Source organism: Schistocerca nitens, chromosome 2 (genome assembly GCF_023898315.1).
Source record: "Schistocerca nitens isolate TAMUIC-IGC-003100 chromosome 2, iqSchNite1.1, whole genome shotgun sequence".
NCBI classification, from domain to species: Eukaryota; Metazoa; Arthropoda; class Insecta; order Orthoptera; family Acrididae; genus Schistocerca; species Schistocerca nitens.
This window is the reverse complement of record NC_064615.1, coordinates 290,830,755-290,974,933: the sequence shown is the minus strand read 5'-3', so window position 1 is coordinate 290,974,933 and position 144,179 is coordinate 290,830,755. Positions and strand designations below refer to the sequence as shown.

The following is a 144,179-nucleotide window of genomic DNA, read 5'->3' as shown; positions in this document are numbered from 1 at the left end:
GGAGGATGACGCACTGTTTCTTCTTCTTTAAAAAAAAAAAAAAAAAAAAAAACTTAGTTCTCAATTGAACTTTGTCTAATTTTGAATTCTGGACACCACGAAATGCGCTTCATCATTTCATACCTTTTATCAGTTTTGTAGTTGTTGGAAAACCATCTCTGTTATTTAAATTATTCAAAAATAAAAATAGTTCTTAATGACCGTACTGTGTACTAAATTTATCTTCAGATGTTACTCCTTCAGTGCTCTATAAATAACTTCAAATGACCATGGAATTATTTTGGTTAATGTGCGCTGTGGTATATTGCTGTATTGTTAGCTCGAGTAGCTCTCTGCTGTAGCAAGAAATCGCTGCGTTATGGTGAGCCCCTCTTCTGCAGACACAGATTTTCTCGAGTGCGTATGCTAATATGAAGACCCACATCACTGAGCAAACACTGAAATGCACTCTCATCCATTCATAAGGAATTTATACACAATTCTGGAATTTATATACAGACTTTATGTCCTCCACTTGAATATCTCTTAACAAATTTTGCTGAATGCTTTTATCATGTTGACATAAAATCCAAGTAGGTTCCTCTTTTTTCTGCTGCTTCCTTTCCAAATGCTCTCACGATGTAATTGTGGCACATGAAACTGCGTCACATAATAACAAGTTGTTGTTGTCCGCCATCTGGAACTTTGATAAAAATATGATGAATGTGTAATACCCCCTTTGTAGCACCACATCAAAGTTCTTTGTAAAAGAAACTTGATGAACATTTGATCGCCCTGCAAAACAGCATCTCCGTAGCACAATGCGTAGCCCTTGAAAGACTCGAACTCTTCTCCTCTGCAGCTGTTACTGCTGGAAGGGAAAACACCATCTACTCTTAATTACGAAACGACATTGCTACCTCACCAATGACTGCCTCGTATTTCTATCAATGTGTGTACAGATTGCAATTATGTCTTAACTTTAAGCAGATGCAAAGTGACAATTATTGAACTACATGGGGGGGAGGGGGGGTGCTGCGAGAGAGAGAGAGAGAGAGAGAGGGAGAGAGAGATATATATCATAAATTTGTTACAAACTACAGTGTGTACACACTTTATTCAATGTGTACTTGTAACTACAGATATTCAGATTTTGGTTTTGAGACATTCGATATGTCTACCATCATTGACAATGATGTGGCACAGGTGAACACCAAAATTCTCCATGACCAACTGGCAGTTTTGTGGTTACTGCTGTATATCTTGTCTTTACTACAGCCCCACAAAAAGGAGTCACATGCGTTCAGAACCGGAGAATATGGCGGCCAATCGAAGCCCATGCCAGAAACCTCTGGGTACCCCAGAACCAGAATGCACTTCCCGAAGTGCTCCTCCAGGACATCAAACACGAGCACCAAACACACTCCTGCTTCCATTGGGTCAAGCTCAGTCTTGCATGAACATCATCTTGTTGAAATAACGTTCACTTTGGATAATGGGGATGAAATAATCTTCCAAGACTTTCACGTACCGTTTCGTAGTAACCGTGCCATCAAGAAATATTGCATCAATTATTCCATGACAGGACACCACACAGTCACCTACTGAGGGTAAAGAGCCTTCTCCAATTGTGAAATGCCGATTCTCAGTCCCCCCCAAATGCACCAATTTTGCTTATTGACAAACTCATTCAAATGAAAGTGGGCTTCCTCGCCAAACCAAACATTCATGCACATACTAATTTCCATCATGCCCCGTGGCCAACCATGCAGTTTGAACATCCTAATGCACACCGTTCAGACGTTATGACGATTTTCTTTCAATTGCTCAATAATTGTCACCCTGCACAATTTAACTCAAACAGCAGCCATGAAAAGAAACCCACTACTTCATTCTTAATACATCTTACTAACTTCATACCAACTCTCAACTACTACTTTGAAGAAATGGTATTCAAACAAATCTGTGGCACAGTCATGGGCACTTGAATGGCACCCGCCTGTGCCAACCTGTTAATAGGCCATCTAGAGAAAACCTTCTTAGCCTTTCAAATCCCTGGTCTGGTCAAGTATCATATACTATTTCTTCATCACCTGGACTCTGGGGTAGGACATCCGATCCTCATTCCTTTACAACACTTCCTCAACACTTAACCTTCCTTCCACTTCACTTGATCCTCAAACCAACATGCCCCCTTCTTGGATGTTAGTCTCAATCTCTCGGATGGCTCCATCCCTGTCTTTTTAAACCCGCTAACCACCAATAATATCCACATTTTGATAGCTGGAATCCCTACCACAGCAAAGAATCCCTCTCTGGCTACCTGGGGACGGTATATCTGCAGTGAGAAAACTCCACAGTCCAGTATGTTAAAGGTCTCATGAAGGCCTTCACAGACAGGCACTTCTCCACAAACCTAGTCTGGAAATATATTTCCTGTGCGTTTCTTTTTCTTTTTGTTATTGTTTGTGATTTTTTTCTTTAAATATATGAATCTTATTTTTTCTTAATTTGATTATTTTTAAAATTTCTTATTTTTTGTTCTTAAAAGTTTTATTCTTGCTTGTTTATTCACTTTTTCACCCCCCCCCCCCCCCCCCCAGAATCAGATACAAAGTAATTCCCTCTCGTCACCCTGAAACACAACCTTTGTCAAAACAGTCAATCATTACGCCCTGAAATGAGATACATCTTATCCAATATCCTTGTCACTCTCTCCCTAAACTTGTGTTCCATTGGCCACCCAACCTGCACAACATTTCATCCATTCCTATGTTACTCCCACTTGCTTCATGGATCATATCCCTGTGGAAGACCTGCCCAATCCATCCATCCAGCAATTCCTACTCTGCACCTGTCACAGACTTATCCCATCCCACAGACTGGGCCACCCATTAAGAGCACCTTTGTCACATACCAACTCAGCTGCAAACACTACACAGCTTTCTATGTCAGTAAGACTACCAACCAGCTGTCCACCAAACTGAATGGCCACCACCAAATCGTTGCTTTGAACTAAGTTCACCAGCCAGTGGCCCGACATGCACCTGTGCATAAAATGCCCAGTTTCAATGTCTGCTTCACAAGCCAGGTCATCTGGATACTGCTCTCCAGCATCAGCTTCTCTGAACTACACAGCTGAGAGTTATCCTTACGGCACATACTTGCTGTAACCATCCCGACATCAGTCTCTGTTAACTCACTGTTCCCATCCCTCCACCCGGCAGTTCCTCTTCCTCGGTACTATCACTGCCTCACAATTAACGCCACTGCATATCGATGTGATTACCAGAGCCACTACTTCTCAGTCAAGTAGCTCTTCAAATGGCCTCACAAGGGCCAAATGCAACCCATTTGCCAACATCACTCGGCAGATCTGGATGGTTACCCATCTTACAGCTAGCCAATCCCAACAGCACTTAACTTCGCTATCTAGCAGAGCCAGTGTTACTTCTGCAGCAGTTGGTGTTTCTACACCCACAGATGCATTATTCATTTCACTCGTGGTAATAGGCTGGACCTGCATTGTACTAGGTACACTGTGAAGCTGAAATAATTTCTCAAGCCAGGTAAGGTAACTGAACAATTCAGTGGAACATAATTTTCATAGTCCTTCCCACCACAGCTAACAACTTGTCACCTGCATAGTTAAATACCTTGCTATTGTGCACTAGTGATATGTTAGTATGTGGTATGAACAAAAAGGGAATGCAGATAAGCTACTACGAACAGTATACTGAATGCATTATTGTGGGGACCGATGACTGTTGCAGTCTGGTCCCTTTAATCCCACAAACCAACCATTATTGTGGCCAAGAACAGACACGAAACCCACAGCCACCACATTACTAGAAGTCTGTATGCCAACTAGCTCTGCAGCTGATGAAGAGATTGAAGAAACATATGATGAGAAAAGAAATTACTCGACAAAAAGACTCTCATAATTAAATCTTTCAGCCATTAAGGCCATAGTCAACAATGGACACTGCGTGGATCATCATCTAAGTTCTCCCGACCAAATTTAAATTCATTTGTCCACTCGACAACAGTTGTAAATGAAGGAGCACTGTCACCCATGTATTCTGCAAATTGGCATGAATGTCCTTTGCTTTCATACCTTTCTTTATGAAGTACTTAATCACAGTTTAAATCTTTATTTTTTCCATCTTCGCAAATCACCACGCGGGAACAACAGCTCTCTTCCAAGAGCACTGATGTGGCATGTGCTTACACGCAACACTCCAATGAATATTACGTGAACAACTCTTTGTGTTAGTGATGACCTCTCATGGTGATCCCGAGAACATTTCCAACCATCCTCATAGGTCTATTGCAAGAGTATGAGCCATGAGGTATGGGATTGGCAGCAGGGGTTGTGTAAGGATGGATGAGTGTACAGTGTAGATTTGGTGAAAGGCAGAATACCACTGTGGGATGGGTGGGAAGGATAGCGGGCAGGACATTTCTCATTGCAGGAGATGAGAGATAATCTAAACCCTGGTGGAGAACTTATTCAGTTAATCCAATCCTGGCTGGTGAGTTATGAGGGGAATGCAGCTCTGTGGGACTTTGGGAGGTGGTGGGAGACTGGAAAGATAAGGCATGGGAGATTTGTGCAAGGTTGTGAGAGTAATTACGATCAGTGAGACTCTCAGTATATTTCGAGAGGGGCTGCTGGTCAATGCAGATGCGACGACCACGGAAGGCTGAGCTTTATGGAAGGGACTTCTTGATATCGAACGAGCAGCTATTGAAGTGAAGGTGTTGCTGGTGGTTAGTAGGTTTCATATGGATGGAGGTACTGATGTAGCCATCTTTGAGGTGAAGGTTAACATCTAGGAAGGTGGCTTGTTGGGTTGAGTGGGACCAGGTGAAGCAAATGGGGGAGAAGCTGTTTAGGTTCTGGAGGGATGTGGATAGGGTGTCCTCACCTTTGATCTGGATAGCAAAGATGTCATCAATGAATCTGAACCAGGTGAGGGGTTTAGGATTCTGGGCTGACTCCTCTAGATGGCCTGTGAATGGATTGGCATAGGATGGTGCCACATGGGTGCTCATAGCCGTACCCCGGATTTGTTTGAAGGTAATGCCTTCAAAGGAGAAGTAATTGTGGGTGAAAATGTAGTTGGTCATGATGACTAGGATGGAGGTGGTTGGTTTGGAATCTGTCAGGCACAGCGAAAGGTAGTGTTCAATAGCAGTAAGACCTTGGGCATTAGGAACGTTAGTGTACAGGGAGGTGGTATCAATAGTGATGAGCAGGGCACTATCTGGTAAAGAGACAGGAGGAAATGTGGAGAGTTGATGGAGGAAATGGTTGGTTATCTTTGAAGGTGTTGGTCTACGAGAGTAGAGATTCTCTCACTGGGGGCACAGTAACCAGTCACAAAGGGGCATCCTGGGTGGTTAGGTTTATGGACTGTGTGCATATGTGTGTATTGTTGATGGCCTTAATGGCAGAAAGCTTTAATTGTGAGTGTCTTTCTGTTGCGCCGATCTGTGACTCAGCACCTCCTTTATATGGTGGGTAGCGACTTTCCTTCTCATAATACTGTTACATTCCATCCTGGATTTTCCACTGTTTGAAAAGAAATTATTCAGATTGTTGAGGGAGATGACAATTGAATAGTCATGGGGGACAGGAATTCAATAGCAGGAAAAGGAAGAGAAGGAAAAGTCATATGAGAGTATGGACTGGGGAAAGGGATGAAAGAGGGAGTCACCTGGTTGAATTTTGCACAGAGCGTAATTTAATCACCACTAACACTTAGTTTAAGAATCATGAAAGAAGGTTGTATACGTTGAAGAGGCCTGGAGACACTGGAAGGTTTTAGAGAGAATTATATAATGGTAAGATCGAGATTAAGGAACCAGATTTTAAATTGTAAGACATTTCCAGGGGTAAATGTGGACTCTGACCACAATTTATTGGTTATGAACTGTAGACTAAAACAGAAGAAACTGCAATTAGGCAGGAATTTAAGGAGATGGGACCTGGATGAACTGAAAGAACTGGAGGTTGCAGTGAGTTTTAGAGAGAGCATTAGGAAACAGTTGACAAGAACAGGGATCAAAATACAGTCTAAGAAGAATGGATAGCTGAGAGAGATGAAGGCAGCAGAGGATCAAGTAGATAAAAAGATTAGGGCTAGTAGAAATCCTCTGGTAATAGAAGAGATACTGAATTTCATTGACGAAAGTAGAAAATATAAAAATGCAATAAATGAAGCAGGCGAAAGGGAATACAAATGTCTCAAAAATGAGTGTGACAGGAAGTGCAAAATGGCTAAGCAGGAATGGCTCGAGGACAAATGTAAGGCTGCAGAAGCAAATATTACTAGGGATAAGATAGATGCTGCCTACTGGAGACCTTTGCAGAAGAGAGAACCACCTGTATGAATATCAAGAGCTCCGGTGGAAAACCAGTCCCAAGCAAAGACGGGAAAGCAGGAAGGTGGAAAGAGTATATAAAGGGTAGGGAGATGTACTTGAGGGCAGTATTACGGAAACGGAAGAGGACGCAGATGAAGATGAGATGGGAGATATGATACTGCGTGAAGTATTTGACAGAGCACTGAAAGACCAAAATCGAAACAAGGACCTGGGGGTGAATAACATTGCGTTATAACTACTAACAGTCTTGGGAGAGCCAGCCACGACAACTCTTCCATCTCGTGAGCAAGATGTATGAGACAGATGAAGTATCCTCAACGTCAAGAAGAATATACCATTCCAAAGAAAGCAGGCTGCAAAATACTACCACGAATTCTTTTCCGACAAATTGAAAAACGGGTAGAGCTAATCTCCGGGAAGATCAGTTTGTATTCCGTAGAAATGTTGGAACACGCGATGCAATACTGACACTACAGATTTTCATAAAAGATAGGTTAAGGAAAGGCAAACCTACATTCACAGACTTATAGAAAGCTTTTGACTACGTTAATTGGAATATTCTCTTCCGAATTCTAAAGGAGGCAGGGATAAAATACAAGGTACAAAAGGCTTTTACAATTTGAACAGAAACCAGACAGCAGTTATAAGATTGAGGGGCACGTGGTTCAGAAGTGAGTGAGACAGGGTTGTAGCCTATCCCCAATGTTGCTCAATCTGTATACTGAGCAAGCAGTAAAGGAAACTAAAGAAAAGTTCAGAGTAGGTATTAAAATCCATGGAGAAGAAATAAAAACAATGAGGTTTGCTGATGACACTGTAATTTTGTCAGAGACAGGAAAGGACCTGGAAGAGCAGCTGAATGGAATGGACAGCATCTCGAAAGGAGGATATAAGATGAACATCAACACTGGCGAAACAAGGTGATGCTAAGTGAATCAGATTGGGAACTAGTAGAAGCAGTAGATGCTACTTGGGCAGCAAAATACTGATGATCAAAGTAGAGAGGATATAAAATGTAGACTGGCAATGGCAAGAAAAGCGTTTCTGAAGAAGAGAAATTTTTTAACATCGAGTATAGATTGAAGTGTCAGGAAATCTTTTCAGAAAGTAATTGTATGGAGTGTAGCCTGTCTGGATGCGAACTGTGGACATTAAACAGTTTAGACAAGAGAATAGAACCTTTTAAAATTTGGTGCTAGAGAAGACTGAAGAAGATTAGATGGGTAGATGATGTAACTAATGAGGTGGTACTGAACAGAACTGGGGAGAAGGTGGATATGTGGCACAACTTGATTAGTAGAAGGGATCGTTTCTTAGGACACATTCCAAGGCATTGAGGGAACACCAATTTAGTACTTCAGGGAAGTGTATAAAGTAAAAATCATAGAAGGAGAACAAAGAGATGAATACAGTAAGCAGATTCAGAAGGATGTAGGTTGCAACAGTCACTCTGAGATGAAGAGGCTTGCACAGGATAGAGTAGCACGGAGAGCAGCATCAAACCAGTTTTTGGACTGAAGACTACAACACAATCATTACTATTGTTATGTACCAGACCATAGGGTAGTTGAAACTGAGTAAACTTTTCAAAAACTATGTTTTTCTTGCAATAAATTTTTGATAATGTTTTCTAACCTCACTGCAATATTTCTTATCAAACACTTAAGATCTGAATTAAATTGATCAGTAGTACTACTCTAGTGTAATACTGTGACTATTGTGAATTTTTAATTCTTATAAAAACAGTTTTTAAAACATTGAAGAAATGTTGGATCACTGTGTGTATCAGTACCATCTTGATGTAAGAGAGACAAGTAATGATCCAGGAACAGTTTACTATTCCATCAACATTGTAACATACTAAGTAAAGTTGTGGAAACATGCAGGAGTATGGGTATCTTGTCCGACTGATCAGACAATAAAACAAAATCAATTTGGAGTATTGTCGAGAGATAATGACCACAGGAGATATGATTTCTGTTAAAGAGAATGGGGACATTTAAAAATAAAGTTAATGTTTAGCAGATATTTTTAATAATTATTTCTTGTGTGAGCAAATAGTTCAGAACAAAAAAGAATAGTATAGCAATGAATTGAGATACAGAACATTTAGTAAAATAATTAATCTCTCTCTCACCTCATTCTGAAGTAAGGAGGATCATGACCAAAAATTAAGTTCACACAGGGTAGCTACCTCCAATAAGAAACTAAAAGGTTGTAGCTCTATAATGTTCTTTGTCACGTATACCACACCTCATTAATTCGGGGGTTTTCCTCTATACCAATATGCCATTGTCAGGCCCCTTTGTAACAAATGTGACTCCAGACACCAGTAACTACCAACCAGTGTACCTTCTTTGGCTCTTCTGTGGCTTATCAATGTATTGGTAGTTGATAATACAGGTTGTTCCACAAAAAATTGGTATGCCTCACACAACAGTTTATCATCTCTATAGCCCGTTCATCATAAGAATAAACCTGATGTAAGCAAACACAAATCCAATGATTTGTCAGAAGCCAGAGCGCGCGCGCGCACACACACACACACACACACACACACACACACACACACACACACACACACACACACACTGGTGGTGTTACGCTCTTGGAAGTAGGTCATACTTGTGTATCAATGTATTATTACAAAGTTATGTTAAATGAAACTTTATAAGATATTCAAATGTATTAACAGCCATTAATGTTTTTCTTAATCGTGCTTTAGCTATGTAGTCTTTATTTAAAAAATTGTTTACATTCACAGCCTCTGCACTGCTGTGCTCAGATTATCACACTGTTAATATGTAGTACGAAAATGGCTGAGGCTGCTGCTTCCTGTCCTGTCGTGAAACATGCATGTGGAGCACAGTTAAAAAGTGCCGAGAAATAGGTTGTTCTTGACATTTTTTGAATTTACAGAGTTAATCGGCTTTGAAGTTTTCCGAAGGACTTTATTAGATACAGTTGAGACAGACAAGCATGCTGAATACATAGTGGAGATTGTAGGGTAATATATTCATAACCTACTGCTATTCCCTCTTCGCTGGTTCAAGTCTTGCCTCAGTCAAATGTTTTCCTCATTCAATCTGGAATACCTACATATCTTAATTGTGCAATTCATTATTATTTTTTATGATTAATGCACGTCTCCTTGTTTTTAATTACATACTACAAGCAAAATACCTGTTTTCATTTCAAATATAAATTCTTAGTTATCAATATTTTATGAAAGACTCTTAATAAAGGTTTCTTAAATTAAGAAAACCTAAAAATTTAATGTTTGAGGAAAAAATGAAAAATCAAACACACTGTTTGGACAATGTCCATTGTTTTATACTACAGATGCAGGTAAGTGTCGTAGAAACATGGAAAACAATCATTTTCACAGCATCGAGCACACCATACAAACGTTTCACTTCTCCATTCACCACTGTACCATTACAATATGAACCCAACAGAACTGATTTGGAACCAAGTTAATGGATTTGGCCTGAGAAATAACAGGACTGTTAAGCTGCGAGACATATAGGAACTAATGCATGCAGTTTTTCCCATGTCACTGCTGAACCTGGCAGAATATAGAACGTCATGTCAAAAGAAGAGGAGAAAAATGCGGTGCCTGGTTGGCATCATGGATTCAGTTGTTGATCGACTCGTTATCAACATAGCAGATGACAGTTCAAGAGCTGAAATGTATTTCTCGAATTCGAATAAGGAAGGAGCTAAGATATTACCAGATGACTGACTGTAATTAATACCTTCAGTGGCTTCAGCATTCAACAGTACACTGAAATCCCTGCAGTATGCTTTCGCGTAACACATAGCTTGCTCAGAAAAATTAACCTGTGTATAAGTTCGAAATTTTCATCACTCTTGTTTGTAATTAGAATATCAAGTCAGGTGAGAATGAGAGCATTTAATGCTTTTCATCTGGACAACTAAGAAGCACGCAGAAGTGCTGGAGCTTTGATGAATGTTATCCCATTCTCTTTAAAAATTAAATGACATTTGAAGCTATACTGTTTCTTAGCTCATCTTTTTTTATGTCTAACTGCAACTGCTCACATCATTGCAGGTTAGTTAGACTGCTGGCTGGTCAGTTCTTTCCAAGATTACAGCTGTTGTCCCACATTATTGCTCAGTTTATGTGTGTGTAACACAGCATAAAACGTATCCTTATGATTGTACCTGACTGACTGGTTACAGCTTTGCTTCCGCTCCACGTGAAACGAAATCCAATGAGATTCAAGCAAACGCTGAAGAATACATGGTGTAATGTTTACATCAGGTTTAATCTTGTAATAAACAAAGTATAGTCAAACTGCTTGTTAAGTGGCAATAGCAACTCTCAGTACGCAAGGCCATCACTTCTATCATCTGTTATAAAAAAGTACATGCATGTTTCTTAACATTACACTAGGATTGAAGAAAATAAATTTAAAAATGTTTAACAACAAAGCTGCTAATTACTTATTTGGCTGACTGATTTCAGGCTTTGCCCATTTTCACAAATGACCTATTACAGAGAACAAAATTTGTTATGAGTGGATGCACTGAATGTGGATAATAAAGGTATCAGTAAAAGTGTGGTTCTTATGGTACTTACTTACCTGTTTTATATTTTGGATGCATTTGGTGTGGACAGACTATTTAAGTCTTCACACTTAAATGTGGCTCAGGACTGTGTTTACACAATGGTAGTTACACATTACTCTATTATGTTACGTATGAGCATAATATATTTTTCTTGGTTGTGGTACCCCCCATTATTCATCATGGTCTGATCCAAGTGACAATCATATTTTATATACAATGGAAAATATGTTCTCATTGTAATGCACTGTGTGCCATCTGACATATTTCATAGGTGTTATTGTAAAGTTTACAGATGTTGATGGAAAGTATTTTATTATCATGTCTTTGTAACTATAATCTCTGATACACCCATGGTGAGACTGTTCCATCACATCACAGTTGTACAATAACTTGTTTCATTTCATTTTCAGCACAACTTAACAGGAAACACATTTCATTTGTATTTCAGTGGAACCTATGTACGATAGTACTGTTATACGTGTCAGAGAATAGTTTTCATTTATTTGGTGAGTGGTTAAGGTGGGATGGATAGGTTTATCATATCAGGAGCTCCAACGTTTGGTGAGTTAGAGCCCCTTAGGAAGATTCAGGACTGGAAAGAAAGTCAATGTGTACTTGACATCTGCCATCGGGCCGTATCTGAGACATGGAGACAACTTTGCCTGGCTATCTAGCGTGCAGGGTGCAGTTGTGGCACAGTGGGGTGTAAGATGGGGACCTGTAATGACCATTGATTCTGCACAACTATTCTATTAGCAACCAAAAGGAAGTGACTTTCAAATGGGAACCACAAACGTTTGATGACAAGTCAACCAAATCCTTCACTGAGAAACATTCTGGTGTGTCACACACAACATTAGTGACAGTATGTGTGTCATATGATAGGATTCTCTTTTATTGACACATCTCATTTGTCAACTGTTTCATGAGTTAGACATGCCTACTTACCTGATATAGGTGTTCGTATGAATGTGATCACTCCCAAAGAAATGATGAAAACATAATAGTTTGTCACATAAGCTGCAGCAAATGAATGCACCAGTTTCACAATCTCACAGTTTCTCTGTGCTCTACCAAAACAGGTTTTCAAAATTTTTTAAGTTGCGCTCAGTTTTGGAAGTCTTGACTCGAATTCCTTTGTTGTAACATAGTTCGCACTCATTTATTTGTTGTTTTCCTCTCTATGAGATGTCCATGGTCCCTTTGCTTTTTTTACAGTTCAGCACCCCCTCTTCGTTTTTATGCTTGATGCTTGAGCTGTACCCAGTTTCTGATGGTCTATCCACTGGGTCATCTTACCACTAAATCTGGGGGAGGGGGGGGAGGTGCGCAATGGGGAGTTTCCCTTGCTAAAGATACAGCTGAGAACCTGAGAAAGTTCTGGTCCTATGTAATATTGCTAAGTGGATCTAAGGCTTCCATCCACTCACTCATTTACCAATCTGATGTGGCAGTGGAAGACTGCAAAAGGATAACCAAAATTTTAAATATCACGTTTAAGAAATTGTTCATTCAGGAGACTGCGCAAACATACCAGTGTCTGACATCCCACAGAGTCCCTTATGAAAAACGTAGTAATAAGGATCCCTGGCGTGGATAACCAACTGAACGAAGCAAAAACAAATAAGTTGTCAGATCCAGATGGAATCCCAATTCAATTTTAGAATGAATACTCTACAACACTGGCTCCTTACTTAACTGCATTTACTGTTAATCTCTCGTCCAGCCCAAGCGACTGCAAAAACGTGGAAGTGACTCAAGTATATAAGTGTGAAAGAACAGACCCTCAAAACTGCAGACCAATATGTTTAACACTGGTCTGCTGCAGAATATTAGAACACGAATGTGAATATAATAAATTTCCTTTGGACCAAAAAGCTTATGTCCATGACTCAGCACGGTTTTAGAAGTGGTCGTTCATGCAAAACTCAGCTTGCCCTTTTCTCACGATATACTGCAAACTATGGATGAAGGAATGTGCAGAGCAACATGAAATGGCATGAGCACGTGAGGATGGCAGTAAGTAAGGCGGATGCTCTACTTCAGTTTATTACATCAATTCAGAGATGGGCTGCTAGATTTGTTACTGAAGATTCAAACAGATGCTATGGGAATTCAACTGGGAATCCCTGGAGGGAAGATGAAGTCCTTGTCTAGGAACACTATTGGGAAAATTTAGAGAACTGGCATTTGAAGCTGGTTGCAGAACAATTCTACAGCAGTCAACATACATTTTGTTTAAGGACGAAGAAGATACAAGAAACTGGGCTCATGTGGAGGGTTATAGATAGTCTTTTCCCTTGGTGTATTTGTGAGTGAAACAGGAAAGGAAATGACTGGTACTGGTGCATGTTACCCACTGCCAAGCACAATATGCTGGCTTGCAGAGTACATATGTGGATATGTTTCTGGGTCCAAACCCAAACATATTTTTGAAATTACTTAAAAAAGTCTTAAAGTTTAGAGCTAATAAGGATGTTTTAGGAGAAGATGACATGGGTAGGTCAAATGCAGACTTCTGCTGCAAGCAAACCATCAATGCATCTGCATTACATGAGAAAGTGAAACATCTACAGGGAACTAATAGGGAAGCAATGGAGCTTTGTTACTGCAGCTCATGGATTTGTGAAACCCAAAAGGTCCATTACCAGCAATGCCACTCATGCAACATAGGATACCAACAGGGAATAATGCTCCAGTGTATATAAAATTCCAGAGTGTATGCACTCAATAATGGAAGAATTGACCGACCAGCAGCTAGATTGAGTATACTGACAGTCCCTGGGGGAACACTCATAATCTTGGTCCTAAAAAAGTCACCAGATAGCATTAAAACGAAATTCTGATTTTACTGTGATTACTGATACCTCAACACACAAACAATCACTGATGTACATCCGATACCAAACATTATAGAGGCTCTTGATGACTTAGGTCAGCATAACTATTTCTCCAATATGGATTTAAAAGCATATAGCAACTGGAATTAGCACCAGAGGCTCGACAAAAAAAAGGTTTCTCCGTTTCTGGGGGGAGGGGTCACTTCCAACATTGTCAAATGCCATTCAGACTCAAGAATGCACACACCAACTTACTGAGACTGCTGATGGCATACTTTAGGGACTGATACCAAATATATAAATTATCCCGTCATCATCACTGAGTTTAAAAAGGATATGGAGGAGCATGTGTGACAGTTGGAGGAGATATTCAGAAGACTGAATATCACGACTAATACTAACAAGGGAACCTCCCCATCGCACCCCCCTCAGATTTAGTTATAAGTTGGCACAGCGGATAGGCCTTGAAAAACTGAACACAGATCAATCGAGAAAACAGGAAGTAGTTGTGTGGAACTATGAAAAAATAAGCAAAATATACGAACTGAGTAGTCCATGTGCAAGATATGCAACATATAGGATAGTACGAGGTCAGGAGCACCGTGGTCCCGTGGTTATCGTGTGCAGCTGTGGAATGAGAGGTCCTTGGTTCAAGCCTTCCCTCGCATGAAAATTTTAACTTTTTATTTTCAGTTTATGCGACAAACACTTATGTTTTCATCACTTTTTTGGGAGTGATTGTCACATCCACAAGAAAACCTAAATTGGGCAAGGTAGAAGACTCTTTTTACCCATTCGCCAAGTGTACAAGTTAGGTGGGTCGACAACATATTGCTGTCATGTGTCGCACATGCCGTCACCAGTGTCGTATAGAATATATCAGACATGTTTTCCTGTGGAGGAATCGGTTGACCTATGACCTTGCGATCAAATGTTTTCGGTTCCCATTGGAGAGGCACGTCCTTTCGTCGACTAATCGCACGGTTTTGCGGTGCGATCGCAAAACACAGACACTAAACTTATTACAGTGAACAGAGACGTCAATGATCGAACGGACAGATCATAAATTTGCGAAAATAAAGAAAGTAAACTTATCACCCGAGGGAAGACTTTAACCAAGGACCTCTCATTCCACAGCTGCTCACGCTAACCACGGGACCACGGTGCTCCTGAGCTCACACTATCCTTGATGTTGCCTATCTTGCACATGGACTACTCAGTTCGTATATTTTGCTTATTTTTTCGTAGTTCCACAGAGCTTCTTCCTGTTTTCTCGATTGATCTGTGCTTAGTTTTTCAAGGCCTATCCACTGTGCCAACTTATAACTAAATCTGAGGGGGCTGCAATGGGGAGGTTCCCTTGTAAGTATTGATACACATTTTGCAGTGATGGAATTAAATTAGCTGGGCATGTAATTAGCAAGAAAGATCCACGCTTGATCTCAGCCATCCAGAATTTTTCACCATTGAAGGCAGTTACACGGTTCCAAAGTTTTGCCGATCTCTGTAATTAGTGTTTGATAAGTTAAAGTGAGTATTGACACTGGATCCAGTTTTGTGGTGCAAGTAATATGGCTCTTGGATGTGCCCAGAACAGAATGTAAGTGGTAAAGAGCATCTTTCATGATATGCATTCTGACAGCTGAATAAAGCGGAGGAAATTGATTCCACATCTGAGGAGGAAATGTTAGCAGTAGTCTACAGTATCACTTCCCTTGTTATTTATATGTTCGAAAGTTTAAAACAAAAGAAATGGATCACGTTGTTCTCAAATGGTTATTAGGATAGAAGAATGCTTGCAGCAGATTAACAAGATGGGCCTTTTGAATGAATTTGCTTACAAGATAATATACAAGCCAGGTTAAACACATAATAACACCAACAGTTTGTGGAGGAAAATTGCAGTTCTGCAAGCACCACTGCAGGAGTGTTGCTGAATGGTGAAAGGCTGAAGCTGCTGACTGTCAAGAATTCAAGTTGCAACCCTTGCTTCTGACGCGCAACGGTTTGCTGTGCAGAACAACAAAGTGCGGACTACGAATGTTAGTACCGGCAGCTTTCCAGAACAAAGTTTTGAAACAAGCACTTTATCATATGTTGTCAGGACATGGTGTGTGAAGAGCAACCGATAGATGACTTACCGAAAAATTTTGCTGGAGGACAATAAAACGAGATGTCAAGCAATATTTCAGAAACTGAATACCTTGTGCGCAAGCTGATCTTAACCACCAACTGATTCCATTACAACATCTACTGGGAGCTTCTAAACCATTTGAAATTCCTGGGATGGGCAGTTTAGGCCTATTTAATAAACCAATAGCAGGAAAGAAATACATATTGACTATAACTGACCATTTATCATGTTATATAGTAATAGCTGCAATTCCTAACCATAAAGCGATTATAGTTGCTCAAACATCAATTAATGATTGGTTGCTCACATTTGGCATTACAGATACATTAATTACATAATTCATATAGAATCTTATTTAGCAATTTATGTCAGCTGTTCCAAATTTGCAAGCTTCGAACAAGCCCACCCACCCTCAAGTCAATGGGAGAGCCATCGCACGAGTTTGAAAATGTTGAACTATTACTTTAGCATCAGTCATGCAAATTGGGATGTATATTTAAATTTCGTGAATGCTACATACAGTTCTAAACAAAGTTCATACAGCTGCTGGTCTTTCACAATGCAATGTAATATATGGAAGAAAAACGCCTTTTTTGAAATTATTAAGTCGAAGTTTAGATTCAATGTCAAATAAGTAAAGAAGTTTACTAAGAAATTACAAGATGTATGGTAACAAGTAAAACTACAAAAGCCTTAGAACAACAACAGCACATAGGACAATGCATAGTGAAGTTACCACAATGCAGGGTTGGCCAACGGTTATTAGTAATGGATCCATATACAATGAAAGGCAAAACAAAGAAATTCTTGACCCGACACCATCCATCATAAATAGTGTAAATGACTTCACCTGTCAATGTTAAAATAGAAATGCCCACAAAAACTTCAATTAATCACGAGGGACTTATTACAGCTTTTAAGGCAGCTGTCAATCCATTACCACAGACGCTAGTGGCATAGTGCAAAACCATGTGGAATACAGAAGACACAGATTGCTTGTGACCAGTATATGTCTCAAATTCCTTAAGCCACGTATGAAGTCTTCACGGGTTGTCAGTCGAGTAGCATCGTCGTCTCATAGCAACATTTTGATTGAATGCGTCTCCATCATCTTCAGGCGAAGTGTCGGGATATCGTTGGTCGCGGGCTTATTCTCTGCTGGACTGCTCTCCGCTTCCTGCGGCCGGCCAAACACGCACCTGCAGAATCGCCTGATGCACCTGGATCAGCCGGTAGTGTGTGTGTATGTGTGGGGGCGCGCGCGGGATTCAAGTCCCCCGCAACACCGGCCGATCCAGGCACATCGGGCGATTCCGCGGGCGCGTGATTGGCCGGCCGCGGGAAGCGGTCCAGCAGAGATATAAGCCCGCGACCGACAATATCCCGACACTTCGCCTGAAGATGATGGAGACGCATTCCATCGAAACGTTGCTAAGAGAGGACGATGCTACTCTGCTGACAACCCGTGAAGACTTCATATATGAAATTCGCTGAGAAAGCCTGCACTTGCATATCCTTAAGTCACGTCAATAGATAAGATCCGAGATTGTTGTTCGCCCATATTACATAGTTTGTCCTTGTATATATTATTAGAAAGTCATCCAGTTTTATTTTGTACTATTTGTAATATGTTTTAAAGTATTTGTTTATTTTTCATTATTGAGGGATTGATACAGTGCTGTTTCATATACACTCCTGGAAATGGAAAAAAGAACACATTGACACCGGTGTGTCAGACCCACCATACTTGCTCCGGACACTGCGAGAGGGCTGTACAAGCAATGATCACACGCACGGCACAGCAGACACACCAGGAACCGCGGTGTTGGCCGTCGAATGGCGCTAGCTGCATTTGTGCAGCACCGCCGCCGTCAGTGTCAGCCAGTTTGCCGTGGCATACGGAGCTCCATCGCAGTCTTTAACACTGGTAGCATGCCGCGACAGCGTGGACGTGAACCGTATGTGCAGTTGACAGACTGAGTGAGGGCGTATAGTGGGCATGCGGGAGGCCGGGTGGACGTACCGCCGAATTGCTCAACACGTGGGGCGTGAGGTCTCCACAGTACATCGATGTTGTCGCCAGTGGTCGGCGGAAGGTGCATGTGCCCGTCGACCTGGGACCGGACCGCAGCGACGCACGGATGCACGCCAAGACCGTAGGATCCTACGCAGTGCCGTAGGGGACCGCACCGCCACTTCCCAGCAAATCAGGGACACTGTTGCTCCTGGGGTATCGGCGAGGACCATTCGCAACCGTCTCCATGAAGCTGGGCTACGGTCCCGCACACCGTTAGGCCGTCTTCCGCTCACGCCCCGACATCGTGCAGCCCGCCTCCAGTGGTGTCGCGACAGGCGTGAATGGAGGGACGAATGGAGACGTGTCGTCTTCAGCGATGAGAGTCGCTTCTGCCTTGGTGCCAATGATGGTCGTATGCGTGTTTGGCGCCGTGCAGGTGAGCGCCACAATCAGGACTGCATACGACCGAGGCACACAGGGCCAACACCCAGCATCATGGTGTGGGGAGCGATCTCCTACACTGGCCGTACACCACTGGTGATCGTCGAGGGGACACTGAATAGTGCACGGTACATCCAAACCATCATCGAACCCATCGTTCTACCATTCCTAGACCGGCAAGGGAACTTGCTGTTCCAACAGGACAATGCACGTCCGCATGTATCCCGTGCCACCCAACGTGCTCTAGAAGGTGTAAGTCAACTACCCTGGCCAGCAAGATCTCCGGATCTGTCCCCCATTGAGCATGTTTGGGACTGGATGAAGCGTCGTCTCACGTGGTCTGCACGTCCAGCACGAACGCTGGTCCAACTGAGGCGCCAGGTGGAAATGGCATGGCAAGCCGTTCCACAGGACTACATCCAGCATCTCTACGATCGTCTCCATGGGAGAATAGCAGCCTGCATTGCTGCGAAAGATGGATATACACTGTACTAGTGCCGACATTGTGCATGCTCTGTTGCCTGTGTCTATGTGCCTGTGGTTCTGTCAGTGTGATCATGTGATGTATCTGACCCCAGGAATGTGTCAATAAAGTTTCCCCTTCCTGGGACAATGAATTCACGGTGTTCTTATTTCAATTTCTTCCCCTTCCTGGGACAATGAATTCACGGTGTTCTTATTTCAATTTCCAGGAGTGTATATTGGGGTTGTATAGTCCTGCCTAGGTAATCTGGCCTTCTGGAGGGAGATAATGATAAATGTTCCTTTCTCACAGTTCGCATATTGGAATCAGGGTCCTGGAAGAGTGTCATGGTCATGTTGATGCTGCACCTTGCCAGAAGGGGAGTACCAACTGTTACAGGCACAACCTCTTCAAGTCTAGAGTACTGTTTTCTTCCGGCAGCCCGACGTCCTGCTGACAAACCACTGATGCATGCTTTAACTTCCTTCCAATGCAAGGGAGATTACGAATGAAGTGCGTACACTGCCAGATGCATTTTGGGAGTTGCATCAAGATGCACAGAAAGAAACATATTCAACTGAAAAACAATCAGAATACCATCATCTGAAAAACCAAGAGAACAAATTAGACAGGTAATGGACCTGGTACCGTGAACCTTGGTACATAAGAAGAGGGGTTGGTTAAATGCTGGTGGGAAACTACTAGAAACAGGTTCTGGCTCAGCCAACAGTGAAGACATCCAGAATCTGAACAACACGATGGGATGAATACAAGTACGGAGGCCCCTAGATCAAGAATGGAATGATGTCACCACTCAGTTGTCAAACTTAGAACAGCATAGGCTAGACCACGGGTTCCCAAGCAATGGAGGTATCTGCTGACATAGCAACTTTGACAACGGCAGACTGTTATGGCCCACGACCTGGGAACAAGCGTCTCTAACAGCATTCACATGATACTGTTGTGAGTATCTAGAGAAAGATGTTGAACATGCAACACACCGTGACATGTCTGTGGGGGACATTTACTTGGCCTTCCATGGGACCTGTGGTAGTGATCGAAGGCACCAAGACAGCTGTGAACTACACAAACAGTACTGCGGACCATCTGCTTCCCTTCATGCAGCTTGTCATGGTCTAGAAGGCCAGAAACGTGCTCCAGTGGTTTGAGGAGTGTGATAGCTAACGTGCATTGTCTTGTCCACCAAAATCACAAAATCTAAATAGGATGGAACACATCTGAGACGCTATTGGGCACCAGCTATGCACACACAATTCCCCGGCCTGCAATTTACTGGAATTAGATGACAAGTGTGGACATCTACTGGCATCATAGATCTAGGAAGACTTGGTGAAACCTTGCCATGCTCGTAACATTTAGCTTACCAAGATGAGCAGAGAAAGTCAGTAAATGTGAATTAAAATAAATTGCTTGGTCAACTTTTCTAAGTGATTCAAAGAATTCATGAACTACCAAATTAAATAAGTGTTGTATTCAAAAACAAAGTGCCATGTGGAAGCTGACACAGAAACAGTGCAGAGTCACATGAAAAATGTTGGGAATAGATTTTACTTGGGGAAATCTTCACATGTGCCTTGAGGAAAAATTTATGCACGCTGCTTTGGAAATGTTATCTTTTGAGATGTCAACCGAACCAGCATTCACCCCGTGGTGGTTGGTGCATTTATATCAGTGCTAAATGTATGCTGTACTGTGAAAAGAACCGACTTCAGCGTGACGACATTAGCTGAGCAATGGCTATAAATAGTGGCAATTAATGCAGTATGTCACGAGCATTCTAAGAAAGTTCTGGAAAACTACCTGTGATTTTGATTTTACTGTATCTTCTGTATTACAAAAGGGGCAAGTAGAATTGCTCCACAATGGGTGCCAAAATGTAGCAGTCCAAAGGGTAGCTGTGGAAAAACCAGTGTGGAACCTGAGCAGTTCTTGTTTCTCAGAGAGGGTTCGAGTCTTCCTGTGGGCGTGGTAAGGTCCGTAGATGGTTTGGGTGACAAATGTGGCATGTGGGAAGCGTGGACAGACACATGTGGCATGTGGGAAGCGTGGACAGACACGTGTGGCGTGTGGGAAGCGTGGACAGACACGTGTGGCGTGTGGGAAGCGTGGACAGACACGTGTGGCATGTGGGAAGCGTGGACAGACACGTGTGGCATGTGGGAAGCAGCAGACAGGCCAGTGGTGGACATATACACAGTCCTATATCTATCATCCAATGAGATACCTCCAAAGACATGAATATATCTTTAAGTATTCCATCTGGCATATACACTTATCAAATGCACTTTCGTTCTTCACGTAGTATTTTGCACTGAGCAGCTGGTATAGTCACAACCAGTGGTACAGGCAGGTAAGCTGCTTACACAGGGAGTGCTGTCACGGTGTGCTGACTGACAGTGTCGATGCTGCATGTGGTGACGGCTGGTGTGGCAGTAGATCACGGTGATGCCCAGAATGTAACTGGTGTGGCTGGGTTGGTGGTGGCAAGTGATCCTGAAGTGATGTTGCTGGAGCAGTGTTGGCCACCCAGGCCAGAGGTACCTCCTCTGTGGGGCAGGGGCAGCAAATTACAGCAATGGCACTGACTTGACACAGACTAGGCATCACTGCCCAGGTGGCTGAATGATGATGGCCTGTACAGCTGTGGTTAAACACTGCTTACATGTGACAAGTTGCAGAAGGTGTAATGATGTGACTGTGTGCCATGCCGAATTACCTGGGGTGAAGGCAATGACTACCTGTTGAAATTGGCAGTGGATAGAACTGCAGTTCTTCCTGGTTACTGGCCTGGTTTCACGACATGAATGGCACTGCCGTGGAAGCTATAGAAACCCACTCAGCTCAAGGGTCGCTGACTGGTGCCTGGACGACTGCTGTACACGGCCTTGTAGCACTTCAAGGTTCTGACTTATGCTTCAAGTTCTTCTAAGAGTTTTATCCCATTACAATACCAAATTCAATAGCTGGTGAGGCCAGATATTTCAAACTCATGTTACATAATTTTAGGGAAAATGAATGCAAGACTCCCTAATTTTAGACCAATTATTCTACCTGAATCATTATCTGTAACTAAAATTTATTGGTAATACTACAAATATGAGATCACTCCACGAGAAAAACTTAACTATTTAAAAGACGTCAATAAAATTTTTTGCTGACTATGTTTTGTTAGTGAATACTGGATACAAAAATATATCTGTACTTTCGCTCCTACCATGAAGTAATGATGAAAATAATGAATTATTAATGAGAAAGTTCTAGGATAAAAGAAAAACATGAATTGGAACAGGTTGCAAGTTTTTCCATCAGTTTATTTCTTTTACAAAATAAATACAGGGTTTAATCAGTAAGAAGCAGAACTGAATTAATTTAAATTTTTTTACTGAATTACCTGGTACTAATCCTTAGAATTCCTCGAAGTAGCACTCGAGTATTTCGACAAAGCGTATGACGCGATTCCCAGTGCATGTATGCCTTCTGGAACTTGCTTTCCATGATCCTCTTTAGGGACACTGTCACAGCATTCTGGACACCTTCTATGGAGCCGAATTGGTATCCACTGAGGTTCTGTTGGAGAGGAAGAAGTCAGACCTGGACTAAGGAGGGTGAGGCAATGTGGCAACCCTGTGCTTGGCCATGTGTTCCAACATCCGCAGCATGCTGTGACGTGGCATGTTATGGTGCAGCTTCCAACAAGCAGCAGTCTGGCCACACTCTAGAGGACAAATTTGCACAACCTTTTAAGCACTTCCACATAAAATTTAGCATTCACACAGCTCCCAGTGAACCACACCCCATCAGTTAAAAAAAAAAAAAAAAAAAAAAATATATATATATATATATATATATATAAAATATTTGGCAATGTGCCACTCAGCACTCTGGTGTTTGGTCTCTGGGTTGTACTCAAAACACCACAATTCATCACTGATAATCAAATTGTGAAGAAAATTTGGGGTTTATTGGACACAGTTCAGAATTTCCTGTGAAATTTGCACACAATTCAGTTTTTGTTTGTCACTCAGGATTTTAGGCACAAACTTGGCGCACAGCTTTCGCATGGCCAAATCCTCGGTAACAATTTTTTGTATGGCACCTTACAACATCCCCAACGCATCACCCCAGATCACGTAAGAAACAGATTGACCGTACTTACGGCAGAACAGGCAACCGTAAAAATAGTTTACCCGTCGGTCAACAGATGTCGCAGGCGACGCTACAATGCTAACTGACCTGTCCATGTCGCGGAATTGGCAACGCTGTATCTTCGGTGACGTGAATGACGCTGATTTGTGTTCGGCTAGAGCATTGCGCGCGAAATGCATTCGTCACACAGCTGACTGTAGACCATGATCAGCTATGGTTTTTCCCGAGTTTTCAATCGAAGAGTAAAAATCTTAACTTTGCGGTCAGCACATCTACTATTGTCACAAGCAGTACTGTTTTGCTCAGATTTAACACATTACTTCTTTCTAGATAAACGTGGTAGACCGATAAAGGAAAGGCAATGAAACTAATTTGTGCAGCCTAACGGAGAATCTTTATTTGGTACTTAAATTCAATATGAATAAACTACATATTTTTTATAATTTTCAGTTTTGAGACAATTCTACTACACTTGTCTTTGAACATTGTTCTGCAACTGAAATACAATTTACATTTCACACGATGATTCAAAATGAAAAGTCTGTGTTCTCCACATTCCTCATCGTCCAACCAGTTAAAGTTTTCAAGTTTTGATTTGATGTAATTAACAATCCTAAACTTTATATTTCTCTTATAAATCAACTGTAAAAAACAGGACTCATATGCCTGTAAAGACATTTCAATAATGTTGCTAAACTCAACAGTTGGAGCGCTGAGTCCCACTGAAGAATGACACAAATTCCCAGATGCGCCATTTTTTATGGAGAGTAAATAATTCCCTCTTCTCTTGAAGCTCACTGCTACAAGTGTCTCCTTACATTTCAAACAACCATACCTTTCGATGCATATATGTGCTAAGTAGCCAGCAAAATATGCTACTGAACACTGTTCAGAGGAAAGGTCTTGCCGTGAGGAAGACAAATACTCGTCGGTCTTGATGGTACTCGCTTCTTCATCCGTAGAGGAACCAGGGGTGTTCGGAATTCCGACCTTTCCAGAGCTCTCGAACAGCTGAGATTCATCACCTTCGTTTCGCAACACACAGTTGTTCAGTAACAGCATCTTGTCAGTGTCATTCTCTCAATTTGAAGAGTCAGAAGGCTTCATTAGTGAGTTAATAGTGCTTGTTCGGAACAAGCACCTTAGTGTTCTAACTGTTGGATTACGGTTGTAGCCTCCTTTCTGACGGTACACAGAAAATAAATTCTCAAGAGCATCTTGATTCAATCTGCTGGTCAGTAAAAATTTAATGCTGACAGTTTGTTCCTCAAGGAAAAACTGAGCAATAGCATTCACAGTCTGGATTAAACCCGTAATGCATGGTGGTGTCGTTATTTTACCTGTCTTTTCTTCAATTTTATTTATGGTACTTAAGACATCCTTTGCATTCTGTAGCGTTTCCATTACTACTGGACATTGTTCTGATAATGCACACCTATATGGATTAGAGGAAAATGCTGTCCTGCTGTTCAAAACGTCAAACAAGTTGTTCATAAATTCTATAAAAGTAGCTGTGCTCTCTGCTGTATCACTCTGCAATTCTTTAGTCGCTACACAAGTTCTGATAGCTGCAGCAACAGAGTGGCTGAGGACCTGGACTGCCAATTTTACATTCATTTTCTGGAATGAATCAGGTTGCAAATGACTATCAGTGAGTTTTACCAACATTCTGCTTTTTTTGTTCTTCTTATCAATGTCATATGTTTTCCTGACATCTTCGAATGAAACAACAGCATTGTTGAAACTGAAGTCGCCACTAAGCAGATTGTTTCGTATGCTTTTGAATAAATGTGGGACATCATAAATGTAAAACAATTTCTGTCCATTTACAATAAAATAAGGTTTTTCAGGCGTAACATGTAAATGCTTCACAACACTTCGATTACTAGCTCCCTGATCACAAATGACTAATTTTGGCTCTAGGTTTGCATTTTGCAATAAAATAATTAGTTCCTGTAAGAGTCCCAATAAATCCACATGTTTTACTCCTGAATTAGACAAAAAAATATGAAACGGGCAATTTCCAGTTACTGTAGATGCCTCTAATCATAAAAACAAGTGCATAATTTGCAGGAAGTGGTTTCCTTCCCCCATCACCCAAATCTTCTAGACCTTCTACTAAATCAAGATCTTTTGCATATTCCAGATGACGCATTACCGACATCTCATCAAAAGATACTACACATGCCTTTTCTAAGTAAGTTTGTGCCTCAAATTTCTTGCTAAGCTGACTAAAAAGGTTTTTATTAAATCCTGGTAGAAATTTTGTGACGCCAATCCATCGTCTAATTGTGGACAGTCCAGGTAATACGATACCCAATTTTTGCAAAAATTTATATGCTGCAGGAGATTTGTAAAACAACATCAGAGAGAGATTTTTCTCGATAGAAGACCACGGGCGTTTTTTGCTCTTGCACTGCATTGCAGCCAGTGCCCTGGAGTAATCAGATGGGAAGCAGAAACTGCTTAACACATGGGCAATATTATTTGAGCTCCTATAATGCAATAATCTACTCTTAACTTTTGACAAGTAGGAACTTTTGTTTTTCAGTGATCTGTTCATGTTATGTATTTTCTGTTTCAGTTTTTGCTTTCTAGGGGTATCCTCATCATCACGACATAGCATACAGTGTTTTCTTTTAACTTGTCTCGCAGGCATTTCTATTTCTTTCAGGTCTGGAAATGGTTCACACTTTTGTGGTGTTGCGTTTGTTTCTACCAGAAGGTGACTAGCTGCACTGTATGTTCTCCTTGGAATGTTCACTTTCAGTTCAGGTGATGACAAACTATTTTTATCACTAGTTCCCTCACATACTGCTGAAGAACCAGTGTCAGATGTAAATTTTGCAGGAACTGCTGTGTGCATAAGCCGTTGTCTCTCTTACTGTTCATGAATGACTTTTCATCAAAATGGACATCACACAGGAGTCTATTGTGCAGTTTTCCTGGGTCCATATCCAGCAGTTTGACATTGCCTGTAACAATAACTATCTATCAGAAAAATACGATATATGTATATACCGTTAACACATTTAGTAGCTCCGTCTACATTAGCACAATAGAAAGGAATCTTTCATTAAATATTTGCTAAGAGGGATCTTTGTAAGCAACCTTTTTTGGACTTTAAATATTATGATTAATTCTGGAAATGTGGTCCTATGGCGTTTTAAGCCTGGTCAACACTGAGCGAACTAAAACAGGAAAAACAGCATTCTCATATGTGTAGACGAATTTGAGCAAACGTCATTCAGTCGTGTTTGGTTCGTAAACTTTACTCGGTGCCCACAGTGCCTCTGAAGTTCCTGCAAAAGTTAAGAAACACTTGATTTCTAACCTCGTCTGCGTGACATTACTTGCTTCGTAATTAAAAAAAAACATTGCCTATAATGTTGTTTCCCCATTTAGTGCTTAGCTTTTCACAGTGAGAAACAATTAAGTAGCGAAAGCATAAAATCAATGTTTGCAAGAGTTTGCATGATGAAATGCTGATTCTGTAGTGTTCAATTCCATTCAACACTGCGAGACAATAACATTCAGTCTTTTTCGGTACGCATTCGGTAGTGTTCAGCTGGCTGTCAGTTTTTGAGCAAAGCATCAAAAGAAGTTTGCCTCGTGTCCCCTTTGGCGTTACCAGCACGGAGAGTACTCGTCTTCTTGCGAACTGCTTTATGTTGCTGCTAGTAAATTTCCTCGTCAGGTGTAATGAGGAGCCAGCGAAAGGCGTCAACCGACATATGTGCAAAATTCTGGAATAAATCTAAAGAAGGCTGGAGCTGCAATTCAGTGTTAAGTGCACTGGCACTACTTCCAAGCGTTTCACATCTACGTAACAGATTAAGCCACCAACATATTTATTTTCCTACGCCACTTTGTTTGCTTTGTCAAAACCTTCAGGCAAAATAATCTTACCTCAATATCAAAGATTTACATTGTAGCTGTAACTAGAAGTTTGCGCGGACAGGAAAAATGCCGCCGTCCGTATGTGCACCGCATCCACAAGATCATTATCCACATCTGCCAAGTTGCGTATCCGCATTCTCAGACATTAACGTTTTGTAAAGCTGTTTAACCCACCACTGCTCTGAAAAGAGACTTGTGCCTGGCCTGAAGTTTTGTCTGCTAATGCCCGCACTCTGTTACGATGCGAATTAAGGCTGGACGTATTTCAGTGACAGTCATTTCAAATTTAAATTCGTTTACTTTGCCTGTAACTTATCGTAAATGATATAAGAGTGGCACAAAACGATTAATTTTGGATTGTTGTCGAAAGGGGGCTGCAAACGCGGTAATATATAAGTGAAAGTGTGTTTTTCGAGCATATTTTGGCGGTGTCAACTTTGAAGAGCCACAGACTGCAAACCATAATTAAGTTGAAAATTTACTTTGTATAGTTTAAAGATAACCCGCAAATATTCGCAACAGACGTACGCTTTTATCTGCAACACAGTAATTACTAGGGATATCCGCACTTTCGCAGACCTGTAACTATAAGTAGTGTTGTTTTCAAGTGAAAGCTGTGTGAGGATTATTAGCGCACAGATAAAAAAAAATTGCTATGCTTGTTCTCTTCTATTCTCCTCCCTTCATTCCAGTATAAACGCTTGTTCACACGTATAAATGAATGGCAGTGAACATTGGCAAATTATCAATGAATACTCATTGGCAGCAGTGTAAACGAGGTTTTACACTCCTTCATTTCGTTCGCTCTAGTATATACCAGGATTTAGAGGGACCGATGACCTAGCAGTTAGATGACGGCTATTGTTCATTTATTTCACTGTTGCAATTTCAGCTCTAGAGCCATTTTCAAGTACCAAGGGAAAGGTCTTGTAAGGTAATGCTTCTTAAATTGTTTACCAAATGTTACCACACTATGCTTTGCATTTTGTTATCCATATCTTATATTGGTTTCAGTTTTCATATTGCACACAAAAATGCCTCTACACCCAAAATTACGATAGTGAAGTGAATAAACAGTTTAAAAAAGTCCAAATCGCAGCAAAGATTTCATTTAAAAATTATATGATATGATTCTTGTGCAGGAAGGGCTGCCACGTTATATCAGAGTATAAGATCGACAAAATTTAGATAGGATCGAATGCTTAGGGCTCTTTATTAGTTCTTACTCATAACTAATTTATTGATTTACCTGAATTTAAAATCCACTCGCGTAACCTTTCTTTATCTTTGACGGGAAATCTGAACAATTTCAATTCAGGATTTGTTCGTCTACTCCTTCCACAGTTGATATAATCGCAGGCCCTCGGCATGACGACTCGATCCACTGCCACTGGTATGTCAGAAATAGCTGTACTTTACAGACGCCAAATAGTGGAAAGCTGCACGCGTTCGGCCGATGTTGCCACATTTTTCACAGAACGGAGTGCCATCTAGTGGTTGATTCCACAAGTAAGGGTGTGACGCTGTTGCTGCATGGTGGCCGTTCCCTGAAAAGGATTGCCTCCTAGACCAAGCGATGGGGCAATCTGTTTCTTACGTGATCTGGGGCATCACCATCAGATGAATGTTTAAGCGCCCGCCAGAGTCCAGGAGCACCTTCACTTTGCCACATTTTCATCAATCCTTGTAGGATGATGGGGGGACCAGATTGCTTGTCATCTTCAACGAGCTCCCACCCCTCTAGAAACAGCTTGTGCCACTAACAGTGTTGAGCAGTTCAGGACAATATCCCTGTAGGCGTTCTTAATCATTCCAATAGTCTCCATTGTGGTTTTCCCGAGTTTCACGCAGATTTTTCTCCATCTCTAAACGCGACCACACTATGGATCGGAGGACCACAAAAACCGATGTGCTCCTTACCGTTTACCTGCACGCAACTGGAAAAAATATCACTCTCTTCGGAAGGTTCCTAACTCTGACGTCCAGACGGTCCAATCCCCTCCACTGCTCTGTTCGCGCTACAGCACAGCATTTTCCAACTCACTGCTAAGAATGTCAGCTCAGCTGAGTGTACTAACTGTAATCAGGAGAGCACAACAAACTAATTCTGTAAATTAACCAGACTGAGTTTAATATGATGTGACTCAATAACAATTGCAGGGAAAGAAAGCTGCTTCCTGTTAGAAATAAATTAAGGATAAGAATACAAGTGTAAAGTGTGAATTATCATGATTATAATATATTATATATAACAATAAAGTTTTACTTTAAACAATGAACAGTCCAGGTTGGAATATCACTAATATTATTAAAAGGATACATTGCTACTCACTGTAAAGAACATACTGAGCTACAGACAGGTATAATGAAAAGACTATTGCTCATTAAGCTTTCAGCCAAAGCCTTTTTCAGAAAAGAAACTCTCTTACATTCACACATACAGGAACATGTCATGTACACATGACTGCTACATCCGGCATCTGCAGCTATAGTGCAATTCTTGTGTTGAACAAAAGCACCAATCCGGAGTTGGGGGAGGGGGTGTGTAAAGAGAAGAGAGAGCAGGGTAAGGGTAGGGGTGGGAGTGGGGTGGGGAGGAGGAGCACTTTCTGGGAAAACATACACGGATTAGATGGTAGCAGGAAAAAGCTGCCAGGTAGTGTCAGGAGGCGGCGGCAGTTGTGGTGGTGGTGGTGGTGGTGGTGGTGGTGGTGTGGGAGGGGGAATAGGGTGGGAGGGGAATGGGGACTGGACAAGGGAAGGTGAAGAGAAGGGGAGAAGATCAATGGGGCATTAGCTGAGATAAGCACACAATGAGGGTGAGAGGATGTGAATTGGGTGGAGGTTATAAAGACAGAGGGAACAGAAACTGTTGATGGAAGGGTGTGGGGACAAAGGGCACCTGAAGTTGAGGCCAGTAGAATTATGGGAGTGGAGAATGTATTTGAAGTATAACTCCCATCTGTGCAGTTCACGAAAGCTGGTGATGGAGGGGGAGGGGATCCAGATGGACTGGGTTGTGAAAGCAGCCGTTGAAATCAATCAGGTTATGTTCAGCCGCATATTGTGCCACATGATGGTTCACTTTGCTCTTGGCTAAAATTTGGTGGTGGCCATTCATCATGTTGGACAACTGGTTGGTAGTCATATCAATAGCAAAAACTATGCCAAAATGATCCCATCCAAAAAGCCCAACAAACCTCCAATCCCTGCTTGAAGCCTTACGCCCCCTTCCCAGACTGTCTTCCTTGAATCCTTTTCCCTTTTCATCCTGCACACTCACAGACCACATGCTCCTCAAAATCACAAACCCAACAATCTTGGACACCCTGTTGTAGCTTCTTCTTGTGCCTCAACTGAAAGAATTTCTGCTCTAGGCCAGCACCTCCAAAAACTGACCAATATCTAGCCTTCCATGTAAATCAGACACCAACCACTCCCTTCAATGACTCTCCACAATCCCCATCCCTTTACCTTCTGGATCCACTCTTGTCACTGTTCTACACCTAACATTGATACTCCACAAGCAGCTGTTCCACCTGCAAATAGAGCGTGGGGAATAAGCAAGTGTCTACATGCCTCTTTATGAGCCCTAATTTCTCAAGTCTTTATCTTCTTGGTCCTTACGTGCCATGTATGTTGACGGCAATAGAACTGTTCTGCACTAAACCTCAAATGCTGGTTCTCTACATTTTTTCAATAAATGTTTCTTGAAAAGAATGTCGCCTTCCCTCCAGGGATTCCCATTTGAATTCCCGAAGCATCTCCGTAACACTTACATGTTATTTGAACCTACCAGTAACAAATCTAGCAGCCTGCCTCTGAACTGCTTCGAAATCTTCCTTCAATCCGATCTGGTACGCATCCCAAACACACTAGCAGTAATCAAGAATAGGTCGCACCAGCATCCTACATGTGGTCTCCTTTACAGGTTAATCACCCCTTCCTAAAATTCTCCCAATACACCATAGTTGACTATTCGGCTTCCCTATTGCAGTTATCACTTGCGCCGGGGAGGGGGTTTGATGAGTGCCCTCCCCAACCCTCCCAGCCACATGATCAGTAAGCTCATTAGCCAGGAAACTCATGTGGCTGGGAACCTAAAGGAAAGCAGGATGGTCAAGATCAGTGAGAAGGTCATGGTTGGCAGAGACCAAAGGGTGGCGAGAAACACACTGGGCAATAGCCTGAAGGCTACTCATTGAATACATACATCACAAAACTTGGGTGAGCGTTGGCCATCAGTTCCACATGAAAAACCACTGAGAGTGTAAAAACGCAAGTGCGAAAGATGGCAACCTCGAGCTGTTGCTTCGCTGAGGCCACAGAGTGGGAACTAACCTAAATACAGAATCATACACACACAGAGCAGGGGTGACTAACAGTCCAGCAGCGGCCATAAGTCCATTAATAGCAATGAGAAATAAAGAGGACACTTAATATGGCCCCTCAGAATGCAATTATACTACACCATAGTTTCTTTACGGTCACTAGTGGTGGGAGTTTTATTTAAAATCATGGAATGGTACAGTGCATTGTCCATCACAAAATCTGTCAGAACACTAAACTAAAGCAACAAATTTTTAAACCACTATAGAAACTGTGGATGGTCTATATCCTCATGATACTCATTTTTTTTTTCCATCGAAAAGCTAGAAGTCCTTCAGGTACAAAGCCGTTTGAAGATCCTGCATGGACCACAATTAATCGGGATCCTCTTCCTGTTGGCTGATGACCGCTGTTTTTCGGAGTATCATCTGTCCAGCATTTCTCAACTTATTCTCCAGCGTTGACCCGGGTTTCGTCTAACCATATGACTGAGTGTATGTCCTTTCCTACAATTTTGTGTAAGAAAATGGTATGAACCGCAATGACATGAGCTTTTTCTAGTCAGTTTTCGTCCATCTAACTTTTTAAAATGGAAGCCCATACTTCTTAATATCATCTTAAGTGACCTTTCACCCCTCAGAAAAATTCACTTTCTTTTAAAGAAAGTAGCAACTTAGCTATTGTGGGGTATTCTTTCCTTTTATAGTATCCGTATATGTGCCGACGAATTGCATCGAATTGGAAAGAATCAATATCTGTAACAGAACAAAGCTGCTTTTTATTTTCTTGCCCGGAGTACTGTTTCTTCCACAGAGGTTTTGTTCCACACTGTATAGTGTCTTTTAAGTCTTGAAGTAGCACCCCTTTCCTTATAACTGTTCTTTCACTGAGTCCAAAAATTTTCGAGGTATGCTCTAAAACTTTATCAGCGGCAATCGACGCATGCCCATGAACAGAAACAAATTCTTTTTTTGCTTGAAAAACTCACGGGTCCTCCATAGCAATTCCAAAGCATGACTATTTAATGGCACTCCACGGCGCAATGGATTGTCGCTTGCTGAACGATATTGTTTAACAAACAAAAACTGTAGTCAAGATGGTAACACAACACAACAGTAGGCATTCACACACTAACATACAACGTTTACATGGAAACCGGCAATGTGGTAGTGTTGACACCGGAACCGGCTGTTGTTCGGGGCTGTTACAGGTTCAGAAGACGTGGAGCCTCCAGTTCCTCACTTGTTTGTTAGTTATACTACCAACTCAACTGCACTTGGGGAGTGACCTTGAAGTGACATGTTTCAGAGCCCCGGATGTAATTCAGTGAGAGGATCTGACATTTATGGAAGTAAAACTTTTGAAACCAAATGAATATGTGTGTGTGTGTAGGGGAGGGGGGGTGCACCACTGTGGACTGTGGAACTAGAAGGTATTTGATGACCAGGTATGTCGGGAGGGGGGGATTGCAAATCGTGACCGCAGAGTCCAAGTGGACTGACAGCAACTACTTACAATTCACTAGAAACAGGGAGTGATGTACTAACCATGTCCATACAGATGAACACGCAGAAGTCACCGGAAGCCCGTAACGGGAGACGGAAGGCAAGTGGGCTTCAAAAATTCTATTTTTAGATTTTAGCATATTTGAAATGCCTGGTCTTTCCTGCGTGAAACAGTTTTTGTTTATGTACGGCAATTTTTTCGTGAGAGATGATTGTTTTCCTGACACACTGTGCAATCTGGGGACGGTGACAGCAAGGCTTATGACCCGTTATGTGCAGAACAACCTTGTGGTCCGAATGTCCCAATTTCTAAATTAGAGTGCATTGAGCATGTCCAGAATATAATGGGGTCCAGGTTGAGAAAATTATTGAAAGGAAGGTAAAAAATAGTACCGGAAGATTGTAAGAAGATAGGTGGTAAAGGTCACCTGACAAATGTTGAAATAAATAGATTACAGAATTATTATGGTTTGGACATAAGAAGAAATGTCGGGAATTCAGGAAACATGAAAAAAGCTGTATGGGCTATCTTTTCCCATAAGCTTTCCATAAATGAAAACCCAGTGCACGGTCTTTGCCCGAATGATGCTGACACTTGGTGCAAGTACAGGAGAAATGCCAGATATGACCACAAACATTCTTTACCTGCATCAGCAATGAATGAAACTAAACCCATATTTAGAGACCTTTGTACAGATACCTTGTTGAAGAAATGTCTTCATGAGAAAACCCAAAATTTAAATGAATGTGTGAATTCTGTCATTTGGAACCAGTTACCGAAAACTGTATTTGTTCAGCTTACAACCCTCAAATTTGGTGTTTATGATGCTATTTTATGTTTCAATGATGCTGTAATTAGAAAACTGGATGTTTTGGAATTAATGGGAAAAAAATCTAGTGGAAATACTGCAAAATCCTTGGTGCAAATAGATAAAGAGAGAATCCGCAAAACAGATATTGCTAATTTAAAATGCACAAAAGAACCAGACAGAAAAGAAGAAGGACCAAAAGAAGAAAAGATCAGTTGGTGCAGAAAAATATTAGTGGTCAGTAATTCTCATCAATAACTATACTAGAATTGCAGTATTAAACTTTAAATGGAATTTTCTCAGAACTACATATTTTTACTTTCAGATGCCATTATTTGATAAAATAATGGGGTTAAAAACAAGAAATTTGGTCAATTTGTACTGCAGATGGTAATAAGTTATTACAAGTAAACTGAGAACCACCAAACAATCAGAAACTGTTTTATAATAATTAATGTACAAAAAAAGTTAAATTTTAGTAGTGAAAGAATAATTTTTTTCCCCAAAATCATAAGATGTTGAATGACAGGTGAATATATATAGTGCTGGCAGGTTGATAGACACACAAACAAACACACAAAGTTCAAGCTTTTGCAACCAATGATTGCTTCATCAGGAAAGAGGGCACAGAAGAACCCCAAAAGTGCCCCACTTGTGACGGGATACTTCCCGGGACTGGATCAGACTCTGAATGTGGCTCTCCAGCAGGGATACGACTTCCTCAAATCCTGCCCTGAAATGAGATCCATCCTTCATGAAATCCTCCCCATTCCACCAATAGTGTCTTTCCGCCATCCACCTAACCTTCGTAACCTCTTGGTTCATCCCTATGAAATCCCCAAACCACCTTCCCTACCCTCTGGCTCCTACCCTTGTAACCGCCCCCGGTGTAAAACCTGTCCCATGCACCCTCCCACCACCACCACCTACTCCAGTCCTGTATCCCGAAAGGTGTACACGATCAAAGGCAGAGCCACATGTGAAAGCACCCACGTGATTTACCAACTGACCTGCCTACACTGTGAAGCTTTCTATGTGGGAATGACCAGCAATGAACTGTCCATCCGCATGAATGGACACAGGCAGACAGTGTTTCTTGGTAATGAGGATCACCCTGTGGCTAAACATGCCTTGGTGCACGGCCAGCACATCTTGGCACAGTGTTACACCGTCCGGGTTATCTAGATACTTCCCACTAACGCCAACCTATCAGAACTCCGGAGATGAGAACTTGCCCTTCAATATATACTCTCTTCCCGTTACCCACCAGGCCTCAACCTCCGCTAATTTCAAGTTGCTGCTCCTCTTACATTACTTGTCATTCAACATCTTTGCCTCTGTACTTCCGCCTCGACTGACATCTCTGCCCAAACTCTTTGCCTTTACATATGTCGGCTTGTGTCTGTATATGTGCAGATGTGTGTGTGTGTGTGTGTGTGTGTGTGTGTGTGTGTGTGTGTGTGTGTGTGTGTGTGTGGGCGGGCGCGCGCGCGTTTGTCAGTGTCTCTATCAACATACCAATGCTTTCGTTTGGTAAGTTACATCATCTTTGTTTTTAGATATATTTTTCCCACGTGGAATGTTTCCCTCTATTCACAGTAAAAATTTCATTGTTTTATCACTTAAAGTTCTTTTGAAAAGAAGTGAACCTATTCAAAGGGTAAAATAGCATTGGCAGAACAGGGATAAAAATTGCCTTCCGTCTTCCCTTAAAGGGCCGACCTGGTTCTTACAAAGCACAGAGCCCATGAAGGGTTGGTGAGAGACCATCAGGAGAATGAGATCCCTGGAGAATGACAAGCTGTGGAGTAAAAGGAAATAAGGGATTGCAGCTCTGGAAGTTGACTGTAGTATCGATTACAATTGCATTGTATAAGCATGGAGCAGGGATCCAACTGGTATGAGAATGGTCTGTAACCTGTCACACTGCTGGGGTGATGTCCATAAACGAGGTCTGACTCAGATTATGAAGGAGAGTTGCACTTCCGTGGGCATTGGATGAGCCTTGTCCTCGGACTTCAACCTTGGGCATGTTGACTGTGGGTCCTGTGGACAACTTGTAGCTGCAGGCCTCTGCTGCTGCATCTGGGAGATGCCAGAGGGAAGGGGGTCAGGGGAAGACATAACAGGTTGATTTCATCATACAGGTCACGTCAACTCATGGTCATGAATTTCTCTGGAAAAAATATATATTAGCCCTCTATACCATAAGTGTTAAGAAGCAAAGTATTTTTGTTTTATCTTAATTTTTGTAAATGGTATGGCCCTTTGGAAAATGTATATTTTGTAAATGACTCCTAAAGCAATAGAGAATGAAGAAAGTAAACTAATAAACCAAACTTACTGGAGACCTGGCAGATGTTTTGCATTAAAGTTACCTCTTAGTGTGTTGAAATTTTGTTGACACCTGCACACTAACAGGCTTCCTTTAACTTACAAATTTAATATCAAAATACAAAATTTAAGTTAATTTTTTTCACTTACAATTTTTTTTTTAATATGGAAAGTCACAGAACGCTATCTTTTCTGTCATATTACCAGATGCTACAGATGTAATTAGTATAAACAATATCTTCTCTCCAGCTATTTGTATTATGTAAATATTAATTACTAAAAGTGTAAAACATTGCATTTTTATGACTTTTTACAAATTATTTACTCGAAAACCCCCATCTGAAAACTTTTGATAACAGCACAAAATATTGTTTGGTTAATATGTTTGTAATCAGTGCAAACACAGTGGGCAACATTTTTCAGCATTAAATGTTAAAATTTTTTTCAACATTTTGCATATTTCGCATCGCTGAATATCTAGTGTAAAATAAGAATGTTGGCAACACTCACATAAACTATTCTGCATCAAATTTTGTGTTTGGTTTGAACATTTTGTTACATACAATGTCAGTGAGGAAGTACAGCAGTGAAAGAGTTAGGTGTGTGGACTATGAAAAAAAGACACAATAAGGTGGTGTTTCAGAAAGTGAAAATCCCTTCACAGTTGTTGGAAATCTGTCAGAGGTATTGCAGAAACACCTTGGTCCTCAAGTAATGGTATTAGCATCACATCCATGTGCAGGAATACACTCACTACAAGAAGAAATTTAGTGACACCCCACCTGAACAATCATCATCCGAATGTGAAACTGAAGACAGTGTGGATGTTTATATTCATGGGCCTGAAGTTGTAGATGCACTGAATGTTAGTTTTTCTGCTGTAGCCCCTACTACATCCGCCTTAAAGGTCCAGGAAAGATAAGAAGCACAAAAAGTAAACAGTATGTAAAAAGAAAAGTGGAAGAAATTGAAACTAGTTTTATACAAGCAAACGTCTTCAAAATTTTGTTAAGTGTATAATGTAGATGCACTTGGTGCAGAACCTGAAGAAAGTGATATGTGCATTGCGATGTGAGGTTTCAAAACCTAAATACTCCTATCTCAGTAACCCCCATACCAAGAAGGTACAGTTACTAACACTGATACCAGGTTACTAATCCAAGCAGCAGGTACAGAAATACATACCCACTTCCTCGTATTACTTGATTTCAAAAGCTCATAAAATAAAGAATGAGAAAGGTATTTAGGCATGTCCAGATTCTCACTGTGGGGCATCTGTTGCATGATGATATGCTTACTGTTGCTCTCTGGTATTACCTAAATGATGACAAAGATTTCAGTAGGCAAAGTCCTGGCCAGGCTGATGTTATCTCTGTTAGTAAAAACGGTGAAACAGTTAAGAAGGTAGAAAGATGTCTGACAAGGCCAATAAGAGAAGCATATCGCCTAATGAGAATGGAGAACCTGAATCTAAAAATTGGGACTCTCAAAATTTTATTCCTTACAACTAAAATGCCAGACACAGCACGAAATATGCAGCACGAATTTGAAACTTGTTTGTTTCACCACAATCAGTGCCAATGGAAAGAAGTACACAGAGATGGACCTGATGCTTTTGTGTGTATAACAAGAGCTGCAAGGTGGTAAATGTTGGTTGCAGGTGTTCGCAATGTGTCCTGGTGCTGAACTGATGACTGTTGAAGCACTGCATCTCTGGATACTGACACTTAGGTAACCTATGCATTGGTGAAGAAGACAGTACAGCCACAGAAGTTCGTTACAGAGGTTAGGCATTGGGCCATGAAAAGAATACCTTCCCCCCCCCCCCCCCCCCTCATCATATCCAGAGGATTCACTGACGGGCCACAGCAGAAGTAAAATCAGCCACATCCCAGAATAGTGACACATTAGTTCCGCATTTCAATTATATAAGCTAGTTGAAACTTTTATTTTCCAATAATAATCTCTTCCTCAGATATGACTGTGCATCAGGAGTGGTGCACATAGCCATATAAAGCTTCTAGTTTCATCTCAAGTTTAAAATGGGCCACGTGCATCATATTCGATCACACCATATTTATCAGGTCAATACCATTTTAACACAATTTCATGCACAATCAGATATACTAACTTCAATATTTTAAAGTAATGTGTAGAAAAAAGTCACGGCCAAAATGAAACATTTACCAAAATGTTGCCGGCAGTGAAAGTGTCAAAAACCACTTCCAGCTTTTTCAATACTGAAGTTCATGAATTATGACAAAAAAATGGATGTTTTCAGCAACAGGCCATGGACGAAGTGTATGTGATGGGGTAGGTCACTGTAAACATCTTGCAACAAGATTTAATCTCCAGCATCAAGCTGTTGATGCTATAAGATGTGCTACTGGATTTGTACACATCATATCAACATTAGTAACACACATGAAACTCTTAATTCTAAGTGAAAGTATATTAAGGGAGTTCTGTTTAAAAAAAAGATTGAAGAAAGGTCTGCTATGAAGCCTGTGGTAGGAATTTAATTAAGTCACTACAGGGCTGCAATCCCGAGTGGCACATACATTGCAAGAAAAGTTCTCTACGAAATGCAGCCTGTTACTTTGTGTGAAATGCAGTTACCTACACATTAGAAGAGTTTGTAGTGAGCTATTTCATTTCTTGTGTGTATGACCATCAGTGGTGGGTGGGGCAGATGGTTAGTGTCTCTCATGGACTACAAGATATAACCATCTCCTTTATGACACCCCACAGTCCTGCTAATGCTTTCAAATGGCCACCATAAGATCAGTGTGCAGTTCCCATTTCAAAAGTACTGCTCTCGTTGGATCATCCTTGTCCGTGTGCAAATTCAGCTTGGCTATGGAAGTTCAATGAGGAGGAGATGAGAATACAAATTAACTACTTTCAACAGTGCAGTGTTGATTGTTACATTGTTGGCAATTTTAATTAACGGAAAGTCATGAAGCAGTAAAATGGCGTAAGACAATAATAATTTGTGAATAATATGAAAAGAAAAATGGGTATAAATATTCTACATCTCATTTTTGTTATAAAATGCTTTCAAACAAAATTATGAATTGTTTTCCCACTCACTTATGACATTAACTTAAAATCAGTGATCAATTTAAACATAAAATTTCCCACATTTTGCAAAGCCAAGTATTGCCCACTCTGTACATTCCCTAAGTACAATGACCAGCTGAAGTACCATGAAATTTTTAGAAAGGTGTGTTATATGCACCATTTTACAGTTATTCTGTGACTTTTCTTTCGAGAAATACACGAGTACACAGCATAAAAACTGCCAGCAACTAACAATTTTCTTCTTATTGTCCATACTTCCTAACGTATAAACTACTTTTTTAAGTGTCAAAACATACTAGAATAAATAAAATGTCTACAAAACGCCACACTTTACAATGTGTTGTGGTGAAACAGTCTTAATTCCTTCAATCCATAGCCTATGGCCTGCTGAGGAGCACCACAGTCCTGGGTCCATGGATACACTATGAAAATCTACTGCATTATGCCACACAGAAACAGACCTGGCCTGTGGGCAGACCAGTGAGACTAGAGTCGATGGGCAGGGCCTGCACATTAGTGGCTTCAGATCGGCAGGCCCGATCCATTACAGATACCCGCAGAAATGACCTGCAGTTTTGGTCCGTCGTGAAAGTCCACTCTTGTGGCCAGCTATTAATGAGTCACAGACATAATGTTGATGAAAATAATAATGAGGATAGGTAGTAACTCACCATAAAGATGATTGCCAAGCTGCAGACAGGTGCGCAGAAATGACAACACTCTCACAAGTAAATTTTCAGCCACAGCTTTTGTCCGAAAATGGAAGCGCACACACACACACACACTATCACTCAGACAGCACACATGCCCACAGTCTCCAGTCCCTACATCCAGTGTCTGAGAAACATATCCGAACAAACCACTCCTCATGCCTCCCTGCCTCTCGTCGGCAGCTGCTGACTAGTGGCAAGAAGTGGTGGCAGCATTGACTGCAAACTGAGGGGAGTGGTAGGAAGGGGAGAAGCAGTAATAATGAGGAAGCAGGGAAGTGGCACACATACTCAGCTGTCCCCACAGTGACGATGCACGACACCTCAGTGAGCGAACCATTTCATCTACTGAGGCAAAAGTGAGATTTTCCAGTGGTTTTTTCAAATTTCCCTAAAGCGTTTTGAATTCCCTGATATTCTAGAACCTGTGACAAACCTGATCTTTCTTAGAATCCACTTTGCCAAACTTTTGAAGAAAAGTTTCCACGAAAAATAATGGGTAAAAGTGTCCCTGTCATTCCTGGCGCATACCAGGTAGCAGGGAAAGTGTTTCACTCCAAGCCAGCAAGCCTGGCTCTTCTCCCTGGGTGTAGCCACAGAAGGAAAGCCCGTAGTGTTACAAGAAGCAGCACTGAAAGGTATAGTGGCAACTAAAGAGACGGCCTGGTTGAAGATTAATGCATCTCATATGCAATATGTTTGTCCTGATACCACCCACTCCTATCTATGGCTCTCCCGTGGGTGCCACCCAGCCACAGCAAGGTCCATCTGGCACAGCAAGCATTTCCTTGAGTTCTGATGTTCCAGAATGACAAGCAACCACTCCTAGGCATACACGAGAGGTATCAGCTTCTGTATCAGAAGTGTGATCCCTGTGTTATCAGGGGCTCAACCAAAAACATAATGATCCCACAAAATTGACTGACTATACAGCACTGAAGGACAACAGTGTCAAGGAAAAGTTGGAAGAGGTGGTAAGGCCCACACCAAAGATGCTAAGTAAAGTATTCTTCCCCAGATGGCACACACTACGGAGAGAAAACTCCGAAGGGCAGATTCAACCCCAAAGAGGGACCAACAACATCAAAAGGAAAGGTGAAAAGAAGAAAGCAAGACGAACAAATACTGGGAGCAATACCAGAAATCAGGAGAAGAGCCAGGCACATGTAGGAAAGGACACAGATAGAGGAAAAGGGAATTCAACCGTAGAGGGAAGAAAGGGCCGCAATAGCTCCAGGCCCCATGTGATCACGTATGAACTCTCAAAAGGGTTGTGAGCCACTGTGGTGCCCCGTTATCAGTTTCTCCAAACTACACAGATGGATGTTATCCTTGCAACACATCCTTAGCTCCAGTACCTATCCTGGCATCAATCTCTGTTACTATCCCCACACCCTCAACCCACAGTTTTTGCCTCCTCTGACCTATGACCACCTCCCAATTCACATCCCATCACCCTCGTCTGCCGTTCTCTGCCGAAGCACCCACTGATTTGCCCCCCTTCTCTTCTAGTCTCTTTTCCCACTCCCTGTCCCCTCTCCCTCTCCCACAGCCTTTGGATGCTGTACCTGGCAGCCTCGCCCTACCGCCATCTTGTCCCTACATGCTCCACCAGACAGTGCTCATCCCCCCTCCACTGACACCTTGCTTTCCCTCCCCCTTCCTTGCCCAAAGAGTTGCGTTCTAATTGCAGCACCCAGAAATTGCAGTCATGTGTGAGGGAGGTGTACCTGCTTTTGTGTGTTTTGTTCTCTGAAGAAGTTTATGGCTAAAAGCTCAATTTATAGCAGGCTTTTCATTGTGACTGTCTGCAACTCTACGTGTCATCTTTACATTCAGTAGCAATCTATTATTTCCTCGGTAAAGTTTTACTTTACTCAGTCAGTGTCAAACTGGCGATTTGCATCAATCACAAGTATTGAAACTGAAGAAAAATACACAAAGGAAATGTAGCATAACAACATTACTAAACCCAATGCACTCTATACATATTTAGTTCAAGAAATTTAGTTCTTTCTCTGCATTGGGATTTATAAACCTTTTTCACTAACAACATAATTTCAGAGTCATCTGAACTGATATCTATAGCTGAAAAGAACCAACTATGTTATACATATGAAGATGAAAATACAGTATGTAGGTCAAATTTGTGTCTGATAGAAGCTTGTTAGAAATGTAATAAAACAGTTGGATAAGGCTGAAGGAACCAGCATAGCTTTCACACGATGGTATTTAGTACACCTCATTTGTCAGTTATGTGTGTACTTTCTCACAGAAAGAATGAAGACTAGCCTAAAATGTAGTTAGTAAGTAATTGTAGTCACAAAGCAACTGTGAATAAACCACCATCTAATTATTCAAGCCATTTCAGATCCTATCACCAATTCCCACAGTTCAACCTTGCCAGGTCTTCCAAAATTCCTAAGACCCATTAGCTTATAGGTGTGAAGAAAAATTATCTTCAGTTACACTGCAAAACATTTCACACTACCTAAATTACTTTTTCGAAACCAAGAGGTATTATCTTAAAAATTATGACTGCCTTAATAGCCTTCTCTCAGCAAGAGAACAAAATTTGGATTCTGGCACATTTATAAAATCTGAGTTATTACTGTGGTCAGAATGGGATTTTCACTCTGCAGCGGAGTGTGCACTGATATGGAACTTCCTGGCAGATTAAAACTGTGTGCCGGACCGAGACTTGAACTCGGGACCTTTGCCTTTCGCGGGCAAGTGCTCTACCAACTGAGCTACCCAAGCACGACTCACCCGCCGTCCTCACAGCTTTACTTCTGCCAGTACCTCGTCTGCTACCTTCCAGACTTCACAGAAGCTCTCCTGCGAACCTTGCAGGACTAGCACTCCTGAAAGAAAGGATATTGCGGGGACATGGCCTGCCACCGTTGCTCAAAATTTGTCAGAAGAACATTCTGGACAACTGAAGCGAATGAATTAGTTACCCATCAAACATTATGAAACATAATTGAGGGATCAGTTCATGAGTAACATGTTGCACCAGCAAACTTTCGCTATTATGAACGATTATAGGGACAGCATGGCTCAATATTTCTGCAGGGGACTACTAATGACTTGCTGAGACCATGCCATGTTGAGTTGCTGCACTATGCCAGGCAAAATGAGGTCTGGCATGATATTAGGAGGTATCTCATGATTTGTAGCAATATATGTGCAGTGAAGTTCCTTGTACAAGGCTTCCACAATTAGAATTTAGTGGGGCAATTCCCATTAAATAGCAGCAATTTGACATGAATAATTGCACACTTCACCACTGACTACTGTGTGATCTGCTCATGAAACTTCACACGCACGCTTCAGCTAATCCTGTTTGAATGAGAGACCACATACTCTACTATGTGTGTACATTTTCTCAGTAGGAATAAAGACTAGTGAAGATTTTATTCCACAAATTGATTCAACACGATGCAGGTGTTTTTGATATGAGCAAGCAAAATGTTTTGCCTATTACAACATTGTGTTTATTAGTGAAATCTCACAAGATTTCTGCTCACATATTACACTGACTAGGGGCTATTGTGCACAGGAGTGTAACTGGCAGTGGACAAATGCCATACTCTTGTTGCCCACTGCAAACTGATACGGCTTGTTTGCTTGAAAAATAAAACACCAAAAACAGAGAAGAAAATTTAGGTATTATGACTAATTGATAAATTGTGTTCTGTGTATTATTTCAATGAAGCAAAAAGGTTATTTTTGTAACTACACCTATGAACAAAGTGTTGGCATACAGAGGATTATGAGATTGCTGTTTGAAGTTACTGACCTGTTTTTGCTGACAAATTGTGCCCAATTGTAAGACAGCTTGCTTGCTTTCCTTCCGACAACAGTATTATATGCAAGAGCAATATGTATTTCCAAACCGACCAACGATTATAGATGCTAGGTGTCTTACACAGTCTCATTTCTTTACCTCTGCAAATAATGACACACAAATGCAATTAAACAATACATATATTTGGAAAAATGGTTCAAATGGCTCTGATCACTATGGGACTTAACAACTGAGATCATCAGTCCCCTAGAACTTAGAACTACTTAAACTTAACTAACGTAAGGTCATCACACACATCCACGCCTGAGGCAGGATTCAAACCTGCGACCGTAGCGGTTGCGCGGTTCCAGTCAGAAGCGCCTAGAACCGCTCGGCCACAGCGGCCGGCATATATTAGGATAAAATTCGAATGCATATGCAACTAAAATGAATTTTGAACACAATTCAGGAAAGGTTGTGCTAACTTAACGTAGTCAAATTTCTTAACTGATATCTTTTTCCAAATTATTCGAAGGAATAATGTGCACAAGAGTAGTCTCACATTTAAATAGAATCAATTTAATTAACACATCACAGTTTGGATTCCACAATCACTTGTAAGAATGCTGTTTACACATTCACCCGCCAAATGTTACAAGCCTGAAATAATATAGTAATAAGAGTTGGGACTTGTTTGTGATCTTTGAAAGGCTATCTGGGCTGCATTAAATGCAACTGTGGGGCAACAACAGTCAGGTAGGCCACAATCAGAAACCCGAATTCTTCCCACAGAGCTGAATCTTGCTCCTGTGTACGTCACTGTTCATCTTATCAGCCAAGAGAGGGTATAGCAACTTCATTTTTGTCCCCTTGCTCAGAACATTCAGCTACTGTATTAATAAAATTAATTTTTTTTTAGCTCCACTTCAAGTACTGCCCCTTGCCCTTCTCCAAGGATATGAAAGTATCTCGCACAATCCTTGATGGGCCAGAAACTGCTTCGTCCCTCATCACGAGCTGTATTAATTTTTAACATAAGTTACTTCACTATGGCTACAAACTCAAGGTTCTGTAATTATATAACTATGGTTGGCAGCAGCCAGACACAAAACACGAGCCGACCAAAGTTGACTGACATTGACAACTACTGCCGATTGAGAGCCCTTGTTCATCACTTTGTGAACAGACTATAACTAGGTAGGATAATATGAATGAAAGTTATGTTTCAAGAGTGTGTGAGAAAAGTAGAGAATTATTTAATCACATTTTCTTTCTGTAGTTCCTCTGATTATGTAGAGACATGATTTGAGGTAGAGAGGGTCGACTGATTACTGTGTCTTATCACATTTACCCTAATAGCTTTTATTATTTGACATTTGGCTTCATTATATCATTGTTGGACGGCAATTAATTATGGGCATTTTACGCAACCATCGAAGCTGGAGGAGCTGATGTTTCACCCTGACAATACAAATGATTTGAAACACTTTTAGAAACTTGAAAAACTTCAGGCAAGACACACGGACAGAATGTTTGCTTTGAGGTCAGGGACACACACACACACACACACACACACACACACACACACAAACCGGAGGGGTGGGGGGGGGGGTGGGGGGGTGATAAATGCGTCGTGTCTGTTCTTTTGGACAAGCCTGAAAGAACGGATGCCACACATTCATGTAATTTACTTGTTTCGATGGGCAATAAGTCCACAGCCTTTACTTCATGGAGGACACTGATGGCGACTGGAGATTTGGTGCTAAATGGGAATGTGGGCTGGCTGGGCAGCGTGCATATACAGGGTGTTACAAAAAGGTATGGCCAAACTTTCAGGAAACATTCCTCACACACAAAGAAAGAAAATATGTTATGTGGACATGTGTCCGGAAAAGCTTATTTTCCATGTTAGAGCTCATTTTATTACTTCTCTTCAAATCACATTACCGTATTTACTTGAATCTAAGCCACACTTTTTTTCCAGTTTTTGTAAAAAAAAAAAAAAAAAAAAAAAAAAAAAAAAAAAAAAAAAAAAAAAAAACCTGCCTGCGGCTTAGAATCGAGTGCAAAGTAAGCGGAAGTTCTGAAAAATGTTGGTAGGTGCCGCCACAACTAACTTCTGCCACCGAATATATGTAGTGCTACACAGGCATGCTTTGCAGGCACAAAGATAAATACTGGTGCCAAAACCTCTTCGTCAGTAAAAAAAGAGAGAGAGAGAGAGAGAGAGAGAGAGAGAGAGAGAGAGTCGTGGAAGACGAGCTTTTTTTCTCCGCCTTGAGTTTCGACCACTGCATTTTTATACATTATCCAATGAAGTAAATACAAATTCCGTATTGTTCATCTTCGAATGTCGCAGCATTTCAATGTACTATGAAAATCCGACTGGCAAGACTGTTGGGGATGCTTGTCAATATGGCCAACTCTACGTTCTGAATTTTTTCCTACCTGTGAGAAGAGATGGTTGCTAATAGGAACTTTTTATGAATTGTGAATCACATGCAGGATTCTCTTCACCCTAAGTATAATACGAATATAAACATTTTGCCATGTATTCTTTCGTGTTTGCTGATCTCATTTAAATCCTGTCTGCCTAATAAACTACGAAACTAGAGTGAGACAACAGCAAACGTGGAAGAATATACATATCATGTCGTGTTTATATTTGATTATTCTTATGCCTAAAAGTGACAGTCAGAAATGAAGCACGGCAATTGACTAGATTTTTAAATCTAAGATGACTAATTTCTGTGCAGAACGTAATTTACTAAAGAGGCGTCTGCAAAGATTTTTAAACGGAGAAATATTTTCGCTAAACTCTTGTTCAGAACAGTCTCTTGCCATTGTTTCGCTTATGAGACAATTCCTCATATTTTTTAATTGTACGAGGTGGTAGCGTGTACAAAAGCAAGCCATGCCGCAAGCTGCGACAGGCCGTAAACACTCATTATCAGAATGTGACAATGCATGACACTGTACACTAATGCATTTTTAGCTTAGAGTGATGAACACCTATAACAAAGAGAACGGCACTTATCGGATCAAAGAAAAATAATCAATCAATTCAAACCAGACGAAGCACGTGAAAAAGGAATGGTACCCGTATAAATATGGACGGAACGCCTGACACATAGCAATGGCTACTTGGTAAAGCTTAACTGCTAAGCTTACGACTCGAACCAAACTACTGTAGCTGTATCGTCATTCATTCGACCTAAATTGTGTCTCATATTACAATGGACCAACTTTGTTTCGATTTGGAGGTGCGGCCTAAAACTTTTCTCTCCCCTTGAATTTCGAGTCTCAAATTTCAGGTGCGGCTTATATTCGGGGAAATTTTTTTTCCCTTGATTTCGAGTCTCATTTTTCAGGTGCGGCTTAGATTCGAGTAAATACGGTAATCATGGAATGGAAACACACAGCAACAGAACGTACCAGCGTGACTTCAAACACTTTGTTACAGGAAATGTTCAAAATGTCCTCCGTTAGCGAAGATACATGCATCCACCCTCCATCCCATGGAATCCCTGATGCGCTGATGCAGCCCTGGAGAATGGCGTATTGTATCACAGCCGTCCACAATACGAGCACGAAGAGTCTCTACATTTGGTACCGAGGTTGCGTAGACAAGAGCTTTCAAATGCCCCCATAAATGACAGTCAAGAGGGTTGAGGTCAGGAGAGCGTGGAGGCCATGGAATTGGTCCGCCTCTACCAATCCATCGGTCACCGAATCTGTTGTTGAGAAGCATACAAACACTTCCGACTGAAATGTGCAGGAGCTCCATCATGCATGAACCACATGTTGTATCGTACTTGTAAAGGCACATGTTCTAGCAGCACAGGTAGAGTATCCCGTATGAAATCATGGTAACGTGCTCCATTGAGCATAGGTGGAAGAACATGGGGCCCAATCAAGACATCAACAATACCTGCCCAAACGTTCACAGAAAATGTGTGTTGATGACGTGATTGCACAATTGTGTGCGGATTCTCGTCAGCCCACACATGTTGATTGTAAAAATTTACAATTTGATCACGTTGGAATGAAGCCTCATCCGTAAAGAGAACATTTGCACTGAAATGAGGATTGACACATTGTTGGATGAACCATTCGCAGAAGTGTACCTGTGGAGGCCAATCAGCTGCTGATAGTGCCTGCACACGCTGTACATGGTACGGAAACAACTGGTTCTCCTGTAGCATTTCACCATACAGTGACGTGGTCAATGTTACCTTGTACAGCAGCAACTTCTCTGACACTGACATTAGGGTTAACGTCAACTGCACGAAGACTTGCCTCGTCCATTGCAGGTGTCCTCGTCGTTCTAGGTCTTCCCCAGTCGCGAGTCATAGGCTGGAATATTCCGTGCTCCCTAAGACGCCGATCAATTGCTTCGAACGTCTTCCTGTCGGGACATCTTCATTCTGGAAATCTGTCTCGATACAAACGTACCGCGCCACGGCTATTGCCCCGTGCTAATCCATACATCAAATGGGCATCTGCCAACTCCGCATTTGTAAACATTGCACTGACTGCAAAACAACGTTCGTGATGAACACTAACCTGTTGATGCTACGTACTGATGTGCTTGATGCTAGTACTGTAGAGCAATTAGTCGCATGTCAACACAAGCACCGAAATCAACATTACCTTCCTTCAATTGGGCCAACTGGCAGTAAATCGAGAAGTAGAGTACATACTGACGAAACTAAAAAAAGCTCTAACATGGAAATTAAGTGTTTCCGGACACATGTCCACATAACATCTTTTCTTTATTTGTGTGTGAGGAATGTTTCCTGAAAGTTTGGCTGTACCTTTTTGTAACACCCTGTATAGTCCATGCATTTCTGACAAAACACCGAAAGGGTGACGCAGTGGTTAATGCAACTGCGTAACAAGTAGGAGATCCTGGGTTCAAGTCCTGGTCTGGCATACATTTTCACTCATTGCTGCCAATTCCGCATACAGTTCCAATGCATTTGGTATCATTAGCTACTTCCCTTCCTTTCTCCCCCTCCACCTTCAGTTTACATAAAAAGATAGACACATAATTGTTATTTGCACGAGTCTTATATAATCTCACTACTTATAGTTAAATCTCTAAAACCGCATACTATCAAGGAACAGGTAATTTTGCCTGCCACTGAAGACATTAAAAACTTTTCCATATAAAACTGCTTACGATATACTCAAAAGAATTGAGTTGAGCAAAAACGCCTTTCCAAAGATGGTGGAATGAGTTATGATACTGAAAGCATCTTGAGTTATGATCCACAAACAATCCGGAAATGACCATTATTGTTCGCATATTTTCTTTTTGTTACGCAGCAAAAAATTCATGAGGAACTGTTCTTCACTAGAACTGTGACAGATATTAAAGGTAAACACACATTAGTTCATGGAATAAAGTGATCCATTTATCAAATATAGTATCAGTTGTAACAGGTGTGTACCGACCATGTTTGCTCAATTGCAGATTTATACACCATTTAAAACAAATTGTACCTCTGGCGTTTGTAATACACCGCAGTAAACAAAATTCAAAAATGTGTTGAGTTCTATGTTATTTGTGCTGTTATGTGATGAAAATAATGAGAACCGTCAACGATTATTCCTTCACACTAAGTATGCTGGTTGTCAAAAGGCTCATGCTTGACAAGATTTTTTGAGGTGTTTTAGAGTTTTTGTACGCCAAAGATCCCATTTCTACAGAAAATTTAATAGACTGGACATCAGACATTGCTTATTCAACAATTTGTTTACTAAAATTGATGAGGTAAACTTGCAGTTACAAGATGACAGTCTAAACATGATAAAAACACTATGCTCTGCGCTTTCCTTGCCAAAATGAACCTAATGAACCAAAACTGTACAGCACAAATTTTCATTTCCAAATTGGTCACAAACTGCCAGGATGACAATGATTCAACATTTAAATGTCCTTTGAGGGAGGGGGGGTTCTTTGGACCTCTTGTCCAATGCACTCCCCCCCCCCCCCCACCCCAAATTATCTCTATTATCCAAGGGTCTCCCTTCCAACCCTATACCTGCATTTAATCATGCTGCTTTGGTGAAGGATCTACTTTCCTTTACAAGTAATACCAACTGGAAATATCACTTTGCAGCCCAATCCCAAAAGCTTTCCAACAGCAAACCTGAAAATCAGCCCTGCCTTGAAGAGGTCGCAATGTGATCCCCCTCCTCCATCTTTCATTTTCTGACTCCTATTTTTCACTGTCCCCCCTCCCACCTCTGTTACATACAATGCAATTATCTCTTCATTTTTATCTCTTATATCGTGCATTAGTAGTAATCTCTGTCTTGTGTATTATCCTGTCTGCCACCTTTATAAGCTCTCAGGTTTTGAAATCTCGTCCAATGCAGTCCCCAACAATCAGTCTTTCCTTCTCATCCAGTCTGGTAAGCCGCTTCTGACCTGGAGATCCAAGTGACTTTTTTAAACTGTACCCCCTTTCCCTAAACATCTACAGTCCTTTTCCTTCACCTCTATTCCTTCCCCTTCAACTCTTCTGCCAGAAGGAGCCGCTTGCTCTGAAAGCTTGTAAAAGTTAAATGTGCGTGCACGCGCCCACTTGGTGAGTGGATTTTTTATGCATCTATTTACATTATATTATCAATAATGATTATTTTTGTTGTATTGTGGTTTATGATAGCTTATCCGCCTACATACCCCATTCCAATGGGTTTCAGTGCACTTCTCGATCTTAAAAAATAAATTAAATCAGTGATCAAGGGGATTTAAGATTAAAACTAGTTAAATTGTATCCAAATCAGGGTGTATACGTGGACGAGGAAAAAAAATTCCCGGATTTTTCCCGGTTAAAATTACATTTCCTCCCGGTTGAAAATACACTTTTTCTGTGTTAAGTGAGAGAATACTTTTCCTCAGAACTGTATAACTTATCAGTCTTTGGAATGGTTATGGTTTTATGCATGGGCGTAGAATTTCCCAGCACTTTAGAAACCGAAACTCAGGGAACCGAACACGTTTTGGGAAGGTGTCTGACGTGCAGCAACATGCACACTGCTCATTTTCATATTACGAAAGCATAAATTCGAATTCCACCAAACACCGCATGTTACTTTCCAAAGCATTGAAATCGTGATTGCGATGCGCTTTTGTAAGCCAGTCTTAGCTCACGTCATGTGATCTCGCCAACCGATGACAGTGGATATTCAGAACACAGGACACGTGATGTAGTCGGCCAAAAGCAACATCACTGTTAGCTAACGCGAACACACAATAGGGAAAGTTAAGGTTTAAATTAATATACATAGCGTTGCTACAAGAAAAGAAAAGCTTCCACATATAATGTTGCCCCTTTTTTGAGCGTGTTACACTTTAAGATACATCACACAAATGTGCCAGTAAAATGTCCGAGAACGACATAAATGTTAGATCTACTGGGCTGGAAATTATTCTAGATCATCATACTGAAAGAGTCGATTTTTAAATGAAAAGTCAAAAGCTCTGGGATTTATGAAATTCATCGTACATTCTCGCACATAGTTCATCTTGCGTAAAAGGAAATTTACTTTGAAAGTAACGCTTTTCAAACCACCATTCGCAATATTTTCCAGCGACCTGTTAGAAATAGTTTCGTTTCCGCACTTGCCAGAGGGTGCCTGATAACAAGTGTCTTACATAATGTCACAAAAGAAATAAGACATCAGAGGACACTAAGACACGGGTATTTCATGAACCATACTAAAATCCTTAATTCGGCTTAAAGTGCACATTCGTATTTCCAGATTTGGATGTTAATATTCTTGGAGTACCAGTACTGTATTATCTCATGTTCGGTTCTTTATTATGGCATAATGCCGTAAGTTCTAGAAGATGAAAGCATTCACCTGAAATGCAGCGAACAGTTGAAACTAAGCAATAGTGTGGAATTAAACAACCCATTTCAAATAAATTGGCAGGTTCGGCGGAAAAGATTAATAAAAACCAAATATCTTTTGCAAATTGACAGAAATAACTGCCATTGTTCTGCAATGCGATTAATGCTTGACTGTCAGAAAGGGGAAATAAAATAAAATCTGAAACTAATAACATATTTTAGCCTTCCGTACTTATGTAATTCATTTGATAGCTCCCGGTCACAGAAAAGTGTTAACATCGAGTATAGATTTAAGTGTCAGGAAGTCGTTTCTGAAAGTATTTGTATGGAGTGTAGCCATGTATGGAAGTGAAACATGGACGATAACTAGTTTGGACAAGAAGAGAATAGAAGCTTTCGAAATGTGGTGCTACAGAAGAATGCTGAAGATAAGGTGGGTAGATCACGTAACTAATGAGGAGGTATTGAATAGGATTGGGGAGAAGAGAAGTTTGTGGCACAACTTGACTAGAAGATGGGATCGGTTGGTAGGACATGTTTTGAGGCATCAAGGGATCACAAATTTAGCATTGGAGGGCAGCATGGAGGGTAAAAATCGTAGAGGGAGACCAAGAGATGAATACACTAAGCAGATTCAGAAGGATGTAGGTTGCAGTAGGTACTGGGAGATGAAGAAGCTTGCACAGTATAGGGTAGCATGGAGAGCTGCATCAAACCAGTCTCAGGACTGAAGACCACAACAACAACAACAACAACAACAACAACAACCACACCTTAAGTCGAAATATTTGCCAAAATTTAACTACAAGCCAAAGAAAAGTCACTTGAGATAATATTAAACACTAGTTGAAGGAGGTTCATGGTTATTTTGAGGAGAGGGGGCTAATTTCAGTGCTTGAGCCCCTAGTAGAATTTTTAATGGAGATGAAACTACTACTTTCCTCAATCGAAAGGGCAGAATGGTTCCGGCTGAACGAGGAAGCAAGACAGTATATCAAGAGGCTGCAAATGATGAAATGGTGAACATTATAACACTCATTATGGAAAAAGCTGTTGTGAAACCTGTTCTGTCAATGGCTGTACATAGGCAAATACAGTAGTTTTACTTGTTTGTTAATTTTTGTATCTACATTCTCTAGCAAGCCTAGTTTACACTTTAAACATTTTCTTTCTGGTGCCTCAGAATATCAGCTACAATTGCCACAGCAATGCTAAAGGAATAGGCCATTGGGCATTCAAAATGTGTGTAGAGAACAATGGAAACTTCAATGAATACACTGTCAACATTCTTCAGTTCCCTGCTGTTCTGTTTCTAGATGGTCACACATCACAAGTCATTGCCCCTGAGTCAAAGGGATTGAAATGGTGGCTATATATTCAAATGCACACACATTTTGCAGCCTATGGATGTTGTGTTGTACAGAGTTTCAGGGAGAGCATAAGGGAACAATTGACAGGAATGGGGGAAAGAAATACAATAGAACAAGAATGGGTAGCTTTGAGGGATGAAGTAGTGAAGGCATCATCAATCAGCTCAAATATGTCTTCTGTTGCCCATGGTTTCTTTATAATTACCTTCTTTGCTGTGTTTTTCTTTCCTGTGTCTGTGGGTGTCCTTTTCAGAGATGTCCATTCCTCTTCTACTGTAGTGCCTAATGGACTATTCTTTATTGCTTTATCTACAGCCTTAGACCTGGCAGAGTTTTGCACAGAGCATAAATTAATCATAGCTAACACATGGTTCAAGAATCATGAAAGAAGGTTGTATACATGGAAGAATCCTGGAGATACTAGAAGGTATCAGATAGATTGTATAATGGTAAGACAGAGATTTAGGAACCAGGTTTTAAATTGTACGACATTTCCAGGGGCAGATGTGGACTGATCACAATCTATTTGTTGTGCACTGTAGATTAAAACTGAAGAAACTCCAAAAAGGTGGGAATTTAAGGAAATGGGACCTGGATAAACTGACTAAACCAGAGGCTGTACAGAGTTTCAGAGAGAGCATAAGGGAACAATTGGCAGGAATGGGGGAAAGAAGTACAGTAGAAGAAAAATGGGCAGCTTTGAGGGATGAAGTAGTGAAGGCAGCAGGTAAAAAGACGAGGGCTAGTAGAAATCCTTGGGTAACAGAGGAAATATTGAATTTAATTGATGAAAGGAGAAAATATAAAAATGCAGTAAATGGAGCAGGCAAAAAGGAATACAAACGTCTCAAAAATGAGATCGACAGGATGTGCAAAATGGCTAAGCAGGGATGGCTAGAGGACAAATGTAAGGATGTAGAGGCTTGTCTCACTAGGGGTAAGATAGATACTGCCTACAGGAAAATTAAAGAGACCTTTGGAGAGAAGAGAACCACTTGTATGAATATCAAGAGCTCAGGTGGAAACCCAGTTCTAAGCAAAGAAGAGAAAGCAGAAAAGTGGAAGGAGTATATAGAGGGTCTAAACAAGGGCGATGTACTTGAGGACAATATTATGGAAATGGAAGAGGATTTAAATGAAGATTAAATGGGAGATATGATACTGCCTGAAGAGTTTGACAGAGCACTGAAATATCTGAGTCGAAACAAGGCCCCGGGAGTAGACAACATTCCATTGACGACCTTGGGAGAGCCAGTCCTGACGAAACTCTACCATCTGGTGAGCAAGATATACGCGACAGGCGAAATACCCTCAGACTTCAAGAAGAATATAGTAATTCCAATCCCAAAGAAAGCAGGTGTTGACAGATGAGAGAATTACCGAACTATCAGTTTAATAAGTCACTGCTGCAAAATACTTACGCGAATTCTTTACAGACGAATGGAAAAACTGGTAGAAGCCCACCTCGGGAAGATCAGTTTGGATTCCGTAGAAATGTTGGCACACATGAGGCAATACTGACCTTACGACTTATCTTAGAAGAAAGATTAAGGAAAGGCAAACCTATGTTTCTAGCATTTGTAGACTTAGAGAAAGCTTTTGACGATGTTGACTGGAATACTCTCTTTCAAGTTCTGAAGGTGGCAGGGGTAAAATACAGGGAGCGAAGGGCTATTTACAATTTGTACAGAAACCAGATGGCAGTTATAAGAGTCGAGGGTCATGAAAGGGAAGCAGTGGTTGGGAAGGGAGTGAGACAGGGTTGTAACCTCTCCCCGATGTTATTCAATCTGTATATTGAGCAAGCAGTAAAGAAAACAAAAGAAAAATTCGGAGTAGGTATTAAAATCCACGGAGAAGAAATAAAAACTTTGTAGTTCACCAATGACATTGTAATTCTGTCAGAGACAGCAAAGGACCTGAAACAGCAGCTGAACGGAATGGACAGTCTCTTCAAAGGAGGATACAAGGTGAACATCAACAAAAGCAAAACTAGGATAGTGGAATGTAGTCTAATTAAATCAGGTGGTGCTGAGGGAATTAGATTAGGAAATGAGACACTTAAAGTAGTAAAGGAGTTCTGCTATTTGGGGAGCAAAATAACTGACGATGGTCGAAGTAGAGAGGATATAAAATGTAGACTGGCAATGGCAAGGAAAGCGTTTCTGAAGAAGAGAAATTTGTTAACATCGAGTATAGATTTAAGTGTCAGGAGGTCATTTCTGAAAGAATTTGTATGGAGTGTAGCCATGTATGGAAGTGAAACATGGACGATAAATAGTTTGGACAAGAAGAGAATAGAAGCTTTCGAAATGTGGTGCTACAGAAGAATGCTGAAGATTAGATGGGTAGATCACATAACTAATGAGGAGGTATTGAACAGAACTAGGGAGAAGAGGAGTTGGTGGCACAACTTGACAAGAAGAAGGGACCGGTTTGTAGGACATGTTCTGAGGCATCATGGGATCACAAATTTAGCATTGGAGGGCAGCATGGAGGGTGAAAATCGTAGAGGGAGACCAAGAGATGAATACACTAAGCAGATTCAGAAGGACGTAGGCTGCAGTAGGTACTGGGAGATGAAGAAGCTTGCACAAGATAGAGTAGCATGGACAGCTGCATCAAACCAGTCTCTGGACTGAAGACCACAACAACAATGGATGTTGCTGTGTTTCGTACTCAAGAGTATCTTGGAAGCAAAATATGTAAGAATGACACAGGGAGAACAGACACTTACACAAAACTTTGCCAACGTGCTCAGTTTGTTTCTCGACGGTATAACACAATGAGTTCCATAAATGTGGATTATTTCCCTGGAATGCAGAAGCTGTTTAATTCCAGAAATAGATATTCCTGTGCCACAAGTGGCAACAGCAATCCCAGAGATCCAGTTGAGGAACTATGTAACTTGGCTAGAAGATCAAATTGGACTTGAGAGATTGAAAATTTTTTGTGGGAAACTGGGCATGTCGAGCAGGAGATTTGTCCCTTTAGAACCTCTGGAAGGAAGTAAATTGACAAGTTGAATACGTTATGCCTCAGCAAGCAATCTCACCAGCACCATCATCTGCACCACAGGATGCCTTGCTGTACTTGCCACAGTTTTCATCACTAGAACAACTTTCTCAACTTGAAAAAGTGGCAAAAATATCACTATCAGCTAGAACGTAACACACCACAAAAAGCTGTAATGACAACAAATGAAACAAAACAGTCTATTAGTGCAGGTATTGTACCATCACCCTTCATAAGAACTTTGCTTTGGCCTAGTAACACTGCTTCAACTGAAAATCCCAGCTGTTGTTACGTCTCCTTAACTGACAGACTACTTCCAGAAAAAGAATGGAGAAACAAGGACAAAAAAGGCAAGACAGAACAAGAAAATTATTCAAAAACAAAGAGGGAAGAAAAACTAGCCAAGAAATGGAAAAAGGAACTGGTGTTGTGCGATTCGGAAACATCAGATGAAAGTGAAGTTCCATTAATGGGTAGTGACTCAAGGGTTTTATGAAGAAGATTCTCATGAAATGGCATTAGAAAGTATCAGTGAAAAGAATAAGAAAGATGATTTCATCATTTCAAAATTTGTTGGAGGGAAACAAAATTCACCAGTCTTCAATTACCTTTGTGGTGTTCAAGAGGTTTCAAAAGATCTCATAAAAGTAATGGGATTGGGAAGTTTTTAGGTAATGAAACTGATATTTTATTTCACACGATCAAATAATATGTCTTAGATAGGCCTTAACTGTCAGTGATGGGGGAAAAAAGGATCAAGTGTGTTTTCAAAAAAGCTTTTAATGTGAAAGAAAAGTAGGTCTAATACATTTTTCTGACATTCTTTTGTAATCATCAATTTTCAATAGTAAGCTCCTTGCTTATTTTCAGATGCTTTTACTGACCTGTTTAAAAACAATTTTGTAAGGAACGTAAATTTCTAAGCAATTCATTTAAATGCACTTAAGGAAATTTACATATACTGAAAATGTTTGCAGCTAATCTTAAATAATAATTTTAAAAAATGTGACTAGTATTGCAGTTTTTATCACCCTTGTCTAATTTTGTAGATATAGTCATCTAGATGTGAAAAAAATTAGACACACATCCATTTTACTGGGGATTCCAGGTGAAATTTGAGACAAATTTCCAAAAATAATTTAAGAACACACACTTACTTAATAGAGGGCTGTAATATTAGAAGGTAGAAAATAGTTATCTGAACACCAGAGGTAACAGATTTTTCCGTATCCCTAGTAGCTCACAGTAGAAAACCATTTTATTGATATTTTAGTGGTGTTTTGGGTGTGAACATGTTAACAAAACATTCAGGAAGATTCTGATGTGTAACCTAAGGACAATTTGGTCTCTAAAATGAACAGTGCACTGTCAAAAACATTTTCAGAAATAAATTTGTTTTATTTAAATTTTATGGAAGAAATTCCTCAGTATTTCATCAAACATTATTAAAACAATTAAGACGAACAATGTCACACAGCTTTTCCCTTATAAAAAGATTGAAACAAGAGTCAAAACATAAAGGAGTACTAATAGTATTTTTACTTTTACTGACAAATAAGGTAAGTACCGAGCATTTGTAACAGATTCTAAAATGGAGCGTGTGACTATAATGCTCTGAATCTTTTCTTCCTTATTGCTTTCGAGGAAAAAAAACATATGAACAATCAATTTCTATCTAGGATTATAGATATTTGGAAATATTTAGGGTACAAAGGGGTGGAAAGAATTGTCTAAGGTGGGATGGGCTCATAGTTTAAACATTCGACAAATTTTGGTTTGGCAGCATTTGCACATGGACTTGTTGCACTTTGAACATAACATTTTATTATAGTTTTTATCTTTGCAGGAAACCTGAATCTATTCTGATGGTTCTGAGCACTATGGGACTTAACATCTGAGGTCATCAGTCCCCTCCTGAATCTGTGAACAAGCTGATCTGCTACTCTGAGAGTAAAGTCTTACCATGAAATCTTCTCAGAGGTAAGTAACTTAACAATTGGGTGAACGTTGATCATGGCAAGAAATGCACAGGCCACAGGTGGCTGACAGTTCCAACATTGTACAGTCTAGTCATCTGGTCAACTATACCAACTCCAACCACACTTTCATTATAAAACTTTACACTTTCTGGAAGTTCCCTCTTTGTATTCTCATTGGCCTGTCATCAAGCATGCATGTAACTCATAATAAGGACTTCTATTTGGTTTGAATATCTGACCATTTTTATTCAAGCTCTAGATTAAGTGTTAGGAAAAGAATTACTACAGGCACTATTTACATATGTTGTTGATAGTCTGTTGATGTCATGGAGAGAACATTGTACACTGTTAACTAGAACCACACAAAAGTTTTACGAAGAAGGTATTATGATTAATCTAGCAGAACTTCATACTGGTAGGGACGAGATTAAGTTTTTGTGCCATTTAGTGGGGGGTCGGTGGTATAAAGGCAGACCCCAACAGCGTAAGAGCTATAAGATTCTCCAGAACCACAAAATGTTAGGCAATTACATTCATTCCCGGGAAGAACTGCATTTGCAAATGTTAGTTTAAGCAAACACTAGAGGAATTATACAGCCACACAGAAAGAATTGTGTGCCACTGTCTGGAGCACAGACAAATATCTTGATTTGGGTTTGAAACTAGTTATACAGGGTGTTACAAAAAGGTACGGCCAAATAAAGAAAAGATGTTATGTGGACATGTGTCCGGAAACACTTAATTTCCATGTTAGAGCTCATTTTAGTTTCGTCCACCTACGCTCAATGGAGCACGTTATCATGATTTCATACGGGATACTCTACCTGTGCTGCTAGAACATGTGCCTTTACAAGTACGACACAACATGCGGTTCATGCACATTTCAGTTGAAGTGTTCGTATGCTTCTCAACAACAGATTCGGTGACTGATGGATTGGTAGAGGCGGACCAATTCCATGGCCTCCACGCTCTCCTGACCTCAACCCTCTTGACTCATTTATGGGGGCATTTGAAAGCTCTTGTCTACGCAACCCCGGTACCAAATGTAGAGACTCTTTGTGCTCGTATTGTGGACGGCTGTGATACAATACGCGATTCTCCAGGGCTGCATCAGCGCATCAGGGATTCCATGCGACGGAGGGTGGATGCGTGTATCCTCGCTAACAGACAACATTTTGAGCATTTCCTGTAACAAAGTGTTTGAAGTCACGCTGGTACGTTCTGTTGCTGTGTGTTTCCATTTCATGATTAATGTGATTTGAAGAGAAGTAATAAAATGAGCTCTAACATGGAAAGTAAGCGTTTCCGGACACATGTCCACATAAAATATTTTCTTTCTTTGTGTGCGATGAATGTTTCCTGAGTTTGGCCATACCTTTTTGTAACACCCTGTGTATGTATACACACTGACCAAGCATTAGCCATTCTCGTGGAGAGCAGACTGCTGTATTATCACTTGAAGTGGGTTCTATTTCTACAGCAATTTCCACTAGGGATTAACTATGTAAAAGGATCAGAGAACCATGTACCCAATGCAATGCATTATCCAGATTACCATCAGGTATGAACTATGTGAAATATATGAAGGACCCTTGGGTGATGTTCACAATTTCTTAGGTATTAATGAGGTATATAGTCAAGCAAGGTATAAGAGATGACGACTACTTCAGTGAGAAGCATCAACGGTGTAAACAGGGCTCCCTTGTATCACCAGAACAACTTTCATTGATCATAATAATATTTAATTTTAGAAACTGTACTTACATACTGCACCTTGGAAATTGCGCATACATCATTGTGCCGAGGATGAATTAATAACGGTTCATATACAACGGTTATACTAACGTATGAATAAATTTTATTAATCTAAGACTCTTAGTCCAAAAGTAATTAAACTCACAAAATTAAAACATATCTCAAAAGGTTACAGAAGATAGTGACAAACTATAAGCAGTGTATCCTATAGTACATGATCTTACAATAGCTGACTTTCTTTTTTTGACCAACTACCTAATGGTAGAAGGGGTGTGACATTATAATGCTTGTAGAGTGTTAGTTGAAATATTTAACACTTTCTCCAGTCAAGCAACCTAATACAACCACAGTAGTCAATTGTTGGGTACGTCATATGATCGTATCAAAATAGCCTCCAAGAAACATTCTTTCCTGTTCCAGTGTTGTATGTTCTGTAGCCCTTACTATTCTATCAATATTATCAAAAGGGAAGCTTCCACTCACCATACAGCGGAGATGCCGAGTAGCAGACAGGCACAAAGAAAAGACTGTCAGAAATTAGCTTTCAGACAGTATGGCCTTCGCCCAAAAATAGGTAGCGCGTGCGCGCGCAGACACGCACACGGGGTTTCACTGTAGTATCTTTTTTTGAAAGCAAGAAAATAACACTCGAAGTTGCTATGCAGAAAACTGAAATGATCAGTTATGTAGTCTGTTTCCTACAGAAAAGACACACTCATGTATCCTGTTGTGTGTAAGCGAGATTTTCAGTTTTTTATGAGGAACAACACAGTATGGGAGGGTTTCTATTTGTTTTGTATGTTCTGTTCTTTGTAGGTACTTGAGATAATAGACACATCAACTTATTTTTTTTTCCTTTTTTCTTCTGCACACTTACAATCAGATTTGTTAAGGTCAATTTTTGGGGTCTGCGACTGAAGTTTGTGACATGTCAGTTCAATACGGAATGCTGGACACTTTCTTCCTCCATCACAAAGAAGAACGTTAGGAAAAGCATGAATTCCAGGGTTGGGGTAGTGGTGGTGGTGGTGGTGGTGGTGGTAGGCGTTCTGCCTTTTGGGGCTACCTTCTTTCTGATGAAGGTAACAGGAGAAATCCTAAGCGTGCAGGGCAACTGTCTGAAATACGACACGCTAACGTTAAGTGTAATGAGCAGAAGACAGCAGTGCCATCTAGTGAGAAGTTGATAAATTGATAACACAGATGCGCATCAATAAAACGATATTGCTCTTTCAGCTTTCAATAGGGAGAAGGTGCTACACAAGGAATAGAAATAGCAGACACGAAAATTATGTTATATAGTGTTTGAAAAAGAATTCCCAGGTTTTAAGTATAAATTTAATAGGGAAATTAATGAGAATTACATCAATGAGTATGTATCACAGAAGAGGATTCCTTCAAGTTTTGTTTGATGTTAGTAGACATAAACATGGGGTCCATTTGTTGCCCTGCACACATTGAGACAATATTCCACTTCTTGCCACATTTCAGGTGCAACTGTCCCAACCGCTGCAACAATTCTTTCCCGAAAATGATTGACGTCTCTCATCTTTTCACTGTACATATTTTTTATGTGACCCGAAAAGAAAAAGTGTGTCAAGAGCCACAAGCACATGGTTACTGTAATGAGGTGGGGCACAATCTTGTTGGAAAAACAGAATTCCCTTTTCCACCTCGATATCGTCCACTTGGGGAAAAATGAAACGACCAATGACACGATCTTCCATCAAACCACACTATAAATTAACTTTGGGAGAGTCATGTTGATGTTGAGTAACTCAAGTTTTCACAAGCCAAATTACACACGGTTTTCTGTTGCAGAGTACACATAGTTGCTCTCCACAGCACGCAAGACTGGGCTGAACTGAACTGAACTGAGAGAGAGGGGGGAGGGGGGGGAACCAAACAGCACTAGTGCCGCCTCAAGGTCAAGCAGAACTGCAAACTGCAGGGGAGCCAAACTTGGAGAGTTGATGAATCAAACATCACAAACTAGAATAATAGTGTATGTCACTTTTTACAGATTCTAAGACACATTAAAAATAGGTAGTTCTTTTTCAAACACACTGTATTTAAGTGACACAATACTGTATCAGTCTCAGAAGACATGAACGATAGTTGATCACCCAGCTATACATTACGATATTAGCGATTTATAAAATAAGTGAAAATGGAGGGAGAACGAGTTACCTCGACTACCCTAGCCGGTTTTATCGTGAAGATAAAATCCATAGACTCTTCAAGAGATTAAAATGGCAATTTCAGCCCTTGCTTTGTATACCTTGTGCAATGTTAATGATGAAGTGAGCAGTTTGTGTTGGCTAAGAATAATTTTAAATACAAACATAGTAGCAGATCTAACCACCCTGGGAAAAGGAAAATTAAAGTGGAAATATTGTTAACCAAAGCTATATGTTAATGCAGAGGTCTTTTGATACATAAACAAGCATGTAGTTAAAAGCAACTCTGTACAGGCAGTACGATGCAGTATGCTTTGAAACTGGGTAAAGAGAATTCATAAATGAAGCAAATCCTTCCTGTCGGTATGCGAGAAATGAAACTGAGGTACTGTGCACACAGATTTTATATGGTGAATTGTCAACTGCTCTAGGTAATTGAGCGAGTTGAAATGGACAGGTAGACTTCTAGAGGGGCTGTCTTACACCTAAGGTCAGGTGCAGTCGAAAAAGAAATGGCTGTACTGTATTTTCTGTACAGGAATATGGGGATAGTTACACATTATAGATGTCAAGTTCTTTGATTAGGTGAATCCACAGAGATACCTGCACTTTTTGGGGTATGGAATGAACAGGGGACATTTTCATTTTCATCTGAAAGAACAAATGGTTAGAAAGAGTCTTCTCACCGAAATAGTTGTGCTCAGTTATTAAAGTTGGAAAGGACAAGCTGAGTGACAAATGGTCACTCTGTCGAAACAGATATCCAAAGTAGTTAGGAGCAAACCAATGTGTGGTAATCTGCTGATATTTTCATATCTGAGATTTGGATGGTATGAAATTAAGGAAATCGGTAATCACGGTTAATTACTACACACATCTTCCATGCTAACTCTTGAGACCAAGTAAATGATCATGCATGAACATTTGAAGAAAACATTCCATATATTGAGAATAAATGAAATGGATAACAAATTGTTACATGGTATCAGATAGATTACATTTAATTGTAAAGTATGCATTAAAGGAGTTTTGCACGACACCTTTTGTCTTAGTTGAGGTTTCTGTCACAGCACAGTATATTCGTGAGAATGGCCATGTTCCACAGAGGATGCACATCCTAGTGAGAGATCGTAGTAATTTGTGTTATAAACATTTTATGCAGTGTGAAAAATACACCGTGCGCCCAGATCTGTCATCTATGCACATGGTGTGTATACAGTGACTTAACATACTAGGGGGCGAGGCTTGACAAGGTGAGTGCATTAGCACTTGCTGGAGGTCGACACTTATGCCTTGGTGATGCCCCTTGAAGGTGTCTAACATCTATAAAAAGATGTGTGTAAAATACTACAATGTAAACGCTCAAGACAAATGAAGATTGTAAATCTTATAAGACTTCTACCTATGAATGCTTATGATCTACACCTAAACATTGCTCTTGGGTAGTATACATATGAAGTCTTGTCACCCTGAGACCTGTAGCATACACAAGGACTGGCAGTGCAATTTTTATTCTCACACCACCTACTAGGGTCAGATCCAAGTACAAGAAAACTGGCACAGACACTAAGAACACCCAGACAATGTGGTAATTCCAAAAATTAAGTTTAAGAGAGAATGATTGCTTCTCTGATCTATATGGAACCGTGTATGTGGGACTTGGCAGCGTGCTCTCACTATCCTATGATTTGTTTTGGACAGATACACTATTTGAGGCACTGAGAGCACAAGCGGACTAACCCCCGGAGAAGTCAATATGGAGGAAACAGGTCTCATAATACGGGCCCACAAATAATGTATGTTTGTGATACATTGCAGCCTTGTAACATGCATATGATGTAACTGTGGTTTTATTGAACAATATTTTGACATAGATAAATTACAAAAGTACTATATAGTAGAATATTAGCAGTTTTGTTGTGGCTTAGTCCATTTTCGCTCCAAGTAGTTGAACATTCTCAATGACAGGTCCGTTAGTACGCTGATGCATGTGACAATAGTATTCATTACTAGTATACATTGTACACATTACATGTAACATTTTACATTGTTTTCTGTAATGTTACGCATTGTGTTACATTTCAAAATCATCCACAGGCAATGTTTCTACAGCATTTGATGACGTTTGTAAAGTTTTGTAGAAATCATGATGAAGTGGAGGTACATACGGAAGCAAACTTAGCAGATCCTTCTTTTTTGCCTCTGTAATTACATTTCCATTAGGATAAAGCAGTTCGAGATTGCTGATGCATGTGGATGTTCGTTTGGCCACATCAATTTCCTGAAATGGCTCTTGGTTTTGGTTCGAGTATTTATACAATATTTTGAATCTGTTGGTTGCTTCATACCGCAGCCACTGTATGTTCAACCATTGTACTTTACAATTGCCAGAAGACATTTTTCGATTCGTGATGTTTCTTTCGAGTTGTTTTGTTGAAAAGAAACATTCCGCATTCATATTAATTACCTTGAATGGATTCCTTTTTCTGGCACTCACTACCACATCATTCCAGTGTTTAGGACGGTAAATATTAGGAAAATACTTTTTTCGTTTCTGAACTAAGCCAAAATCCTGATCACAGGGCAGGTACGAGTGTCCGCTAACTAAAAATTTATGGTCTATTTCCTTCACAGAGAACTCTGAGCTGTTGACAATGTATTGGCACAGTACAGCAACCTTTATGTTTCTGTTCTGGCCTCCGCACTGATCAGAGTACATAATTAGTTTTTCAGTCCTGACAAAATTGCGTATGAAGTACAGCAAACAAGAACCAATTTCTTGTGGCCCTCTCGACGCAATGGATTCATGCCACAGAAACATGTATACATCATCATTGTGCATATTGTGGATGCCAAAGCAATATGTCCACAACTGACGTTTGTAATAGCAAACTCCAGTTGAGATGATCGGTGTAGGCAAAGTTTTCATCAAATCAAATGTTATCACTGTAACGTTACCATCTGATTTGCTAAGCAATGTATCACTATGTAAACCTGCCCGTGCATACTCAGCTTTTTGCTGATGGAATTCACGTTCTGCAATTAACTCCGTCCTCTCCTTATCATTATCGGCAGCTGTTATTTTTACCTGCAAAACATCACATGTTCGACAAGAGTCGGACACTGGTGGATGAAATGACAAATTGAAGTGTTCGTAAAAAATTTTGCGGAAAATAAAATGAGAAACGGGCATTTGCTCCTCTGCACAGTACAGTGAATACATGACTGATAAATTTAAATCTGGTCCTAAATACTTTCTACCGTTATTTTTATGATACGCATAATGGCTTTCATACGCCGGGAATTTTTCTATGAAACGTTTTACTACATCAACTTTGTGGCGAGGTGTTTTATTACCAGATTCACCTTTACCTCTACCATCACGAGGAGGGGTGGCTTTTTCCCCTTTATTCTTGAGTACCCTATCGATTCTTCCAGCAGATACGGCTAAAGTATTCTGAAAGAATCTTTTGCACACCCTCGTTTCAGACCCATTTGAATTGAGCAAGTAATACAATCTCGTCTTCTCCCTACGTGAATGTTGCTGACCTACATAAGACCGTGCTTTATCAACGACTTTAATCATGGTAAACAGGAAAGCCGACTGCAGATCGTGGCTGCCTAAATTATAAAACTCATTGAACACTTGTTCCTGCTGTTCTTCGTTGATGTGTTTGTGGCACTCATACCGGCACGTACACTCGCTGATTTTCCGCAATTCCTTTCGAGGTACAAGGTTACCCTTACGGTTTACATACTCTTGACCTAGAGCTCTCCGTTCTTTCCTAACGTTACGAAGCCATTTATCTTCGTTTCTAAGGCGCTTCTTTCCTCGGCTCCGTACCACGGCATCGTCGTTCGTCTCTGGCACGTCCTCTGGAACAGTTGTTGCTGCAGCCGTGCTCGCTCTCGCGTCTCCCGGCACTTCCCCATCGGACGCAAACATCTCTGTAATAACAATATCCATCCCTCAATGTAATATTAACTACACTACAGTAATGGTCAACGTGTGCATTGGTATCCACAGGCGAAGCAATTGCTCAACACAACTCGGCGGGCGGTAAAACATTGTTGTACACATAACATTACAAGTGATCGTTACTTGATTACACAAAATAGCAATACATAAAGTATTGTTTGTATGTCATTCTGTTTTCGTATGGAAAACAACCTGCATTTTCTGAACAAAGTCACCATTCGAGATACGGTACATCTAGACGTGTTTGCATATGAACGCGTTAGTGTACAATCGACAATGTTATCCGCAAAAAAGGAATGGAACACAATAAAAACTAACCTTCCAATTGCTCCTCCACGCTTTTCGCAGGGGCTGCCATGCTGATCAACTGAAATACACGTCCACGTGGTCACTGGTCCAATACGTTGTTCCACACTAAATACACAAGTCTTTCGTTCGCCGGCGTCACGCGCAATGGCAGTGGACGGAGAGCATAGAGCACAAATGGACTATAACGCATAGTCCACTCCTGCTCTCAACGGTATCTATCGGCGGTTGAGTGCAACAGCAATGTTTACGTTGCTACATTAGACAAACCTTCAGATAAACAAACAGATCAACATGCATTGCATAATACTCGTATACTGTTATCACAACATGTCAATACCTCAAATTCACAAAAAGTGTGGGTTAGTCCGCTTGTGCTCTCAGTGCCTCATTTTGGAATCTGGCAGTTTTTAATCCATAACATACTGCCTTTTAGCAGTGTTTTGTTTTAACAGGCAACGAATGTTGGGAAAAAAGATTCAGAGTTTTTCCACTCTAATGTTTTAATCACATTTCACCTGAAGATGTGGCTTTTAGCGCCCCAAACCAGTTGGGTACAGTAATGAAGGACCAAATACTGGTGAAGCAGTTAATACCCAAGATGAATTCTATTAGTTGAACTTTTCGGACTACTCTTATATCTGAGAAAATTTTGTACACTTTGATTTTCATTAACAGTTTGCAGTGGGATACGGTCAGATGCAATCTGCCTGTTGCCCTTCATCTGTAGTTCGCAGGATATCTTGCAAGAAGAGCAAGTTGAGTTGTGCATGAGTGATGTTTTGTATATCTGTATTTATTTGTTGATACACACTTCACCCCCCCCCCCCCCAAGGAAATTAATTAGACAGGGTGTACATAAAGTTCGGGAACACTTTCAATTTTTTATTGCACAAGAACTAAACACTGTACAGACATCATACATATTGCATACATAAGCGAAACTCTGAAAGTTTTAGTTTTTTTCTTACAAACATTTTACATGCGAACCGTGAGTGACCCAGCAGACATCAATATGGTAATTCAATTCTTGCCATACTCGTCCCAGCATGGCATCGTCGACTGTGGCAGTTGCTTCCCATATTCTTTCCCAGAGCTCTGCTACATCACGTGGTAGAGGCAGTACATATACCAGATCTTTAATGTGTCCCTACAGAAAGAGTTACGCGGAGTGAGATCTGGTGATCTCGAAGGCCATGTTATGAAACAGCTGTCCCCTTCTGTAGCGCAGCCGATCCACTGATGCGGCAGCTCCATGTTCAGGTACCAACGAACATCACAACGAAAATGGGGTGGAGCCCCATTCTGCTGAAGGATGAAAGGAGAGTCCAATTGAATTTGAGGCATCAGCCATAACTGCAACATGTTCCAAGTAGGAATATCCAGTGGCAGTGCTCTCTGTGAAGAAAAATGGTCCGTACAGATTTCGACACAACAAGGTACAAAAAATATTTACCTTTGGGGAATCGCACTCAAATCTGATGCATTTGTGTGGATGCTTTGTACCCCAGATTCAACAATTAAGCCTGTTCACTTTCCCATTAGTGTGAAAGTAGCTTTGTCATTAAAAATTAAGTGATCAACAATGCCATCCCCATCCTCATTCAATTGCTGCAACTGCGAACAAAACTCAAAACATTTATCTTTTTTGTTATTGAGTTTCTGTTGCAGGACTTTCCACACAGTCATCGGAGCCATTTCAAGTTCACGGGATGCATGATGTACCAATTTCTTTGGACTCCTTATGAATATATCTCATATGCGAACCCCATTCACTTCAATCACACTGGGACATCCACTTCTGGGCATAAACAAAAAGTCATAAGGAATTTTTTGTACCAGTGGTAAATGGCCTTCCTTGTTGGTGGCTTCTTACCATACTTGGTTCTAAACGTATGTTGAACAACTGTAGCACACTTTTTTGTCGAACTCCAACACACAGAAAGCTCGCTCCGCACCTGAACTCACCAGGTTTGCAACTAGTGCTCACTATGGCAAATTACCAGCTTGCTTCACACCTGAACTCGCCATGTTTGTGGCAAGCGTTGACTATGGCAAATTACCAATCCACGCTGTGGTGGTACACGTGAAAAAACTTCCAGGGTTTCTCTTCAAAATTACGTGTGTGTAATATCTGTAGAATGTTTGGTTCTTGTGCAATAAATAATTGAAAGTGTTCCCACACTTTATGTACACCCTATACTTGAGTAAGAGTTATGCTCAAGAATTCTACAGGAAATTGATGTTAAGGCGGTCGGCCTGTAATTTTTAGGGTCCAGTTCTTTTTTACCCTTCTTAGCTACTGGAGTCATCTGCGCTTTTTTCCAGTTGTTTGGGACCTTCTGCTGGGTGAGAGATTCACAATAAAAGCAAGCCAAATCTGGCACAAATGCCAAGCAATACTCTGTGTAAAATCAAACTGGGATTCCTCAACATATTTCCCACTCTTTCAGCTGGTTTTCAATGCCAGATATGGGTACTTCCATGTCCTCCACAGGGAGTTTCCCCAGTTATTGGAGAAAGGGCAATCCTGCATGGATGATTTTTTAAATGTGAACTTTAAAATGTCAGCTTTCCTTTTGCTGTGTGATATTGCCACCCAGATTAGTCTACAAAGAACTGAATAGATCCCTTTGACCTGCTCAGTGATTTTACATAGGATCAAAAATTTCTAGGCTTCTCGGCACTACCTTTCACTAAAGTATGACTGTGGAAGCACTTGCTTCATGCATTCATCTTGGTGTAACTGCAAAAATGTTTATACTGTTGGCTGTCAACATTTAAACATTCTGTTTTGACCCATGAATGCAACAATCTATTTTCTCAGCATTTGCTGAATTTTGTTATTAAATCATGGTATATATTTTCTGTCTTTAATCCAGTGAATCATATATTTCTCCAGAGCACAATGTTCAAATAATTTAAACTTGCCCACAATTTCTTTACATCCATCACATTTGAACTGTGACATCCATTTACTGTGGAAGTAGGATGCAAACTACTGCTTATCTTCTCCAGCATAAAAACTAAATCACCTTGATGGATTTATTAACATTAGCAACCATCATGTCTATGATATCATGAGTGCTAATCCTTTCTTTATACCTACAGTAGCAGGTCAAGTGTACTTGTAGCTAAAAGGTCTCCCTATTTCTGCTAAATGTGGCTTATCACACTATTTGCATAAGACAGTTCTGGAAAATTTATTCAAAGCTACTACTACAGACTGAATGACCATATCATCTGCAACAAATCCATAGATACTGCCCTCTATACTTTGTACATTAAAACTGCCTCTAATACTGCATGAACACAATATCTACATCTACATCTATACTCCGCGAGCCACCTTACGGTGTGTGGCGGAGGGTACTTATTGTACCACTATCTGATCCCCCCTTCCCTGTTCCATTCACGAATTGTGCGTGGGAAGAACGACTGCTTGTAAGTCTCCGTATTTGCTCTAATTTCTCGGATCTTTTCGTTGTGATCATTACGCGAGAAATATGTGGGCGGTAGTAATATGTTGCACATCTCTTCCCGGAATGTGCTCTCTCGTAATTTCGATAATAAACCTCTCCGTATTGCGTAACGCCTTTCTTGAAGTGTCCGCCACTGGAGCTTGTTCAGCATCTCCGTAACGCTCTCGTGCTGACTAAATGTCCCCATGACGAATCGCGCTGCTTTTCGCTGGATCATGTCTACCTCTTCTATTAATCCAACCTGGTAAGGGTCCCATACTGATGAGCAATACTCAAGAATTGGACGAACAAGCGTTTTGTAAGCTACTTCTTTCGTCGATGAGTCACATTTTCTTAGAATTCTTCCTATGAATCTCAACCTGGCGCCTGCTTTTCCCACTATTTGTTTTATGTGATCATTCCACTTCAGATCACTCCGGATAGTAACTCCTAAGTATTTTACAGTCGTTACCGCTTCCAATGATTTACCACCTATGGCATAATTGTACTGGAATGGATTTCTGCCCCTATGTATGCACATTATATTACATTTATCTACGTTTAGGGAAAGCTGCCAGCTGTCGCACCATTCATTAATCCTCTGCAGGTCTTCCTGGAGTACGTACGAGTCTTCTGATGTTGCTACTTTCTTGTAGACAACCGTGTCATCTGCAAATAGCCTCACGGAGCTACCGATGTTGTCAACTAAGTCATTTATGTATATTGTAAACAATAAAGGTCCTATCACGCTTCCTTGCGGTACTCCCGAAATTACCTCTACATCTGCAGATTTTGAACCGTTAAGAATGACATGTTGTGTTCTTTCTTCTAGGAAATCCTGAATCCAATCACAAACCTGGTCCGATATTCCGTAAGCTCGTATTTTTTTCACTAAACGTAAGTGCGGAACCGTATCAAATGCCTTCCTGAAGTCCAGGAATACGGCATCAATCTGCTCGCCAGTGTCTACGGCACTGTGAATTTCTTGGACAAATAGGGCGAGCTGAGTTTCACATGATCTCTGTTTGCGGAATCCATGTTGGTTATGATGAAGGAGATTTGTATTATCTAAGAACGTCATAATACGAGAACATAAAACATGTTCCATTATTCTACAACAGATTGACGTAAGCGAAATAGGCCTATAATTATTCGCATCTGATTTATGACCCTTCTTGAAAATGGGAACGACCTGCGCTTTCTTCCAGTCGCTAGGTACTTTACGTTCTTCCAGAGATCTACGATAAATTGCTGATAGAAAGGGGGCAAGTTCTTTAGCATAATCACTGTAGAATCTTACGGGTATCTCGTCTGGTCCGGATGCTTTTCCGCTACTAAGTGATAGCAGTTGTTTTTCAATTCCGATATCGTTTATTTCAATATTTTCCATTTTGGCGTCCGTGCGACGGCTGAAGTCAGGGACCGTGTTACGATTTTCCGCAGTGAAACAGTTTCGGAACACTGAATTCAGTATTTCTGCCTTTCTTCGGTTGTCCTCTGTTTCGGTGCCATCGTGGTCAACGAGTGACTGAATAGGGGATTTAGATCCGCTTACCGATTTTACATATGACCAAAACTTTTTAGGGTTCTTGTTTAGATTGTTTGCCAATGTTTTATGTTCGAATTCGTTGAATGCTTCTCTCATTGCTCTCTTTTTCGCTTCGTTCAGCTTTTCCTTATCAGCTATGATTCGACTACTCTTAAACCTATGATGAAGCTTTCTTTGTTTCCATAGTACCTTTCGTACATGATTGTTATACCACGGTGGATCTTTCCCCTCGCTTTGGACCTTAGTCGGTACGAACTTATCTAAGGCGTACTGGACGATGTTTCTGAATTTTTTCCATTTTTGTTCCACATCCTCTTCCTCAGAAATGAACGTTTGATGGTGGTCACTCAGATATTCTGCGATTTGTGCCCTATCACTCTTGTTAAGCAAATATATTTTCCTTCCTTTCTTGGCATTTCTTATTACACTTGTAGTCATTGATGCAACCACTGACTTATGATCACTGATACCCTCTTCTACATTCACGGAGTCTAAAAGTTCCGGTCTATTTGTTGCTATGAGGTCTAAAACGTTAGCTTCACGAGTTGGTTCTCTAACTATCTGCTCGAAGTAATTCTCGGACAAGGCAGTCAGGATAATGTCACAAGAGTCTCTGTCCCTGGCTCCAGTTCTGATTGTGTGACTATCCCATTCTATACCTGGTAGATTGAAGTCTCCCCCTATTACAATAGTATGATCACGAAACTTCTTCACGACGTTCCGCAGGTTCTCTCTGAGGCGCTCAACTACTACGGTTGCTGATGCAGGTGGTCTATAGAAGCATCCGACTATCATATCTGACCCACCTTTGATATTTAACTTAACCCAGATTATTTCACATTCGCATTCGCTAATAACTTCACTGGATATTATTGAATTCTTTACTGCTATAAATACTCCTCCACCATTGGCGTTTATCCTATCCTTGCGGTATATATTCCATTCTGTGTCTAGGATTTCGTTGCTGTTCACTTCCGGTTTTAACCAACTTTCCGTTCCTAATACTATATGCGCACTATTTCCTTCAATAAGCGATACTAATTCAGGAACCTTGCCCTGGATACTCCTGCAGTTTACCAATATTACGTTAACTTTTCCTGTTTTTAGTCTCTGAGGACGGACGTTCTTTATCAACGATGCTGATGTTCTCTCTGGTAAGCCGTCAGGTATTTTATCGTTTCGCCCAAGGGGGGGTCCCTCTAACCTAAAAAACCCCCGTGTGCACGCCACACGTACTCTGCTACCCTAGTAGCTGCTTCCGGTGTGTAGTGCACGCCTGACCTGTCTAGGGGGCCCTACAGTTCTCCACCCAATAACGGAGGTCGATGAATTTGCAACCATTATAGTCGCAGAGTCGTCTGAGCCTCTGGTTTAGACCCTCCACACGGCTCCAAACCAGAGGACCGCGATCGACTCTGGGCACTATGCTGCAGATATTAAGCTCAGCTTGCACTCCGCGTGCGATGCTGGTTGTCTTCACCAAATCAGCCAGCCGCCGGAAGGAACCAAGGATGGCCTCAGAACCCAAGCGGCAGGCGTCATTCGTTCCGACATGTGCTACTATCTGCAGCCGGTCACACCCAGTGCGTTCAATAGCTGCCGGAAGGGCCTCCTCCACATTACGGACGAGACCCCCCGGCAAGCACACCGAGTGCACACTGGCATTCTTCCCCGACCTACCCGCTATTTTCCTGAGGGGCTCCATAACCCGCCTAACGTTGGAGCTCCCTATAACTAATAGGCCCGCCCTCTGTGACTGTCGGGACCTTGCCGGAGAATCGGCCACTGGCCCAACAGGCGAGGCATCCTGTGGTGGCTCGGAAACGATGTCATCACCACTAGGAAGCACCCCGTACCTGTTGGAAAGGGGTAAGGCAGCTGCCACGCGGCCAGATCCCACCTTCGCCTTTCGGCCAGGCACGCGCGAGCCCACCACTGTCCGCCATTCACCCTGGAGTGATGGCTGACCGGTAAGATGCTCACTGCCGGAAGACACAGCGACATCGGGGGTTCCATGTGATTCCAAGGCCACCGAAGTAGGCATAGGTCTCACCACAGTTGCCCAAACGCCACTACGAGCCGACGCCTGCGCCTCGAGCTCGATGAGCCTAACAGACAAAGCCTCCACCTGCCCCCGAAGAGTGGCCAATTCTCCTTGCGTCCGCTCACAACAACCACAGTCCCTACACATGACTATGTTTACCCTACTCTATACGGTGACAAATTCCCAAGATAATCTTCTGACGAGCTACTCTGATAATCAAGAAACACTCACTGAAATACGAGACGCGAAAACTACGCTAGATTTTCCCAGAAAAACTATTTAAAAGCTAAGCGCAGCAAATAAGTACAAAATAAATTTCTCTCGTAACGATCAAGAACTGTTAGTTTCTATGCAGAGCAGATAAACACAAATAGAATCCCTTCCTTAGTGGAAGGTCGTAAACAAAATGCAAAATAAACGCTTTATACAAACAGTACTCGCTGCTGCTGGTGCTCTCGCTCTGGCTGTCACAAGACAACTGCTGATTCAAGTGACTACTTCTGTTACTGAGCAAAGGTGTTCTTTGAATGAATTTAGAACTGTTACATTGGAATTGGGTGGACAGTAAAAATTGTTATGATTTATCGTTTTTCACTGAAGGTGGTTACTCACATCTACAAACCTTCGCAGTGAGAATCTGTTGACTTCACTTTGTGTAATATTTTGTAGATTACAATAAAGACTGTTGAAAACTCTTCTTGACATCTAACCTGTCTTTTCAATATACATTCCATATCTCAAATATTTTAAAGCTTTCTACTTTGGGATCCATACAGAGAAGTACACCCATGGACTTAGTAACAAATGCTTCAGCCATTTATTGTTACAATCTTGACATTAAAAGTGTCTTTCCACTGTGGTAAGATTTCATTCTCTGCAGATTGACTGGTACACATTCAAAGAACCTCTAACTATTGTCAAGCCTAAGAATATCAACGAGCACTCAAAATTTATTCTGCCGCCAGAGTAGTTGCTGCTTGTGTTCATGTGCCCCTGACTTACCTAGTTGAATCCTAGATCTCTCCACTCCATACCAAAGGCCTAGAAATCTGCAGCAGGGAGAGTCAAGGAAACAACAAGGCCTCTGTCTGTCAACAACAAAGGGAACAATCCACGGAAAACATCTCTCGTATAAATATTGTTCATGAATAGATATGTAGAAAGCTAACTTTACTGGCCACAGCAAGCAGAGATAGTGATCATGTGTGTTTCTTCTATTTCAGAAGGCTTTGTGGCCAGAAGCTGAAATGTGTAGCAATTTTTTTTCATTGCACTGGTCTTTGACTCAGCGCCTTCTCCGTATGGTAAGTAGCAACCTATCCTCCTGCAATAATATGAAATCTAAGCCTTAAGTCAGGTAAATTTATTTTAAAAACCACGACGATGTTACCTAAACTGAAGTAATAGCAAGTAGTGCTGAACATATGACAAAAGAAGACAATTGTGTGTGTGTGTGTGTGTGTGTGTGTGTGTGTGTGTGAGAGAGAGAGAGAGAGAGAGAGAGAGCGCATTACCCTTTTGTAATTCCTTGTACTAGAGGTTCTAGATAATTTTCAGGTACTATGATAAACTTGCACTAACCTAGAACACCTGGTTATACACTCTTAATACTGACTGTAACCAGATGTAATACAGCACTTTTGTTTCTGGCACATATTATACAGTTACACAAAATATTACACTTATACTGTCAAACACCACTTCATCCTCTTTTGGATAAACTTACAGCAGTAAGGTTCAAAAATGGTTCAAATGGCTCTGAGCACTATGGGACTTAACATCTGAGGTCATCAGTCCCCTAGAACTTAGAACTACTTAAACCTAACTAACCTAAGGACATGCCCGAGGCAGGATTCGAACCTGCGACCGTAGCAGTCACGCGGTTCCGGACTACAGCGCCTAGAACCGCATGGCCACCGCGGCCGGCACAGCAGTAAGGCATTGTGTTCTGAAGTTTCTCCACATTAGCATATAAAATTCTTCCAAGTCCAAAATAAGAACAAGTTCTTACCAACACAGGAGAGGGAGAAACACACACACACACACACACACACACACACACACACACACAAGACAATGTTCTTCAGTCAGTTTTAAAGCTATTACGGAGCTTACATGTTTCTTCCCATGTAGAGGAGCAGAGGCAGCAGTGAGAAATGCTTTATCCCAGAGGTCTCCAAACACCTGTCATAGAAAGTAACAAAAATTAGTAAGAAGGCGCAAACAGCTATGGTATCAGTAACCATTAATGCCTTTATGTAAAATAACATGGGTAATAGCTTCAACGTCACTAAATATTTTGAAGTATTAATTGGGTTCCTGAAATTTCTAATTCAGATGAAGAGTGCAATGTCTTTTTATCATGCATGGAGTTTTGTTCAAGCTATTTCTTGCCAGCCTTCCAGCTGTCTTGATGGACATAGTAAAAGACCAATGAATTCTGTAACATAATTACAGGCTCATTTATAATAACCATTTTATGAATGAATAGGACTTAAAATATGAAACCAACAGAATATTCTGAACTAAGGAAACCTGGCTGCATCACTCAACTATTCATTACTTTGCAATAACAGTGACGAACAGAATCAAGACTGTCACTTGACTGCTTTCAATGAATTCTGGATATAGCATCAATCAAATCTTTATTCATCAAGCTTCACTACTTGAGAACCAAATCAATTTCATAGATGCATCGTAGTAACTCACTAGTAATCCACTCCATCTTACCAATGGTAACAGCAAGATGGGTTAAATGGTTCCACGCATGCTGCAATACCCATTTAACAAAAGCTGGCTTCAGTCCTTGACAGAAACTTAACAGATTATGGTGTTCATTACATACAATATCAAACATGTAATCATGCCCTTCCATAAAAAACAAGCTCATAGGCGAAATTTAAACCCAAAATTGTTCAACTTTACTACCTCTTCCTCTTAACGAGAATAATAGTTGAATGTTGCTATAAATTGATAACATGGAAACTTTTTATAGTTTCCTTTGTCTAATTACAACTTATTGCTTCATGAGGCCAAGACTGTCATTCTTATTAGTAAAACGGATTGCGCCACAAACAATTTCTTTCCATTCTACTTTACAGTGATCAGGTATATCCCTGCAGTAAACCCTTTAATTGTTTAAACACTAAGTGCATTCAGTGCAAAATAAATGCCTTATATATATTTCTAAAAGAGTGGCAATGAAAAACAAGTTCTGATAATATACTTTAAAACCATTATATATATTATGCACCTGCCACTCACCTGAATTTATGTATCTTGTGTGCACTATCTCCTGGTGTTCTACTTTTTTGTTAATTTGTTTTCATCCCTGTGTAACACACTAAAGATGAAATATATTTCGTAAAATGTACATGTGCCCTTGAAGATGCTACAATGTCTTGTACAAATTACTTACATAAATTCAGTTTATGTTACCCATTATAGTCTGGGATAATCTGACAACTCTCGTTTACACATTACGTATAAGTTCTGAACAAACTTCAGAATAATTGCCATTAAGAAAGCAAAGTCTGACATGTAAAATGTTCAATGAAATTTATAGATTCTTTTTACTGGTCAGTGTATATCAAGTGCACCTGGATTCTAAGCATCAGATATTTTAAACCTTCCTATAACAGAACGAAGTTTTCAACTAAAACTCTAGCAAAACATCAATGACATCTTTTTACAGACATTAGGCATTCAGCATTTAAAAAATTCAATTTACAGTCTAAATTTTACTTTAACTTCCCTGAATAACTCCCCACCGGATGATAGTCAAAATGTGTACAAATTGTGACTAATTTGATTGTATTATTTCAGCTTTGTACACATTTCACCAGCACCTATAATTACAGAATGAATTTGGTTTGTCTAAACTACCACATAACAGCATTACGATTATTAAGGGCAGCCCTATAAGCACTGAAGAGTTACTGTGTATGTGTGTGTTCAATCTCCTTTATGCACTAGACAAATTATTGTATTATTTTGATGCTGTTAAGTGTACGTACCACTAATTCAGCCCACTTTGCTAAACTTGAAGTGATGTATTAGAAAGATTTGTAAGTGTCTAGCAAAATAACTGCATCTCCTAATCATCCTGTTACAACGAACTATGTAATTTTATGGATGGGTAGATTGTAACCACTGCTGAATTATTGTAACCTGAATAATACCCATTTAATCTTACTGCAATAAATAGTCTTGTCTATATATTATTGTCACTGATTAGGATAAATTTTAATTTCATTATTTAATAAGCTATCAAAATTTATTACAAAATGTTTAATGTACTAAAGACTTTATACTCACAGGCTCAATTCAATGTACCCATTTTAACGCATATTTCTCAGTCAAACATTATGGAGACAGTGATCACTCACCTGACCAATTAGACCATGATAGCATCAGTGAAAACATTCCCATGGGAAGAAATATTTCAACTCTGATACATTTTTCTTCTAACGTAGTAATAGGAGACATTGCATTAAGTTGCAATCTCAATTTTCATCTTTTTCAATTCACTGTGAGTAACCTTCCCTCCAACAATACACCCAGTCTGTACATATACGAATTAATCTCTCAATTGCTGCCTCTTCTTTCAATATATATTTACTGCTCACCAAGAAGACAATTTTAAAACTAACTATTGTGCATTATTCAATCATCATAATTTGATTTCAGATCACAACCGTCTTTTCAACTACTCTTGCAAAACACCAACTTTAATACTGATCTCACTGAAAGTAATGTACACAAAAATACTCTTTATTGATAGGCCTGGGTACATAAATTTTAAAAGATGATTTAGGCATGTCTCTTGAAACACCAGTAAGACATTGCATCCCAATTTGAGTTCTCATGCACTGCACCATGAAGTGTTGAGATAATGTAATAATATGGGGTTATGATCAGTATATCAAATAAAACAACTTCTAAATCATTTTGTTATTAGTATGTCATTTTTGTTTTATTGATTTAATTACTGAACATGAACATTTTTAGATACAAACAAATCAACAGATCTATTAACTGTCAAGTAATAAAACCACTGTCTCAAATAATCCTTTTCGTTGTCCTTTTATCTGTAACTGCTGACAAGCTGTTCTTCAAAAATAAATACAAAAACTGCTGGAATGTTGTCATGTTCATTACAATGTTTAAAGGCGGCTATGAAACATGGAATTCAACAAATTCCAAATACCATCTGACATTACTCCACTATATAACAGAACTGTTAACTGTCATTCTGATAATTTACTTATGATACAAATGCAGGCCAACAGTCAAGTGAAAGAAAAAAGTGTGTATAAATTTTGTGTGCCAAGAACTAAGTAAAAATCTTCGAAATAAATTACTACTGGCATCTGTCATGCCACAGTTACTCTTATACATGTATAATCTAAAAGACACCTTGCAGTAAGAAGAAATACCCACAATCTACACATTTCTTGAAGTATGCTGTACTAAAAACCACAACTCTACATTAATTAAAGAAACTGTAGAACCTATGGGGTAATCAGTTCAGATCTTCCTTTCATTAAAATAGCAAGAAAGTCTTAAAACTGTAAGGTGCTACTTTAAACATCACTTTTGTTAGGGACACCACAAAGTTGCAAGAAATCAGATACTCAATGGCCTCACTAATCACACCATTATCAGGTTAAGGGCCATAACAGTACACTGAGTCATTTTGTTTGTTCTTAGTAGCGGCGTGACTGACCGCCATAATCACGTGATTGGCCATAGCCAGCAGAACTGCCACCTGCAATAAATTCAATACCAACATACAATCTTTTAAAATTGTTTCCTTTCTAATTTGTCTCTTAATACTAAAACAGCAAAAAGAAGAAATTTTTGAAATCAAGTAAAGGTTGGAAATATATCACCAGAGGCAGTGAGTGCATTTATGTTTGTTAAGAATGACATGGATGATTAAATATAACAAGCATTTTTGAAGTTCTCCATTATTCTGACATTTTCCTACTGTACCATCTTCACTGTGTCTTCAAAACACTTATAACCATCACTACAGGTAATTCGAGACTACATTGTTCAGCAAAGTATGTTTATGACTTTTCCACGTTTTGTACTTTTTACACCTTTATCACATGGTTAGCACTTTTTCATCAAAATAGCCTTGTCAGCTTAGGGTTTGTTACATCTACTTAAATGCTTCCTTTTGTACTTTTCCTAAGAAGACTGAGCACTAAGTTCTCAGCTCACTACAACTGACCAGTAATTATGTTATACATCAACTGCTTTCATATTCTTGCCTCATGAAGCTTACACAATTTCTTGGTATTTTTGTTGTACATTGATTTTATTGTATCCCCACTGATACAAAATGCCTAAGGTACATATCTCCTACAAAGTAACTTCGTTTCTGAGTGCTAAAATGATATGTCAACTTGCATTTTGCATCATCACAGCTAAAAAATTTCAAGTGTAATTTAATCAAAATGGTAAAAATACACCATTCACCTTCAACAACAGCTTTGCAAAATGTTTTTATAAGAAGGTAACATCAGCACCATTTGTCATATTTGTCTTATTTCACAAACTTCCCCGACATTAGTTCTCCAAATTGATGCATCAACAAACACAAACTAAAGAACATTATGGCTTCAGTAATGGCTGCATTATTTTTGCTGAAGGCAAATCGTCCAAGAAAAGTGTTATATGACAACCGAAGCCCAAAGTTAAGCTATTCAATTAACATTAATAAAGCTCAAAGGAAGTCTATTGTTTGAATTTTGTGCAAATCTTTTGCAGGATTAAGTTTCCACCAAACTAAAATCTCAAACTTGCCAATTGACTTTAGCAATGTATCATCAACAATTTCAGTGACCTTCCTTTGAACTATATCCTTGCAATTATTAATGGTTTCATGATGTTATAATTAATGTATACATACCATAAGCACCTGTTGAATATCCTCTATCATCATAACCAGATGCAGTGTTGTATCCAGCACCACTGCTGTAACCACCACCATATGCATCATGAGCTGGTGCTGGAACAATTTTACAGAAACACCATATGACTTATGCATAAACCTGCAACTTGTCTATCTGTTAAGCAGTCTCTCACTCTGGTTCTAGTACACAAACAAGGACATGGTAGCAACACTGCTGTTTCACTTTCCTTATACAGTACAAAAAACTCACCCCATTTTTAGCAGTAAATGCTTGTGTCAATGACATCTGGTCCAAGTCACATTGCATCTACACAATTACACAAGTGAATGACAAAGGGGACATTAATAGTATCATTAACATATTCCCACAATGGACTGTGATGATGACCCCATTTAAGAATATGTAGGATCTATTTAATTTTATCTTCTTGGACTATACAAAAGGTATCTGCATATTTTCTAGCCAAACTTTAAGAAATATCAACTACTACTTGTAAGAGTTAAGGTTATCGACATTTTCATTACACTCTCTTCTTAGGAAAATGAAGCTGTAATCTTAAAACACACTGTCTTCTGAATATACAGCTCTTGACTTAGAGCACAAAGTGCTGTCATCAGCAGTTAAATCACAATTATCACGCAAATTTGTGGACGTCTATAGAGTCACGCTAAAAAAAGCAGGATAGCTGCCATCGTTGTTGAATTATTATTGAAGAAAAATTGTGATAAAAATCAGTTTTAAGAAAAATGTTTAGGTGAAAATGTGAGAACCAAGAGATCACCTTTTAATGGCTCCGTATTTCTCACACACATTCCACAAACAATGCGTTTACAGTATAACCCACTTTTAACTTTTTCAATGGACTGAGCAGAAAGTGTAAAATGCAGAAAACGTAAAATAAAGGAAAGCATGGGGAAAACAAGCAGTAGCTTTCGTGCATACTGTTCTCCGTTTACGAAGACTGCCAACTTCAATGTTTTAATCAGTGTTGTGTTACAAGTTTTATTTACAGTAATTCTTGTTAATGGTTATCACTGTCTCACATTATAACAAAATTTTGTTTCATGTGGTTTCACAAACGACTTTTGTGTGCGTGTGCACTATGCTATGCTGACAAACAAATAAATGCCTTAGTTCTGATCATGTCCAATAGAGTAAATAAAACAAGTAAGCAAACGTCTTTCGTGAAACCACATCAAAAAGATATTAGTGTTCTAAAGTGAAACTTATCATTGATAATCATTATGAAACTATAGTAAATCAAACTTTCAACATAATACTAGTTAAAACACTGAATTGGCAGCCTTCATAAACACAGGACAACAGGCTCGAAATCTACAGCTTGTTGCCCCCATGGTCAGGGATGTAGTGGGCGAGAAAGAGGGTGGAAATTGTCATGTTATGGAGCATCTTGAGGAGGAATTTTTATTTTTGACGTCAGGTCATATCAACCTACAACCAAATCTAGTACAGATTAGCACATTTCATGCTGAAGTAATGATTTGCGAAAGCCCATTATACAGATGGGTGCCTTCAAAAGAAGCATTTCTTTGTATAAATGACAAATTATATTATAGCTGTTGTAATAGAACACAATGAGCAGAAGGAAGGTTGCTGCTAGAGCCACTACCGTCAGATCGTGATCATCATTAAAGCAGTGACTTCGGATACTTTCTCACCCTTCCAAATACTGCAAACCTATAATCAATTTGGCTGTGACAACACATCAATAATGTAAATCTTTTTTATTGCTTTACCACTATGTTACACAATCAACAAATTTGCATATTGTGTTTTCTCCTTTGTTCGAAGTCTGGCTGAGCAGGAACTTGATGCACTTTTTGCAGAAATCTATATGAAAATCAATGTCAAAGAGAATGATAATGTGACAGAAAACTTAAAATGCAAGAAATGTTTTAAAACAGAATCATTAATGACGGGAAAGCACTGTACTGAGAGAATAAGACTTTTGTTTGGAACAAAAAAATGAACATAAACATGTGGAAAACTTAAAACGCGGAAACATAAAAATGAGGTTCCACTGGCAGTTCATTTGCCTGTGCCACTCTTCTTTCCGACACACATTATTGTACAAGAACTGAACACGAAGTACTTGCAGCAATATGCAAGAAACAAACTTTATGATGATGATTTGGGTGGAGGGACAGCGCTCAACATCACGGTCATCAGTGCACTGACGAAAAGTCAACAAGCAAATCTCTTAGGTGGGGATGAGGGCTGTTCCCACATCCACAAACTTGAAACTGCTTCTGCAAGTACACCAAACTTGCATTAGTTACTTGCTGAGGGTGTTCCCATATAAAACTTGCAGAAGTAGCTTTCTGCAACCAACTTGCTGAAGTTTATTTGGTAGCAGAAAGCAAGCTCTCCCCAATGCACCAAATGCCTAGTGAGACAAATGGTGAAGGCTACCAAGCTCTGCCAATCTCTGTTCTAGTACTGAAAGTGTTGGTGACATCTCACTACATGTAGTAACTCTTTCTCTGACGAGTCCTAGATACACTGTCCGCAAATGATCCAGAACCCATCAGTGTTTTGAATCATCAATACCCATACTTAATGCAGGGTTGCCACAGATATCCCGAAGTGAAATTCCCTGATATTTCCCAGATTTCCAGACAAATTCTAGCATCTTTCCCTGACAAATTTTGAGATCTCGATGGTAAGTCGACAGTCTGCATTCGCTACGGTACAAGAAACAATAGCGCAAATGAAGAAATGCCTAAAAACTTGCGAACAGATGGCCTTTCCGGAAGGGAGCAAAAATCTTAAGTACTAACATCAACATAATATGTAATGAACTGTTTTTAGATGGAGAAAGCAGGCCAAACAGTATGTTTTTCATTGAGACCACTGATATTTTATTTCAATAAAACAAAATACATTTGGTGATAAAATTATGCATTTCGTTGGAGTTGCAAGTCAGATTTAAAATACCTTCACTAATTTCATAAACAACCTCAGAAAAAGGTAGGCCACCTGAAGAAAGTGTATAAGGTGGGGAGGAATTGCATAAACCAAAACTGTAGGTGACTGCCAACAAAATGTTGGCTCTAATATGTTTGTTACGGTTGGTTACTACCCTTGTGTTATATCTATTATTTTACAGGTATTTTGTTATTTTTCTTCCGGGGAATATACATATGTAGCATACAAACCATCAGTGACTGCCACAATTTTCGCCAAAATGTACTAAAACAAACAAAATGTCTATAAAATGCCACACTGTACACCATGCTAGCAGTGAGGCAGTAAATTTCTGAAATCCATCGCCAATGGCCTCTGGCCTGCTGAGGAGCACCACAGTCCTGTGTCCATGGATAAACCATGAAAATCCGCTGCATTACGACGCACACACACACACACACACACACACACACACACAGAGAGAGAGAGAGAGAGAGAGAGAGAGAGAGACACCCACACACAGACCTGGCCTGCTAGCATATCGCTGAGACTATATCTGATGGGCAGGGTCTGCACATTAGTGGGAACTGAATGGCTTTGGATCGGCAGGCCCAAGCCATTACAGACACCTGCACATACAGCCAGTGGTTTTGGGCCGTCGTGGAAATCCGCTCGTGGCTAGCTACTCACGAGCCATAGACAGCTTGTTGATGAAACGAGACCACAGTAATCAATCCATGCAACAGATAACTTGTTCAAATACTCTCGAGAATCAATAATAGTGAGGACAGGTAGCAACTGAAAGTATAGATCACTGCTGTGCTGCAGACTGAAAAGTAGAAAAGACAATTACACTCGCACAACTAAATTTTCAGCGATAGCTTCGGCCAAAGACGAGAGCGCACACATATTCACACAATCACTCAGACAACTCACGCACACATGACCGCTGTGTCTCTGTCCACTGTGTCTACAGTCTGACAAATTCAAACAAACCACTCCTCAGGACTCTATGCCTCTTGTCGGCAGCTGCTAAGCTAGTGGCAAAAAAGTGGCGGCAGCACATACTGCAAGCTGAGGGGAGTGGTAGGAAGGAGAGTAGGGAGTAGGGAAGTGGCACACACACTCAGCTGCGTCCAGCCAGTGGTGATGCGTGACACCTCAGTAAAGAAACAATTTCATCTACTGAAACAAAAAGAAAAAGAGTGTTCTTTTCCTTTTCTTTTTTCCTCTTATCTCTTAAGTTTGCTTGATATTTCCCTGACGTGACATGATACTCCCCGATTTCCCAAACTTGTGGCAATCCTGTTAATGGCTAATGCAATGCTATATACACTACTCTTATTGTTGGTTATGTTAAGATTCACACTGGACAAACAAAAAAAACACAAATGGGCTTCAAACTATTACAAATGTGGAATGAAGGCACCTGGTAATAAATAACATAACAGTAATATTGACAGCCACTTCAAGGCCACTTTAAAGGGTTTGTATTCCAGAATGAATTGTGTAATAGCTGGGTGTCGACATGGTAAAGGGTGGTGGTGGGAAGTTAAGGAAATATTAGTGTTGCAAAATACCTTATTCTTGTGAAGAAATGAGCTCAGTCACACATGATTTTAATCACCTAGCCAAGTCAGTTATCAGCAAAGAAACAAGAGATCAGACATGTAGAACTTCTTTGCAGTGGCCATGGCACTGATGGAAACAAAGCTCACAACTCATTCATCATTAAGTCACGGATGGCAATAGCACTGCTGTTTGCAAACTTGTGGTTGATGAACTGTGTTTCAGTTGAGAAGTTAACAGTGCAATTTAAACTGTTGTTCATAAATATTTTATGTTATTGAATTGGCCTAGGAAGGTGTGTGCATCTCCTGGTAAGTCAGAATGAAACTTCCATTTGGATTGTTGCCAGTGGATTATGGATTGGTTCACAACTCCCTGAAGATGTTAGGAAATTTTTGCAATGACACTGGCTGAACATGAGGCATTGAAATGGCTATTGAATCTCTCTTCAGTTAAGGAACCTAAAAAGCTCTCTTCAGTTAAGGAACCTAAAAAGCTCTCTTCAGTTAAGGAACCTAAAAGTTTTATAAGCAGTGAAATTCTTTGTTGTTGAAACTAAAAAAGAAAATGTTTAGTTTTTAATTCTGTTACCAAAACCCTTGTAAAAGCATCCAATTAAATCTGAATAGTAACATGCTCAGCAAATTGTAGCAGGAGCAAACACATGCTAAAATTAAGGAAATATGCAAGCTTTTGCAGCCTATTGCTGCTTCTTTTGACAGAAGGGTTGAAGGGGAAGGAACAGAAAGGAAGGAAAAACGAGTGGCAAAGTTTAGATAGTGGGACAATAACAGAAAAGCCACCCACAACCCTGGGTTAGGGGATACATACTAGGATAAAAAAAGACTTCCATCCCCCGACCTGGAGTTCTACGCAACTTTTCTGTAATTCCCCATTCCCTATACTTCACCACTCCTTTTCCTTTGCCCCCTTCAATCCTTCTGCCAGAAGAAGAAGCCATTAGCTCCAAAAGCTATCATATCTCCTGAAGTTACGTATTTTGCACTCCTGCTGTCACTTTGAGAGTAGACTTGTTTCTAGTGAATTTATTTAAAAAACTGGATTTTAGTGAATAACTCAAATTCCTGGCTGGAACAATAAATAAAATAATAAGGGAATGCAACAGTTCACCTACCGCTGACAAATGTGGCACACACACACACACACACACACACACACACACACACACACACACACACACTTTCTACTAGAAGTAGAGCCAGAGACCTTGGAAACTATTTAACATTTTTCTGTTTGGTGTGTGTATGTGCCATATATCAGTCTGCTATAGCTGAGGGGTTGTCTCTAATTTTAAAGATATTTTAAACCTGAATAACCACTGGTCGCAATGATTGTAGTTATCAAATTATATTTACCCTTGTCTTGTATTGCCTACAAACAATGTACTAAAAATGGTTCTTTGACTGAATAAATAAAAATCAAAAAGATTGAGAAAAAATGCTAAACCAGATAGTGAATGAAGTATCACTAACACTTCATGTAAAAGCTTGAGGATACTACAGTTTCTCAATGCCAATAAATCTGAGCTTGCCACTGGTCTCATTTGTAGTGCAGCTTATATGTGGTTTATTTTCTTTATTCTGACTGACACTTTTTTCATGTTTGTTGAATTCGACAGTTTCTCTACAGTAAGAGAGAACTGCCACACGTGGACCAAGGTTGCTGTTTATGCAGAAATCTTATTATATACTACTACGATTTTTACTGAACACTTTCTTAAATACCCATTTAATCTGCAAATTGTGATTTTATTATCCAACACTAGTGTGTTTGTGTGTGGGCGCGCGCACACACTGCTTCAGAACAAGGCTTTTTGGCCAAAAGTTTAGCTGTCTTTTGTTGTGCCTGTCTGCAACTAAACATCTAAACTTTATGGAGAGTAGCCATTTATCCTTTTCATAATATTGTCATTATTTCATTCTGAAATCCAGTCACATATCTTCAGATATGTACGAAAAACTATTTTGGTACCTTATGATCCATTTTGTTGAAGCAATCATAAAATGTTATACATGCACCCACAAGCAAGATTTATGACACACTCACTGGTGCATCAAATGGTACTTTGTCACTACTGTGTATCTTATCTCCCTATCACTTGCCTCCTTATGAGCACAATACTTTAATAGCCTGGAGATACATTAGGTCTCTTCCACTCCCCGTGTAGTCTCTCACACAATACAAGAGAGCACAGCAGCATATTAATTGCTCAGCATTTCTGCTATGTTTGCACAAAGAGAGTACAATCAATTTTCTACAACTTTTTTAGGGAGAAAACACCAGTCAATGAAAATTATCATTTGATAATTTATTGAAACCCTCAGCTGTCGACAGGTGGTGTTGATATACCTTGACGGGGACAGTTGAAAACACATTCAGCTGTCCCCATCAAGGTATGTCAACAACACCTGTCGGCAGCTGAGGGTTTCAATTAATTATCAATTATTCTACAGAAGCTGCGCGGTCTGCAATGGTATCTGTTCTTTCGAGAACAGTTACTATCTTCATATAGAGAAAATTAGCATTTTTTGTTTATAAAACTACTGTCAGTGAAATGCACACTATTTCTCTGGAACCGTATCAGCACAAAACCTTTCATTATTTAAAGGACTTAAGTATGGTAAATTCAGCCTATCTTAATAAAACTGCGCAGAATGCAACCAGCAACTGAACAGGAGGCAGAAGTTTGACAATGTCAACAGTGAGGTCAGAGAGATTGAACACAAGCTAAGACTGGTGAATAGATCAGTAATGTCCTTTTCAAAGGAACCATACAGGCATTCACCTCAAGTAATTTTGGGAAATTACAGATAACTTGCCTGGATGGCTGCATACGGATTTAGACCAATGTCATCCCAAACGCGTATAATATCAAGTTTCTTAACCGCCTCATTTGGTAGCTTAACAGAAGATACCTCATAGGTTTTACACAACAGTAAGTCAAACATTTCAGTTCACAAATTTCAAAACTAACGTTACTTTTATAAAGTTAAATGCCTGTGCACACACTAATTTAGTTATAATGTCCTTTGAATTTTTGCTAACCCTGACATTTTAAATACTGTATTAACCAGTTGAAATGAAGCCTTTACAACCTAATTAAAATACAAGTGCCATCTTTATATCCATATGAGTACTAATGATTCTTTGCAACACAAAAGGAGACCTTTCCTTAGGCAGTTTAACAGATTTTTCCGATAATGCAACACAGATGCCTCAAAATGTGAAATTACTTAATAGACACTGTTTCATAGCGAATTGTAACCAGATGAACTATTTATTGGAGATAGTTTGAAAAATCTTTACTTTCTGCACAGAATATTGAAAATTTAAGCAGTTACTGGCATTAAACATCTGGCGAAGCCCAATTTGGAAAGATAATGTGCGCAAGAACCTATGTGCAAAATGAAATGGACTAATGCAATGATGTATCAATATGCCAATGATCTGGCGCCATTCCAATTGCAGACAGTCGAATGGTCTCTCTACGATATACAACACGCAACGCTACTTAGTACTCTGCTACAGCACCTAGCATTTTATAAGGAAGAAATGTGTAAATTTTTGTTATTTAAAGCTCAAAAGACGGTATAATGCAGACAGTTTTAACGTGGCAAATGTTTTGAACTGTAATTGCATAGAATACAACTAGAGCTTGGACCTGAGCTGTCGTTAACAATATTCTGTTAACTTCGAAAGGTAACTGCGCAGTAGCCCATCCCCAATGCTTTGTGTTGTGCTTTGATTGTTTTCTTATTTTGAAATAAGAGCAGTGACTAATCCTGGTCCATCAAGGACACTATTACGACCCTCACAACACCAGGAAAGATCGGCGATCCCTGTGACAATGTGTCAGTTCTGCTGTAAACTGCTGCACAGCAAAATGGAGGCGGGATATGTTTCCCTGCACCACTCCTTCCCCTTTGGCAGTCAAAATTATAGTCTGCTTACACTTGCCACCATCTGAGACTATATCCTATAGCACCGACATTAAGTGACTGGAGAACAAGAAACTTAATTTTTTCAACAGCGCCAAAAACGTTTCCCCTAATGTTAAAATCAAGCTGACGTACATTGGGTTCTACTTTACGCTACGTGCCTTGCCAGTTTTATCTGTAGCGACGTCAAGCATGGGTATAGGGCTATGAATGCCCACAATAAGTCGAAATTAATGGTACGCAGACTTTTTTCTCTTCAAATTGGGCAAGAAAAGACAATGTCCAAAAACATCTTATATCGAAGACACATTCACTTAAATGGTGGGAAAATGCTCCCGCTTTTCAAGAGAACGATCATTTTTGAAAGCTTAAATACGGCCAAACAAAGGAAGCAAAAGGCCATTTTGGAAGAAAAGAAAGTTTTTATGAAAACAAAAACTCTAGTCAAAGTTCCCAATTAGCACTAACAGTGTGGCAACCTTTTAAACTTCCACATCTAATTTACAAACAAAGAAAATAGACTCAAATTTCAACAAAAATAGATGCCACATTTTCTGGTCCATTCTTATAGCATTTAATCCACTGAAAATCTGATTACAACATACAGCAACACTTACCTGGTTTGTTGTAGGATGGATATGGCTCTGGTGGTGCAGCTGAATAGCCACCAGAAGGTGCTGGGGGAGGAGCACCATAACCTGTTCGTGTATCTGGCGGTGGAGCATTATATGCATAATCTCCGCCATCATAGCCTGAGCTTGTATAGCCACCCCCATATGACTGATTTGAACCCGACCCTGGTCCATATGGTGGTGCACCATATGCAGGTGGTTCATTTACTGGAGCATCATAATGAGCAGAACCGTGCTCAGGCGGGAATGACTGGGGCTGATAAGCATTTGGATCTCCCCTAAAAAGCAGTCATAATTATTACAACCATTTTATAAGAAATTTATTGTAGTGCATCATAACATTCAAAACAGAACCTCTTAATAACCTTATAATCTTTTACTTCAGAATATGAAAGGTGTAAATATTTACATTGTGCATCAAAGCTGTTTTTGTGATTGACCACTGCTGTGAAATCAAATACACATGAGGATTAACCCAACTCCTGAGAAACGTATTCGATGAGACTAACAACAGCAACCACAATAAAATCGTAAGTGCCACCCATAAGGACTCATCCACAGTGCAATTTTTATTTAAATCTGTTTATTGTTCAAATCCAACAATTACTGAGCATGTGTGTACCGACTAATCTCTTAGGTTATCATGGCTCAAAGTAGAATTACACAAAAAATCAATTACAATATACCAAATACTACATCACTAGTATGATTCCATTAAATTGTTCTCTGAAAGTGGGTTGATACCACTAGGTATCCATTTCACTACAAAAAATACTTTAAGAGTATTTTGCAAGGGAAACACAGATACAGAAGTAACATTGCCCTAGTGAACAAGAATGTTACTAGTGTAATAAAGAGAAACTAACTACAGTGGTATGGGCACATTGTGAGAATGGATCAGAAAAGACCAGCCAGAAAATGAGATACATGACCAAGGGTCAACACCAAATGTGAGAACCAGAAAAAGCTTGACACAGTTAATCAAATGTGCGGAGGGTAGGATCCCAACAGAAATATGTCCATGAACAGGTGGTAAGCACTTTAACAACTGTTATACCACATCAGGAAAACCAGAGCTGGGAAATAATTACTTGCCACTCACACGTCTCCATTACATATCTAGCACATCTTAACATCTCTAATCAAAATGTGTCCAATCCTCTCACAGTCTGAAGTGTCTTTTCCTCCAGTAATTTTGCATTTACAAGCCTTTTTATGAAGGAAAACAAATTACAGAATCTAATGAATTAATTGTAAATTCTAAATAAAATAAAAAAAGGATTTTCAGAGAACAAATCTTTGCTGAATGCAAGCAACACTGCTTGTTAAACCACTTACAAACCAGTCTTTTCTCTACAGTAGATATTAAGCAAGCAACACAAGAAGGTTCTACCATACGGAAATTTATCATTACTGATTTTTTTCACCAAGTGGTAATCAACTTCCGAGGGTCAAATACATAAATTTTATTGATTTGCCCCATCCTTCTATGCGTAACAGGAATAAAAGAAGAAAATTGTCAATTACATATTGTCACTAGTGTATGAATATGAAAGCACTTAATTTTGTACAAGATGCTCCTAATTTATGATGTATGGCATCCACATCTGATGTGTAAGTGGGGCTAACAAGGCATCAAACCACAGTGGCCAAAATTGCTAGTCTGGTGCAGCTATCATTACTGCCAACACTTAATCCCAATATAGAAACATCAAATAGCTGACCACTTGGTAACTGCCAACATGCTGAAAGTGGTAATCAGAATCAACATGCTTTTATACAGCTCGAGTGACCATTTAATAACATTATATGGAATAACCATTTTAGCTGTACAAGAACAATTCTGCCTTGACAGTTGTGGGTAGATTGCTACCTAAGAACACAGTCATACATACAGGTATCCTGACAGAGTTTTAGTTAAGTTTTTTCTTAAACGAGAACCGCACAGTCCATTTGAACTACCATGCTATCATTTTCAATGCCTTGACGTGGTATTAATAAAAATATAGAAGACTTACATCTACACAGCCTGCTACTGAATTAACAAATGCAGATGTTAGTTTGGGCAGGACATTTATGAACATCGGATTTCAAGTGGTAAAGGAAGTTCACAAAACAACGTAACTTTCTTGGCACATTACAAAGTAATTAGCATATCTGAACCTCAATGATCACAAGCTTAACACTAAATCAAGTTACAAAATATTTAGTTATTTATATATACCTGTAAAGTTTACTCTGCCCTCCACAACTGAAAATGCATCCTTCCAAATATAAGACATCAAACTGAAAATCTCCCACAGCTATTTATTGAGAAATTCCCGAAATATACCGCAACCAAATTTTAGCAAATAATTCTTACAGTTTGCTCCTACAATGCAACTTGCATAAACATAACCTAATGATAAGCAGTATTTTGCAAAATCATTTTGATACATTGTTCAACATAAAATGAACACATATTGTTAACATTAAAGTTTTGGAACTGGGCTGGTATTTTTATGAATTAAGCACTTCTTACTGGCACCATCTGACATATCACTTCATTCCCATGCCAGAAGACTCACTGCCTTCATAATTTTACATGTTTTTACGTAACAAGGCTCTGGTGATTCCCTAAAAGCAAATTATGATTACTTTGTCACTGACTGCAGTTGACTATAAAAGATACCAACTGTTCATCTGTCAGTTCAGACAGGTTAAAGGAACACAGTGCACAGTATTGCATGCAATTCAAATACTGACAACAGCAATTCCAGAAACAGCAAAAAGTTAGCAAGCAGTGCAACATACATTTATTAATCAGTTACTCATCTTTAGCCCTTTATAAAAGGAGTCACCACAATACAGCCCACACTTGTGCAAATGTTCTCTGGAGGAGAGTAAAATTCTTCCTGCTCATTTAACTCTAAGGGAGACCGCTATCAGTGTGGCAGCACTAAGCATGTCAACATCACCTTCACTTGTTCATAAACAACAGATGCCACCCACCAGAAGCACTCTGACTGCAGGTGATCAACTTCCTGTTCCTGGCTAGGTTGGCTATGTCAAGTGTTATTGCAAGTTTTCTTTGTTTGGAAAGTGTGTGCAATATGGCTGCTGAAGCTAAAAGGAGGTAAGTGGATAGTAAGTGGTGTATCTTCAGTAAAATGTGGGCTATGAAATATTTCATCATAGAAAAAGTTAACAAACCAATGTATTTTATCTGTAATGACGTCATTACAGTTCTTAAGGAATGTTGTATTTGTCAACACTATGAAAAATGCATGGTGCACCGTTTGGTAAATTCAAGGACATGATGTGTGAACATATTCGAAACCTTGAAATTGAGGACTGTTTTCAACAAAACATTTTTAGGAAACATGTTCAGAAAAGTGAAGCCCGTACAAGTTAATGAATTGACCATGAAATCTAACAAGGAAAACCATTTACTAACTGATCACACAAAGAGGCACATTGTAATGCAGCTGAAGACATGTTTCCAGACAAAACCGACAGCAAATTCAATGGCACATTGAGTTAAAAGATATTGCTTCTAATTTATCAAATCATTTACAGGAAAAGGGATTTAAGCTAGTTTGGTACTCAATAACCTTCAATGAATCATAGCTTAATTATTTCTGAATCAGGAAAAAATCATTGTCAAGTCCTGTCAGACAAAGAATGGCTTTGGAAACTAGTTTCCTACGCTGATGTTGCCATACTTTTGACGAATTTATTAAAAACTGCAGGGAGAAGACAATGTTATTTGTGACCTTCACAACTGTGTTGAAGTTTCAGATAAAGTGATACTTTTTGAAGACACTGCATATAAAATTCTCACTTTGCCAATTGCCAGCCACTGAAGGATGAATATTGTTGTCTTCCACTCATTTGCAATGGAATTTCTTGGTGATCTAAAGAAAGTTCTCTTTCAGGTTATCTGATTTAAACACTCATCTCAACGTATCAATTTTCCAGAACCCTTTTCTTGTGCAACAGAAGATGTTCAGGCAGCACTGATCTGCAACCTCATAATACAGTGAACTTCAGGTTTAAAGAATGAAGCCTTATTCAAGCTTACAAGTTTCTCCCAGAACAGAACTAGTCCAACATCGAAGACCTTGTACAAACTTTGTCTTCTGTATTTGGCACAACCTACAAATGTTAAAACACTTTCTTTTCTGAAATTAACAAAATCTAAATACAGGAGTAATCTGAGTGACACACACATTTACGACATATTTTACTCTAACAATAGCCTAAGTTGGAGTGTGTGATGTCATGGTGGCGTGGCATTTTTGAGTCATGTAGTGCTTGTAGATGGTGTGTTGCAGTATTTGATGGCTTGAACATTTTGCATGTAAAGTTCGTTCCTGGGTGTAATGAGTGATGCCAAAATTGCCATATTGTAAACATTTTAATAATGGTTCTATGTTGATGTGGCGCACCAAAGCCGGCAGGTGGAATTGCAGCTTTTGGTAATCGTGTGTGTGTGTGTGTGTGTGGGGGGGGGGGGGGTTGTCAGCCTAGAATAATGTGAAGGTGGCTTCAATTTGTAATTATTTTTTGTTGTTTTACTGTGGCACGTGTGTATGTTTGTGTATAGAAAAACTGGCAAGGATTTTAGTTTTCATAACTCTCTCAGTTTTTCTTGTTAATGTTTGACAATTGTGTTTGCTGGTTGGAGGCTATAGTCAATATTTACCATAACTGGTTAGGTTACGTTACATTTTTGATGGTTATGAGAATTTTGGCTTGCTGTACTGTGGACTTCATTTCATATAGAAAGGGTTACGTCAAGGTTTCAAATACTGATGTGACAATTTGAGTGTGATGGGTTTTTGGTACTGCTGGTTTCATTTTAGCTGTCACATAGGTCAAGTGAAAGTTGTGGTTTTGAAGTTATGTCTGGGTTTATGACATTGAGGTCTTCATCTGTGCTACAATGGTCAAGTGAAACTAGCGATACTGGGCTTTCAAGTTGTGAGGGGATTTTGGTATTGAGGGCTTAGTTTGAAATACATCGGTCAAGTAAATTTACAATATCTATGGTTTTTATTTTTGCATTTTTTGGTTGCGTTAAAAATGAAGAACATCTCTTTCTTGATCTTTGGATTAATATTTGTTTTGGAATGGTGTCTTCCTTGTTGTATATTTAATTTGTTCCTGTCCAAAATGCCTACTTCGCACAGTTGTGCTGTTAATTTCCTTCCACTGCTGGAGTTAAAAAATAGTTTGTGTGTGTAATGGGTCGTCATAGTTACCATACAGTATATGTAAGACATAGGGTGTCCCTCTCGATTTTGCGGGTCAGAGCAGATTGGTGGAACTGCAACCTTCAGTAATTCCAAAATGTGTTATCTCGCCTCTATTGAGAATTTAAACTTTATGTGTTGCCCTCGTGGTCTACTAATTTGGAGACCCCTGCTTTAAAAGATTCTGTACTTAGACTTGTAACAAAGAGGCCAAGGATATTGCTTTCCCAGTACCTCAACTTTTCCTACACTGTGTTGAAAGTTTTAAGTACCTCCCCCCCCCCCTTCGATGGTTGAATGTGAAGAAAGTATTACTATTTTTAGTAATTTAACGTAGATCTTGAAATACTGACCAGTTCTTGCAATTAACTTATTTCAGCACAGCACCTTGAAATTCAAATAAAGTGCTCTGTATTGGACACAACATAACAAGGCTCCACTGTTAACAGCAGCACACTAGAGCACAAACTTCGATGACAATCATGCGGTATGGAACAAAATGAAGAATTTATAATGTTTAACAGCACAGCTACACAAGAAATTTTTAAACAAAAGCTCCAATACATTTTAAAGTTTCTAAAATTTGTCAATGTATGCCATTTACAAAAATTAGTGATGTATACAATGGGGAGGCTGTGACTTAATATGCAAACTGACCAATCACAAAATACTGAATAAGGTTTTGGGTTTGATTCAATTTATTCCTTAGAATGCAATTTCTAGAAAAGTTAAATGTACGGAATTCCTCTAAAAATCGCAACTCTTTCAATTTATGAATAAAAAGGTTGCTGATCCTGAAACTATGTGCAAAATTCAGTAATAAATCAATGAATCCAATTATTCTTACAGTTGGTAATTTGCATATTGAGACTAGCCATTTTTTAAAGGTTGAAACATAAAACAAGCACACAAAGCTTTTTCCCAATAATCAGCCAACTAGATTTACACTCAACATACAAAAAGCTTGTGTGAGCATGCTTTCCCATAATTTGCATAAGCATGATAATGAAATACTGCTACTTAGTTTTCTTAATTCCTTAGAGAAGAAACATAGTATTTAACTTATTCCTTTTATTATTTCTTGTGATAGCGCAGCAAAAGTTGTGCAAATCTCGATATTTCACATCCAACTAACCAAATCCAGTAAGGTGACAAATCAAATGAAAATACAGAGCAGCAATGGATAGTTACAGTAAGTCCTTGTATTCTATACATATAGTAACTTTACACTGATAATCTTTGCTTGTACTAACAAGCCACAGTGAAATCCTTCATCAAATTTTATGACAAAACATTACTTCACAAATTGGGTCTTTGAAGCAGGTAAATTTCAAGACATATTGTGCATTTTGAAACATTACACAGACAAGCTTCAAGTATTAAATTATACGAAGTTTTTCTTACTCAAAGCTATTCCTTAAGCAGGTATTTTCTGAGATTTTCTTCCCCTGAGTCACTTTATGTATAACTACATCTACATTATTAACAAAGCTCTCAGCACAATTTGGTCTGATACCCACTTTGAAGTAAGTAAACTTCAAGGGATATTGTGCATTCAACAGTCCAACTAGAAGAATGCCACACACCAACAGTGCCTCCGACTCCACATTTACCTTAAAATTCTCTCTTTTAGTCCACAATGTTTCACCTAATTTGACTACCTTGCTCGCAATACAGCAATATTCTGCACACAAATATACCTCAGCTACCAATAATGTGTGTGTGTGTGTGTGTGTGTGTGTGTGTGTGTGTGTCCTATGATGAGCAACCCTTTGAAAAATTAACAAACAAGCAAATTTAGAGAGCCATGAAAGATCAAAGAAAGTGCAAGACACCACAATGTTCCCCCAATATATTTTCCAAATTTTTGTGACGTCAACCAGCACCAAATAATGCATTTCAGAATTTTAAATTCAGAACAAGAACTCACCCATAATATGAAGCACTGGGTGATGAATAGTTATTGGACGTTGGTAACACTTGAGATTCATAACCGCCATAGCTTGACAGGAGAAACAAAACAAAATATAATTTATTGACTTAATAGTAAGATGTACATGCAAACTCACGACACTCAAAATACATTTCTGTACAGTAACTACAAAACCAATGTCACATGGGCATTTACTTGAAAATACATTAATGTTGCCCAGATCCTGCCCAAGTAACTTCCATAAATTTATACTTCCATGCTAGCTTCTGCCTCTTGTATGACAATCAGAACCAATGGAACTTCTTAATTGAAATTGTGTAATCAAAACCAATAAATATATAGCTGGTAACTTCTTTAATTCTACTATTTACGTCAAGGCCCTTATCTTTACAAAACTAGTTTCAGTAAAAGTATAGGCCTTGTCCAGTTTATAAACAAAAAATAGCAGTAATTGCCTTACAGCATAAAATATTTGCATTAAAATGAGTACTTAACATTTTCCACTAGAGAGCATGCATGCATGCATGCATGCATGCATGCATGCATGCATGCATGCATGCATGCATGCATGCATGCATGTTCCTGAGACAGCAGATGATGAAAGATCTTCAGTCACCTGCCCTTGCCTATGTGCCTGCTCTTGCAACAAAGTACTTATGCATGACTGACATGATACTGCCTGGTATGTTACTAGCTCTAAACTAGAATGAATGAACTTCACATTGAAAAAAGTATCTGGTGGAAGACTGCCTTGAAACAGCTTTGATTTCACCGGAAGTACAGTATAATCCCACTTCCACATTCCTGGAATTAACATTTTCCCACCATTTACAATGTTTTCATCGTTCCCATCAAATTTCCTATGTTTAAAATTTTAATAGGCACCAATTTTTGCACCAACATATAATTTTCCAAATTTTAATAGCCACGAATTTTTGCACCAACATATAATTTTCCCCATGATTTAAAGCTTTATAAAACAATGGTCGTGGAGCAAAATCCCTCAATTGTCATAAAATGATACTGACATGGTTGTTGCTTATGAACATTAAACAGTTAAATTTCTTGACAACAGGGCACTCTACTCGTTAGATTTGAACTTTTAAAATTTGAATAATTTTTGCTTAGTCTCCTTCCACTGTCAAGCTCTACTCAGTGTGGTGGCTGATGGGAGTAACTAGATTTGTTTGAATAAATGTATCATGACTGATCACGAGCATCTTCAAATTATTTCTACTGTGCATGCACAGTTTCATGATAGTTGCGATCCTCATAACACTTCTGCATGACTAGAACACACATTGCGGGTGTTTTGTTGTTTGGCCACTTTTAGCGCTAGATGACACCTTTGCTCTCTTTGCACTACTCAAATGTTTCTGGTTTAAACAATGAAACACTGCAACATTTTGTGCGGTTTTTCTGCACAATGGAGGAGGTCCATTACCTTATAATTTCAAAAACACAAACAGTGGAATAACACAAATGCAAAAATCGCACAAAATGGTTATTTAAATATTTGTGTCTGACAATATGACTAAACTCTTGAAATGTGCTTTGTTGAGCGTGAAAAAAGAATCTAAATACACAACTGGTGCAATCCATTATTTAAATAATAACTCAGTAGCAGGCTTTCCAAAAAGAATTATAGTGTATAAAATAAAACATTTCTATTCCCTGCACAGTTACAAGTTCAAGTTACATCTGCAGGCAAACATCTTTATCAGATAATAAAGAATTTTCTGGCACTATTTTGATGTTTATTACATACATAATCTATGAAAACGTGAGGGGATCCTACACACAACCTTTACCACTCAAAGTTATTTCCCACTGTTTACATGTTTTACATCTTTTTTGTAATCCATCGAAAAGTATAAAGCAGTGTTTTAAAGTACTTTAAAAAGTTGCCTCGCTATACAATAAACTTTCATACATATATATATATATATTGTTTTTCCTCTTTCTAGAATGTTGGGTAAGTCTCATTTAACTATTTGTCACGCTCATTTTCCAACAACTGAGATTCAATCCACTATTTTTTCCTCTAAATTTACAGATTTTCCTTCTCTTTATCAAGTCCTATACAGCGTTGTTGATACAATTCTGTAAAGTGCACAGATCTCTCACAAATTTAAGCAAATTCCAGGCTTTTAAGTTAGCCATACTTGTCTTGTTACAATAAAAAATGTTATAAAGAATTTTGAAACTTATAACAAGTAGGCATGACGTGAAAAACCATAAGTCACAGTTTACTACCTTATTTCTATGACAACCAGCAATGTTGTTTTTGATACAGTTCAAATTTACAAAAACTTATAAATCTATGACATTGCTTGAAACTTGTGTGTGTTCCAAACATACTTTAAAATTTTCCTGATACCATACATTTCTTAAGTTTAGAAGTAATTTATTTTTTCCTTTCAACCAGTAATCTACACACTTTTCTATATTTACTGACCTCATTTTCAGACTTCAAACAGATTGGAGAGGTATGATAAATGCAATTTTCTCCACTGATTTTTAAATCTCACTGTGTTCTTCATGTCAAAACAGTGGCAAAGCACTAAAAATAAAAAATTCTGTTGGCCTTATGTTCCATTCTTAATCTCTGAAGGTAAATCACTAGTGTCTGCAATAGTCATACCTCATGTCATTGGACACCAATGATACAGTCGTCAATGGCTATGTCAGAATAAGGAATGTGGTTGAGGAAAGAGGGCAGCAGGTCAGGTGCTAGATAAGGGGGGGGGGAGGGGGGAGAGAGGGAGGGAGGGGGGGGGAGAGAGGGAGAGAGAGAGAGAGAGAGAGAGAGAGAGAGAGAGAGAGAATTGCAACTACAGCTGCTTCTGCTGTCTGCGAACTTAATTTTTTCAACCACATCCCTGAAGTTGTTTCAATATTAGTTCATGTACATAACCAAATATTCAGAAGCATATGTGAACTACAAGTACTGTCACTAGTAAAGCGTAACTTTATGCAGATCTTATGTATTCTAAATTGACTTGCTTTTCTGACTTTGCATCCATATAACTAAACAGTCCTTGATCTTAAGGCACATAGTTCTTAGGTTCAATGCAGGAAAAAATTATTTCTGTTGCTACCATTAGATACATCTATTTTTACAGCTGTATAATGAAGTAATACTTTGAACATCTTCCCTATTATTACTCAGTTTATAAGACCAGTTTGAACATTTCTACAGCAGATTAGCAAGTAATTGGGGATGTAAAATGTGAATACCACGACTCTCAAAACTATTATAGCCCCACATCTGGATGTGAAACCCATTTAAATCTTTTCAGCTCTACATTTATAAAATCTTGAACTGGTGTTTGTACTGCTTCATTCTGAATATTTACATATATTTTCACAACTTACATTAAGATGAGTCTTCTTAGTAATTGCTAAACAGAAACTATTACTCTGAATGCAAAAATTCTATTTCACAGAAACAGTATTTCATTCAAACAATGTGTTGGAGCCAAATTGCAATGGATGAAATACAAATGCAATCAATACTAGTTACAACTTAATATTCTGAGAGACATTCAATGCCTGTTCACTGTGTGCTGCCACCCCCACATTCTCTCTCAAGTTTTGCAAACTGATGAAAACTCCACATTCCCTCCCCCCCCCCCCCCCCCCCCATAGTTTTGCTCCCATCGTGAAGTATTAACCCTCCAGCAGTGGATGATTATCAATTTCTCTGTATGACATCACTGATAAACTTTTATTCAATAATTATAATACTTTTAACAATTGTATTAAAGGAATATAAGAACAAAACCAGAAAACTGAATTTAGAAGTAATTTATAATTTTCATAAATGACGCAAAGCTCACAAAATTGCTGTTGCAAAAAGATATCTGTGTAAGTCAAACCTGACAAGATATACAACACAACAATTTAAAGAGAAAATATTGACTTCCAAGGCAATGTACAAACAGCCCAGGTATTTTATCTAACTTAACAGCATGCCCTGAGGAATCATATGAAAAAAGCTGAACACACACACATTCATGTTATCCGCAACTGGAGGGTTAAGTACACAGTTTCAAGCTGGATGACTTGCAGCAAGAACAATTCCCCAAGATGACCCAATACAAATCCATAACAAATGGAAACCTACCTACAGAAGAGCTTTCAGAAAATAATTCTTAACCACTGCATTCAAAAATTTTTCAAACAGTGCAATTTCAATAGTGATTTTACTAAATTTTCAATGTTTCCATAAACTGAGAAATAGTGACAGATGTGATGTCTGGCTTCTGGAAACTGTTCATTACAGTCTGCAAATCTAGCAAAGTTCGTCAACAGAACACCTTAATTTGAAATACAGAAACAGTGTAGTTATTTTGCTACTTCACAAAGTTGTAATGTGTTTTCCAGTAATTACATTTTGTACACCTATTTATAAATAACACAAAGTGTAAAATGGAAATAAATATACAAACCAGCTGCATTCAGCAACAGAAATGGAACTGAACATGTAAATCTTTAATGCACTAAAGTCAGAAGTGCTCTTTAGGGGGAAACCCATTAATGATTTTTAACTTGGAACCTATTTTCCTACATTTTCTGCACCCTTTGTTACACACCATACTAAGTTTTATCCTTTCCTCTTTTCCACAATGCCTGCAATGCATTACCGTAAAGCTACTTCTTGAGTGCTAATGCAAGGGTGTTAGGAACAGAGGGTTCATGATTTTACCAGCACAGTTTAGCAGTTTGAGGGGGGGGGGGGGGGGGCGGCAGGAGAAACATCTTTTAATGGTGTCTCATCCCAATCCACCCCATGAACACAGCCACTACATGCTTTCTGCTCAGATGAAGCACCTGCGAAGTTTCTGATCTAACTGCACAACCAACTATTTTTCAGCATTCGGTACTTGGAATGGACTGTCACTGGTACTGATGTAACTAATACAAATAGCCAATAAAAAGCATTAATAGCTACTGCACACATTGCTGCTGTGTTTATAAATTAGACTGTGACCAATGACAAACTACTTGGTATCAAGTCTTCAACTTCTCCTTACTCAGGTTTAGGGAAATGAGCACTCAAGAAAAAGTTTACAGACAGCAGTCTGCCATTTGAAGTCTAAATAACTTACTCTGTAAGGTCAAGATCTGACAAATTTTCATTAGCAACTATGCCTCACTGCTGTTACTGAGATGGCAGTATTTTCCTTAAACAAATGGTATTAACATTTACACACAATACATTCACACTGATACTTTTAACTGGGGCCACAGAAACAGTAACTAAAACTGCTAGTTTTCTCACATTTTCATTAACAGGAACACAATGCAAATCATACTTTTCTATATCAACATTACATTGCATTTGTTGAAATGCAATTATTTCTGTGAACTTTTTACATATTTATTCCTTCTTCCGTGGATCTGATAAATATATGGCCACAGCAAATTTTTTGGGACATTCTTTATGTTAGTTTTACCTCAGCACAGCAAAGCCATGAAAAACTGTTACATGTTTCACACCTTAGAACATGTAATCTGTAAGTAAATTGAACTGAATATTGCCTTATGTGTGACACTGTGCTATTTAAAGTCTATTCATATAGTTTCACCAACTATGTTGTTCTGTAGATTAGTTTGTTAGTTACCATGGTTATTTCAATTCACCAGTCTTCTGATCTCTTACTTGAATGCACTATCTTGGCTTTATATGGTATCAATTGGGACAAGAAGAAATAAGTTTTACTGCTTCATTCTGTGCAGCCTTTGACCAAATCCAGAGGAGTTTTCAGTCAAATTTGGTGTCATATTTTTTACAATTTCAGTGCTATTTTTGATCTTGTTTCATACTTGGTTACATGAGAAATGAATTGTTACTTAAAGATTATACAAGTACATGAACCTCAGCCTGAAGAGAAAATTAAAGCAAAAAGCAATTTCAACATTGAACAACTCAATTACAAATATCAAAAAAATATTTTGTTACCAGGTTTATTACATTTTTATTCAGGAAAATAACTAGTTTCAGTACTTTGTAACAAACACAAATTTCACGTTACTTTGCTAAAAAAAATTCCATTATATTTTTAGTGAAATTTTCCTGTCCCTACATATCAAAAATATCTGAATTCAATTTGTCAAGTAACACACTTAACTTGAAAACTGGAATGTAACTACTCTAAATTTCTCCAGAATTTTAACCTTTCTGTGTGTTTACAAAATACTGGTGAACTGAAATGGAACACTAGTTCAGCATGCTGTCCACAGTTTAAAATAGATCATGAACAATCACACAGTGACAAATAATTTGTTCATACATATTTTATGGAAATTTACAAAATGTAACAATAGTGAAAGCTTTTATTGGACAGGTAATTCACAACATGTATTGAATTAGAACTTAATACACATTATAGATGTTCCCAGTATCAAGCCCAGATCAAGGAAGTTTAAGGGAAATGTATTGAGCAGCTGAAATATTAAGACACACTATCGACTCTGGAGAGGTCTCTAGCATTACATTACAGTGAGTAAAAAAATAATTCGCATTATCTTTTTTACTGCTATAACCACACAGTGCTAAAATAATACCAACATTATAGCTGAAACACACCAGGAAGGTATCTACCGGAAATCTGTAAAGACAAAGATGTAACATGAAACCTCAAATCTGAGATTTCTACTGGTGATTTGTTAAGATTACCAATATGGAAGCATAATTTCAATTATCATCAACATTATACTACCAGCATTATCTCCAAAACTTCTCAAAGCCAATGTTAAGTTTCACTGTGCACTGTTGGTTTATTTTAGTATTAACAAAAAATTAACTACAATATATAACTAGAAATACTAGTTGCTGCAAATTAGTTCTCAATATTATTGGACAGTCTAATAATTTGTATTCCACCTACATTAACAAGTTAATTTCATACCCGAGTGCTCGATTGTATGTACCTATTTTTAATTTTAGTGATGTCTTCCTAGCAATATAGTAACCTCTTTCAACTACATAGGTAAGCAAAAACGAAACCAGTAACACAACAATCTGTTGAAGTTGCTTAGAAAGTAATTTTGTGTGAATAGCAATCTTAAAACTATAAGGACATGTTTTCTCTGTTGTATGTATTCCACTGCTGCTCTGTTATGAACATCAAACAATTCATTTTTACGAACATCTGCACCCATGCTGGGAAGGATAAAACTTAAAAGCACCAATTAACCAAACTAGTTACTGGAATGGTACTATTTACCTGCAGTAAAATCAACTGATACTATAATGCCACTATTACTTAAAACCACAGACTAGCAGCAATATTTCCATACTGGTTACAAGGGATGGAACTAAAACAGTTTGCTCAACACACCAACAAAAACTTCATTTGCACAGCATCTCAAATGATTAATAGTTGCATCAGTCTTCATCCTCCACTAGCAGTGCTCGTAAGTGACCCCAATTCAAATTCAAAGGTTTCAGTTCTCTATTTCTGGCATAACCACTATTAATGATCCAAATACTGACAAACTATACAGCCCAAGACATATAAACTACTTCACTCATTCTTAAAATCTGTGGTACAGTGCACGCAAAATTGCATAGTGGTAGTGTTGATACCATGACATTCTTAAATATAGCCAAGAATGTTTCAGGACTCTTCAGTGCACAAACTCCATCTGACAAGTTAACTAAAATTTTCTTACCTTGGAGGATGTGTCATGTATCCATTAGCCCCTGGACCTCCATCAAATCTGCCACGCTTTGGTGTTGGGCCTCCTTGGCTCATACCTCCTCTCTTACCTGGAGGTCCACCATACCTGTCACCACCTCCTCTCCCACCTCTATCACCCCTATCAAAGCCACCACGTCCTCTTCCACCGCGGTCCATTCCTCTACCTCTTCCTAGAAAGAGGATAATTATTTCAGGTCAATCCATTTAATACATGTAGCAAAGCATGTACAACTTTTCACCTAACAAAGTAGAAGCTGGGATGGAATAACAACATGAGTTAGGATAGCTTGGTATGCATAACAAAGAAGGCCTGAGCAGCAGATTGGCACAATGTTGTCACATTTCTGTTGATGACAAGGTTCAAACACACTGACTTTTGCGCACTTTAACTTTTCCGGAAATCTTCTGTCTTTTCATATCGTTCCACAAACACAAATTTTCTTTTCAAGTAACTTCTCTGCAAGTTCTACACTGTTATAATAATTATCCATGTATAGGTGATGCCACTTTCCATAAGAAGGTGTCATTAGTTCCATCAATGTTTTTGCTAAAGGTTGTCTAGCACATTGAATGAGGAAATGTATCCCATACTCTAATCACACAGCATCCAAATGAGTATGCCATATTTTGTAATTTGACAGATTGTAAAATTTAGAATTTAACTGTCCACACCACAGATCATTTCTTCATCAATTGAGATGTTTTGACTCAGATTAAACATTTCTTTAAATTATTTGGAAAAAAAAAAAAAAGGATTTGTGAATTGCACTTTGAAAAGCCAGTCGGCATTATCTGCTTTACTGTTGTTGGAAAAGTGTAAAAATGATCATAATTGTCTAAATCGGTTGTGGGAAATCGTTTTGCGAAATATCAGCGTGTATCAACAGATTCGTTTACCAGTAATTATCGATTCTTGCTTTTTAACAATTCCCATAAGGGTAGCAAGCCCAAATCTTTTCTAAGTTGGGGTCCAGTAACGTCAACAAATTGGGCATTTTTTTATCCAGTTTCCTTCTACTGTAATTTTGACTGTAAAACTTGTTGGTTTCATTGCTAATATGTTCAAATAGATCGTTCCCAATATATAACTCTACGATATCCACATCACTCTGTATCTTTGGGAAATGTGTGTGGACACAGAGATCCTTCAATTTCATTATTGGTCCTCAGTAAATCATAGTCTGTCTTCTTCATCTGATTCATCCGAATCAGTTGGCAATCATAGCGTTTGCAGAATTCTTCTTGGACGTCTTTCACTATCTTCCGACGATTCTGCTTCTCTTTCATTTTTTTGATATCCAGTGTCTTCTTCCCAATTAGCCAAATCGTCCGGAACGTCAGACAAGACGTCTGCGCATTCACCGTAAATTATCTTATCGTCTCTTTCATCTGCCATGATGAAAGTGCACAAGTACTTATAAAAACAAAAAACTTATTGACGTGTGTAACTTATTGTTACCTAAACAAAACACAAACAGAATGAAAAGCCACTGCGCAATACTATGCTCACGACACCACTGTGGTGTCGCCAGCCATTGGCCGCTATTTCACGCATGACACCACTTTGGTGTTGCCAGTTGGCAAAGTGTTAACAGCCAACAGTCTACTTCTCATTGTGCTGTTCAAATTTTCACTTCCTGTGCCATACAATAAGTTACTTCAATTCTTTGATCCATTGCACAATCTTTCTGCATTTAAGTTTTCCTCAAATAATACAAAATTGTCGTTTCTTAATTAGGTATGGGAAATTTTTGGAAGTGGTCAGTAATTTTGAAAACTGAATAGATTTATTAAAAACATTTTATATGAAGTTGATGAGACATGAGAAGTGACCCACTGTGTTACTAATGAAATTTGGAACAAAAATAAAAGACTGGAATTCTTGATTAGTCGGGAGACTTAGGAGGAGCTCTGCATGTGACTGATCAGATTGCCATTGACATCAGAGACACAATGTTCAGTAATAGCAAATACTGGTGCCAAAAGAACTTCGACACCAGCAATACACATACCAAACAAGTGAACTCAGTCTCGTCATCAGAATCATCATGTCAGTTTGCCAAAAGCAAATTAAGTATCATATCAATGCATGGTAACCACTGCCTTACTTTAGAAGTCATGTATTAATGTCATCCCATAATATTTACGGCACCTTGAATGAACGATCCAGTAATTTAGAATTTTGTGGTACACACATGTGCAAGAACGTATTTTGGCAGAAGCATAGGATTTAAGTTAACAATACATTGTAGGAGCATAATGATGGGAGTTAAGCTCACACTGCCAAACTTAACAAATGACAGAACACCTACAGAAAACCAACAATGACTGAGGAACTGTAACTGCTTACACTATAAAAGTTTTGAACCACTTATTTGCTGACAACCCCAACATATTTTTTCAATTATATTAATACAATTTACTGCCTAACTTCTATGAAGTTAGAGCTTTAACCGTCAATTCTGACAAACTTATTAGTTATGAACATTTTCGTATCTGGTCTTTATCATTAAGTATATTAAATAACAGCATCATGATCATTGCAATACACATCCACAATTTGTCACAAACTTAGACTCTCATAAAAAAAAAAAAAAAAAAAATCAATTTGGCTTCCAAAATCATATTTGACAAAGAGACAGCAAAGGGTAGCCATAACATCAAAGGAAAATACTACTCGAAATTGAGAACTATCTCAAGAAGGTACTACGAGGACCAATTCACATATCCATGTGCGGAGATATATATATATATATATATATATATATATATATATATATATATATATATATATATATATATATATATATATATAACAGAGGGAAACATTCCACGTGGAAAAAATATATCTAAAAAGGAAGATGATGAGACTTACCAAACAAAAGCGCTGGCAGGTCGATAGACACACAAACAAACACAAATATACACACAAAATTCAAGCTTTCGCAACAAACTGTTGCCTCATCAGGAAAGAGGGAAGGAGAGGGAAAGACGAAAGGATGTGGGTTTTAGGGGAGAGGGTAAGGAGTCACTCCAATCCCGGGAGCGGAAAGACTTACCTTAGGGGGAAAAAAGGACGGGTATACACTCGCGCGCGCGCACACACACACATATCCATCCACACATATACAGACACAAGCAGACATATTTAAAGACAAAGAGTTTGGGCAGAGATGTCAGTCGAGGCAGACGTGAAGAGGCAAAGATGATGTTGAATGACAGGTGAGGTATGAGTGGCGGCAACTTGAAATTAGCGGAGATTGAGGCCTGGTGGGTAACGGGAAGAGAGGATATATTGAAGAGCAAGTTCTCATCTCCGGAGTTCGGATAGGTTGGTGTTGGTGGGACTGATTCTTTAATAATTGTGTCTAACTGATCTGGCTTTTCAACATGGATCAATTTGGTATTATTATGTTGGTACTGTTGTCAGCTGAAATCAAGAGAAAAATGCACCTCTACTGTCAGATTCAGATCTCTGGGTGGGGCCTAATGAGGCAAATGTTTTCAGCAAAAACAAATCTGATTATCTACAGAATATGAGAATGGCTGGCTGTGTTTAAGTTATATATAGTGGGATTTAGTTGAATTAGGTGACAAAGAACAGAATTTATGATGAAACAAAAGAAAGTAGAGATGTGGAGGGGTTATGAACAGCACAGTGAACACATCATGGCCAAGATAGGTTACAAATCCAGCACCAATTACAGTGGTACACTTTCGTTCCATATATGAATACAAAAATACTTTACACTGTACGATGACTTAAAAAGATACGGATAAGGATGAAATTTACTTACAATGGGGACTGGAAGTAGGTAGCAGAAGAAAAAATTGAGCAGGCTGGCGAAAAAGGATAGAAAGGGAAACAGCTTCGCAGAAATTCACACTGAGCAGTTTCAGCACTGACAGCATTTGGTTTAAGAAACAGGAAAGAAAATTTTACACATAGAAGAAACCTCGTCAAGATGTTTCAAATGAGAAATACAGTGCTAAAACTTGAGATTTGGAAACCACATTTCAATCTACAGAACATTTATAGTGGCAGATGTGGCCTGACACATTCCCTGCTTACGAACTGCAGATTAAACTACGGAAACTTATAAAGGTAGTAAATTATGGATATAAACTGAAAGATGAGGATGTTCAGAGTTTCGAAATAGTATTGGGCAAGGGTTACAAACATATCCACACTTCCAAACTACTGGCCCAAAGCCCACCAAATAAATCATGAAATGATAATCAACAGCTCAATACAATTAGCTGCCTGAAATCATTCTTATGAGCCCCTTACCTCCAATCGTACTTTCAAATCTATATTCGACATTTTTGCTTAAATTTTTCATTTCAGTGGCCGAAAATTCCACAGTTGCTTGCATATCAAAACTTCTGCCCTTCCCCAAGTAACGAATGTTCCTTTGAAGTATTTTACTGGGACAACGTTTATTTGTAAGATGACATTCTATATTCTTAAGACACTGAATGGCGTCTGCTCATCTATGCAATCATTTAACAGTTAATGTTTGTTGGGCAACATTTACTTTTACTGTAGGTTCTTAAAATACCAACTTCAAACAATAAACATACATGTTAAGGTGACTTACTGCATTACACAATTTCTTTTGTTTTTTAAATTTAATGTTTACTGATCATTAATACTAATATACTAGTGTCAGATCTTTGCTAATAATTGTAATGTGTATTTAGGGCAAAAAAACGTGAACAGTTACAATGAATTGTCGAAGCACCATACATACCTCTAGTAAAAGTTCCTCTTCCATCACCACCACCTCTAGAACCGAATTCACCACGGCCTCTTGTTCCCATACCACCTCTGCCCCTGAAACAACCATTTATAACATACAATCAATGTAACCTCATAAAATCTGTGACTGAGCTGTTACGACAATGTCTTAAACACGATTTTTTTGGTAAACCTGTCTTCTCATCTACAAAGATTTTATATGTTAATTACAGTAAGAAGTATATTTACCAACTAACTTTTGAATATGCTGTTGTCCTAAAGATTGACCAGACTGCCAACAAAAATCAGGGCTCACATTCAATACCAGGGAATATCAGTGGCATAAGAGCTTCGGAACATCAATCCTTGTACTGAAACTATCTACTCAGTCTCATCTGAATCATCTTTTCAGTTTTACTACGATCTTCGATGTAACATGTCAAAATATGCATAATAATTAAGATCGAACAGATGCAACATTTTAGAGCATTTGAAAATAAATTTAACTCTACATTATGAGGTCAACAGCTCAAAGTATGGTGGACAGAGGTGTGCATGCATACACCAAACCAGGACATTGTCGACTATTTTATAAAAAAGAACATCACACAGCTGTATACCATATTGGGAAGAACTTGAAAAGTTTAGTAAAGGCTGAGATTAGTAGCAATGATGTGGCCACAGATTTTAAGAAAGGTTATGTGGCTATTTCCTATGGTTGAGCAGATGGGTAGAGTACACTATTCTCTTTTTAAAGAGCTATTCTGTGGCTGGCTAATACAAAATCATGTGTCTTAAATTTTCTATTACACTCCCCTATAATAAAATTATTTGGTGGGGGAAAAACAATTTCAACATTAAGGGCCGACTGTATACACACTAACCTCCAGACAGCAATTTTGACATTAGTTCAGAAATTTAACTCTGTCCAAGGCTCTGCTAGGTTGCAGAACATTAAATTTGGATCCACAGCTGATCTAAGTTAGACTGAAAAATGCTTGGCAATACCACTAGAATCAGCTGTTAACAAGACTATTATGCTTCGAACACAACCGTTACTATTACACTGTAAGTGTCATGTTACAAAGATGGAGTGCTCCTCAAAGTTCTCCCCATATAAAAAAGGAGTTTGTTGCTGGAAACCACATTGTGCCAATACAAAAAACAGAATGCAAAAGAACCAATAAAGTTACTACGGCCAACAAGAAAAAGACCAACTTTTTAAGTAAACACACTTCATGAATTCTGCAATGTGAGCCCTGTTAGCTTCATTTTCTGTTGCTATTGGGATTTCTTTGTAAGCAGATTCTCATTCTGATGTCATATATGTGGCACTTCATATACATTTTAATAGACACTGATTTAGCTAAGCATCACATTCCTTGTAAAGATTAATGAAACCATGCACGAATATTTCAAAATGTCTTTCCACTTTTGGCACCAGGAGATTTGATGGAGATATGGGTGCATCAAATAGCACTAAAACACCAGGAAACTCAATATTTGATAAAAATCATGCTGGGTTTTCCCAGCAATTTTTTTGTAAGCATATTGATAAATTGTTTATTCAGTGAGGCAATGCAGCCTGTTATCTTGTGTACGGCTCTCCAAGCTGTTTCTGCATCTGTAATAAGCAGATCACAAACCGCCATCTGAAGCTTACTTTAGCATAAAATCAAATTGTTAGAAAAAGCATGCAGATCAGTCATGGGGTAGTTGACTTGGGTTGGTTACACAGATACTGAGGAACCTTACTTTTAACTGCTGCAAAGTATTTTTGTGTAAGTAAAACCTCAGGTTAAATGATCTCATTTAACTTTGAGAATGAGTTTGCCCTTTGTCTTCCTGATTAGGGACACATCAGAATATTCATAACCTTAAAGTAAACGAGGGAACAACAAATTTCATTAAAGAATAAATATACTGAGAAGCAAGGTTTCTACATGACGTTCTTGAACTTACATCACAAATGATTATTACTGGACACTTTTGCATGCTAAAAACTTTGCTTGGTTAGATGAGTTATCCCGGAATATGATCACATATGACAACAGAATGAAAGCAAGCAAAGTATGCAAGTTTTTTGGTTTTTATCTTTTACATCTGACAATTCTCCCCACAAATACAGACTTGTTTAGGCTCTTCAGCAATTCTATGGTATGCCCTTTCCAATTGAATTTATTATCGAGTAGTAATCCCAGAAATTTAACACTGTCAGCCTCTTCAAACTGCTTGTCTCATGATATACACAAGCTGGAAGTAATCTCTTACAGGTTCTGGACTGCATGTAATGGGTCTTTTCAAAGTTTAATGACAGTGAATTAGCTTTAAACCATTTATTAATGTTAGTTAGGATTTCATTAGCAGCTCTTTCTAAATATGTACTTGATTTGCTACTTATTGCAATGTTTGCATCATCCACAAACAAACCAATTTAGCATCTGACAATGTAAAAGACAAGAGACCATTAATGTACACATGAGAAAACAACAGACCCAAGATGGAATGTTGAGGAACACCACATTTAATTAATTCCCAAGCAGATGAAGACAGACTGCTTACTGCATTGGTATTTCACAATGACACCCTTTGTTTCCTATTAGATACAACACAAACCATTCTGTAGCCCTGCCGGTGATGCCGTAATACACCAATTTACTTAAAAGAATACTGCACTTCACACAAACTGGAGAAAAATTTCAAAAACTAGAGCTTCCGAAACAATAGTATGACTAATGCCTGATAAACACCTTGCTAAAGGACTGTTTTATTCATCAACAAACTTGCAACTGTCAAGACAGTTACCATGAAAACAATTGACAAAATTATTTAATGGGATCGATAAAGTATCTACTCACCTCGTGGCGGCAGAAAACACACACACACACACACACACACACACACACACACACACACACACACACACACACACACAGACAGCGGTAATTGTAAGCTTTTGGAGCCAGTGGCTCCTCTTTCAGGCAAAAGGGTTGAAGGGGGAAGGAAGAGGGGTGAAGGGAAAGGACTCTAGAGACCTAGGAAAAGGAGCAGATTTTGGGAAAGTCACCCAGAACAACAGGTCAAAAGTCACCCAGAACAACAGGTCAGGGGAGGCTTCCCATACAGGATGAGAAGGAAAGGCATTGTTGTGGACTGCATCTGACAAGATTTGAAAACTGGAAAGCTTAAATGTGGAAGACACTGTAATAAGCCGACAGAGGTTACTGCTTGAACATCATGCATGTGTTAGTAACAGTGAAAAGCTAAGTGCATTGTATATAACAGTGGTGGGAGTGTAATGGTGGAAAAATACACGGGAAAGACAATGAAAGATGAAGAAAACTAAAATGGTGTGAAGCAAAGAGTAGTTACAGTGAAGAAATGTTGAGAAGGATGAAATTGACAAATTAAGGTGAGAGGCAAGGACATGTAGTGCTAGTTCCCACCTGGCGGAGTTCTGAGTAACTGGTGTCTGGGGGCAAAAATCACGATGGCATGTGTGGAGAAATACATGCTAAGGTCAGGAATGTAATGTTGTAAAGCATGCTCTGCAACAGGATATTGAGAGTTGCCAGTATACACCCTCTGCTTATGCCTATTCATCCTAATTGATAATTTTGTGGTAGTCATGCCAATGTAGATGGCCAAACAGTGTTTACATAACAGCTTGTATTTGACAGATGTCATTTCACAGGTGGCTCTCCACTTAATATGTCTTGCCAGTCACAGGGCTGTTAGAGACGATGGTAGGAGGATGTATAAGGCAAGTCTTGCAGCATGGATTGTCACATGAGCAGGAGCTATAGGGTATGGAGATGGCTGCAGAAGCAGCATAGGGTCTGACAAGAATTTTGTGGAGATTGGGAGGACGGCAGGAAGCTATTTTAGGTGTGATGAGCAAAAATTTTAGGACAGAATAGATCTCATTTCAGGGCATGATTTTAGGAATTCTTGGCCCTGTCGAAGTAGCCAATTAACACATTCCAGACCAGGATAACACTGAGTCGCCAATGGTGTGCTCCGAAGTTCTTTCTTGGAGGGATCAGCAGTACCAGGTTTGGATGTGATGACCCTGGAAATTTGTTCTTTAACTAGGCTGGTTGGGTAATTACATGCAGTGATGGCTGTGGTGAGAATGGTGGTGTATTACTGTAAACAGTCTACATCTGAACAAATACGTTTTGGATGCCAAGGCTGTATGGGAGGGAATGGTTGACATATAAAGGATGGCAACTGTCAAAATGTAAATATTGTTATTTGTTGGTATGTTTGGTGTGGATGGAAGTGTGTAGCTGGCCTCAGTTGAGGACGAGATCAACATCAAGGAAAGTGATATGGGATTCAGAATAGGACCCTGTGCAATTTAATTGGAAGAAGGTATTCATAGATTCAAGGAATATTAGCAGGTCAGCCTCACCGTGAGTCCATATGGTACAGATATCAGTGTACTTAAACCAAATTCAACACATCCAGCAGTGCTTCACTACCCTTCCTCAGAAGGAAGAAAGAGTCCTGTGCAGAATTCCAAGCTCTACGTTCCCTAAAAGCTGATGACTCCATCATATCCTCCCAGCAGACAAGGATCTACCATTACAGTACTTAACCGAATTTTGAAAACAAGTGAAGCTGCATGGTTTGCCTGCTTTACCACTGCCTCCAAGAAGAAAGTGAATCTGATCCAATGATACAATGATTTTGCTACCAAGCATGTACTAGATCTAAACCTCATGAATAATGGTATCATACATTCTTTTTATTTCTTAGAACACCATACAGAAGACAAATTCCACTGGCACATTTTCACTTAAATAATAGGGTGACATGATATGAATTTTAACTTATAAATTTATTCCACAAAGTTGAAAATGTAGAGGGTTTTGCCAATTTATATATAACTGATCAGATTGCCGTTAACAGCAGAGACACGGTGTTCAGTAATAGGAAATACTGGTGCCAAAAGAACTTCGACAACAGCAATACACATACCAAACACGTGACCTCAGTCTCGTCATCAGAATCATCATATCAGTTTGGCACATCAAATGTCTATCAGTTTACAATAACCACTGACGTTAAATGTAACCTATTGCTGTAAACACACAATATGTGAGGCATCGTGAACAAATGATCCTTCAGAATTTCACTACACACAGGACAAGTAACCTTACCTTACAAATTACCTTCCAGTGTAAGACAAAGACAAAATAATCTAGAACCTGTAGTTAGGCACAAAGTCTACATCATTGTGGTTTATTATTTTTTTAAAGAGACTTATTACTTTAAATGTTCAACACGGTACAAATTTATATAAATTCAGTATTTAGTTGTCAAAGAGAGATAGCACTAATTTTGCGATCTAGGTGAAGCTTAGGTCACGTGGTGTAAGAGCTACTAAGAGTATAAATCTGGGCCCTTCTCCGCTGGTATCAATACCATCATCCTCACTATTCAACTGCAGCAATTATTTTAGTACAATCTAATGCCAAAGTATCCAAAATCTGTACACAGTGTTTACCTCATTGTAAGGAAAGCTTTTTCCCTGAAATCCAATTGTAAGGCAAGCTCTTCGCAAATTCCATAATTTGAAAAATACAGGGTCATCTTGCATTCACAGATAAGACTATTGCTGTTGATGTTAACATTTTTATCTTTCATAATATCTTAACATAGACATTCACAGTTACAGATGCAGCTTTGGTAACAGGTTACAGGCAGAGTTTTTAAGATTACTGTCTGTGTCAGCTAATGTCAGTATATATGTTAAACATACGAAGTAAGATTATCATCCTATTGGCTACCCACAAACTGATATCTTGCTAACCTGTGAGCATTAGACACATACTAGTGTGAGTGGTTGTTTCTCTGATCTAGAATTCAGCCCAAGGGACAGACTGACACTAACAAAGGATTATCTCTCAGAAAACTTGCACCATGATACAACAAATGAAACACTAGCTTTAATAACAGTGCCAAAGCTGCCACTGGTCTACAGCAATGCTGATTTTTTAAGTTAGCTAGTTTTAATTCGAAGTTGCAAGACTTCTGCCGATTCAGTTATAAGGAGCACTTTGCTATTATTGTCAGTGTTGTAGGAATTGTAAATAGCAGGTACTGATAATTGATGCAAATTCTAAATGAAGACAGTGGAGATAAATTTCTACACCTTCATACATCACAGAATTCAAATCATGTACTGTCTGGTGTGATGGGAGTGGGGCTCACATTATGACTCTTAATGCACTCAGCAACTTCACATGGCATACGATGTAAAACTATTTAGCATCACAACCAATCTAAAGAAACATCATGACTATCTGCTATGCTGTAAGGCCATCAGTGACCAGAAGCCTGTTTATTTAGGTCAATGTGAAGGGCATGTGCATTGAAAGTATTCCCATACAAAGTTCTGGCAATGAGAAGGCCAGAGTAACAGTAAGTTTGGGTGCACTAACAGGCGGATAGAATTTCTACCATATCTGATTCTTCACAGGAAAACAACACTAAAAGAAAAGCTGCCTGCACAACTTATCTTCAGATGCCAAGAAAACGGATGGACGACAAATGACCTGGCACCAGATTGGTTTGAGGTGATTTGGAACAGAATACCAGGCCCTATCCTTAACAGAAGGAAAATGTTGGTTTGTTTTCACGGAACACTTCGACCAAGAAATTAAGGATGTGATAGCAAAGAACATGCATAGTGGGTAACAATTCCCGGCGGCATGGCCTCACAACTTCAAGTAATGGAAGTTGTGATGAAATCTCTCCAGGCTCAGCTGCAAGACCTTCACAGTGAGTGGTTTCAAGAAGGGGAGGGTTGTCCCTCAATATACATTACTGCCTGGGGCAGAATCTTGAGTGAATCTTATACTTGGCACACACTTAATATTTCACAATCAAAGAGTCAAATGACAGTCTAACTATACTGTTCTCAGTAAATACACCCAAAGTGTATAAACTAGATACACCATGCTAAATGGATGCAGACAAGAAAGAAAGAAATTACCAGATTTCCCAGATGAAAACACACTGTTTCCATGTTAAAGTGACAATACTTTCCCTTGGAACAGTAAGACTTGTCATTTGAATGGTTAAGGTTTTATACACTGGCAAAGGACTTCCAATAACTTAAGAAACAAAATCCGAGAGGGAGGGACCATGGGTTTTTGAAAGATCTTTGATCAGCAGCAACACATATGCTGCATATTTTAATATCACAAAAGTATAAAAAAGTAAAATTTTTTAATTTGTATTCCGCAATACTTTTATGTAGCATCCACATACCACTGCAAAAACCTATTAAGAAGGAATACAAATTTCTCGCGAAAACTGGAAGTTGTTTCTACACACCATAACTAAGAATAGTAAGTCTTATGACTTTTCCAAACTGTGTAAAAATTAATGTTATTTGTGAAGCCAAGAAACTGTATAACTGGCAGTTTATATTCTATTCCAGGAGTAAATATAAAGCCTTGTGGGGAGTTACACCAATAAAACACTGGGCGCTGTAAGTTTACAATTATCGAAGAATGGCATTCTGTAAATTTAAGATTTAAACATAAACTAACAAAGCCTGGAAGAGGTACCACACAAATGTTGAAACATGTATTGTGACAAAAACTATGTTTCATGGAAGGCAGATATGTAAAATTCTGCTAAAGCTGTCAATATATTTGAAACAAAACATTTTACTGAATACTACTGACCAAATTTGCTTGCTTATTAACCTTGAACTGAACACTTCTATATATCTGTATGTACAGGGTGATTCAAAAAGAATACCACAACTTTAAAAATGTGTATTTAATGAAAGAAACATAATATAACCTTCTGTTATACATCATTACGAAGAGTATTTAAAAAGTTTTTTTTTCACTCAAAAACAAGTTCAGAGATGTTCAATATGGCCCCCTCCAGACACTCGAGCAATATCAACCCGATACTCCAACGCGTTCCACACTCTCTGTAGCATATCAGGCGTAACAGTTTGGATAGATGCTGTTATTTCTCGTTTCAAATCATCAATGGTGGCTGGGAGAGGTGGCCGAAACACTATATCCTTAACATACCCCCATAAGAAAAAATCGCAGGGGGTAAGATCAGGGCTTCTTGGAGGCCAGTGATGAAGTGCTCTGTCACGGGCTGCTTGGCGGCCGATCCATCGCCTCGGGTAGTTGACGTTCAGGTAGTTACGGACAGGTAAGTGCCAATGTGGTGGCGCTCCATCCTGCTGAAATATGAATTGTTGTGCTTCTTGTTCGAGCTGAGGGAACAGCCAATTCTCTAACATCTCCAGATACTGTAGTCCAGTTACAGTAGCACATTCGAAGAAAAAGAGACCAAAAACTTTATTGGCTGAAATGGCACAGAAAACATACACCTTAGGCGAGTCACGTTCGTACTGAGTTGTTTCCCACGGATTCTCAGTGCCCCATATACAGACATTGTGACGGTTGACTTTCCCGTTAGTGTGGAAAGTTGCTTCATCACTAAACACAATCTTTGAAACGAAAGATTCATCTGTTTCCATTTGAGCAAGGATAAAATCACAGAAATCGATTCTTTTAATCTTATCAGCTGCAGACAGTGCTTGAACCAATTTCAGACGGTAAGGTTTCATAACTAACCTTTTTCGTAGGACTCTCCATATAGTTGATTGTGGAATTTGCAGCTCTCTGCTAGCTCTGCGAGTCGATTTTCCTGGGCTGCGAACAAATGCTTGCTGGATGCGTGCTACATTTTCATCACTCGTTCTCGGTCGTCCAGAACTTTTCCCTTTGCACAAACACCCATTCTCTGTAAACTGTTTATACCAACGTTTAATACACCACCTATCAGGAGGTTTAACACCATACTTCGTTCGAAATGCACGCTGAACAACTGTCGTCGATTCACTTCTGCCGTACTCAATAACACAAAAAGCTTTCTGTTGAGCGGTCGCCATCTTAGCATCAACTGACGCTGACGCCTAGTCAACAGCGCCTCAAGCGAACAAATGTACAACTAAATGAAACTTTATAGCTCCCTTAATTCGCCGACAGACAGTGTTTAGCTCTGCCTTTTGTCGTTGCAGAGTTTTAAATTCCTAAAGTTGTGGTATTCTTTTTGAATCACCCTGTATATGCTTCAAGGGATCTTACATTATGAACAGGACATTAGAGGATACTCCAAGAGCAATAGAATTTAGTGAACCATGCTAAATACACAATTCGGATCAAAGTGCACATTTGTATGTAATGATTCAAAATGAACTAGCACCCAACTTTTTGAGCTTTTCAGCGTGGTTTTTGGGATGCAAATTTCCTTGGGTACCAGTACTGTATTATCTTGTTGGTTCTTTACTAGAGCCAAATGCCTTACATCCCAGTTGAAAATGTGCACTTGAAATTCAGTGAACAGTTTAAACTAGCAAATAGTGTGGAATGAAACACTTTACTTCAAATAAACTGACGTCCTCTGCATAAAATATTACTAAAATTTCTTTAACAAACTAACAAAAGTAACTTCACTGTTCCACAAGATGAATAATGCTCAACTGCCAATGATCTAGAAATAAAATAAAATCAGAAAACAAGCAAGTAACATTTTAATTTTCTGTAATTACGTGAACTATTTTAATAATTTGATGGTTCCCAGGCACAGAATTTTTTTTTCCATTTGACATGAGAGCTGTGAATGAAGAGTAAACAGCAAAATCATGAAATGTAAACATGGGTCATGTGGAGACCCCCCCCCCCCCCCCCCCCAAATACAACTCACGACTGTTGTGCCACAAAATTTCTTCTGGGTACAGGTAGGATCTGGCTGCTTGCTGCTACTGGTTATCCATACACAACTGCACATGCGTGTGAGCACGCTGCAAACTGCTCAAACATAATGTGAACAGTTGCATCGTCATGCTCGTTGAAAGCAGTTTTTTGTTATGAAGTATTGCAGTCTTCATCTTTAAGTCTTTGACACATTTTGCTGTTGGTGGATGCTTGTGTGTACACTGTTTTGTTGTTAACGGCACTTTTTCTTTACAACTGAAGTTTTATTTCAGAGTTTTTATATAGTTTGTTTTATTGCTGCAGTATTATTCTGCAGCAGAGGGATAAAGTAAAATTCTTTATCAGATTATTGGTCCTTATCAGTCAAAATTACAAAAATTTAATTGAAAACCAAAACAATGGGAAATTCTCCGAATTCTAAAAAAATTGTGGGTTTATCCCAGTTTTGGTTTTTTCCAGGGAGCATAAATGCTGAAATAGAAACCCTTTAGAGATGCAACATTAGTCAAGTACAACGAGGTAAGAACTAGTCTAGAAGGTAACAAAATTAATGGAGCGAGAGTGAAAGGTGGTGAAAGAATGATTCACTACAGGCAGAAGAGGTATACAGGGGCAGCAAATGTAAGGGGAAGAAACTGAAATAATGAAACTTTAAATGTTATGAAAATTTATCAATATTTGCTGACATACTGAATATCAATTTTCCAATCAATTCACTCCTTTGCTGCAGTGGACAACCTGATGAATAAATTAAAATGTTTGGAATATGTTATACTAGTAATTACTTGGTGCTACATTTGCCACAAACTACACAGCACACAATAACTGCATATGTACCACTACTTTGCCTTGGTTCCTTACAACAAATCTACCACAAATTTTGCACCAATGTTCAAGAATGGCAAGGAGGAGGTGAGATACTAAAATCCCTACTAGCATCCTAGATGTTCCTTGCGAAATGTAACAGAACTTACCTCCCTGGTGTGAATCCACCACTACCTCCTCCATGATCTGCTCCACCACGGCCCATACTACTACCCCCCCTTGAGGGAGGTCCTCCCCTGCCACCTCGACTCGGGGGTCCGCCGCGCATCATTCCTCTTCCACGACTATATTAGGAAACCACATTTCAACACTTTCTTATTGAATACCACTGAATGCAAATAATTTTACTGCTTTACACATGATACCCAAATGTTCTTACAACACAACTGTATAGGTTCTTAAAGTTGTCTCCATGTGAAAACTGCAGAAACCATCTGCAAAACTAATGATTTTAATATTTACACAAAAAAGTTCTATTAAGAAGCAACACATATCCTTTAATTAGGGTAATTTTGTATATTAAACATTACTTAAGGCTACATGGTTTCCTGTAAGATCAAAATTTAGCCACCAAGTTAACTGCAGAAGTTACTCAGAATCTTAGCGTTTTATAACTTTAGAGGTCTTAAGCCCCCCCCCCCCCACCACATATGAAATTAACCTAGAGCTTTAACTACTCCGAGTTGTGTGCACCATAATAGGACATGGGCCTGATGCACACTGTGCAGAGCAAAAGTAAGATGCTTTACTAAAGAACTTTACTGCCAGAAGTACTAACAAGTTTTACATCTATAACCAGTGCCTAATAATGCCAGATAGTCCAACTTTAGCTCTTGATCCATCTGGTAACAGCACTCATTGTTCTTCTGCAGCCAAACTCTCAGCTATTGAGGAGTAGCAAACAATGTCCCCATGCGGGCCGAAGAGCCACAATGGGGCAGGTGATTTCACTATGGGGTAATTTCATGCCCATAAGTTCCCACATGACCATCACAGATTTTGATATTTTGTATGAACGATCACACATGTTCCAAGTGTCACTATCGTTAATTCAGTACTTCTGCAGATATAGTAATTTGCTTAACCCCATAGCACAGCTATCAACAGTGCACATGTGAGTTTTTTTGTTACACATATGCCTATAGTCTGGGAGACGAGTCTTTGGTATTGACAGCTCGGTAGCGTCTTTCCGTTGCTTAGCGACCGCAGGCAGGCAGCCAATGACGGCCTGACTGAGTGGGTAGCAAGGGCCACGTTGCCGCTCTGAAACCCGGTCGCGCGCGCTTATGAAACTTACCAGTGTCTCGCGTGCAGACGGTGCGGTCGTTCGTCGTTTGAAGTTGAATTCGCAGTTTATTTCGTTTTTGTTGTTTTTAGTGTTTCTTTTTTTATGTTTCGTTGTAAACAATGTCTAGTGCGGCGGGTAGTACCAGCCCAACACAAGAAGTGAAACGGAGGAAGAAAAGTGTGCTACACACCCAGGCCCGTGAATTCGTGTGCTCTGTGACGGATTACTTTGAGAAAGAAAAGGACAAAAGTGGACCCTTAATTCCTGTTGTTCAGGTTGTGAAGAGAACTGCAGCAGCATTGAAAATAAGTAAGAACACTGTTGTAAAGATAGGGAAAGAACAGTATAGTGTAGATTGTGACAAGAGTGGCACAACAAAGCTGCACACACCAGGAAAGAAGCGACCGAGAAATAAGCAGGTGACAGCTTTGGACGATTTTCAGAAAGACGCTATTCATCGTCATATATACAGCTATAATAAGAGAAGGGAACATCCCACTCTATCTAAATTACAGGTGTCGCTTCAGAAAGACGATCTTTTTAAAGGGAGCAAATTTTCATTGCACACAGTGTTGAAAGACATAGGCTTCAGCTATTCACTGTTTAACGGACACAAAATATTAATAGAAAGGACAGATGTAGTTGCATGGCGGTGCAGATTTCTGTGCAGGATCATGGGTGTGGAATTCGAAAGTATAGTGTGGTTAGATGAAACTTGGGTCAATGCCAGCCATTCTTTACGTAGAGGCTGGAATGATGGAAGGCCCGAGGGGACAATGGCAGTGCCTGTTGGCAAAGGAGGGCGTATTATTGTCTTACATGCAGGAACATCGAAAGGTTTTGTGCCAAACTGCTTGAAAATGTTTCGGTCAAAAAAGACAGGAGATTACCATGAGGAAATGAACAGTGTAGTATTTCAAGAATGGTTCGAGACATCGCTTATGACGAATCTGACAAGTCCATCAGTGATTGTTATGGACAATGCGCCTTATCATTCCGTTGTTCACGATAAGGCACCAACCTTGGCAACAAAAAAAGACGATATCATTCAGTGGTTGAAACGGCGAAAAGTAGATTTCAGAGAAGATTAAAGGAAGGCAGAACTGCTCGAAATTGTGGCACAAAAGAAACCCCAATGTCCAACATATGTAATTGACGAGATTGCTAAAAGGCACGGGCATGAAATCGTTCGGCTTCCTCCATACCACTGTCACTTCAATGCAATTGAAGGAGTGTGGGCGCAGATAAAAAAATTATATTGCTGCAAACAATAAAAAATTCACGATCTCAGAAGTGGAAACTCTCCTTCCAGCAGCTATCAATAAAGTGACAAGCGAGACGTGGGCTAAAATTGTAAACAGCACTGCAAGTGCCATCAGAGAGGCGGCCAAAACCGAAGGGATTGTGGAAGAATGCATCGAAAATTTAATTATACATCTGGGAGAGAGCAGTGATAGTTCGAGTAGTGCTGAGGAAGACAATGTCAAATCAGATTCTGACAGTGATGTGAGTGGTGTTTTTCCATTACAGTAACTACAACGTATTCAGAAATGTAAGGAGGGAGTTTGCTATCGATCTACAACCATATCATCATATTCTGAGTACTTTCTTCAGATTATAACTCTTAATACACTGACCAATTATTCTGTAGCTTGTAGTAGAACAAATTAATAATGCTAATACTTAACAATGGAAACCAAAACTGCTAATGTTCAACAACTTGTGAAAATAGTTTTCATTTCAGTTGTGAAGTTTAACAAATAACTTTATTATGTTTCAGCATCTTAGATACTTGTACTAAATAGCTCTTATCAGTTTTCGAGTTCATATATTTCAAGCATCAACTTTAAATAAATTCACGCGTACCAATACGACTTTTATTTTGTCTCGCTTTTATTTCTGCTGCTAGAGAATGCGTGTAGCAGACAGGGTGCCGCGTGCTGTGAGCCACGTTCGTCAACAGCGCCGTCTGCCCGCCGGAACTGTCAGTACCAATCACTCGTCTCACGGACTATAGCAATGTTTTCTTGAAAGAAAACTTGTACAACTTTTTGCACTCTCTTAAGCGAAATAATAAAACATTTGCACATTGATAATCTGAAGCAAAATTCGCAAAAAAATAATAAAACACCTGTAATACTGGTCTTACTTAGATCATAAAATTTCGTTCAACAGCTTTAAACAGTTTACAAATCTAAGATTTTTCTAAACACCAAAAAATGGCTATTATTGGCCCAGTTTTACAAAGGGGTCTTCTGCAAACTCAAACCGTTTTCAGTCTGAAGACCCATGTTCTAAACAACCTAAACTGTATTTGGTTTTCCAATGCTTGCTTGTGAGGCCCTAACAAGAACAACAAGGTGGAGTTTGATTGAAAATGAGCCATGTTCTGCTGGCACTCTAATCTGACATTTTTTATTAATTTCTACAATTGTTTGATACTGTCTGGGGAAGACAATTTCAAAAGTCCTAATGAATAGGAAGTGAGAGTGTCTGAATAGCTCTAAAAACTTAAAAATGTGGTGTGTTGGCCAGATGTGTATGAAGAAATATTGATAAGACAGGAGACAAGAAATTGCAATTTTCGAGTGGGATTACCTCAAATTGTTAGAATCACAGACAATATAAAGTTATTTTAATTAGGTAGCTTAGTCTAGTTCACTTTTTATAAAAAGAATTTCAAGTTCATTACCTAGTCATCAGGACTTTACACTGTCATCCCCAGGTAGCACTAAACAATTGTAATATACAGTAAGAGACATCAGATTTATTCTGAGTACCAGCAGAATATGGACCCATTTTCAATGCACCTCCACCTAGTTCCTTTTTGGGGCCTTATATACTCACATTGCAAAGTAGGTTTTTTTTTAGTTGGCTTGGAACATGGTCTTTCTAATGAAAACTGTTTTAAACAGTTTGCAGAAGATATTTGTAAAAGGCCCCCCCCCCCCAAAAGACATTTTTGGTGTTTTTAGAAAAATTGTCAACTTTGCCCTCAATTTGTAACCTATTGGAGAGCAGTACAAGAATGAAATTCCATAATCTAATATCTTCTATTGATAAGTTATTATGTGTGAAGTTTCAAGAGGATCCAATTATTTCCAGAGATATAAAAAGGTAAATTTAATATTTTGAGCATTTTCTTCTTTTTTTTAACAGACTGCTTCAAATTATCCATGTGCAAATCACCTAGGAAATCTTTTTTATTACTTAAGATAGTGCAGAAAATTATACAAGGTGGCCTAGTTTTGTTTCTTTCAAGAAAATATTGTCAGATATATGTCTTGCAGTTGCTGAAAACTCATGGGTGCACTGTGCTATGAGATCAAACAAATAACAATCTCTGCAAGTAGAACAATCAAATCAAAGCAATCGGGAAACACTGTACCACTCCTGATACCCCACAAAACCACATAATTCTCATTTGCAGCACCTACAACAAGAAGAAGCAACTGCTATGAGACATCAGTTAATACATACACCCTGAATTCAGTCATCTGGTAAGAGACAATACAACAGCACTTAATCCACTACACACAGCCTATTAATACATAGAAGTGATTACATGAATTGCAGGAGAGCAACAAACAGAATCAGGATAACTACATCAGCACAATACAGACCACCAGAAAACATTCAGTTTATACTGTAATTAAAATAAATGACAAATTGCAGTGTTGCTGTCTTGCTTGATCAACCAGCAACCGTCTCTTATCACTCGAATCATTGAAATATTAATCACAAAGTTGTTTTAATGTAAGTACAGAAACCATCACTCATACTTCCATTAGCTTCCCCCTCAGTCTTGTTTAATTACTGAGCTTTGATGTGACTATTGTTAACAGAACAATGCACTCCATCCAAAGCAAGACTTTCTATCAAGTGCCAAAACCCTTGTTTGTGCCTCATGCCAACTACATTTAAATCTTTATTAGTTAGTAAACCTAAAGGAAAATTAGAAAGCATACAACCAGCTGACAAAGGTACTATATCAATGGTAGACAATGAAAACTTAACTCCATCTGTCTGAAAAAAATCTTTATTCCAGTACCCAGAAATTCCATTAACAAAGAGATGTTAAAGTGAATGGATTCCTCTAATCAATAAAGTACTAGGCTTATACTGTATAGTTACACATGTAGCAACATTACCTGTATCACTTTATTTCTTAAGAAGCCATTTTTGCTTCTCCTCTAAATTTTACAAAATGGAGTTATGAAGTTTTCACTGCCTACCATTGATATGATACTGTATATTAATTGTCTTGTGAACACAATCTAACATTACATTCTTAATGACTGCCAGAGCAGACCTGTGTGTTTAATGAAGATGGCAATTCATGTAAAATGGCTGCAGTGTGATACTGGACTACATCCCTGAAATCGTTGTTATGCAGACAGTCTTATATGTAGAATTTGAAGGTATTTGTTAGGTTGTGAGTTGGCAAAGCTGAAAAATGAATACCAAGTAAATGGTATGGTTAAGTTTGCACCATACTGATTGCACTTTCTTAAAAAACCTGCAAGGTGAATAGAAACCTATTTTAGCTAATGAATAAACCTCTGATTTGTGTTTTGGTGCATGTTATTTGCATTGTTAGCTGCAACAAGCAGAAGACACTTGGTTGGTGCTCCAATTTTAGCAATTTTTGAGAAAAAAAAAAAAAAAAAAAAAAAAAAAAAAAAAAAAAAAAAGCCACAGTGTTCTTCAGCACACCAGTGTAGAAGTTCACAGAATGTGACCTGTAATTTTGAACATTTTCAAGTTCCACAATAAACTCTTACTGTTATCGATTGTAAGCTGTAACTTAATTGTGCTCTATTAAAATTTATAACAGTAGGTCTATCCTTATTCAAAGAACCTTTCTCTAATTTCATCATACAATTATATGAGAAATATTACTTTTGAGAATTTTCGGACACTTGCAAAACTACGATTTCATAAGCTACCAGTACGAGTGTTTTGGATACTTAATTTATTTCACAGCAAATCAGCATCTGTGGTTCACAGTTCTGCCAAGGAATACACTAGCACTGAATTTCACTGTATATCAAAACAAATGAAACATGCGTTTTTGAGAATTTTTGTGAGTTACCATTGTTTCTGCGTGCTCTATGAAAAATTTGTAGTAAATCAGTGTTTGTGATTTAGTTACTGCAGCAGACAGTCTAACAAACTGTATTACATCTAGCTTTCCCTCAAAGAGTAGCAGCCTATATACATTACGCGCATTTATCAAAAATTGACTCTGTATTTGAGTGTTCAAAGAACTATAATTAATGTCCAAACATTCTCAGAAACTAGTAATTTTTATTATGTTTTTGTGTTTTCTTCATTTTCTAGAAATATTGTTTTGTATTTACACAAATTCTTATGGGGCATAAGTAACATTTTACCTCAACAGATACAGGATCTGTCATACTCTTTCACTTGACTATGTGTAGGGTGTCAATTGCAGATCTAGGCAGCCTGTTACAGGACATACTGAGACCAGGAAGGACTCAGGATGTTGTACCAACCCCCAATCTGAAGTGCTGTCTTTCATTACAACTTAGCCAGCACAAATGAAGGGGAACAGTCTATTAATTGTCAGCAGTTCAAACGAAAGGTGAATGATGGTACCCCTCCGGGAAATGGCAGCAAGAGACAGGAAAGCACTCTAGCCACACTCAGTATGTGTGCCTGGGGACTTCATTCAACATGCTGAAGAGGCTGTTCCAGCAGCCACTGACAGGACGGGGTTCAACCAACTGCATATTGTGGCACGCATTGGAATAAATGATGCCTGTCATCGGGGCTCTTGAGGCCATTCTAGTGACTGACACAGAAGGTTAAAAAGACAAGCCTTGTGCATGCTCACAACTTGCAGCACTGACCCCAGAACTGATCGTTGCCCTTTGGTTCTGAGTCAAGTTGAAGGACTGAACCAGAGCCTACGAAGGTTCAGAGACAACGACTGTGACTTTGTGGACTTGCGCCGTAAGATTGAGAACTGTAGGATTCCCCTAAATGGGTCAGACATGCACTACACATCAGAGGCTGTTGTCAGGTAGCCGACTATGTGCAGGGGTGCACACTAGGTATTTTAGATTAAGCACCTCTTCATCCGATCCCAATAATGATAACAGTAGGAAACCCAGAAGTAGCAGTGTAGGATCAAAAGAAATGCCTCTCACAGATAAGAGCATTAAAATCCTAATGGTAAACTGACAAAGCACTAAGTTTTTAACAATACAGGACTTAACTTCTGAGGTCATCAGTCGCCTAGAACTACTTAAACCTAACTAACCTAAGGACATCACACACATCCATGCCCGAGGCAGGATTCGAACCTGCGACCGTAGCAGTCGCGCGGTTCCAGACTGTAGCACCCAGAACCGCTTGGCCACTCCGGCCGGCAGCAATCTAAGTGCCAGAGTTTGAAGCCCTCATGAATAGCAGTGAAGCTCACCTAACACCAAGTACAGAAAGCTGGTTGAAACCTGCAATTGATAACTGAGATTTTTGGGGATAATTTTAGTGTACATCGAAAGGATAGGCAAATAGGAAATGGAGGTGGTATAATCATCGCAGTAGACAAGCAACTCAAAAACACTTAAACATATATAGAAGCCACATGTGACACTGTTTAGGTAAGATTCACTAGAAGGGGTGGGCACAAAATAGTTTGATCCTCCTATTGCCCACCAGACTCATCTCCTGGTGTAATCTAAAACTTTTGTGTACATTCCCAAGAATACTGTAATCGGCAGTAGAGACTAATTGTCCAACAATTAATTGGGAAAATTGCAGTTTTATTAGAGATAGCCTGATAAGACCTGCTGTGAAACATTACTAAATGCCTTCTCTGAAAATTGCCTAGAATGTAGTTCAAAACCCCACTCATGATGGAAATAAGTTGGATCTAATAGCAACAAATAGACCTGACCTATTTGAGGTTGCCCACATTAAAAATGTTATCTGTGAGCACAACATTGTTGTGGCAACAATGATTACTGCGGTACAAAGGATAACTAAATCAAGCAGAAAGATAAGTGCGTTCAGTAAACTAGACAAAAAAATCAATACTGTCACATCTCAATGATAAACTTAACGTTCAGCACACGGCAGGAGCATGTGGAGGAACAATTGCTCAAGTTTAAAAGAATAGTTGACTATGCACTGGATAGATATGTACCCAGTAGAACAGTCCATAATGGGAGGGAACCTCCATGGTTTACAGTCACTGTAAAGAAACTTCATGAAATTAGTATTAGTCTCAGTGGTGTTGACAAACAGCTGAAAGCGTTAAAACTGAAAAAGCACCGAGGCCCGATTGAATCCCTTTGAAATTCTATACCGAATCTGTGGCTTAGTTGATCCTTTTCTAGCTATAATCTAACTTAGATAACTAACAAAAACCCTTGCCCAGTTCTTGGAAAAAGCACGTCACACCTGCCAACAAGAAGGGTAGTAGAAGAAGTGATTCATGAAACTACCGTCCAATATCCTCGAGATTCAGATTTGTTGTAGAATCTTAGAACATATTCCGAGCTGAAACACAACGCGGGATCTTTAACAGAATGACCACGCCAACATCCACGAGCATGGATTTCGAAAACATCAATCATGTGAAACAACTTGCACTTTCCTCACATGACTAACTGGAAAGCTTTGGATCAGGTCAATCAGGTAGATGCAGCAATTCTTTATTTCCAAAAAGCATCGGACTGAACACTACACCTACACTTATTGTCAGAAGTACCATCATATGGGGTATCGAGTGAAATTTATGACTGGATTCAGAACTTTTTGGTAGAAAGCACCTTATCTTGGATGAAGAGTCATCGTTAGATGTGTATATAACTTCAGGTGTGCCCCAGTGGAGCGTGCTGGGACCATTGCTGTTCATTTTGTATATTAATGACCTTGCAAACAATATTATCAGACTTTTTGCAGATGATGTAGTACTATCTGAAAGAAGCTACATAAATATTCAGTCATATCTTCGAAAGATTTCAAAGTGGTGCGAAGATTGGCAACTTTCTTCAAATGTTCAAAATGTAAAATTGTGTACTTCACAAAACAAAATACATAGTATCCAATGCCAGTAATATCAATGAGTCACTGTTGGAATCTGTCAACTCATATAAATACCTGGGTGTAACACTTTGTAGGGATATGAAATGATCTCTCAGCTTTCAATTGTGAGTTAAGCATGTGGTAGACTTCTTTTAAATGGCAGAGTACTGGGGAAGTACAGTCACTCTACAAAGGAGACTGCTTACAACTCACCTGTACAACCCATGATAGAATATTGCTGCAATGTGTGGGACTAACGGGCACCATATGAGAATGGAATGGGAAGAAACCCTAATAACTAACACGAAGTACCCCTCTGCCATGCACCTCAGTGGTTTTCAGAGTATGGATGTAAATGTATTTTACATTAACTACTCAAAACACAAGGGCCTAACTAAATAACTTTTACCTGTAAAAGTTATTTGTAGACTTCTGCAAAATCTTTCACCTTTTCTTCTTCTGCAATATATACCTGTTCCTGATTTAAAGAATTTGACAATTTTAGGTTTCTTCCCTACCCCTATCACTTCTATCCTAAGGTAAGTTGTCATGCCACACAGGAATCTAGCTAGTTTAACACACACTACAGTTTTACTTCCCAACATTATGAAAAAGGTAGTGTTACTAACCACGTAGTGAATACGTTAAGTTAACGACAGGCACAACGAAGGCAGCAAACAACTAAACTTTTGGCCACCAGAAGACCTGGCAAGTGCAGGTGTTAGTTGTTCACGACAATGAACATTTTACAAATACCCTGCCCATTCTGTAGTTATGGAAGTTGGAGGCAGCCAATGGGAGCATTACTGGTGTTAGTTTATTACACACATTTTTATTCCAATAACATACAAATTAATTGCACTTTTAAAACATGTTTTCCTCTGAAACCACATTTTCTGTGGTGGGTGGCAAAGGACAAATTATTCTGTATGGATGGCCATTTCATATTTTCTGCTTCTGCTATTTACAGGCTTGCTTTTATTGGCTTATATGACATTATATTATACCCACTAACCCCAGGGGCAAAAAACGATTCCCTTTCAAAGTTCAGGAGGTACATATGATAAGAACCACTAATTTTCATTATAATCTGGAGACAACTGATGTCTCCTATTATGTCAAAAAGATATATAACAGCTCTAAAAATGCAAATGAAAGCACCTAGAATTAAAGAGAACACTGATTCCATATGCCTTACCTGTAATGTAGCCCAGATAGCTGGCACAATGTTGGGATGTATTTTGCTTCCAAATAAAGTATGGTTGCCGTGAAACTATCTCCACAGTATTCTTTTGTAACATAAAAATGAAAATTGTGAACACCCGCTCACCGACTAGCTATTGGGTGTATTCTGAAATTCTATTGAAACCCAATACAACGTCCTAAGTTGTAGGGGGCATTATCTACTTCCTGCTCATAAACATGTTCAAAGTTCGCTGGTACCCTATTACATAGAACACTCATCTGCTTTATTGGAGAGAAGCACATGTTGAAGTTCACTGAATTTTTTGCATTCTTCCACTGACCATTTACGAATGCATGTAAGTTAAATTTGATTTAGGTATACTGTTATTTAAATATTACCTTTAGAATTGTTATTCCTTGGTCATTTAGCACTGTTTATTAATATTTTTGTGATAAGTCAGTTTTCTGACTATAACCTCTAAATCTCCATGGAGTGAGATTGATCATGGCATTACAAAAATTCTCTGCTGGATAAATAGACATGATATAATATTTGGAAGCCTTAAATATCAGGCAATTTTACTATTAGTGCAAATACAGAATGTTTACACTTCCTTGCTTGTTTTGTTACAGTGATTTAAAATGGGAAGAACATATAAACGTGCCCTGGGTTGTAGAAGCTTTAAAAGATGTGATTGGCAACAATATGTCACTGAGGAAAGCAGCTACAAAGCACAGATTAGCATATAGTACTTTATATAACAAATACCATGGACTTAGAATTTAAAAAAATCTGGTGCTCAGACAGTTTTTACCCAAGATGAAGAAATAGCATTTCTGACACCTCTTGCCTCCTGGCGATTCATATTGACTGTTAGACTTAAGAATGTTTGTTATATCTTTCCTGGATGGACAAGGCAGAGTGTGCACTAAATTAACAGAATCTCCCAGTAAAGACTGGGTTCCTGGTGTCTTACAGCGACAAACATTTTGCCGGGATGTGTCTAGCATCTAACATTACAGTGTCCCATGCTAGTGTCTCACATGAAGTTATCATTGCATATTCTGACAATATGTGTGAAAGACTCTTGTGGCTGTGCCTACAGCCAACACATTCAATTATGACCAAATCAATGTCAGTGATGACTCAGAAGTCTATAGTGATCTACATATGTGGAACAAAGTACCCCGAGAAAGTCTGCAGTCACTCCAAATCAACAACCATTATGATGTGTGGCTCAGCAGCTGGTGACTTGCTCCCTCCTATCATCTATTGAAGCCAGCATCTTCAGAAGTTGTGGTTAGAGAATGGCCCTAGAGGTCATCCTTGCTACACCAATGCATGCTGTGCTTCTGGGATTCTATACAATCGATCATCACTTGGATGGACTGACATGGCGACATTTACCGACTGGTTCGAGTCATCATTTTTGCCAAATGCCTGACATTTGGATGGTGTTCAAGTTCTTGGGGACAACCTGGTATCCCACTTCGGTCCAGAAGTCCTCACACTGTGAAATAAATATAAAGTTTGTCTGTATGCCATCAAATCTTTGTCAGTCTCCAGATGTGGCCATCTTCCGGCCCTTGAAGATAGCATGGCGGAAGATTCTCGACAGATATAAGGCTAGTCATGGAAACACTGGCCTACCAAAGAAAGACTTCCCCTCATTATTGGCCAAAGCCTTAATAACCAGGGATGAAGTTCCTCCTAAAATGGAGCAGCAGGAGGAAAGTGGAGTTCCATGCAATTTTATTGCAGGATTTTTAGCATGTACCATTTAACTCTCAGCATGTACTCCAGAAATTACCCAAGGAAAGTGCAGACACAGAACATTTACAGGAAAAAATAAATGACTCCCTGACAAGAGTTTCTGAAGAAAAGGAGCTATGGTGATTAAACACCTGGTTCCGAGTCCCAGTGTCGCAGAAAAAGATTGATGGTTTAGTCCGGTAACAGTGCCACTGGAGAGAGCAGTGATTAAGAACAAGAAGTATCTGCTACTGAGGAATCAGATGATGATCAGACAGCAGCTGAAAGTGAAGAAGTAGTACTGGAACAGGACTGAGTTACCAGGTGGAAATTCCACTATTGGTAATATGAAGGAGGGTTCATTTTGTTTGAGAAATTCTTAGGGGGCAATAGGAAAAAAACAGTTTATATTTGTTTGCATTGTTCAGGAAGTGTTGGATGAAGGGGAAGTAGAAGTGACGGAAATGAGAAAAACTGGTGATTCCCGGAAAGTGTTCAGAGCTGAAGATGATGTATCTATAGTGGCGATGAAGGACATTTTACTGGTTCTAGTAGTTCCTTCTATTGCAGGTGGCAATCATCTCAAGCATACCTTTACAACCAACATTAATGTTAAAGAATGTTGAAAGGAACTTAATTTGTGTACGCTGAATTTGTTTCAGTTTTATTTACTGTACTGTTTGTTATTTTGTTTTTGTTTCGTGTAAATGCATACACCGAGCTTAATGAAAATTTAAGCCTACTGCCGAAAAACGCTGCTACATCTGAAACTAGTTTTTAATGTAGCCTGTCAGTAAAAAACCATATTACCTGTATTAAATATATCTCTAAATATAACTTTGAACATATTGTTCCTTCTGCTCAATCTCACTCCATTTATTTTTTTGCTAATCACAGAAATGGCTGGACCAAACTGCAAGAGGTTAACATTGATCACTTTTGGTCACTAGTACTGTAGTTTCATGCAGTAATAACGAGGTGGTTAATCTCACCCCAAATCAGGTTTAAGATCGATCACCCATATTGAATATTTTTATGCTTTATGGGTAATGAAGAAAAAACAGAGCTTTTTGTGAATCCCTTCAACTTATTTTTCCTGATGAATTGGAACTACGTTAAGCATTAGTGATCAAAACTCCAGTAGAAGTGATCAATCTCACCTGATTCCACGGTACGCGAAATATAAAATAATTGTCAGGTGATGGAATGATGAATAATACACTGACCATATCATAAAATAAATTACAATATAACAGTTTATTATGGTTTTATCATCGACATTCCTGATTCTATATTTCCAACTTATATGATACTGTTAACACTTATGAACGTGATGGGTCAGGCAATTGAACCTTCTTGTACAAATAAAGTATTGTACCACCAACTCAAAGCATTGTGTCAGCAGCTCATGGTCTTTGGTTGCGTTCTCACTTCCTGAGCATGGGTCCCAGGTTCGATTCCCGGCGTGGTCGCGGATTTTCCCTGCCTCGATATGACTGGGTGTTTGTGCTGTCATCATTTCATCTTCATGAAGTGGTGAGATTGGACTGAGCAAAGGTTGAGAGTTTGTATGGGCGCTGATAACAGTGCAGTTGAGTGCCCCACAAACCAAAACATCATCATCATCGCAGTGATACAACATTTTTCAAATATGCAAGAGCTGTAGGCACCACTTACAAAAAATACATTGAAAACATCAGATTATAAAAATCCAGTTTTCTGCCATCAACGTGCCGTCACCATTTGTGAAAGGGATTATCTACACTCTAAGGTTAGAGCATAAACTGCCAATCTTAACAAACCTGTACCCATTAGTGCTACCCTTCTCTGTACATATTCAACATCCCATTAGTCCTATTTGGTACCCATCCCACACCCTTGAGCAATATTCTAAATAGTTTGCACACATGATTTGTTAGACTGACTGCACTTCCCAGTAAACTACCAATAAACCAAAGCCTACCACCTGCCTTACTCAGAACTGAGCCTACGTGATCACTCCACCTCATATCCCAATGAAGTGTTACACGCAGATATTTGTACGAGTTAGTCAATTTCAATAGTGACATTGATATTATAGTCACATTGATACAAAATTTTTCTATTTTGTAAAGTGCACATGATTTTACACTTCTGAACATCCAAAGCAAGTTGCCAATCATTGCATCATTTTAAAATCTTATCAAAGATCTGAGCGCGTTTATGCAGCTTCTTTCAGACCTAGTTCATTAAACATAACAGCATTGTTTGCAAATAGTCTGAGGTTACTAGTAATACTGCCCGCAAGGTTATTAATCCAGTCTCAGGACTGAAAACAACAACAACGTTATTAATATAGAACTTGAACAAAGACCCCAACACACTTCCCTGGAGCACACACTAAGTTACTTCTACATCTGACAATGACTCTCCATCCAAGATAATATGCTGTGAGTTCCCTACCGAAAAGTCCTCAATACAATCACAAACATTGAATCATATCCCACATGATTGTACTTTTAACATGAACAATAGGTGTGGGACTGAGTCAAATGCTTTTAGGAAATCAGGAATTACTGCAGCTATCCGATTACCTTGATCCAAAACTCTCAGTATGTCATGTGAGAAAAAAAGCGAATCCAGTTTGATGTTTTTGGAATCTATGTTGGTTACCATGGAGGACATTCTGTTCAATATACCTCCTTATGTTTCAGTTCAGAATAATTCCTAAGGTTCTACAGCAAATTGATATCAAGGAAATTTGACATTAAGTTTTGTGAATCATTTACTACCGTTGTTGTATGTGGGTGTGACCTGTGCTCTTTTCCCAGAACTGGGCATGGCTTTTTGTTCAAAGGATCTACAATAGATTATAGTTAGACGATAGTCTAACTCAGCCACATATTCAGTACAGAATCTGGTAAGGATTCCATCTGGGCAAAAGGCTTCATTCAAGTTTAACTATTTCAGCTGTTTGTCAACACCAGTGACACTAATACTTATTTCATTCATCTTTTCAATGTAAGAGGATTAAATTGGGGCAATTCTCCTGCATTTTCCTTTGTGAAGAACATTTGAAAATGGTGTTAAGCATTTCAGCTGATACTTTGTTACCATCAATTTCAGTTCTAGTCAGATTCGCAAATTAGTGCCACTAACAGCCTTTATATACAGCCAGAATTTCTTTGGATTATGTGAAAGATCATTTAACAATATTCTGTTGCTGTAGTCTTTAAAGGCATCATGCATTGCCCTCTTGAAAGCCAAAATTCTAATTCAGCACTGCTCTATCTACAGCCCTACACTTTACATCTATTATCTATCTGTTTCTTCGAAGTGCCTAAACCACAGAGGTTCCCTCCCATTATGGAATGTTCTACTGGGTACAAATTTATCCCGTGCACTGTCTACTATTCTTTTTACTTGAGCCATTGTTCCTCAACATGCTCCTACCCTGTGCTGAAAGTTAAACATTTCTCATCGAGATGTGACGATATTGATTTTTTTGTCTAGTGTACTGAACATATTTACCTTTCTGCTTAATTTAGTTGTGCTTTGTAACTGTGTTAATCACTGCTGCCATAATCATGTCATGCTCACTGATACCATTTTTAATGTGGACATCAAGGAAGTCGGATGTACTATATGCCATTAGATCAAATATATTTCCATCATGAATTGGGTTTTGAACTATCTGCTCTAGGCAGTTTTCGGAGAAGGCATTCAGTAATGTTTCACAGCAAGTCTTATCAAGCCACCTCCCCACTGATGATTACAGTATAGTTAGTGCACATATGGAAAAGTGAACTGAGGTTTTCTCTAAAGTTTCTGTTAGGGAATGCGCCAAGTCTGGTAGGTGATGTGATACGTCTGGTAGCGTCCGTAATGAACATAACCTGCCACCCAAAAACATCATATTCCCAAGGGATCATCAGTACTGTGATAGTTACAATACATATGATTGCCCACAATCAGAATGAGTAATCGTGATGCACAGTTGCCTTCTTGATAGTGTCACTAGTTGAAGACTGGTTGTGTATTATACCTCACCGTGTCAAACACTTTTTACAAATATTCAATAAGCAACAGAAGAAACCAATCACAAATAGGAAGAATAAATCCTAACAATGGATCATCAAGTCCATACAAAAAGGCAAACTGTTGAGCCAAATAAGAACTCCAACAACCTCAAAAATAAGTGGTAAATTAAACTGAAAACCTAATGTAGGCTACCTGATGTTTCACATTTATGTTTTCTAAGTGCTGTGTCAACATAAGCATTACCAGGTGTGTGATGCAACAAAACTATTAGTAATTAATGATATTTTACTAATAAATTAGGCTTTCATTACTTGTGAAAAATACACAACGTTGCAATACAACAAAAATGTTAAAACCTTGACAAAATCCGACAGTGTCCACAAACAAAGAAATTTGGTGGATGACGCTCACTTCCAGTGATACATACCTCGAACCTCTCATGCCGTCACCGTATCCACCCCTTCCTCGTGGTGGTCCACCTCTACCAGGGCCACCCCGACCACGACCTCTTCCACCTCCAAAGCCACCCCTTGGAACATCTTCCATTCTGCTCTTCTAAATGCATGCAGGAAACACGGAAGAAACAAAATTAATGAACTCGACAAAAATATATCCAGTTTCTACGTCTGTAACAAAAAAATGTACGTAATTATCAGAAATCTTAGCCAACAAAACTAATATGTTTACACTTTTAATATCACAGCTTGATTAGCACAAATATGCAATCCGATAGGCAAATGCATATTCACTGAAATCTTTATGCGGAAAAAAAAAAAATCACAAAAGCGTTGACTGTATTAAATGATCCATACAAATCCATAAAACATGTCCAACATCCCGGTGGATTCTACGCCAATGAAACAGTGAAGGTTAAAAGTCTACGACTGTCAAACTTAACACTGGAAAAATAATTACATGCAAAAACAAAATGTGAAAAATGATACTTTGGTGATGATTCTTAACTCACGTAGATGACAATATATTAGTATTGCACTATTGTTTTGGACACAATAATACCCAAATATAAGGACTTTAGAACTATTTTAATTTCGAAACATTAAAATAATAGGTTACTATCACTATGTTAACAACAAAGTTATAATGAGGACTATGATATATACTGAACACATCAATTTGGGAGCTTCGCCTACTCGATATGATTACTACCGGCATACACTAAATTAGGTGTGAAGAACGACTAACACATTATACCGTATTTCAATATTCTAAAAACTACCAACAATAAGGACATATGATTATTTTGAATACAAATACGAAAAAGTTTACCCCCAGCAGAAACACAAAAACTTAAAAACTGCTAATTTACACACCTTCGCGCTTTCCTCCAAAATCAAAATGGATCTTCCACACGTACACCGTTCAGTTAATACCGCTGGCGTTATCGAGAATGAACGCGCTCCCTTCTTGTTTCCGCTTTGAAAATCAATAATGTTATCTATGATACAAGGAAGAAACAATGTCAAACATTTAAATTTTCGTTCGCTGTGCAACATTATTTTTTAAAGTCACACTATAATCATCAGAAATTATGAATTTGAATATATAATCTGAAGAAATAAGAATTTTATTAGTTCCTCATTTCGTACAGAATGGATCTCGAACTATCGCAGATAGATGAACATTTCAGCGAAGTCAAATAAAATAATTGATTGAGCTCGTCAGCCCTTTAATGCATGAATTTGTATTACATTTCCAGACCTCGTTTGATTTCTTCAATAAATCTAATAAAGACAATACTACAATGAAACCAATGTGGAAATGCTAAAGGGTGACATGGGTACAGGTACATTACACATAAAGCAATTAAGTACAAAAGTGAAGGAAACTATTCGAGAAACAAAGTAAATTTAATTATTTTATTGTGCTGCAGCCTGTCACCATGCAGTGCGACACACAATATTATTTTCACTTCCTTGACACTTCTGCACAATTCACGAAAATACACTTTATTTGTGATGTAGATTTGCAATGAAATAAACTGAACAAATTGTATGGCCAAATATTGACGAAGATGCAACATAATTCAACATTAGTTAAGTGATGTATAATAATGCATATGGCCACAAAATACACAACAATTTTTATGTAAGGGAAGATAAGGACAGACAAGGGAATTGAAAAACAAATGAATCTCCAACAGAACAGAAAGCCACTATATAAAAGTTGTTGTTTTACAGTTGGACATTAAATCCCTTTATATCAAAAATAGTATTCACTCATGTGATTAGTAAAAAGAGCACGAATGACATGTACTACTGTGTAAAGTCACTATCTCTCTTTTCTCACATAATGTACAAATTGATTGTCCTACTAACATTGTAGAGCAATAAGTGCAGTAATCTGACAATTTAGTCAAATCCTATAGGTTATTTCTGGGACATAATATCCTACACTTATAAGTAGGCTGAAATGTGAAGACATCAGACTGTATGCCAGACAGGCTATTGGATATAACTGTTTAACTTAGTGGACAGGATTCTACCAGAAGAACTTACCAGTAAGAAACATAACTTAATGTGCAACCCAGGCTTCAGTTTATTCTCTCTTTCTCTGCTCTACGAAATAGAAACGATAGTCCCAAAACTAACAAGTTATATACACATTCTGTGAATCATGAATATGATTTCTGTCTTTGATGTTGAAAGAATATAAAATGACAACATATTTTCGTAATGAAGAACATGACAATATGCAGACCATTTACATTAGCATCTTGTTCCATCTTAATTTTTTCTGTACAGTGACTTATATTTCATTAGCTTCAATATCACACACAACACACACACACACACACACACACACACACACACACACATTTGATTAGATTTATTTTTCATTCCAAAATATCTGTAATGATTAGATACTCTAAGATGTAGAACATGTCAGAAAAACAAGAATAAACAATAAATATTTACAAAGAAAAATAAATATGCTGAGGCACTCTCCACAGATTCCAAGTGGAAGGGAATCAACTACATGTTCAGAAAATCTTCTATGGTTTACAAGGACTTTTCAGGAAGATACAATTTCAGTTTGCATCTGAAGTTAAACATATTTAGTATTAGAGCTTCACATTGCTCAGTAAGTGTTCAGAGACTTTTAAGGCTGAATTCTGTGCCACTCTGGGGCTTAGTGGTGAATGGTTTAAATTATTTCTAAGTCTAGTGTTAGCTATTATGGGTACTAAGGTTATAGTTGCAGCTATTTCTAATGGTGACTGAGGACAGTGTATTGTCAGTATTTACCTCATTTGCAGACTTATGATTATAGCTATTAGGAGTAATATGTTTTTCCATTGGTTAGTACCTCCAAGTATTAGAGGCAAAAGTAAGGCAGTATCATTTAATTTCCCTGTGCAGCAGGTCAGGTATTGAAGGTTGGCTGCCTGGGTGCAATGCAGGAAGTCTATACTGACAAGCGTAGTAAACCTTGTGACACAGTTATAACCATACAGGAAACATCAAGTAGTAAATTATGTGATCTCTTTGCAGGGAGATTGCTTGATGCAGAAAAGAAACAAGCAACACATTGAAGCTGGTACATATTAAGGAAGCAATTATCGCAATATCTGTAACCGTAACCTAATACCTTGTAACTGTGAATGTTATTATTATTTTCGAATTCTGATTCTGTAACATGGGACTTGCATTTAAAGTTCTTGTCACTATCAAAACCTAAGAATTAAAAAATATTCCACTTCTTTTATTTATCTTATCCTCATGTTTTATTTCAATTATGTGTACAGCTCTTATGCAGTACAGATTTGTGTGTACTCTGTTTTATCTAAGGGCCATTTGTACAAATTCATGACACCTTTCAATTAATCTCTGTTCCCATAATAGTATGGGAAATGTATTGAATCAGTGCAGAATAACAGCAAACCAGAGAATAAACTATCCAGCGATATCAGGTGTACTAGAGAGGTTGCCTGGGGAGTAAGTTAAACGAGTAAACACAAACATCTACTAAATCAAATAATGATTACAATATGTGGTATGATTGTTCATCTTAATTAAAAAGAATAAGGAAGCCTGATGTAGGACCAATTATTTTGAAGAATCATTGACTCTGTATTTGCCACTGCATTTCATCTGTTGAAATACACAGATGCAAATTCTTCTACCTTATAAATGAGAAAGTGGAGAATGTGACTGGCAGTGGCTTTGTACCCATGTTTACTGTATTAGTCTGTTGTTTACTATACCTGTAGTACATGGCGTTAATGGGGTCAAACAAGTTTCCTTTCAAAATTTAATGTCAATAGTGTAATAGAGTTTGGAGAACAATGTTTTGTAGTTACATTCGGTACATATAGTGGAAGCATATCCATTTGCACATTGATAAGACTCAAATTTATCTCCTACTTGAAACTTTCATATCCTTGCATTATTGTTGTTATATTTTAACTCGGTCCTTGATTTGGTAAACATTGTGCAAAATAGCTCTTGTGTTAGTGAAAATCTCTCCTGTAAACAGATCAATAGTGTCAAAACTATTTTCTCTTATTTGCTGAACGACAGATTATTTGATGTTAGAAAGAATCAAAATTAGCTCTCACTTATAATCACTTTAAACACTTCTATTTACAGGGGTCAGTTTCTGAGAACAATATGACAATACGTTTACCTCCATTTTTGAAGAATTAGCCTTCCACGTTTGGTGAAAATCCGTCTAAGCTATATGACTAATATTGACTTACTTTGACTCTCTCATGTTTCATAGTCCCATTTGCCACCTTCATAATGAACTGTCTATGTTTCACTATTGGTCATAGTTACTGTGATATTCCTCTATTAAGCAAGGCACTGAGTAAAATTCTAACAGTTTGCAAAGAAAAACATTGGTTACTGTGATTTTGCGTTTGGTGGATGTTAGGTCATACATTTACACAATGTAGATAACACTTCGAATTTTTCTTTAAACATGAGACGAAATCTATGTCTATCTACAGTCTTGAGAAAAATGATTGTACATATTCCACTCATTTCTTGTAGTGCACCCAAACTATGGAATGAAAATGAAATATTAATATTCATAACATCCCTCATTTCTCATTTATGCTTCGCAATATTGAAAGGAGTGTTTGGTAAATAATAGTATGCGAACCAGACAGTACTTCAGCATATAATGAACATGCTCAACTTTCTTATCTACTGCAATATATGAGTAACTACAGACTTTTTGAATGAAATAACCTAATTATTTTAAGGGTCATTGATAGCTGGTGTAATGAGAATTATTGTGTGTTTGTAATAACATAAATGAAGGGACCACACGTTTATTTTTATTTTGAGCATGAGTTTTCATAAGCTGTTGACCTGGTTTGTCTTCAGTTATTACTTTTATAATAGACTGTATCATGAATTTCTAACAACTGCAACTGCATTGCCATGTGCTATAGAACCCCTACTGAAGAGCCATTTAAGCAATTTAAGCCATTTAAGCCTCAGACACACAAATAAAATATTGTCAAACATTCGAATATTGCAGTTTGAGACTAATTACTACGTGAATGACACAGTAGTAACTAAGCAAAAGGTTTCTTTTTATGTGTAAATAAATTTAAACCACAAAAATAAAATAATTTATGTAAATCTACGTAAGAAACGCTGTATTTTTATATTAATTCCGTGTATTGTCTTTAAATTGTCTTATAATGTAAAACTGTAATTTATTCTTAAATGTGAGGGAACATAGAGATGTTAAATAGCACATTTGTATCTTTCAATTGGCAAGTAATGCATCACACGCAGTGCAGGCAGTTGTCAACAATCAAATGTTATGCGGTCAGCCACGCCAGAAAGGAGCACAGCAAAGTCTCTCGTACATTTTTCCAAGCAAGAGGCTTCCAGAACAGGAAGAGACTGAGGAAAAATGGCAGTAAAGTTGCCTTAAGTTGTCTACTTGTATACAAAACATGCGCAGCATGTGGCTCGCTCTCAGTGTATCTCTCTCTCTCTCTCTCTCTCTCTCTCTCTCTCGATATTTCTCTCTCTTAATGACCACTCGCCCGAACAATTTCGTACCTGAAAGATATTTTCACGGTGTGTAAAGTATTTATCTACGTAAAGGTATCGTCAGTATATGAATAACTGCTATTGTTTGCCAACGTTTCATTTCAACAGCATTAACCTTGCTTGCCAACTTTTCTATGTTTCAGCTCGGAGAACTATAAGACTGCCGAAATATCATTTGCTGGCCACTGCCAAACATCATTGACATTCGAATTTGTAGCAGCCACTCGTGTGTCCCTGAGATCTGTTAAGCCAATCTCTAAAGGTAGTTTCTGGGCAACACTTTTGTGCACAATGCGTAATATTAATGATCGGCATGTAGCCAACAAATGATGTGCACAGTCAGTCCATTCTGTGTTATCAAAGCAGGTTAGACAAAATCTTGAATTATTAGTTTTCTCTCTCTTAGTGGTAAATTTATCTGTGCTGTGTGACATTTTAAACCTATCATTTTCGTTTTTTTACTTTACTGCTTGTTTTAATTAATGGCACTTCAGTTAATTTCCTGTTAACAAAATTTCTTTTCCAGTTACTAATAAAGAGCGCCACACAAAATAGAGAAAACTTTCTTTTTTGAAAATAATAATGCAACTGGCACCCATGCACTTGTGGAGTATTGAGGAAATAGATGCTGAAGTGGTAAATAGATTCCTTTCGTAGATGATGAGCTTCATTTCCACTCCACTGTATCGGTAGAGTATTGAGGAAATAGATGTTGAAGCAGAAAATACATTCCTGTCATATATGAAGAGCCTCACCTCCACTCCACGGTGCAGTACTGCATGAAATGTATGGTAGCTTGCATGCTACCATCACAATATGTAATAGTGTTGCCCTGCATAGTCGCTTCATTTCGTGGTCAGCAGAACCATTTTATTGTGCTTTCAGTGTAGAACACTGTAGCTATTGAGGCCCTGTAGCGTAGAATTAGAGCTATAACTCAGCCGTGCCCCAACGGCAAGCAAATTTTCATGTGTTATGTTTACGTTATCATGGTATTCTGTCAGTTGTTGTGTCTATAAAGTTTCGTTTAGTTATTCAGGCTAGATCGGTGGAGGGTTCCATCTTTAGGCATAGTGGTAAATTCGCTAACATGGATCCTGTACAAGGCTCGCTCTGAGCGCTATGGGACTTAACTGCTAAGGTCATCAGTCCCCTAGAACCTAGAACTACTTAAACCTAACTAACCTAAGGACATCACACACATCCATGCCTGAGGCAGGATTCGAACCTGCGACCGTAGCGATCGCGCGGTTCCAGACTGTAGCGCCTAGAACTGCTCGGCCACTCTGGCTGGCCCTGTACAAGGGCGATGTTTGCAATGTTGCAGCTGGTTCGGTAGCAATTGGAACTGAGCCAGATAATACAGCAGTTGGTATAACTGAGGAGTCTCAATCTTCATGGGTGCCAAACAAAGCCCTGCACCTGCTGCAGAGTCTTTTGCAACTTTATTAGACAGAATCGCGCACTTGATGAATGAATGTGATGAAGCTTAAGCTTCAAAAGAAAGAGAATACGAGAAAGCAGAAGTTGCTAGGAAAGAGAACGTGATAAAGCGCTCATTAAGCAATCATGAAACAAAACAAGGAATACAATGAAATGCAAGTGGCGAAAGAAAGAGAACGCGATGAAGCACTAGCAGCGTAATTGATTGCTTGTTCCAAAAGTATTACAAAAGAATTCTGAGTACTGCAAAAAACTCACTAAAGACCCAGCCGAAACAGTAACTATATTAATGAGTGATGTCAGTGCTGTGCAAACTGCACAGAAAACCATTGAAGATACGATAGTATAAGCGCAAAGTGGACAAAAGATTATGGAAGAGTCCATTGCGCAATTAGCACAGGCAGTAAATAGTTTATCTCTTGAATCAGATCCAGTTGCTATGGCTAAAATAGCTGAGCAAAGTGAGGCTACAAATAAAGAATTCCATGACTAATTGAGAGAAAAAAAGACAAAATGACAGGTGATCGGATTAAATCCGAAGTAAAACTAGTGATAGCCAGCGCTAGCGGCGAAGAAGCCGCAGAATTAAATAAAACTAAGAAAATAATAGCCACCGAGATAGAGCAGCTTAACCCTCCTAGTACCACTATGATAAATAAGACCCCATAAGCACATTTGATATATATGTCTCCCTTGTTTTCAAAACGATTATTTTCAAAATTTATGACTTTGTATTTCTAAGTTGCTTGTATGCAATCACATATTGTTCAGTTTTACGTTTACAACATATTAAAATTTATTCAGTACCACAGTTGTCAGCATGACCCCACTCTAAATTTTTGTTTTGTTTCTTGACTGTAACAGTATGAAAACAAAATGACGAATGTTATGTTGAACAAATGTTATATGAAACTCCTACAACAATGAAACTAACATTTCCCACTTATTATTTATACGCATTGTTGCTGTTTCTTGCCTCAGCTGCTGTTATGTATTATCTCAGTTTTTGCTAGTGTTTTGCCTCAGCCTGTGGAAGAACTACATTATACTAGAAAACGTTTGAGTAGTGCTGAAATACAAGCAATTTTGAATGAAGAAGAGGAATTAGGAGATATACTATCTGATGACAATGAAGAGATTGATGCTATTATTTCTGGAGGTA

The 144,179-nt window shown here is 39.0% G+C and overlaps 1 protein-coding gene across 3 annotated transcripts; it reads right to left on the bottom strand.

Moving 5' to 3' along the window:
• Window positions 1-77,942: 77,942 nt before the first annotated feature.
• Window positions 77,943-136,962, bottom strand: LOC126236042 (RNA-binding protein FUS-like). 3 transcript variants are annotated; one of them, XM_049945076.1, is made up of 9 exons: window positions 136,868-136,962; window positions 135,964-136,091; window positions 119,379-119,513; window positions 108,648-108,730; window positions 103,865-104,063; window positions 96,179-96,250; window positions 88,997-89,289; window positions 79,920-80,018; window positions 77,943-78,767 (listed from the first exon to the last, which is right to left on the bottom strand). In XM_049945076.1, exons 2-9 carry the CDS (start codon window positions 136,080-136,082, stop codon window positions 78,706-78,708), a joined length of 1,062 nt encoding a protein of 353 aa, XP_049801033.1. In that variant the 5' UTR covers window positions 136,083-136,091; window positions 136,868-136,962; the 3' UTR covers window positions 77,943-78,705. The 3 variants fall into 3 exon arrangements, with proteins under 3 accessions (XP_049801033.1, XP_049801034.1, XP_049801035.1); XM_049945077.1 differs by lacking the exon at window positions 96,179-96,250; XM_049945078.1 differs by lacking the exon at window positions 119,379-119,513.
• Window positions 136,963-144,179: the final 7,217 nt, after the last annotated feature.

Bases quoted from the DNA above. Each gene is read 5' to 3' on its own strand.
- LOC126236042 (XM_049945076.1), bottom strand. From the start codon at position 136,082: ATGGAAGATGTTCCAAGGGGTGGCTTTGGAGGTGGAAGAGGTCGTGGT. The intron at 108,731-119,378 runs GTAAGTTCTGTT...TGGTTGTTTCAG, and splicing joins GGTGGATTCACACCAGGGAG to GGGCAGAGGTGGTATGGGAA. The intron at 96,251-103,864 runs GTAAGAAAATTT...TCTCCTGTCAAG, and splicing joins TACATGACACATCCTCCAAG to CTATGGCGGTTATGAATCTC.